Below are 144,179 nucleotides of genomic sequence, written 5' to 3' on the forward strand. Positions count from 1 at the left end.
TCATTCTGGAGCACTCTCTAATATTATTGTCTTGATATATAAGCCTAAGATAATTAAATGGGTGAAAGCGTAATTATACTTCAGTACAGAACTCAGAGAGCAATCCTATTTGCACCTTCAGTTGGTGCAGCAGCCACTGTGCCAGCCGAAGGTGTTGCAAACATGCCATAAAGCACATTTGCAACACCATATGAGTAAGCAGCACTGGTGGGGAGGCATGCAGTGTACTCAGAGAATTGGCTGGTGGTGGAAGTAAGTCTGCTTCTAGAGGGTGTTTCGGAGGTAGGGAGGGGGTATTTCAGGGCAGGGGAGAGTGGAACAGGGTAGATTGGTTCCAGGAGGGCGTGGAATCGGCAGAGGCCTCCTCAGCTGTACCAAACCTCCTACCTGGGCCAGGCAGCCTTACACTGGGCTACTCAGACTTCCACCAGCTAAATAGCTGCTGGAGATCCAAATAGCACAATAGGGCTGGCTGGGCCATTAACCAGGGTAAGGGGAAAAACAGCCCCTTAGCCTGAGGAGACCAGCCAGCCAGTTCCCAACTAGTGCTACATACAATGCAGGCCATAAATTGATGATATCAATTTATGAGTGCCACATACAGCACAAGCATGTGCTGTATGTAGATGAGTGCTAAGTGTGCTACATATAGCACAAGCCTAAATTGATGATATCACTTCTGGCTATGACATCACTTCCAAGTTGATGACATAACTTCTGGTGGGCCTGAACAGATTGTCATTCTAAAAAGTGGGTCCCAGTGCTAAAAAGTGTAAAAAAATACACTGATTTATTGTAATGTGTAGTTTGGCCTAAAATAATGTAGGATGCTGTTGGCCAAACAGAAATTGAACCAATTAAACTCCCTTGTAACCCAACCACATGACTCTCATATCTCCTCACATTATTGAGATAGAAATGCCCAGTCACTCATCCCTGAATTAGGACAGGAATGTGCATCTCCACCATATAACAATGCTAGTTGTGTATACGTGGGTATTTCTGGATCAAGCCCAGTCATTCTAGTGAGTAGGGATTTGAAAATAGTCTCTTCTGCACTTGATCACATTTACTCTAGAAATGTGCAGTGTAGGATGTAGCAGAATCTCATAGTATTTGTTCAGTGGTCTAAAAGTCTCAAGTTTGTTTTTTAATAGAAGTAGCCATCTTGGTTTTAGAGAATAGCTAGGTAGCACTTTAGCGGTATTTATTAACTTTCAGGAACAAAGAGAAATTTTTGGTAAGGTGCTTTGAGTTATCATACACTATTAAGTCTGCACTGTGCACTCATTGCTTCTTTCCCTATACAGATACCATGACCTCAGTATGCAGCATGCTAACATATCCCTACTCCACCAAAGCTATGTTCCGAAAAGTTTGAAATGATAAACATTATAAGAATGACTCCTCCCTTAGGGCCCAATCCTATCCAACTTTCCTGCACTGGTGCAGCTACAATGCAGCCCTGGGGTAAGGGAACAAATGTTCCTATACCTTGAGGAGGTCTGTGACCGCCTCCCCAACACAGGAAGTAGTGCATACCCCATAGGCATAGCAGCACTGGCACTGGAAAATTGGATAGGATTGGACCCGTACTTTGCACAAATTATTCTGTAGCAGTTTTCACATGAAATCTAGTTTCCCTAAGATTCATTTTCCAGCTCTTTTTCTACTTTGTTTTGTGCCAATATACAGTCAGTATGTGTATATTTTTGCCCGTATTTTGTGAGTAACTATCTGCCCCCAAGTTGTGAGAACAAACTTCACAGATGACTAGAATGATCAATTCAAAAGTAGTTTATTGAACATTTGACATTCAAGCCCTGGATTTCTTCCTGGTTTCCTTTTACAGTTTTTATAAAATGGTTGCAGTTTAGAAAAGCTACAATTTACATAATAAAAAACATTGACTGAGACAAAAGGCTTGTACAAATCAGCACCAGCGCTATCATGCTCTCCAGCATTTACTGACAAAATAGCCTTTAATAAGAATTGAATCATGAGCTTTTACAAGAATTAACTATCGAATGTCACTGAGGGCTAATCCAGATTGTCAGCCCAAAATGGGTCTCTAATGTATTTTTAACCTTCATTGAATAGTCTTGAAGCTTCCGTTTAAAGGAAATTGTGTGATACAGAGTTTAGCAGCTAGTGCATGCAGGATAGTCTTGCCACATTGTCCCTCTGCTGTGGGAGGTGTTCTGGTACACAACAGTGGGAACCTTCAACTCCTGCTGAAACTCCAAGGTAAAGTGTGGAAAAGCAGTGCTGAAAAAATTGCACAAACCCTCCAATATGAATTGCTACTTTAAGAGACAGCATCAGGATCTCACACAAGTGAGAGAAACAACCACACATTGATTGTGCTGTAAGTCATCTAGAAAGACCTCTGGAAAACAAAGCTTCAGACAATATATCCACTACATCATTCTTCTAAAATAATTTCACATTTCCTAAACAGATGTTTGGGATTGCCCTTGAATAAACCTAGTAGTATGATGTTGCGTGTTTCAAGTTGTCAGAAGCCCATTATTTTAAAGAATTGTTCTTTACTGCAGAGCATCACTACAATACAATACACATGCTTATTTCAGAACACCATACAGCTACACAGAATGGGCACCAGTAATTTAAAATGTCTGGCTTGGTCCCCTAGAACAGATTTGAGTTTGGAAATAGCAAGCTGTGCCTAATATTGGTACCAATGGGAGCTGCCTACTGAGGCAATAGTGGCCATCAAAAGGGGGTGATTGGGGTCAGGACTGCAGTGGGGACAAGGGGTTAAAGCCCACCACTACCTGTCACAGTCCTGATCCAGGTTACCCTCCTCCTGTGCGTCCTTGAAAAATCAAGCATGTAGGCCCCACTCATGTTCTAGGTGTAGCGTCCAAGTTGGCCCTCACTGTGAAGAATCATTGGAGAAGTGAAGGGGAAGGGAGACAAAAACAGAGCATAATTCTGCTGTCCTATGCATGCTTACTTGAAAGTAAGTTCTGTTGTTTTCAACGGGGTTTGGTAAGTAGACTTACGATTGCAGCCTCAGACACAGCATTGAATACCAAGGCCCATGGAACCTTTAGCATGGTGTGTGAACGTACTTTCAGTGCCATGATTTGCAGAAAACTGTAAACTTGCTATAGGTCTCTTTCTTCTTTGCCTAGCAAATTCTCCAGCTCAGTACATATTCTTTTTTGGCACTATGGCTCCATTCCTATGAATTGTTATTAAAGCTTTCTAAGAAGTTTTGCACAGGAGCAGAAGCGGTTAGCTGCTGATCCTGAAAATTCTTGTAATCAGCCAGTGATGAGACACTATAGCCAGTCAGACAATAGCTACTGTAATTGTCTGGCTGGACAATTGTGAACTAATTCACATCTATAAAGACTGTATTTTAAGGAACAAGGGACATGTAAGGATTTTAAACAGTACCTTGTGTAAGAAATTAGGTCTTAGTGCAATATCTCCATGGGCAGATGGGAAGTTCTATCTGTGTGTTCTTTTGCACCCTAAATTTCCTACAAAAAAAAAACAAAAGGGAGAGTTGGGTGCATAAGAATATACTATCACAGGGATAGTCCTAAACTTTGCAAAAGAAGAAAAAAGCAAAAGCCATTTCCAGATAATTGAATTCAGTGCATTGTTATAATAAAATACTTTGTGAAGCCACATTATAAAGGGCAAAGTATTGCTAGGAAACAATGGAAAATTAACAGTCTCCAAGACATACATGTACTTGAATTTATCATCTTATTTAAATGTACAGTACTACACCAGAAAAAAGAAACAAACCAGGAAGTTTTCAGAGTGCATTCTGGAAAAGTAATAATTGCCTCTTCAAAAGAGGGGGTTTCCTCCTTCAGCCCCACATACATGCAAACAAACATCAGCAATGATAGGTTTTTCTCCTTTGAATATTGCTTTCAGTCTCAATGGATAAAAGCAAGTCCTAACCTGTGCTGGAGCAGGCAAGCCAGGAGGCTTGCGCTGCATCCAACACAGGTTTGTTGGCTGCAGCGGCTCAGCCACGGGCAAGGGAAAGCTCTTCCCCTTACCTGTGGGTAAGGGCTGCGTGCCCCAATGGGTCTCCTCGGACCTGTGCCACCTCTACAGGTAGCGCAAGTTCGGAGGTTGGGATCCGACATAACTGCTGGGTCCCAGCCATGCCCCCGGCTCTCAGCGCGTGCGCCCACGGGCCCACCCTCCCCCCGCCCAGAAACGCCCCCTCCCACCCCCTCCCCACACCCCCCACACCTACCTTTGCCACTTGTGTCGGTGCGGGAGCCATGGCGGAGGATTCTGCCTCTGTCCGTGCGTCAGAGCCTTTGAATATGCCGACGTGGCTCCTGCCTAAGGCAGCGCAAATGTGCTTTACAGCACGTTTGCGACGCCTTTGGGGCTCCTATACCGGCATAAGTGTCAGTTAGGATTGCGCCCTTTGTTGCTGACTTGTATGTTCTATGTTTCTGATCACAGGGTTCACATATATTATCCTTCACTCCCATCTGACAGTTAATGCAGAATATCTGCCCTAGTCATGGGCAATTGCTCAAGATATCTACAAAGTAATCATGATCGAATAACTGCACACAATCCCTACCTTTATACTTTTTCATTATTGTATGTTCAATAAATTCATATAGCACAAAATCAGGACTTTTAGGCTAAATCTCTGTTAGGCCAGCCTTATCTATTGATCACACAAGAGTATCATTTTTCTCTTAAAAAGTCACAAATTGGCTGGACTGGAAAGCTTGGAAGTTGATGGTAGTAAGAAGAGGGTAGCTTTTGTTCCCAAGAAAACCAAAGTGAATTCATACAGAGCTATTCATTACATATTCCTCTAGCAGAATCTTAGGGGGAAAATCTGCTAGTAGATTTTTAAAAAAATCAGTTCTGAAACTTAATTTTTTCCGAGCATGCTTTAAAGCAGTGATTTTTAACAATATTGAAGAGAATTTGAACCAATATTCCCAGCTTTGATGGTTATAAACTTATAATACCTTCGAGGGTGAGAGAACAGGAACTTAGCTTCCTGTGCTTTTGATAACATAGAAGTGAAACTCACAGAACCCTGAGCACAGTATTCCCTATCTACATCCTGTCCTACTAAGTGTTGCTGTGTAACCTAATCAATTCTCATCATCTTGGCACATGTATGAGTGTGGAATCAGAAAAAAAGGGAGAAAAAAAGATACCATTCTTTTTGCTCTAGGATAGTTATTGAGGACCATTCTTGCTTTTGGTAAGTAAAACAAACAATAATCACCTATATCCCAATCTGACCATAAGAAGTACTATGGTGCAAACTTGGGCTGGGACCAGGGATTCCATCGAATAAAGCATTTTGATTCAATGGGGTGTCACCATCAACCATTTGAATATTATGAAATGTGGGTGTTCTAAGGAATGTCTTTCGATATCTAATTTACTCAAAGAACACTTATGTAAGTGGACTCTGCAGGTGTTACTTTGTAGTGGAAGTGTTTATATACCCATGCTGTTAGAGCATGAAGCTATCATCACCATCTGCCCTACTGAGATTAGAATCAGTGAAGCGGTTATGCCATAATGAAAGACAACTTGTCCATGTGCATATCCAGTTTTATGTCATCATGCAAATCCATTTTTTATGCCATTCTCTTTGCAAACTACTTCCACTGGAAAAAACAGAATTGGTTGAAGGAAGAGAATGCAGGCAGAGTGGGAGAAGAGGCTAGGCTAGAAAAGTCACTAGAAATGTTTGGGAACAGTGTTCCCTGTGAGTTTTACAGGGATCATGCAGAGTTGTCCAGTCACTGTGTGGGGACACTTAGTGATGATGTCACTGCCATTACTGAGCTCTGGCAGAAGCTGTGTGGGCCTCTGATTTTTGGCTCGGTGGCAGTGCAGCTTAGAGGGAATGGTGTTTGGGAAGGCATGGGAGTAAACACAGAGGTTAAGGCAGCAGATGACCATACAGCCTGGGCCACAGGAGGTAGTGAGGTATGTGACAGTCTCCACAGTAAGCAGAATTATATTACTATCTTAAAAGGCTTAATAATAGGCATGGTGGAAAACAAAACAGCAGTACACTGTATACTTCATAATCGCTGATAAAATGTTGGTATTGTTTTATAAAGAAATGATCTTGTGAAAGAGATTCAGAGCATGACCCAAATCATGGTTTAAAAGAGGTCATGCTGATAGGCAAATTATTATCTGGGTTTATTTGGAGGCAAAGCTCTAGTCAGTGTTGCCCAATGTCCCACAATGTACACGTTTCTTCTGATCCCAACAACCCAATGTGCAAAAATAAAACAACCGAGATGTAGGAAAATAGTTTGGAAACTGAATTTGTATTCCCAAATCAATCTTTGTCCCATTTCAGCTAATGTTCACTGTACCATTCATTGAAAGCAATGAAATTTGCTAGTCACTATGACAGACTGGACTCTTTGCTTTTAATGGGACAATTCATTGTGGACTGGATCAAGACACTAAGGTTATGCATTGAACTTTACATGAATTAAACAACTCATGTGCTATTCTATTACTCTTGTTCCTTTCTATAAAATCCCACTTAATATTCAGTGTTCAATACCCACAATTCATTATATCAGTTGATCCTGCAGACATCCTCTGAAAGTGGTTATATACATTTCTTTTGGTGTTTGCTATAAAAACTTGATGTCTTTTTCAAACACTGTTGGACCCAAATATGCTCCCAGTTTATTTGGCAGAGCTGATGCTCCTTGCTTTTAAATTTTTCCGACTGTGTTCCATGGAAATGTGATGCTGTTAAGATGAAGTCCACTGATTCCATTAAGGAAGAAAAGGAAGGCAGCAATGAACTCGCACCAGTAGGTTAACGTAAAGCCTGTGAGGGTGAGATGGTTCCTTAGAAGGATTAAGAAGCTCAAAACGCCAGCAGATGAAAGCATAAATGAGAGAAGTATGAGGGCTGATCCCATTGACCACTTCCTTCTGGAGTTGATGTCTTCACAGACTTGGGAAACCATGAGAAGTTCCAGACCAAAGATTGCTACAACAACAGCAAAGGACACCATACTTCTTGCAAGGGTCATGCCTACGTTTATTCCTCTGATGTTGGCCAAACTGAGGTTGGTGACACATTTCAGGGTATTGTTGTTCCCAATGGTACAGAAGTGCCACAATCCAAAGAGTTTTCCTTTGGCAAAAAGCCAGTGGCCATCACACACCGCAATGGAGGACAGGACAATTGCAATTGCGACACAAAGGATAATCAGGCTCCTGATAAATGTCTCAAAAAATGACTTCTTTGGTCTTCTGCGAGAAAGTAGCCACTGGGCCTTAAAGAGAAGTCCCCCAATTGGGGGGAGGGGAGAGTTATTAAACATAGTTTCTGCATTTCAGAGCAAGATACAGTTAAATTATAGACATCAAACTGATCTTTTTTGATGGAGTGGTGTGGCTGATTAGAAAGAAAGTTGAATAAAGGTAATAACTGATGAACTGTTAATTAAATATACCCTGCACTTTATGTACAATAGTTTTAAGACCACCTTAATGCAGTGTGTGCGCGTGCCTGTACATGTGGTCATGTGCATGCAAATGCATCTATCAGAAAGAGACCATAAGCTGCAGACTGGATCATGTATTCTACCATGCCTGGAGTCCATATGCCGGAAGAACCATCCCCTAGTAAGGGCCAATTCCCATGCTAAGTGTTTGTATGATTCTGGTTAAATGATTATCAGCACAATTTTATTGCCCTCAAGTGCCAGTGCAGTGATGGCTCCACTGTTGCAAAAGTGCCGTAAAGCGCTCTGTGACATTGTAGCATTTAGGAGTGCCAGTGGGAAGGCCTGCACTGTCCCGCCAGTGTCAGATTCTTGTGGAACACCTAATGGAGCAGGTAAGCTTCTACTGGGCAGAGGACGGGTGGGGGAGGACAAATAGGGGGTGGATCATGCTCTGGAGGGGGTGGGATGAGTAGCAATGGTGTGCACCATAGTTCCCCTCCTCAGCCTTTTCTGTTGACATGAGGCTTAGACCTCTGCCAGCAAATTAGCAGGCACAGGTCTGAGCAGACCCATTGTGCAGGCTGGGGCTTTCCCTGGGCAACAGGATGAATGTCTCCTTGCCTCAAGGAGACCTCCAGTCTGCTCTTGCCAAGGCTAGATACAGTTTGGTCCGTGTGACCCTGCTGCATTGGTGTTGGTTAGGATTGGACTGTATGTGAGTGTTTCATCACAGCTTGTGACTCAAACCATGTTTACCACATCATCACACCTGCAAGTTGTGCATCTGCATCACACCTGCAAATCCATCACACCTGCAAGTTGCAATCAACCTGCAAGTTAATAAAAAATATTTCATATTTTGTTGATAGGTTTCTTTCCTAAATGCTTAGAGTATTCCACTTATATTAAGTTAGTGATCCTTTCAACAATTGCTAGAAAATACATTGATATGATTATGCCCATAGACCAGACTGAGAGACTGAGACCAAAAGATATGGGTGGTGGCTTGTCCAAGGCCACACGTGTATCAGTAGGGCTCCATTTGAACAGGGACTTCCCAATTAATACTTTGAACCATGACTACACCATCCATGACAGTCTCACAGCAAAACAACTGCTGATCAGCTTGTCCATGAGGGCCACACCACATACACACTAATTTGGCCAGGTGACTTGACCCCTGAAGGGCTGAAACAAGGTATGTGGAAATACTACCTGTGACCACTTGGGGCAGTGAGCAAGAACCCCATGCATGACTGCTGGCAACGTCTTGAAGTTTATGTGGACAATAGTGAAGTAGTAGTAAGACACAGTAAGTCAGTTACATTTGTACTAAAATGCACAGCTTTACAAATGTGCCTGGGGATAAATGTCTCATCATCTAGCTAAGCAATTGTTATGATATTCTGGGGCTTTCTTGATGAGGGAGCTCCGACAGACTCCCTCTCTTCCCTCTTTTAGATAGGCTTTGAAAAGCTCTTTATTCTGGCAAGTCAACTGGTGCATAATTTTTCTGCTGTTTTTGTGCAACTAGTTGTGATGAATACCCTGTTTTGTCCTCCTACCTTTTGTTTATTTTCCCTTATTTGTGAAAACTTCTAATCCCCTCCAGAAGGTTCTCTGCAGGTTCAGCAGCCTTGACATTGCTGGGACATGTTGCTGCAGTAGCCTTTGTCCTTTATTTGAAATGCCATTCCCAGAAATCCATGTTGTGGATTTGAGCCCTTCTTCATGTCTGGGGCAAGATTCCTGCTAAGATGCACAGCTACGCTGCTTGAAGCCATGCTTCATGCAGCATGGAGATCAAGAACCTGAAAGTTTGGTGATGTTATAGGATGTCATCGCCAAGTGTCCAGAGATGGCACTGAGATGCAGTTGCGATGCTTGCTGTGCATGAAGAGGAGTCCATGCACCAATGTGGACCCCTTCCAGTGAATATAGGTCTGATTAAAAAAAACCTCCTACTGAGACTAGCATACACCTACTGATTGGGTAGTGAATTGGACAGCCAACCTGTCTCAGTAAAGTGGTGAGATGGAGCAGCCACTGGGTTCCGCTCCTCCAATCAGCTAACTTTGTGGCATCATCAAACCTAGGTTACTTAAGTTCAAGCACAGGGATGCCCATGCATGTTTCTCCCAGGTTTGCTGAGAAATCTAGAGCTGGTTTGCAAAAGATATATCTATTTACTCTCCAGTAAGTGCAGGGACCAAGATTCCTGGAACAATATAAGTAGCTTAAAAAAGGGATAGTATTTTAAGGCAGATGTGGAAGTTAAATTTATTTCAATTTGATGAACAGAGATTCACTCATGCCTTGGGGGTTTTGTGTGCTTTGCTCTTGAGTAGCATCCCAACTCCCTCTGCTGGGTATTACTAGTTACTATTTGGTCAAACTTTTTCTTAGTGTCCACCCATCAGGCATTTTCTATCAAACTGCTTGTTGTACTTTTTTCTACTCCCTTTCACTCATTTTATTTAATGCTTTTCTTTGTGAGTTTTAATAAACAGGTTATATTTTTATTCCTTGCCTGCTTAGTCCGGTGGTAATTCATGGGTAAAACTCTTGCTAACTGGGCAAAGAGGCATCTTTTAAAGTGGCGTTCTCTTAAATACGTATAACGGGGAGAGCACCTGCCCTTTTCATTCCAGCATGGCGTCTCTTCCAGTGACTGTTGCTGATATCTCTTCCATATCTTTTTTTTTTTTTAAAGATTGTGAACCCTTTGGGAACAGGGAACCATTTATTGATTTGTTATGTAAACTGCTTTATGAACTACTTTTTGTTAAAAAGTGGTATAATAATATAATTATGTGGGTTGTCGCATCTAACAGTTTGTGGGTGCTACTACAGTCTGGTGTGTAATAAGAATCCCTAGGATTCTCTGCTGTCCTGAGAGCCTGGTATCTCCCAAACAGCCTGCTCTCTTTAGCCTGAGATGGTGGTGGCAGTAGATACAAGAATCAGCCTTCCCCCCCCCCCCATTAGCTGCTGATTTAGTAAAAAGGGAACATAGGGAGCAGTAAGAGGTGGGTGAACGCTAACCACTAGGCACTATTCCCCTTGATCAGCCTGCCTTCTCTTGCTACCTTTCCTGACAGATTTGTATAACTGGGTTTTTTTTTTTTTAAATCATGAATTGTTTTCTGGCTTTTCTTTTATAAACTCTGCATGCCACTTTGATTGCATTGCAGCAAGGGGGATAAAAAATGAACCTAAATAAATAAATATTTGACCACCTCCACCATATATCAAGCTCTTTAGAGTTGGTACAATATGGGGGGGGGGGCTGTGAAACACCACTCTTTCTCATCCTCAGCCCCCTAATGGCAAGACACAGGAATAATATGCTCTGGGCTACCTTACAGAGACTGCTGTAAGGAGAGGTGTAGTTCTTGGGAAACTATTTTGTGTGTCATCTACATCCACATTCAAAAATCTCATATTATTAAATATTACATATTTGGTTTCGCTGGAAGTCCTTCAAATGATGCCATGCCACTCCTACTCCTCGGGGGATTAGTTCACAACCTAAAAGAAGTTTACCGTAAGCATGCCTATATTTCTGCTTTTCTTAACTGCACTGCCTGTGGAACATTTTATTTTTAAACAGCTTTTCTCACAAGCGCCACAGAGGGAGACACCGATTTGCTGAAACATCAGTAATAGCATGATAGCGAGGGGGACCAAGTCTCTGATGTTGTAAACAACTCCTTGCATTCCAGGAGGAAATTGAGCAATTTAAGAAAAATCATGCGACTTCTTGATGGACAAAATGCTTTAAGTGCACTGCAAATCTGGAGCAGAATCTTCTTTCTCTGTTATGGTGAAATGCATTTTCACAACCTTAAAACACTTGTCAATCATATACGTTCTTACAAGTACCAGTCGGCCCTCCCAGGCTCCCGGTAACTGAATGAAAGCTGGGTGTTTTGCTTATATCAGTGTGCAGATTTAAGTCATTCTAGGAAGGCCGATCAGACAATCACACTCTGATTTCTCCTGGAAAAACAAAGCAGCTGCATTGAAGTTTGCACAAGAGGGCCACACTTTCTATGATCTGATAACAAGCAGGATACATTTAGAGCACTCAAAGAATTTTATTTTTTTTTAAACTACACCCAGGACTATTTGGAAGAACTTTAAAAAAAAAAAAAAAAAAGGCTGCAAAAATGCACAGAACAACAGGTGGTGGGAAGTCGGAGTCAGTGGCTGTGATGAGCGCCTGTGCCTGTAGGGTGAATGGTAAACAAGTACAAAGGGAGAACAAAGGACCAGGCGCTGGGATGCAGCCATCTCCATCTCTCCAGCCCGAACCACAGAGGGGTCCCCCAGACCCGCGCCCTCTCCCCGTTACCTGCACTGCTATGGCTGTCATGCTGAGTGACTTCTGCTCCTTTCGGAGGGAGAGGCGCACCAGGGAGGAACTTCGGCTGGTTTGTGCTGGGTCTCTCCCGGCTCCCACCCCAGAGCCAGCGGGGCTCAGCCAGGAGATCCGTGGCCGGCAGCAGGGGCCGCCACTCTGGACAACATCCTCGGACAGAGAGGGCTGCGAGCTGCCGCCAGGCAGGGCTGCTTGTTGCCCTTTGAGTTTTCCCTCTGGCTGAGTCAGCAGCTCGGGGGAGGAGGCAGCCCGCAAAAGCGGCTGGAGCCGGCGGTGGGGAGGAGGGGAGCGGAGAGGCGGAGTGCTCCGGGCAGCGCGGCTCTTGGCCGCCAACAAAAGCAAGAGCGGCGGGGGGGGGGCAGGAGACTCACACCCCAATCCTGTCCACACTTCCCTGGGAGTAAGCCCCACTGACTCTAATGGGACTTACTCTTGAGTAGACATGCATAGGATTCGGCTGTAAGGCTGCAATCATATCCCCGCTTTCCTAGGAGTAAGCCCCATTGGCTATAATTGAACTTACTTCTGAGTAGACATGCATAGGATTCGGCTGTAAGGCTGCAATCCTATCCCCGCTTTCCTAGGAGTAAGCCCCACTGACTATAATGAAACTTACTTCAGAGCTTTCAGAGCCCAAGCCTATGCATGTCTACTCAGAAGTAAGTCCTATTATAATCAGTGGGGCTAACTCCCAGGAAAGTGTGGGTAGGATTGCAGCCTCACCCAGAAGGCACTCATTGCAGGACAACCGGCACAGAAATAGAGGGGGAACCCAGTCTAAATAGGGGGAACCCAAGTGATGTGTCAGCCAGGCAGGGTCTTCTTGGGACCAACTGGGGACTCGTCCTACATTCGTCCACAAAGTTACTTTGTTTCAAAAGAAAGCTGTGCTGGGCATTCTTGGAGGGGCCTGCAGTAGCCTGGAGGAAGAGGCGGGAGGGTCACACTGCCCTTTGTGGCATAGTCTCAACTTTGGTATATAAGTAAAGGTGTTTGGAAATGGTTTTATTTTTTTCTCAGATTTTGTGATTTGAAAGGCAGAAATATTATTAACAGTATTTATATACCGCTTTTCAACTAAAAGTTCACAAAGGGTTTACAGAGAAAAATCAAATAACTAAATGGCTCCCTGTCCCAAAAGGGCTCACAATCTAAAAAGATGCCAAGGAATACCAGCAGTGTAATGTGTTTTTATTCCAAGTTGTCATTCCGAGTTCTCTTTTTCATTAATTTCAAACAACCTTGAAAGTGATATGATATAAACAGGTGCAGCCACAGTATTATTTCTAACTGGAAAAAGTTTCTGGAAAATGTGGTGCTTTGTGCTTTTATTTGGATATTTTAGAGGGGTGCCCAAACCCCGGCCCTGGGACCAAATGCGGCCCTCAGGGAGCCCCCAGTCTCCAATGAGCCTCTGGCCCTCCAGAGATTTGTTGGAGCCCGCACTGGTCTGACACAACTGCTCTCAGCATGAGGGCGACTGTTTGACCTCTTGTGTGAGCTGTGGGATGAGGGCTTCCTCCACTGCTTGCTGTTTCACCTCTGTGATGCTTTGTGAAAGGCCTTTTATAGGCCTTGAGCTATTGCAAGACCTTCATTCATTCATATAAGTTCCATCTCCAATATATTCATTTATGTAAAAATATTCAAATTTTAAATGTAAATTAATTCTTTTTTCCCTGGCCCCCGACTGTGTGTCAGAGAGATGATGTGGCCCTCCTGCGCAGTGTGGGTTTAAAACAGGGGTGTCCAAAGTTTTTGGCAGGAGGGCCACAACAGTCTCAGAGAGATGATGTGGCCCTCCTGCCAAAAACTTTGGACACCCCTGTTTTAAACCCACACCCTCTCTATCTATAAGGCTCAACTCCTTGCTCAGCCATGAAACTCTGTAGTGCCCTGAGGTGACTCAATATCTTTCTGCAAGTGGCATCAGCTACCTCTGCACTATCTCTCTGCAAGTGGCATTAACTACCTCAAGTGGCATCTGCGACCCTTCAGGATGGGCCTGGAACCTCCTGGAGTCAGCATCAATTTCTGGGATACTGCTGAAAGCAATCTTGGAAATTTTCACAGGGACTTCTAGATTGAATGACATTCATGCCATGTTGCAGTAAGGGGGGGATCTCCAGGAATAGATTCACAGCCCAATCCTATCCACACTTTCCTGGGAGTAAGCCCCACTGACTCTAAAGAGCCATACATCTGAGTAGACATGCATAGGATTGGGCTCTTAGTCAGAGTTGGCAACCCACATAGGTTGTTGTGCAGATAAAATGGGAAGAACCATGTAACCCGCGCTGAGTTCCTTTAATAAAGGAGGGATAATTTGTAACACCAGGCCCTGCTGCTGGAAGTCAGCAGCAGTGTTAAATCTAAAGGTGAGCTCTCACAAGCTCCTCATCAAACATTATAACCTACCTACGTGCAAGTCAAGAAATTGTAATATGTTTGACCCTGCATATGTGCCAATGACTGCACAATAACAGCTATTAAAATGTGGGCAAGTCCTTTCAACTGAGAATAAAATCTGGATAGATTTTTTGATGATATTTATTTTTCAGCGCGCTCGTCTTACTTCCTGATCTGTAAACCTTTAACCACTATAAACCTAAGACTAGTGCTTGTATGTTATATTCTGCTACTCTTGGCAATATCCCACCACACTGTGAAGGACGCACCCATGCACAACTCTCGGATGAAACTGATTTGAGGAAGCCTATGTTCTAACCCCTGCTATTTTTATTCAAGTGAAGAGATTTTCTTTCAATAGTAGGCAACCTACCCTATCTTCCCCTCTCAGTTTAAGCCTCTTGCTTGTCTCCATGCAGTCTATAAAGAATGATGAAAAGCGCATCAATTTCTGTGACCTCACTTCTCAGTTGAGGAGGAGTGGACCTCCAGGACTTATTCTACAGCTGGAACTGTGATGTCATCAGTAAGAGTGCTTAGGTGCTCTTTTTGAAACTTTATTTTCAAAGGACCTTTGTGGAAAAGGCTGAGTAGGAGACAAATTGAGAAATTTGCCTGGGGACATATGTCATGTCTAGGCTATCCTATTTCCCAGCTTATGTCTGAGAGATAGTGTGCAGCTCATGTTACATTAAGGCTGCAATCCTAACCTCACTTTCCTGGGAATAAGTCCCATTGAACATCATAGGACTTACTTCTGAGTAGACCTGGTTAAGATTGTGCCCTAAGGCTACAATCTTGGGAAATTTTACCTGGGAGTAAGGCCTATTGAACACAGTGGGGACATACTTCTCAGTGATGCGCAAAAGCTAGTACCAAATTGCTCCCTGAATCCTATCCCAAATTCTGTTGCCCAATCCCCTACCCCTGCCAGGCACCCCCCCCCCAGCATGCATCCTCAATGGTGTGCACTGGAAGGGTGCACTCACCCACCTGCCTAATGACTTGATCCTTGCACGCTCTCTGAGCACACAAGAAACATGAGGAGGTCTTAACCCTCAGTTCGGAGTGTAGTGCTGCCTCTGTCTGCCACCACTTCACCTAGTGGCTGGTGGAGGGAACACTGGGAGCAAGCTCCTTGCATTTCCTGTTGGCCACTAGAAGAAACTGCAGTGTTGGAGATGGGAGCTCTGGACTCAGAGGAGGGAGTTAAGCTGGCCTTCCCCTGGCCTGCTTAATATATCTCTGACCTCTAAGTGCTGCTGTTTCTACTGCTTTCTCTAATCACTGGCGGAAGGAACTTTGGGCTGAGCGTTCCTTATCCTCCTCTTGTGTCCAAGTGCACAAGAAGCAGATAGAATAAGACCCCTGGGAGGCAGTGGGCAGTTGCGAGGGAAAGAGAAACCCTGCAGCTCACTGTCTGAGTGTTTAACTCACCAGACAGGGGTTGTCCTGGACTCTAATATGCCTTTTTATATGTACTTGGAATATTTTCTAATTATAGTTTCTCCATTTTTTTACCACTACTTTAAACTATTGCAACACACTGCAGGAGTTTTGGATCAAATGAGCTAGAGCAGGGGTGTCAAATGCATTTCATTCAGCTTCCCGAATAGCATTTATGGGGCCTGCTAAGGATCAGAATTGACAGCATTAAGCAAGAAGTGATGTCATTAAGGGAAATAAGTCCTTTGTTCTCACACAGGAACTCAAGTTGCAAAATGACAGAAGAGGAAATATGCAAATCATATTTTCAGGTATGGAAGAATTCAAATATCGCACTGGGAGAGACCAATTAATGTGCAGGCCACCCTTTCAGCTGTGCTTCTACTGCCAAGGCATCACTTCACAGCTCAGGTGCTCTGCAAAGTGATGCCTTGACAGGTGCTGCTGCTGAAAGTGGACTATTGTGTGATAATTGGGCTCTTCCAGTGCCTTGACATCATCTCCTTTTCTCACCTCTCTTGGTCTGCCCATTCCCCTGCAGTATTCCTTGTGTTTGTGGCCTCCTTCTGTCTCTCCCTGCCAGCTACTAGGCAGAAGTGGAGCTACTGAAAGGGCAGCACTTGGAGAGCCCAATTATTATTTAGGCCAGATAAAGAGCTTCTGTGAACTGTATTCTACCTATGGGCCTTATGTTTGGCACTTCTGATCTTTAAGGAAAGTATAATAAGTTTCAAAGTAGGATTAAGTGGTGGAAGAAGAAAACACAAATGAAGAATCTTAAAGTTGATTTTTTTTTTTTGGTTGTATAGAATTATTGGGGTGTGCAAGCGAGTTTTTATAATGAGCTCTTGCTCTTCCGAATTTATCAGTACATCACTGGTGGCCAGAAACAGTTGAGCTCAATCAGTGTTGTGGATTCTTTCTGTTACAACATGTTAATCCTCTCAGCTTATCAGCTACAATTACGTGCTTGCAATCATTATCTTTAATAGCAAACTTGGGTTTGGAAGTGAAACAGAGCCACTCAAATAAGCTACCCCAGCACCTACTGGGGGGGGGGGGGTGCTCTTGTTATGCAGAAGTAAATGCATTTGTAAACTAACAGAAAAATATTGTTTAAAAGCACCAGGTTTCTGGAGGCCCAGGGGGTCCAGTCAGCTCATTGGGGCTTTTAATGGTTCTCAGGGTATCATCTTAGCATTACTGTCTAGTTTTGATTGTCAATGGCATCATATCAGATTTTAGTCTTTTTCTAAGTTTTAAAATATCTCAGGGCCCAATCCTATCCAATTTTCCAGTGCCAGTGCTGCTGTGCCAATGGGGCATGCACTGCATTGAGTGGTGGGGCAGCAGTCACAGAGGCCTCCTTAAGGTATGATGACTTTTGTTCCCTTACTTTGTGGCTGTATTGCAGCTGCACCGGTGCTGGAAAATTGGATAGGATTGGGCCCTCAGTTACCTATTCTGCTGCCTTCAAATCATGGAGTCTGTTTGCTTTTACTAATAGTTGAGTCCATGCCATGTCAAGTAATGGAGTTATCCTATCCTAATGGGGTTGCCTGTGCTGCTAATCCCATGGGATCAGGAAGGCAGCTAGAGTGCAGGGTCACTGTAGTTCTGGATGCTGCAATATGCCTTACGGTTTGTTTGTGAAGACCATCTCCTGAACACTGTGCTGAAGACCAGCACTGGGTAGGGATAGAATCTGGCCATAAGTGAGTCCCGGTATAAATCTTTTTTTTTTTTTTTGATCTTTGGAGATTTCCTTATTGTGCAAGATCTGTCATTTTTAGGTTTGTGTTTTTTAATACCTGTAGGGTTACAATTGGAGCTAGTGGTTAAGAACATAAGAAGAGCCCCACTGGATCAGGCCAAAGACCCATCTAGTCCAGCTTCCTGTATCTCACAGTGGCCCAACAAATGCCCCAGGGAGCACACAAGACAACAGACACAACCTGCATCCTGGTGCCCTCCCCTGCATCTGGCAATCAGAGGCAGCCTGCCTCTAAAACCAAGAGCTTGCACATACCTACTATGACTTGTAACCCGTAATGAACTTCTCCTCCAGGAATTTGACCAATCCTCTCTTAAAGGCATTCAGGCAAGATGCCATCACTACTTCTTGTGGCAAAGAGTTCCACAAACTAATTACACGCTGGACAAAGAAATATTTTCTTCTGTCTGTTCTAATTCTCCCAACACTCAGCTTTTGTGGATGTCCCCTGGTTCTGGTGTTATGTGAGAAGGAAAAGGGTGTCTCTCTATCCACTCTGTCCATCCCCAGCATGATTTTGTATGTCTCAATCATGTCCCCCATCAGGCGCCTCTTTTCTAGACTGAAGAGGCCCAAACGCTGTAGCCTTTCCTCAAAGGGAAGGTACCCCAGCCCCGTAATCATTTTGGTTGCTCTCTTTTGCACCTTTTCCATCTCCACTATATCCTTTTTGAGATGCAGCGACCTGAACTGGACAAAATACTCCACGTGTGGCCTTACCATCCATATGTACAATGGCTTTACAATATTAGCTGTCAATATTAGCTCAATGCCTCTCCTAATTATCCCAAGCATAGAATTAGCCCTCTTCACTGCTGCCGTGCATTGGGTTGACACTTTCATTGAGCTGTCCACAAGCACCCCAAGATCTCTCTCCTGATCTGTCACAGACAGCTCAGAACCCATTAGCCTATATGTGAAGTTTTGATTCTTTGCCCCATTGTGCATGACTTCATACTTACTTACATTGAAATGCATCTGCCATTTTGCTGCCCAGTCTCTCAGTTTGGAGAGATCCTTCTGGAGCTCTTCACAATCTCTTCTGGTCTTCAACACTTGGAAAAGCTTGGTGTCATCCGCAAACTTGGCCACCTCGCTGCATGGCCCTGCCTCCAGGTCATTTATTAACAGGTTGAAAAACACTGGTCCCAGGACAGATCCTTGGGGCACTCCACTTTCCACTTCTCTCCATTGTGAAAATTGCCCATTGACACTCACTCTCTGCTTCCTGGACCTCAATCAGTTCCTAATCCAGGAGAGGACCTGCCCTCTAATTCCCTGACTGTGGAGTTTGCTCAGCAGCCTTTGGTGAGGGACCACGTCAAATGCCTTCTGAAAGTCCAGATATATAATGTCCAAGGGTTCTCCTGCATCCACAAGCCTGTTGACCTTTTCATAGAATTCTAAAAGGTTCGTGAGGCAAGACTTACCCTTACAGAAGCCATGCTGATTTTCCCTCAGCAAGGCTTGTTCTTCTATGTGTTTAAGATTTTATCTTATTGATAAATGAAATATGAATATGCAGTCCACCATCTTACCCCGAACAGGCTGATTGGCCTATAATTTCCCAGGTCCCCTCTCCTTCCACTTTTCTAAAGTCTTTTTTCATGACTTTCTTAGTGATTATTAGCATTTTATGGGCTACTACATGGTTTCTTATTTTCACATGTTAGGTTTAGAACAAAATGGAGGATCACTTACATTGCTTTGCTCAGTGTTTTAAAAATATACAGATACACTTTGTTTTTTAACTTCATGTTTTCTTTTTCAGAAAGTTGCCTTGTGCACAGTTATAAAAAAAGTTTTTCTAGCATTTTTAATGCTAGACAATGACAAATGAGAATTTGTCATGTTGGTATTGTTTTAGAATGTGTTTTTGTAATGCATCTTGCTTGATTCTTGAAATCTTTAATTATCTCTTTGCATTATCATCTTCTGGAGATTTCTAGGAACTATGTTTTCCTGTCAGAACTGCATATTTTCCACTTTCCTTGGTCTGAAATCTGTAGCAACTGAAATCTGTAGTATGTCAGAGATCTTGCTCCCTAATTGTTGGCCCAGTCTTTTTATTTGATCATGTATCTGCATAATGGAATCAGTAATTTTACTCAGATTTACTCAGGTTTACTCAGATTACCTTCTGGATCACAATATTTCTGCATTTCAAGATTCAAATTGTTTTGTACTTATGCAGCATAAGTTATGCCAATTGTGTTTGCTGTCCAACATTATTCTGATACAGCAAAACTGAAATTCCATTCACGTTGGCAGAATTCCTTATGTTGGCACATATTTAGGCTCCCTAAATACTTTGTATTAACAAGCCAGAAATTGTCAAGTTCTTTCTCCGAAAGAAACCGCATTATCAGGATCAACTGAAACAGTAATTGCTGTAAAGCACAATTAAGAGATGACCCTCTGAATGAAGATGCTACAGAGGATACAGACTTGCATGGTTCAGGATATGTTAAAGGTATCAGTATGTTTTAGAATTGTTTTAGTACATTTATACCCCACCTTTCTTCCATCATAAGAGTCAAAGTGGCATACATAAGTTCCCAGGCAGCCACCAGACCTAGACCTGCTTAATGTTAGCAGAGTGACTATATCCTGTGCCCTCAGACCATGTCCTTGTACCAGATTTTATGTGCTTTGAATCTGATATGGCTGATATTTCCCCCACATGTTACAAGGTAACTTATCATCAAGACAATAAAATGCTCAACCTCTGCACGCTCTCATTGTATTTGATCAAGTATCAACTGCTTTAAGGAGCTATAGCCTATGAATCATAAGGAACACCCTACCTTATCACACTCTGCTGCATTGTTGTAGCCAAAGTCCAAACTTTGTCCTGCAAACACAGCAGTTTAAGGCTTAGTGGTATGATTAGGACAGCTCACAACTCCCTAGAAAAATATTCTGGACTCCTTGTTCATATAGATAGGGGCTGTTGTCATATGATGTCATATCTAGCAGAGGGGTCAGAGCAAAATGGTAGACCACTTGTTCAGCATACCCAAGGTCCCAGGTCCAGTCCTTGGCACCTTTCAGTTAACTGTGTCGGGAAAGGCCCCTTGGAACCAATGCAGCAATGGCTCCAGCTATTGGGAGGTCCTGGGGCAAAAGCCCTGAGAACCCAGCTATGCTTCCCCATGTTTTTGAAAGTGTATGCTTGGGCCAGCAACTTTCCCTTATTGTCACCCAGAAACCAGGCAGCAGACTCATGTTAGTCTTCTTTCATTCTGCAACACCCAGCTATAGAGGCAGTGGTGAAGGAGGAGTCTTGTGTATCCTCTGCCCAGTTCCTGATAATGATCACCATTGCTGATGCTTAGCCAGAAGAACTAACTAGGCAATGGACAAGTTACAGTGGTCTCCTTCATTGTTGTCATTATAGTTCTGGGCAGTGGTGCAATGATGTTCAGGTGGTGGCTGCAGCTTCTGCTGCCTGCTCCCGGCCACCTGCTGGTAAGCTTTCCCATTGGACTTTGGGCCCTGGCAGGCTCCCTGGGAGATAGTGGAGACCGGCACTATCTAGTGGAGACCAGCACTGTCTCTGGGTTGGCTGGACATGATTGTGGGCCCTAGTGTGGTTATGTGCCCCACTTGTGGCACACTCCTGGATCAATGTTTTGAGTCCACAAGGCAACTTCATTTGACAATACCCTTGAAACATATTATGAAAACCTGGTTTCAAGTGTTCAAAGCAATCAAGTGTTCAAAACATTCAAGCGTTCACAGAAATTTATACTTCACATTTCAAGGGTTCAAAGCAAAGCACACAGTGGTTTGTTATCTAAATATGTCAAAGGGTGAGGTGAGACTTTCAGTCTTGAGATGCTGCAGAAATGTATAGATTTGAGTGTGGCTTGTTGCAACACAAGCAAACAAGATAAAATAGGGTTAAGAGCGCTCATATTTTATCTGAGAAGAATAGAAGCAGAGAGGATACGATTTCCTCAGTGCCATAGGAGGAATCTCTTGGATTGCTGGGGAGTAAGCAGGCCTCTTAATATTGGCTCAGATAATAATTGCAAGATAGGATCAGCCTCATTTGATGAAGAGATCGTAATGAAAAACAGGATATCCAGTGGAAGCTGTTTGGTGCAAAACAAAGCAAGCTGGCCAGCATATTGTGAAACAATATGACAATTTGGAGCACAAGAGAGAGGAATGGGGGAGATATGGAAGTGTTTACTAGTTTTAGCTACATTCCACTGCAAGCTTGCTCTGAAGGCACTGTGTACAATCATGACAGCTGTGGACCAGCCCTGGAATTTTGCACTGTCAGCTCACATGGAACTCCCAATTCTTACCACGTGCTGGCCGCCATAAAGTTCCTGTTATGCATCAATAAAGCTACCCCAGCAGTGGGGGAAAATGTGATGATTGAGCTCCTCTTTCTCTCTTCTCTGTCTCTGTGTATTCCCCTTAAGGGAAGCCTTGCTATAATGTTCAGTAGCAAAGAGATTTCCCTGCAACTCTTTGAAATCACCACCATTATAGAAAGGACTACAAGGCCAGGCAGACAAGTCATTTTGTGGATTGGCCTTCATCCAGAAAAACAGAAGCTCTTGCTTCTTGATTGGGCATCTAAGGGCACCTGATCATGTTATGGATGGTGCATGTTGCCCAGGTGGTCTTAAAAGATCCAATCAGATAGGACAGTGACCTTGCTTCTTGGTGTGGGGGGAGGTGTAAAAGAGTCTCAAAGCTGATGCTGGGGTAACTACAGTTTGGGTCAATGAGACAGATGTGCAAAGGATTGTTTTTGGTTTCTTTGCTGTAAGATTTGTTTAGAATTGCCTTTTGCTAAGATCTACCCTAGGCTCTTCTATTGCCCAAGGCACTGTGATACTTTTGCTTTACCTTTTCTTCCCCCCTCTATCATTTTCCCCCCCCCCCCAATAACATTTTTTATGTTTTTAACTGTTCATCTGCCTAGTGCAGTTGAACTCTGCTGGAGTTTTCCCTAGGTTTTCCCGGACAGTGGGCTATAAGAAATTGTATAGGCTTTAGGGACTACTCTGTGCAGCTGGAAGGGAGGCTTTCAAATGGGTTTTCTCTGCAGGCTTTAGTCTTCATTGTGGGAGAGATAAACTATAAATAATAAATAACTAGGTATTTATATACCTCCTTTCTGCTCATCGGATTACTCCTCTGACGTTATTCAAGGCGGTTTACATAGGCAGGTGTTTCTAAATCCCTCAAGGGGATTTTTACAATCATAAAGTTTCTTTCTTTCAAGAGCCAACAACATTTCAGAATGGATCTTCCTGGTTTGGTCCCACTTCTGGCCTCCAATTCTCCCATGCAGGCTGACAAGCAGCTCCATCTCTCACATGGAGGGCAGCCAAGACGCTTCTTGCTCACACCAAGAGCAGGTGGAATCACTCAGCCCGGCTTGTCAGCTGCTTCAAGGTCTCGCCATTCTCAGCCTTTCAGGGAGCTGCCAGTGTCCTCGAACTGGCGACCTTCTGATGTTATCTTCAGGCTACTGGAGGCTCTACCCTCTAGACCAGACCTCCTGCCCTCCTCCTGAAACTATCATTCTGACCCTGATAAGGGCAATATGGGGGAAGGAGGGAGGCACTGGTGTTAGGGTTCCCTTTTGGCCGCTAAACCTTGTGACTCCCTGCAGTAGTAGCTAAACCATCCCCACAACACTCTTAAAAGGGAACCTACATTACGTTAGTCTATTCCTCTGGCTTGCACAGACAAGTCCCAGTTCAGAAAACAAACTGGGTCTATATAAGCAGCAGAATGTGGAGGCAGAACAGACTGTAGCACTTTGGACTGCAGCTGAAGTATACCACTTCTAAATACTCCCAGCATGTTGAAAAACAATTCCCCTGCAGATAGAACACTAGCACGGCAAGCGGGAAGGCTCTGTCCCAGCCCTTTGTCTACTGTGCTAGTTTCCTGCTTGCATAGCTGTTTGTTTTTTGTTAAACAAAGGGAAAAATTCAGAAATGTGTTTTCCCCCTCTGCAGTCTGAAGTGGTACAGACTATCACCTGATTTTGTTGCATATGTAGACCAGGTTCCACATTTCAAAAAGTTCCTTTGAGAGATGTTAATATCTAAAGTTGTGATCATCTTCAAAATACAACCATGCTGCACCCATCAGCAGGCATATATCTGGTTACATCTTGCAGTGAGACAACAGAAATTGCCAGAGTGCATGCAAATCGAACAATGCCACAGGCACCCTCCCCCCCTTTTAGCTATGATAGCCATTATGATACAAGGATTGACTTCAGGAGTTCTTTGCCTACTGAGAGCCTGATCCTGTTGTCGGCGGCATGGCTCCGTGCCACTTATCACAGTTGCAAATGTGCTGTAAGGCACATTTGCGGGGCTTACGGCCAGGCTCCCGCCGGAGCTAGCCCAGCGCTGGCCAGAGCTGGTCTGGCACACGGCGGTCGCCCGGGTTCTGTGGCTTGGCGGTCTCCTGGATCGCCAGGCTGTGGAACGGGAGGCAGGGGTGTGGCCGGGGGCGTGGGGGAGGCGTTCTGGGGAGGGGGGAGGTGTACCAGGGGGCGGGTGGGAGGTGTGTCAGTGGGAGGGAGAGAGGCAGATCCACAGAGCTGAGCTCCACAAGATCCAGGGCACTCGGGTAGGGTTGCGCGCCCTACATGAGCACCTTTACTTTAGCTTCAACCTTTTGGTCGGCGCTAAAGAGAGTAGCCCCATTGCGGGGCTGCTTTCCTTACTTGGGGGAAGGGGACGAACGTCCCCTTCTCCCGAGGAGCATCCCGCGGTAGCGCGGGAGAAGCAAGATCCAGCGGGAGCCCTCCACAGGGCCGCCGAGCCTGGGCGCTGTGGGCAGCTCAGGATTGGGCTGTTAGCCATTTATTCCTGAATGAAAGTGAGTAGAGGGTAGTGATGGAGGGAGACCCAACATAACATTTAGCAGGACAGAAGTATTCCAGTAAGCAATAAGGCCCTCCCCCAACTTTCTTTTGACTGTCTTTTCAAAATACTTGCACTGGTTAAAAGGCTCAGGTCTGTGCGGGAATAGAAGACATGAGTGCAGGATCAAACACTTGTATGACTACCCTGCCTTGTAAGAAAGGCGTTGGGGAGAGACACTCTGCACATGCTTTGATGTAATCTTCACTTTAGGGTCAAACTACATGGTACTGAGTCACGTGCAGTTTTTTTTCTCCAAGGGTTTTTAATAAATTGCAACCACAGAGGCTGCAATTTGCTTTGGAAGTGGGAAGGTAAACTGGGAGGAAGGAGGGACTGTGAACCCCTGTTCTTCTAGCTCAGGGGTGTCAAACATCAGGCAGAATGCAGTCCCCAGAAACATTTGGCCCCTGTTATAATCGGGCTCTTCCAGCTTGATAATTCATCTCTCTTTCATCTTGGAAATATGAACAAGGTTTGCACATTTTCTCTTCTGTCGTTGGCAGCTAATGTATTTCTATGTGAGAACCCGGCCATCACCTGCTTAATGATGTCACTTTCTGCTTAATGATGTCACTTCTGGCCCACAGCAGGAACCATAAATGCTAACTTCTGTCCTCTGTATGAAAAGAGTTTGACATCCCTGTTCTAGCTGTTTCTTCATTGAAAGTACACCTACCCCTGCTTTTTCCTCCCAAAAATATGGTACTGGTATATTTAGCTCCACATGGAAATTACCATAGCTGCAAGGGGGGAGGGGGGAGCAGTTTTCAGCAGGAAAAACTGACAGTGGGAAAGGTTTAACATGCCTGCAGCTACACCCTTTTGCATATGCATACACACACTCATAGGAAAGGTGTGTGCTGAGGTGTGGGCCCAAAGTGATATGTCAGACATTCCTGTCCCCTTCTTTGCTGCATTCTTTGAGACTGTAAGAAGTTGATGTGCTATGCATATCTGGCCACTGGGTATGAACTTGCATTGTAACTTCCTGGGTAACTTAAAGGGAAAATTAACAAGTTTAGCTATGCCCTATGTCTTGATGTTTAAAGCCCTTTATGGCTTAGGAGCATAGGTGCATTCAAGAGACTGCCTACTACCATATAATCCAGCTTATCTTCTTTGGTCATCTGAGAGGGCCTCCTGGATGTGCTGCCATTGTATCCATCTAGAATGCCTAGTGGAGATGGGGTTGAGGGCAGTGCGGTGCAAACATTATAGTCCTTCCTCTGGAGTAAATTTCAGAGGGTGGTGCTATGGAGACTCCTATTCAGCATTTTGGCCTTTGGTGTAAGGCAGGGGTGCCCAAACCCCGGCCCGGGGCCACTTGTGGCCCTTGGGGACTCCCAATATGGCCTGCAGGGAGCCCCCAGCCTCCAATGAGCCTCTGGCCCTCTGAGATTGAGATTTGTTTGGTAGGTATGAGAGGAAGGGCTTTTGTGATTGTGACAGCCACTCGGTGGAACTTCCTGCCCCAAGAAATCACATTAATATCCACCCCATTTTCTTTTTGCCACCTTCTAATAAAGCCATTTTCAACCACTGTGCTGCGGCACACTGGTGTGCTGCAAATAGTCTGCAAGTGTGCATGGGAGTTTGGGGGAAAGTTAGTAGTAGGGCCACTGGGGGATGCAAACCCCCCCACCAACAGCAGTCAATTGTCAAAAAACTGATGGTATGCCTTGAGCACTTTAGTACCTTTCAGTGTGCTGTGAAATGAAAAAGGATAAAATCACTGCTCTAATACCTTTTTCCACCAAGCCCTTAAACCTGTGTTCTTCCTGTTGAGAAATGTTCAGAATTTTTTTTTTTTGCTTCCATGAGTTTTGTTACTGTTTTGAATCATTTGACCTTTGTTTTAAAATCTTTTGGAAGGGGACAGGATGAAAATGTTTTAAACTAACTGGCTATGCTAAAGTCCATGTCTTTCTGGTCACCACCAGCTGGTATCAGAATACACCAGGATTAGAAAAGTATGCAAGATTCTACTTATCCTTTGCCAAAGAGCAAATAGCAACTCTGCAACAAATTTGAAGAGTTCTTTTACAGTTAATGGTTGTTTAGGCACTTCAGTACACAATAATAAGCACAATCAATTCTTTATGAGAATTCAACTTCTTCATTAAAGCTAACTGGCACCCCCTGCTGACCAAGACAGCATAACGATCAGCTTTGGGTTCAGTGTGCCCTGATCCATTTATGACTAAGAACAGTTTCACCATACATTGCTGAGGAAGATATGAGTCAAGCACTGTGTAGTCTTCAAGCAAATATGCTGAAGTTTCAGGAAATATAGAAAGTGCATATTTAGATGCACAGCTCTATTAGACAGGCTTCCCCCCCCCCCGTGATGTTACTACACTGCAATGTTTCTCAAACTGTGGGTTAGGACCCACTAGGTGGGTCGCAAGTCAATTTCAGGCAGGTCCCCGTTCACTTCAATATTTATTCTTAATATATTAGACTTGATGCTACCATGGTATGTGACTGCATCTGGGGAAGTGTTACAGACATGTACTTTTAACAAGCTACTATGTATATTCTTAACAATTATAGTCAATGAGACTTACTGCTGGGTAAGTGTGGGTAGGATTGCATCCTAGGATTGTTAAAAATTTTCCTGCCTGATGTCACTTGCAGTCATGAAATCACTTTTGGTGGGTCCTGACAGATTCTCATTCTGAAAAGTGGGTCCCAGTGCTAAACGTGTGAGAACCACCACTATATTTTATAGCTTATTAAAGAATCATAATCTGATGCAGAATAAACATACAAAAATTCCTACATTACAGGAGCTTCTCACTTTGTTCTATCAAATCAGAATATGATTGCCTTTGCAAGTTGTGTTATGGTAATGTGCAGTTTATTACCTGGTTTGCATGTACTGTAGGCCCCCAGCCCTAAACCCACTTGGAAGAGTGGGTAACTGCCATCAGCTTCTGATAGGATTGCATTGCAAAGCAAATCCTTGCTCAGCTTCACTTCCCTCCTATAATCCTTGCCATAAGGCAGGGCTTTTCAAACTGGGGTGTCATGACCCCCCCGCCTGAGGGCCCTGGCCTTTGCCCCCATAAGGGGCAGGTGGGAGGCAGCAACTTGATCCCCAGGATCAAGTTGCTAAGGGGGTTGCAACAACTGGAATGTACTCACCAGTCCCTCCAGCAGCCTCCCTGGGGTGTGGGAAGCCCTGCACAAACATCTGCAGGGCTCCCCATGTCTTTCAAAGTTGCAATTGTGCAGCAGCAATTGCGCAGCAATTGTGCTTCACTTCCAGTTTTGTGGAGGTGGAGCGTGATCCCTGTGCTTTCACTTTTGAAGACATGAGGAGCTCCTGCAGGGACTGTTGAGTACATTCTAGTCCCTGCAGCCCCCTTAGCAAGGCGATCCTGAGGATTGCATCGCTGCCTCCCCCTGCGAGTTTGAGAACCACTGCCATAGGGCAAGAAGCCATTCTGTTATCTCAAATAGGAAATATAGGCATATGAGCCAGAGACCACATTGATAGGACATCCATTTTTAGGTTCTTTATTGGAAAGGGACAAGCAGACAAAGCCATACTGATATTGTTAAACAGGATTATATTAATGCAGAAATCCAGTTTCCAAATGCAATAGTATTACATAAACTAAACTGTGTAGACTATTAACTGACATGGCATCAGTTATTGGCACTGCAGTGCTGTGTAGAACAATTTAGTTATCCACAGTATTAGCAAGGCAAGTTTCCATTAAGGCACGCAGGTGTCGAGTTCATTGCATTCCATATTTTCCCTTCAGTTCTTCTACTTTTGCTACATAATGTTTCATGGCATCTTCTTTGGACATCCCTGAAAAGTTAACCAGACGAACAAAGGAATATGGAAGTGTTTGGTTCATGCCAAGATTAGTCCCACCCCCTTCCCATATAGCAAATTTAAATTACACTCAAGTCTCGGGAGAACAAGACTTCTTGAAGAATGTGCTTAAGTAGCAGGTCCTCCGTGTGTCAAAATATCACAAATACAAGCCAGTTCAACCTCTCCTGATAACACTACATTCAGCCCCAAGTCTATTTTATGGTCCCCATTTATACACCAATGCTAAATAAGTAGTAGAAGCTAGAATCTGTTCAGAATTCTGATGGATGAGCAACAGCCATCTCTTCTGGAAGTACTCTTCACTGAAGATATGCTTTGCATCTGCAAAAGGCAGAGAGTAAAGCAATCTGTAGACTGCAGCCACCATACTTATAAACATGGGAGTCTTGCATTTTCAGTCACATGAGGAGTAAGAAACTTCTAGATGTATCTTGCTAAAAAACATGCTAGGAATAACTTCAGCATGGAGATGCATTAAGAGTAAAGCTGTACCATTTGACTACACCTGTGTCCACAGATGGACATACTCCAATATATGGATGGCCAATGGAGTCAGCTCTGAAATCATGGCACTAAATGAGAGCTACCAGGCAGAAAGTGCAAGCCAGAAGGTAACAAATTTTACAGATAGTTCAATGATAGACTATAGTGACCAATACACATGTTTGTAGCTCAATTCTCCGGATTACTAGAATCTATGAGAATTTAGCAACGTGAAAAAATGTAGGGGCTTGATGGGTAGCCATTGCTTGGTTAGTTCTAAGGAAGTTCATCAAGAGCAAGTTCATGCAGAACTTTAGCAACCCATATGACTTACATAGGTTCTGCATTTTTTCCTGTGACAACTACTGTCTGGCTGATAGAGTTCACTCACTATGCAATTAAGAGTCTATGCAATTAATACCGAAAGCCCCCATGGAAAGCTGTAGTAGAAACCAGGTTCAAATTGATTGTACTGTTGGACAAGTTTTCAAGAAACAACAGCCAACCAAATCAAATGTGTTTTATTGACTTGTTATTCTCATTGCTCACTTTCTGCCTCTTGGGTTGAGAAGGCCTTTTGTGACTGCATTTTGTAGTGAGGGTCACAATTCATTTTGAGACTCATGTAGGTAAGGGAAGGACAAAATTTCACTGGCAGCATACATAACTACTAAATAAGGTTCTAGATTTGTTTTCTATCTTCAGTGGAGAACCTCAGAGCAGCAGAACTGGTTACATTTGTCTAGGCATGCATGAAGTATGCCAGAAGTTTAAGTAGCCTCAGGTGCACTACTCAGTCATCTAGGGTCCTTACATCTAGTTCACAATTAGCACATTACTTTTAAGGTTAATTGCTCCCACCTTCTTCTATAGCCTGCCAGGGTCACATTGAGGAAGTCTCTCCTGTTGGCAGCCTAATGACAATTTTGGTTGAGATAACAGAACTGTTAGGCCAATGTGATCACATTTCTCCAGTCTCTGTCCAAGGCTTACCTTTCAGAGCATTCCAGGCATCCCACTTGGCTTTGCCTTTGAAGTCAAGCATTCCAGGTCGTTCTGAAAAATATTTAACACAGTAAATATCCCTCTTAGACATACAACTGCAACACTGAATGAACAAGTTAATGTCCTGGGTAGAATTGACACAAAATTATACTAACTTACAGGGAGGGGTAAACCACTCAAGTCAATCCACATCATAAAACCAACTGATTTTTTCAGTTCAAGTTCATGCTAATGTTCTATAACCAAGTTGCATTCCAATTGGTGACTATTGAAGTGCCTGATCTCCTAGGTTCAATCCAAGCTAAAGTCAGACATTTCTAAACTTGCTTGCTAAATGCCTGCAGCACGCTAAATATTTCTGCAACTTACATGGTCTACTGCAGTGTTTCTTAAACTGTGGGTCAGAACCCACTAGGTGGGTTGCAAGCCAATTTCAGGTAGGCCCCCATTCATTTCAATATTTTATTTTTAATATACCAGACTTGATGCTACCATGGAATGTGATTGCATTTGGGGAAATGTTACAGACCTGTATTCTTAACAAGCTACTATGTATATTCTTTGAACAATGATATTAAATGGGACTTACTCCTGGGTAAGTGTGGGTAGGTTTGCAGTTTAGGATTGTTAATGTTCCTGCTTGATGACGTCACATCTGGTCATGACATCACTTCTGGTGGGTCCCAACAGATTCTCATTCTAAAAGTGGGTTCCAGTGCTAAACTTGTGAGAACCACTGGTCTACTGTATACTATCAATGTTTAAGGACCCAATCCTATCCAACATTCTACCATCAATGCAGCTGCAATGTTCCCTTACCTTGAAGAAGCCTCCATGACTGCTCCCCCCCACCCACTGCAGGATGCAACACACTGTTGGCACAGCTGCATCAGCATGGGAAAGTTGGATAGAACTGGGCCCTAAGTTGACAACTGTGACAAGATCTTATGATTGTCAACTTAGGAGCCAGTCCGAACCAACTTTCCAGAGCTGATTCAGCTGTGCCAACAGGGCACATGCTGCATCCTGCAGTAGTGGGGCAGTCATGGAGGCTTCAAGGGACTGATCTAAACCAGACTATTAGCATTCCAAGACAGAGGTCTCTGGACTACGGGAGAGTTGCTTCCCTTTACCCCACAGCTTGAACACTAGACCCAATCTCTTGCTAGCTGTGTCTGCCCAGCCAAAACACTGGATGCTTCCTCCTGCCTGCTCCCCAGCAGCTTAACATTTGCTGCAGACAGGAGAAGGGGGAAGAGACAGAAAGGGGAATGTACACAGCCTGTTCATTCACCTGTTTCACCAGGTCCCTTGCAGGTCCCCAATTCCCACCTAGCCAACCACAAAACACAATTATAACGAAAGAGTTTTTAAAATCAGTAGTCAGGGATCCACATTCCACCCCAAAAATGAACCCAGGGCTTGCCAATAAGAAAGAAATCAGAAGTGAGCAAGTTAGAACAAACATATTTGAAAGTACGCTTAAAGGCAGCAGCAAAACATAGCTAAGCTACTTACAACACTGCATTCTGAAGTTTCCTAAACCAGCATCAAGGGCAGGCATAACCATTTTTTGGGTCAAGACAGCTCTGGGTTCACCTTACTTTTATGCTAAAATTCTGTTTTGGTTCAGACCAATCCAGTACCTCAAATTCTGCTGAATCATGCCACCCTCCACCCATCATCCTGTCACTTCCCCCAGGTGCCCACAATATCTTAGTGTCAGCACCTGACTTCTGTCCTTGAAGCTCCTTATTCCATCAGATACCTTGATCATGAGGCTGGTATGCTCAACTCCCTAGCTGTTCTCAGCAGTAACTCTGTCACGGCATCTTCTTGAGACAGTTTTATACTCCCCAGACTAGCATGGCTACAGTCCTGCAAATACCCACACACTTAGATATCCCCAGATGTTCATATCCACATGCTATTAGCTCTTACAAGAAACCGATATCAATCATTTCAAACACGCACACATAGGAAGAATCAACTTATTTCAAACCCATTCCATTCCCCAATTTCCCCAACACCTCTCCTATAGAGCATCCCTGGGAAGGGCAAAAAACCCATCTCTGTAACACACATTAGTATTTGCAAGAAGAGATAAATGCTGATTGATAATAGATGTTTCCTGGAAAAGCCACCAAACTCAAATTGCTACTGATTAGATGCTTCTTGCAATGATTGCACATTCCATGTTGGCCAATTAGCATGCTCTGTTACTCATATTACATCATGATGTCTGGCAAGCTCTCATTGTAATTTCTCAACACTTGACCTCATTTAGAGATCACAAGTTGGCTTTCAGGTTACGTTAGGTCCAGAAACATGGAGTGTCCCTCTACACCCCCAGGGGTTTCAAACCTAAGGCCCATGGGGGGGGGGTCAGATGCAGCCTGCAGAAGCTTTTTATCTGGCCCTCAGGCTCTCAGCTGCTGAGCAGTGCTGGGGTGTTACTGCTATAAGGACAGTCCACATGAAAACTGGGCTCTCCCATATCTTAAAATATAATCAAGATTTGTGTAGTCTCTCTTCTGTCATTTGCAGTTAATGAGTTCCTGAGGACATGAGAATAAGTGCTTATTTTTGGTTATGACCTGTTTAATGACATCATTTCCTGCCTAATGACATCACTTCCGGCCCTCAGCATGCACCATGAATGCTGTTCGGTCCTTGGTATGAAACAAGTTTGACACCCCTGCTCTACAGGGCAATCTTGTAAATGACTACTAAACTATTTGTGCAAATACTTTGAACTTCCATAGGGTTTCTTCCTTGTGATTTGGCTCAGGCAGCCTAGAACCATTGCTTTCAATGCTGTGTTCCCCTATCCTTTTTTCTAGGCAGGTACAACCATTGATTGCAATCATCTCCATTTTAACCTTGACACTACGAAGTTTCTACACTTTTGCTCATGCAAAACTACACTTTTGCTCATGCAAAAACAAGACTATCTTGTGCTGCAATACTGTTACAAAAAAGCAATCTTGAATACCATGGGTTTCTGCCTCTGTGCAGAAGCGAAGACATTTACTTTTAATATGTGCCCACAACTTCAGAAGCAAGCCCTGGCGTTATATGCTCAGTGGCAAGCAATTGCTATTTGTTGCACACACTCAACAGTATCGATTTCATGACATTCTGAAGTTTCCTAAACCAGCATCAAGGGCAGGCACATTGCACAATTCTAGTTTGCCATTCTAGTCTGTGCATTCAGTGACTAGCAAATAGTCACTCTATAGTGGACATATATGAGCAGATGCTATTCTGGTTTTCTTGTGAAGATGCCACTGCCTTTATGTTCCACTTTGAAGAATGAATCAGACTTCTCACATGTGCCATGGTAATATTCTGTATTTACATAGTGCTTTAAACAGTTTTAAGAGCCACACACACAAATTCATTACAGCAGTGTTTGCCAAACATTTTAGCACTAGGACCCAGTGTTTAAAATGACACTATTGGGACCCACCTTCTGGTGGCCTTGTACACTGCTTTGCCCAGCCTTCAAAGAACCAAGACATGCCCACCTACTCATAAGTAAACATGTGCAGCTCTGTTTCACTTTCCACATGGCCCAATACATTCCTTGTCAGCTCAGGGTACAGGAAATTTCAAGAGTTGTTGGAGCCTGTGTTCATCAGAATTGAACCATTCTGGTGGTGTTGCATCCCCCTCAGTAAGCCCTTTGAAGTGGAACAAGGCACATTTGCCTTTTCATGAGTAACTACACACATCCTGCTCAGTTTCACTTCCCATAAAGCTCAATACATTTTCCTTGTCAGTTCTGCACCCCACCAAAAATCAGGTCTTGACCCACAGTTTGAGAAAGTCTGTATTAGAAGTCATGGCAGTTAAAATGCTCAAGCTTCTTCAGAGTAGGGATATTGGCCCAAGGTAAGACATGAGCTAGAAACTTCCTGCCTGGTTCTCACATAACCATTTTACCTTTGCACAGCATAGTGGCTATTCTAGAAATCAGTCCAGCCCCTTGGCAACTTGCTCAACTCTTGTCTTTTTTTGCAGTGTTCTTGGTCCAACTATAGCGGGGTACATGTGGCAGTATTTACTTTTCTGCTTTTTTTTTTTTTTTTTAAAAAGGAGATATATGGGAAGGTCCCAGGATGTTGAAACATTCCCTTTGATCTGCATTGCAAAGGAATGGCATAGAGAAAGCTGCAAGAGCAACATCTTGCTCAAGTTTTGCAAAACACATTTCAATATAAGTTACACACAACACCACATTTTCTTCCCACGCATGCAAAGGGGCCATTGAAGAATAAGCTGCATGCCAGGCTCTAAAGAGCAACCGATGACCTTTAGTTCTACTTGGCAGCTCCATTTGTGCAGGGAAAGCCAAGCTCCTGTTCCTTGCCCTCCACTAAAAACACCAACAGTATACTAGCTGAAGTCCAGAAGCCCTTAAACTGGCACCTCCTCCTCCTCCCCCTGTCTGCCCAACAGTTGCAGCATTGTTTCTAATTACTCAAAGGGGGCCACTGATAATAATCTTCTGGTCATGTTACTTGGTGCCAGAGCATTATACTTGCTCTTCAGCTCTGCTGCTATTTTACAAGTGCTAAACTGTGCTATGAGACTTGCATATCCAAACTTTAGGTAGAAGGATCGTTGCTTCCAAGAACTACTGTCAAGTCAAGGCCATCTGACAGGCCAAACCACTAAGGTTAGTTGATCAGGGTACTAGCTGGCACCCATTTCAGACTGTTAAGGAATCTATGCATTTTAATGATTATGACAAGATTTACATTCACATTATTCTCTCTTCTGTATGCAGATAAGAAAAGCTTACTGCTATCTTTATTCTTGCTAAACATTCCAGGCAACAGGATGCAGCATGTATGTTGTCCTTCAGAAAACTCTTGTTGAATTATTTTGTGGTTGCCATGGCACCATACAGGTGCTCATAACACTGGCTTTATTTAAGCCATTCCTTGACTTCCTGCAAATTATGTTTAAGGAATAGTGCAAATCATTTAAATCAATTCAACATGGCAATACTTCGTGCTTCCTTCAATGCAGGTTGAAGCAAGTTGCAGATGTTGCCTCTTTGTCAAATTCTGCTACCCAACCCAGTTGTAAGCAGGGAATTGCAAGTTGGGGAGTAGCTCTCCATAGCTTCCATAGCTTTCCAAGAGTTCCATAGCTGACAAAACAGACATGCTAAGAAACATTTTTTTATTGCAACTGATGCAAAACTATTCAAAAATGTGCCTTTACAACTTGCAGTAATGAATAGGATTATATCATTACAATAGCAAGGCATTCTTGAACACACAATAGACTGATACTTTCAACACAATCTCCCTCAAGTAGTACTATGCAAGTTAACAACTTAAATTAAAAGTTTAATTTATAAGAGAGGCAACCTTAATGTTTAGCTGATAAGAATTTTCCATCCTCTACTGTATCAAATAGATCATTTTCTCCTTAAGAAAGATGAACATTCTTCCTAAGCATAATGATCAAGTCTAGGCTGAATGAAATGGAGCACAAGTCTACATTTTGCAGGATGCTATCTCAGCTCTAGCAACTGAAAGCAGCTCCGATACTTTTAGAATACACTTTCAAAACACTGCAAGGGTTAGATACTTGATGTAATACAGTGACATTTTAAAAGTGGCAGACTCATGCCCCAGTCCTATCCCCAGCTGCACCATGGAAACACATGCTGCTGCTGCATCCAATAGCAAGGGGGCATCAGGAGGCCTCCTCAAGGTAAGGGAACATCTGTAAAGTTCCCTTACCTCTGGATAGGTGCCCTAATGGCTCAGTTTGGCAGCTGTGCAGATCTGATGCTACTGGACACCATCACTTTGCCCAGCAATGGCACACTCACGTCATGACTGGGATGCTGACCTGCTGTCATAAACTGGAAAGGATTGGGCTGTCAGTCTTATTTAGTTGTTGTATAATAATCTGAAAAGCAAGCTCTGTTAAAGACCCATTCTTGCCAGGGCAGGAACTCAAACAAGTAGAAGAAGCTTCATTAAAAAAATGGAACTGTTTTCAAGAGTTTTAGTTGCTATGCTTGCAGGCACCAGCAGCAAGTCTGTAACAGAAGCATGAATCACCATGATTTAGAGAAGGGCCTAGTTTTTTTCAGCTTGCAAGTCTCAGATAGATTTTTTTAGAGCAACCCAACATCTTGGAACACCTACGGTAAGTCAAATGCTATCTGAGCCCCATTTCCTTCTTCCTTCCCCTCTCTCCTTGAGTTGCTGTCCCAGTAGAAGCTCACTTCCTAATGAAGAGGAATAGCAAGGCGACACCTGTAGTTAGAGCAACTCCCCAACACTCCACTTCTGAAAAGTGGATTAACTGCTGCTCTGGGGGGGGGGGAATACACCCAATGCAAGTAGATGTCCACCTAGAGTAGGGAGAACAGAACAGCCCTGCTAGATCAGGTGATAGGCCCATCTAGCCCAGCTTCCTGTATCTCACAGCAGCTCACCAAATGCCTCAGGGAGCACACCAGATAAGAGATTGCATCCCAGTGCCCTCCCTTGCATCTGGCATTCTGACATAGCCCATTTCTAAAATCAGGAGGCGAGAGGAGTTAGCAACATGGTCAGGTAAACAGGCAGATTTGTGTTCTTGTGAGTGACCCATGCCACCCAAGGCAATCATGTCACTGGCCCTTGCTTTCTTCTACAAGTTGTCCAAGTCACCAAGATTCTGAAGTATTGACAGCAGAACTACCAGCTTGGGAACACTGCTTCTCAGATCATGAAAGCAAAGGATCATACTACATTCTCCTAACTAGGCCTCCACTAGTACAAGATGTTACTAGAGGCATTTTTAAGATGCCTGTTTGGTAACATTTGTAACCAAATCTAGTTAGCACATTAGGTGTTTTCTTTATGCTGGCTGGTGGCTCTTAATGCATTCTGTACATCTTAAAGAGCTGCTGCTACAGAAGTGTTACCCACATGTCCAATTGTGGCAAAACTAATACACACAATCCAGTTAGCATGCAGTTAACTGTTTCACACTTTAGCATGCACAGACATGAACTAGTTCATGCAGGGAGTAATATCCTTGGAGGCGGGTTTGGCAGAGACAACACATTGCACACCCCTTAACATTCTTTGCCAAGAGAGAAAGATTGTGTAGGTGGTGTCCTACATTCAGGCCCAGCAACACCACTTAACGGAGGTTCAGATCATACCTGTATTTGTATCTCCAACTGTGGCCTGTTTGTAATGGCTGTAGAGGTCCAGCATTTCTTGATCTGTTGGTTGAGACTTCAGCTTCTTCACCTCTTCAGCAGCTTTCTCAAATTCAGCCTACATCAATAAGGGCATCACAGGATTTAATACTTCCCAGTGTACTTCCTACCATTTCCAGTAACAGATTTAAACCCTTCAGATCTCTCACACATGGTACACTCTTAACTCTCATTCGTCCTAATGTATAGCACACTCCCATGCATTAACTCTTATGGAGTTGACTTATCCCCAAGCAAGCATGCAGGGAATTGCAGCTGTAATTAGCCAAACCAGCATTACTTCACAGGTAATTAGGGTTATCATTGGAGAGACACCAAAGATGGATCAGAAGCTCCATTGTCAGTCTATGAGTAAAAGTGTTGTGAAATCAGTTCCCTTACTAATACTTGGCAGCAGACAGAACTTTCAGCTCTGCTATCAGGGTTGCCTCACATGTTGCACAATTCCTATAAGAAGTAGGAGTCACTTCCATTGGGAAGCTGTGTGATTCTGTATAACTAAACAGGCATGCAAATTGCTTGTGCATGTTGGGGCAAAAAAGAGCTTCCCACATCCATGCTCTACGGTTTCTCCAACATTAATGTTAATCACAGTAAGTGTGTAGCATAAAGGACCAGACACCCAGACGAATATGGCTTTACAATACAGAAAGTAAGGCAGGGAAACTCAGTAACGTCTGAACATATATATACCAAGGTAGCAGTTTTAGGCTACAAGACCTACATAGTTCTAAACCAGGGGTAGCCAATCTGCAGCACAGGTGCCACTAGTGTTACACAGACACTTTGAATGGCACACACAAAGCTGCCACATATTTGAAAAAACATTTAAACAAGGGTGTACCACAGCAGTTTATGGTTTGCTTGATTTCTTTGCTACTCCTTACACAGCATGTCCCCAAGTTTCTAATGCTGCAGTGGGCATTCAGAGCAGCCACATCTACTCTGCTTGAAAAATGGGGAGAAAGTCGGGACAAGACTAATGGACTGGAGAGAAAGTCAATAGGGCAGATGCTAGAGAGCTGCATTCCACTAACTGGGAGGTCACTAGCTTACCTGCAAAGGTCAAGCTGTGGAAGGGGGCAGGGGCTGAGTGGGGCAGCGCAGAGATGGCCGATTAGATCAACAAAGCCCATGTGGCCCAGCCTTGCAGAGATACCATCTTTGAGGAATCACACACAATGAGATCTCAGTTAAGAGTCTTTGAGACAAGGTGTCCATGCAGAAGGGCAATGAACACACCTTATATGGACTTTGGAACAAGCCCTGTAGGGCTGAACTAGAAAGATCCATGCAGGCCACCTTTCTAGCCTCATCAGCAGTCAGCCATGTATCTTTGGAAAGCCCTAAATAGGCAGCAGCACTCCCATATTTCTTGCTCTGTACCTCTGGGCACTTGGAGACTCACCACCCTTGAACTTGGAGACTATTTTGCTATCCTAATAGCTAAAAGCAAGCTCAAGTGGCACATTCAAGAGTCTCTACATAAAAAAGTGGCACATGGCACACTGTGAATTGGCCACCCCTGTTCTACACAATCACTGCCAAGATATTTTGATGCACAGGGACTACAGCCCAAGCCTGTTATACAGAGACTTTCTGTGTCCCAAAAGCCTAGCTTTTATTTCTCATTACCAGGAATACAAAAGGACTCATGGTATTTAGCAGAATCTAGAATTGCAGTAGAAACCAGCAGTGGAAGCAAGAGACTCCATATTTAACACTTCTGCCAAGTTGCTAAGCGATCCAGAATGTGACCCACTTCTGTCAAACAAAATTTGGCTTCTACTCTGGCCATGAGAAAGCCTTCCGTAAACTCAGCAGTGGTATGCACCCTGATGCAAGGGAGCTACTCTGCTACAGTGAAGCACTACTACAATGAGGAAGTACAGACCTTTTGCACATGGCAGGAGAAATAAATGCAACTGAAAACATCTTGCACCCTATCCCCTAGCTCCAGGATGAGGCTTGCATACTACAGAAAGCAGAAGAGCCAAGCCCAGAGGCTCTCCCAGGAGAGGAAAGGACATGAAAACTTGCTATGAAACACGTGCGCAATCCCTTCCCCAATTAACTCCCCATGCAAAAAAGGTGAGCTCTTCCCTGATGCCTAGAGGGAAGACCCCACTAGCCTCATAGAACACACACCTCTCTTAGTGCTTACCTGGGTCATGATGACAGCTCACCGCAAACACTGCTGGAAGAATGGACTGCAATCACCGGACCACTGCCACTCTTTCTTGTATCAGCCCAGCTCATGCAGACCAATCAGCAGCGAGAGGCGGAGATTGGACAATCCAAGATTCGAATGGATTGACAAACAAGGCGAGCAGGGCATGATGCCATAGAGGTAAGGAAAACCTACCTTACAAGCATCACTTCCGGTTTCCCACAGGGGCGGCTTTTGCGTGGGAGAGGCAAGGGGCATAATGGAAATGCATAGGTAGGGGAACAGAGTACCTATACCTTTAACCATTGCATAGAAGAAGGAATTTAGGCAAGTGCATGGAAGGTTTAAATCTCTGCCCAACGTTGCACACAGGAACCAAATGTGTACACCTGTCGGCTGGGCAAAAAATGGGTTAAAAAACTGCACCTGCCCAAAATCCCTCTTCTATGCAATGGTTTATAGGGATTCTGTGTCCCTTTGTATCTGGTCACTCTAGTCACAGACATTTGTCTGAAAACGACAGTAACCACTAGGTATTCTTTGTAGTGCTTTAAAAACTGGATGTCCTGTACCTGTTTTGTGCATGGTATTCCTGCTACAGTGGGCAGAAGCTAGCAGGGTAACAGTATACTGGTGTCTAGAGCAGGATGCTGGTTGGGCTTCTTGCAAATAGCGTTGCATGCATGGCGTGGAGCTTGATCTGATCCTGCAAGCCACGCCCTAAGGAAGCATGCATGCATGCCAGGGCTCCTTTTCTTGAACATGTGCTGCTCTGCTTTGTAGAGTTAAAAGCCATCATAGGTAGGGCCACAGGGATTCCGTCAACAGGACCACATCAACTTTTTTGAACATTGCATGGTGTTTCTGCCATAATGGAGCTCTAAAAATGGGACTCTGAATTACTCCTTGTTAGGAAGCACTGAAGAGCTCAGGTTCCTGACCAGTGCAAAAAATAAGTGCAAATGCCACCAGGGAAAAGAAACACAACTGCTGTTTCTTTTCTATTTCTCTTGATAGATGCATGCTTTTTTTTCTTTCTTTCAAAGCACTGCAACTAAAGTGAACCTCTAGTCCTGTTTCATCCTAGCTTCAACGCGAATTCTTATGCATTTCTCACACTTTGGCCATGGAGGCATCTACTAATTGAGAACCACAAGTGTAGCTGAAAACCTACGAAGACTGGCACGCCTTGATGATAGCGTGCTGGGTTAGTTACACCCACTGAAAGAGACATGCGTGGAGTTTTTCAAGCCAGCCAATGGTGGTGAGGGGTGGGTAGAATGTTGCAAAGTCAATGGAACACGCAGCTTCAGAGGAAGTCACGTGGTCTCCAGGCTCAGCAGCAAATTATCCAGCACTATAATTGATGAAGTTGTGTTGATGTCAGTGCTGTACATAGGGATACTTAGGATATCTGTCATATCCTAAGCCAGGGTGTCAAACACATTTCTTTCAGTAGGCCAAATAGCATTCATGGTGCCTGCTGAGGGCCAGGGTTGATGTCATTAATCAGGAAGTGATGCCTTTGGAGCCCTCCTTCCATCTCTCCCTCCATCTCTCCATCTCTCCCTCCCAGCACCTCAGCAGAAGCAGTGCTGGGAGAAACCAATTATCACATGGGCTGCATTTTCAGCAGTGGCGTGAGGGATGATATGGCAGCAGTCATGCACTCTGGATCTTATTCCACATTTTTTGGCTTCCCCTGTCCCCTGGCTCTTTTTAGACTTATGGTCTGAAGAGACCTATAGGCCACCAAGGGGCCTATGCAGAGGAAAGAGCAGCAGTGTTGTCCACCTTTGTGCTTGCTGAAGATGAGTCTGAGAAGCAGCAACGCTGAGCCCAAAGGGAAAGGAGGTTGCGGTGTCTGCCTCTCAGTCTGGCCACCATGCCCTTTCCCCCCAGAGGCGTTCGTTGAGAGCAAGCAAATCGCGCTGGCCAGATCATGAAGCCGCTGAACATAAGATGTTGAGCATAGTGGTAACCATGGCTGGTGCTGCTGCTGCCTCTGTCTTAGCTGGGCCTCACACAGTATCCCTGTTGGTCTTGTACCCCACTTGTTACACCACTGGGTAAGGAAAAAATATTGTCCCTGACCTCTTGCAGGCATCCTGATTGTCCGCCATAGTATGCAGCATGTACCTCCATGACATGGCTGCATGCTTTAGCATGGCAAGGCATAGGATTAGGCAGTGCAAGTCTTGTCATGCATGTTATGAGTGAAGTGGGTATTTTTATGCAAAGTGCTCTCTTTGTGTGCATAGTGCCCTTTCTCCATTGTTCCTATCACCACAGTTCTTGTGTGTGTTCATATGAGTACATACATGTGTACACTCCCAGGCTGTGTTCTATTTTTGGCTTCTACTGCTAGAAGCGCTTGAAAGCTTTTTTTTTTAAAGCCTCCAGTGTGTTTTCTTTTTTTAGGATCCAGGGTGTTAGCCATGCTAGGATTTCTCCAAGCGTGCATGGAGCTAGAAAAGACAGCCACCATGATGCTGACATCACTTCTACCTGTTTTCAATCAAAACTAATGCCAGAACCTGTCAGAAACATAACTGCCTCCATAGTGTATGGCGGGGTGTCAAACTTGTTTCATAGAGGGCCAAAGTTAGCATTCATGATGCCTGCTGAGGGCCGGAAGTCACATTATTAGGCAGATGATGGCCAGAAATAAGCACTTTGTTGTCACATAGATAATTCCAGGAGCCGCATCAGGTCCATGGGCCTTATGTTTGACACCCCTGGTGTATGGAGTCTATGGTATGGAAACATGGTGTCTTCCATGCAATTGATTTTAATAATGGGGCACCATTTTGTCATTTTAAAAATAACCACGCTGGATGTGTGCTAGCAGCAGGCTGGAAACAACACTTCTACAAATTTCCCTAGCTTAGAAAAAGAACTCCCACAGCCATGCTGAAAGCAGCCAAAAGAGATGCTACAGCAGCCTCCAGGCTGCTGCAAAAGTAACTCTCAGAAGTTACCTATGCATGCGACAAGCATGTGCAAGAACTTACAAGAAGCCTATGCATATCTACGCAGAAGGAAGTCCCATTGTGCTCAGTGGGGCTTACTCTCAGGAAAGTGTGGCTAGGATTGCAGCCTCTGTCACCCTGAACACCCATGCAGGCGCTTCCTGTTCATTTGACCCGCGTTCAGAAGAAGATCCCAAACGGCCAGGAAACTAGGGGGACGAGTGTTACTCTAGTCTTTCCTGCTATAGACGTCAGAGCCAATGAACGATGAGAGGCGGAGAGGAGAAGAAGCCTGGAGGTGTGACTCTTTGCAGAGAAACAGGCTGTACAGTGGCTTGGAGCAGCCTGTGTAGGAAGAGAGCTGGAAGGCGGAGGTAGGAAGAGGCAGAGTGAAGTCCTCCTGCGGGGCAGCAGTGGGCAAGGCGGGAAAGCAGGAGGGGAGGAATGGAAATGCAAGGGCTGAGTGTGTTGTGTAAGGCACGCTATAGCCTAGCCCTGGCACTGGGGAGAGACAGGCGCTTCTTAAAGGGCTGCTCCTTGCTGGTTGTGTTAAGCAAGGGGGCAGCAAAAGTCCCTGGTTGCCCCCCTCTCAATAGTGCCTTCTCCAGTGCAAATTGTGAGTCCTTATGGAACAGGGAGTTGCCCGTTTTGGTGTGTGCCCTGCTTTGTGTTCTCTGTTGGGAAGTGGCTGAATGGGTGTCCCCACATATATTTTGCCCCATCTTCCTCCATCATCATCATAGGTGATGGAGCAAAATAGTATGTGGGTGCACACAATTTTTTTTTTTGGGGGGGGAGAATATAATCCCCTCCCCATTGATGCTTGTTTGTAAGTTCTTTAGCTTGTATTTCTACAAGGTATGAAAGTGCAGGGATCATAGTTTTAAAATCTGGTATATTTTCTAAACCAAACCAGCTCTTCCTCCTCTGTGTTTGAAGCTTATGCACAGTAAACCTTCCATTTAATGGGCTAATAGTGGTGAATCAATATCAAAAGCCAGTTAAATTCAAGTGCACTGAATTTAACGCGCATTTTTTGTGCAAAAATCTGGTATCAATGTCAAAAGCCAGTTAAATTTAAATGCACTGAATGCAGTGGAGATGCACATGTGCAAAAATGTATCTGACTACTTTTTAATAAAGTAGAAAATGTTTCTGAAGTCTCTTAAATGATTAGCTGTATTTATTGGGTGTTTTTGTGCCACCACACAGCCCATAAGTGTCCTTTTCTCATATAAAATAATGTTCTTAACACGTGTGTGCACACACACACATGATTATGCACAAAAATTTAGGATTTTTGTGTTATTAGAATAACATTGCTTGTTCAAATCCTTCAGTTCTTGAAAAAGAACTCTTTTTTTTTAATAGTGGCTTTGGATATGTCAATAACCTCCCCGCCTCATTTGTACAATAGACCTATTATTGAATGAGCAAATGTGTTCTCAACATAAATGGGGGTGATTTAGTGTAAAGCACTTTGCGCACTAAAAACCCCCAGAAATGTATTAAAGTACAGTAATAATCTTATAGTGTTTGTTCATCAGTTTTGTTTTAAGTTTCATGCTACTTTTTAACTTTTATTTGTGTGTAGAAGGGACCTTATGTTTGACATTGCCCTCTGACAGCACCTTCTTAAAATCATTGTCTGTAGTGAAATGCAGGTATGACAGCAGCTGCATCAGATTTAGGACTGGAATTTAAAGGCGGGGAGAGAGAGTGTTAATGTCAGATTTAGCTGAATAAGAGATACAAGAGTTTTGTTCAGGTTTATTATAATGTTGATCCAGTAGTTACTTCAGCCTCAAGTGCAAACTGTGGAAAGTAACTTGGAACACAGATTTTTCTTTGGTTTGGGGATTGGGCTATGTGTAGGGGGTTCCTTGGTTTGGTTTCAAATTGTGAGCTGTCCTATTCTTTAGACCAGTGATTTCAACCACTGTGCTGTGGTGCATTGGTGTGAGTGAATGGTCTGCAGGTGTGCCACAGGGTTTTGGGGGAGGGTTATTTATTAGTAGGGCCATTGAGGGATACGAGCCCTCTGCTGGCAGCATGGTGTGCCTTACCAATTGTCAAAAAGTGGTGGTGTGCCTTAACCATTTTAGCCTTGTCAGTGTGCCATGAGATGAAAAAAGGTGAAAATTTGCAACTTTAGACCCTGAGATGGGCTAGAAAAGAACACAAAGCATGAAAATATTTAAACCAGCAATTAATGCAGTCAGTTTAGATATTCTACTCCTGGTCCTCCACATGTAGCCTTTACTCTGTCACAGACTGTTTAGCATTGTGTGAAATGGCTTATCACCTGAGGTTATCTACGTGAGGAGGGGGCTTCCTACATATTCAACCCAGTGGAGGTTTGACGGGATGAAACAAGCAAGCAAGAGCCTCCTCTATGGTGGCATCTTGTATGTGGAACTCCCTACCTTCAGAGATAACGTTGGCTCCTCTTTCCCAGCATGTTGACGGCAGTAGCCATACCATTTGTTCTTTCTGGCTTTGGAGGTTTAGTTTTTGTCCAGCCATTATGGGGTTGCTTTTATCTTTCCTCATTGCTTGATTTTATGTATTTGTTTTTTGTGTAATTGATTACATTATAGTATTACTATTTTATCATTATTAATTTTAATAGTGTGTCAAACACTTTGAGTGTCTCCCATTGGAAAGTGAGAAATAGACTAAAGAGTACATACTTTAGAAACAAATTTTATTGTTTTTCACTGGATGGAAATGTTGAATACCAGCCCTAAGACTGTGTGTCTCTACTGCTTTTATACACATAATTTTTGGAATTTGGATGCCTGGTGCTCGTTGTAGAATATTTCTTAGGAAGATTGCCATGAAGAAGAAAACTTGAAAGGATTTGAGGGAACTGGTGATGATAATGAAAGGAGGGTCAGAAAGTGAAATCCTTAGAACTTGTGGCTTCTATGATCCTCCAGAGTTCACTTCTCACATTCTATAATTCCTTTTATTTCTTTCTGCCTGCTTTACATCTGTTTTGTTTTCTACTTTATTTTTTGCAACTTGCTTCATCTTTACTCTTTTCCAAATAACCTCACGTTCCAGAAGTGCTGCAGCATCTTATGCATATTCAAAGTAACATGGATGGTTGTTGTTTTTTTTGGTGCAGAATCTGGGTTTTCTTTGGTGTTATATAAGCTTATAACCTCCTTGCCTTTTACTTTGAATTCCTTATTTTTGGAATACTATTACAAAACTGTTAATGCATTTTTGCCTTCTAGGTAATTTGTGGTTATTGCCCATGTCATCGGAAGGCGTGACCATAACCGTTCGCCTTGTTCGCTCATTTGAGCACCGTAATTTCAAGCCTGTTGTGTACCATGGTGTTAACCTGGATCAGACTGTAAAGGAGTTTGTTACTTTTGTGAAGAATGGTAAGAAACTGCTGTTGTGATTGATTAGATCTGCTGTGTGCCAAATAGTGCTTGGTGGGGAGGGAGAATTAGCAGCACTGCTCCATGCTTGATAGTATAACATTCCTGTTGTGCTATGGCTCAAAGATGTGAAACTGAAAAAGTCCGTAGTTCAGTTCTGTTGCTCATCCCCTGGATGCCCTGCAGTTTCTTAGGGACTGCAAATAATGTTTCCGTCAGTTATAGATGTAACCATATGGATGGACTTAGCTGTATTGAGATAACTGTAGGTAGATGTTGGGGGCCTTATGCACAAGCTTAATCTCTAACATCCTTAGGGCATTTGGAACCATTTTTATCTTTCATCCTGGTTCTACCCATGTTTGCTTGGGGGTAGGTCACTTTGATTTACAAGACAGGCTGCAAACCAATACAGTCAGTCCGTGTTATCTGCTATGGTTAGGCTCCTGGAAACCCTAGTGCAGTGGTTCTCAAACTTTTTAGGACTGGGACCCACTTTTTAGAATGACAATTTGTCAGGACTCACTGGAAGTGATGTCATGAACCTGAATGATCAGAAGTGACATCATCAAGCAGGAAAGTTTTTAACATCCCCATCTGACAAAATCAAATCAATCAATCAAGTAAGTAAATTAAAGGTTTACAATAAGTATGTTAAACACTTATTTAAAATAAAGAAGAACCTTCCTAACCCTCTCAAGCAGTTGTTGGTCTGTTTATAAAAAATTGCTCCATTAATGATCATTGTTAAAAGCATATTAAAAGTAAAAGTAGCCTGTTAAAAGTACAGATCTGTAACATTTCCCCAAATGAAGTCACATACCATGGTAGCATCAAATCTAATATAATATAAAAATAAACTCATTGAAATGAATGGAGACGCAGTTAGAATTGTCTCATGGCCACTTAGTGGGTCCTGACCCACAGTTTGAGAAACATTGAGAAACATTATGGATGGCAAATTTGCAGATAATGAACCATTGATCCTATGGGATTTATGAACTTAGGTGCAAGGGATAAGCTAGGGGGGAAGAGATTCCTTACCTGCTATCAGAAGAATCCAGCAGAGACCTCAGGAAGCCAGCAGAGTGCAGCATGAAGTGCCAGAAAGTCTTTGAATGCTGCAGAGACCTTTTGGAGACTGCAGGGACCTTCAGAATGGCATCCACCACTACAGTGGACCCCTCAAAAATGGGGGGTGGACGCTTCCGCAGGCCATTTTAAAGGGGTCCGCACTGGTCGTGGGTGCCATTCTGAAGGTCCCTGCAGGTCTCTGCAAATCGGATAAGAGAACAGAAGCTCAGATAACTAGGGTTAGATAACAGTTCTGCCCCTTGCAGATTCCAGATACTGAGCTTGCATATAAATAGAACTGACTATACCCTTCTTTGGGAGTGAGTGCCATTGAATTGAATTTACTTCTGAGTAGACCTGCATGGGATTGTGCAGTTAGGTTGCAGTTCTAACCTAAACCTACTTGCTCTCTGGTAAGTATCACTGAACTTTTGAGTAAGCATGTACATGATTACACTTTTAGTTAAAAAAAAAAAAGTCAAATGATATAGCTGTCCTGTTAAATGTAGATGGAAACTGATGTTGCCTTCAACTATTTTTGTCTTAGATGTAGCATTAAGGACGGGACTTCCACCTCCTTTTAAGAAATATAGATATGGTATGTGTCTTTTCTTTCCCTTCAATTAAGAACACATTATGTATATTTTAAGTTTTAAACTGGTTTAAGTGAACGCAAAATGATTGTAGAAATGGAGAAACAGTTTTCTGTGTACTCATGCATGAGATGCTTTCTCAGTTTCCTCCATATTTTCCATTCCTTATTTTACATGTTCTCAAAGCAATTTAAATTATAAAGAGCTTGGCTTTTTAGCATTGGAAGAGGAGGCAAGAGGCTCAGATGGAATACTGTTCACATTGCAAAGCTATTGTGTGGTAGTATAGTACAGTTCAGGGAGAGATATTTTTTCTATTGGAGTATAACCAAATTTCTATAAATTGACCAGAAATACATTAAAGTTATTGACATGCTGCTACAGGTGTATATGGTGCTTTACGGAGCAACATGATTAAAACAAAAAACAAAAACCAGTGACTTGAGAAGTTAATGACCAAATTCAGGTATAAAGGGAAACCATGATTTCTTGCAACATGAATGTACTTTGTTGAGCCACATAGGGTGCACTCCTAATCAACTTTCCAGCATTGAGGTAAAAGCAACGGAGCTCTGGGGTAAGGGAACAAACATTCCCTTATCTTGAGATGGCCTCCATGACTGCTACCCAACTGCAGAATGCAGCACATGCCCCATTGCACAGCTGTGTCAGTGCTGGAAATTTGGTTAGGATTTGGGCCATATTCTTTCTTATTTGTGCTGTCTGAAAAGGGCCTTCTTGGTAGCAGCATCTAGATCTGCAAGTGCCAAACCCCAACCTGCAGGCTGGATCCAGTGCCAGCAAAATGCCTTCTTCACTGTAAGCAAAGCTTAGTGTTCCACATGGCGCGATCTTACCTTTCTATCTAACCTTCTTGCAAAGTTGCACCGGGCAGCTGCTTCTGCTGCCTGTCGCCCCAGTAGGTTCTGTGCCTGGATTTCCAGATGAAAGTGGTTGACTGGAGCGCCTTTGCGAGAAGATTGGATTGAAAGGTAACGTAGCACCACACAGAACTGTAGCTCAGCTCACGACGGGGAGGGCTTTCCCTAACGCAGCAGTCCCATGGTTTGGAGACTGCTGATCTAGGTTGTGGAACTTTCTGCCTTGAGAAACCTATCTGACCCAGTCTCTGCCTGCATTGAAGCGTGCAGTGAAAAACTTTCTGTTTGCCTAGCATTTGATTGAGTTAATGCCTGTTTTACTCTGTCCCTTGGTTTATGTTTTGATCCTCTACACTAAGGGCGCAATCCTAACTATCAGTTAGGCCGGTGTGCCTCCTCGTGTGTTGGCTGGGCCAGCTCAGGGACGTGCACCAGACCACCAAAGCTGTATCCAGCCTCTGCACTGATGTGGGGAGAGAAGGTTGTGTTGGCCAAGCTTGGCCAACACAGGGGTCTGGGGAGGGCGGGAAGGAGGCAGGAGAGTCATTCTGGGGCAGGGGGAGGGAAAGTGGAGGGCATTCCAGGGGGTGGGCAGGGAGCGTGAGGCGGGGTTGGGACCTGGCAGTTATGCCGGATCCCAAGCCCGTTCGCCGAGCAGTGTGGAGCGACTCCAAGCCGCTCCATTTCCTCAGACTTGCATCCTGAGGTTTTCTGCTGAGGTAAGCAGAAGAGTTTCTCCTTGCCTCCGGCTGAACCAATTCTGACCTCAGTCTTGCACTGTAAATCTTCAACATACATACTGGCTCTGTTCTGGAGGTCTGTCCAGACTCCAGACTGTATATAAGTCTCCTATCAGCTCAGTGTTATTGAGCCTGGGCAAAAGCATCACAGCAAACATATTGTGTCGGTATGAAAGCCAGTGCATACCTCTTGTTTTTTATGGATTCTATTCTCATTTGATATGGTTTTCATTGTGTTAATATACTTAACAGTCCTGGTGGTCCCTTCAGTAGATGGATGGGTGGGATAAAATGTTTTAAATATAGAAATGAAAAGTTCATTTCTATGTGATGATGGGCTATCTGTAAAAACAACAGAGGCAATAAAGGAATCCAATTTAAAATGGCTTAAATTCAGACAGTGCAAGAAACATTTGAAACCAACACACAGTAATCTGGAGAGAAAGGATGTAGAGTTGGGAAGGAAGAAAGTAAGAAGTTCCGGTTCATTACAGGTGGAACTTGAAGATACAAAGTTACCGAATGAATAGCAGTCCTACGTTTTGAACTTCACTTACATATTAGCTTGCACATTATTCATTTGGGTGTTAATTGGCGGCGTTGTCTTCTGAGTATTAATTTTTTATCCTCCTCCTAAAGTGCCTTTTAAACTTGGCTTGCATGTTTGTGCTGCTCATGACCCACAGTCCTTTGAAATGGTAGTTCTTCTCCGTGCTCCTGCATTTCAATATACAGTGACTAATTGTGAGGTCAGGAAGGGGAGCTGAGCAAGTGCTGAAAGCATGGAATGAGGGGCTTATGTGTTGAAATAATTTGCATAGTAAACAAGAAGAGGGTGAAAATGAGGCTGGAGGTAAACAGAACATCTTAAGTATGAGTTTGCTAAATAATACACCATTTAAAATATGAAGCAGAACTGTATTTTAATAGAATTGCAAACAAGTAAGGTTCAGGCTGTGTATTTGGCTTTTTTATTTTAAATTTTGCCATGTATTTATAGGCTATCTGCTATCTGGCAAGCAGAACATTTCTGATTTCTACCTCGTTGAAGATCTAAGAAGATCTTAAAATATGTGGTCTGGGAATGACTTGGTAACCATAGGGAAGGTTGGTCTTGGTTTCCAGAAGTCAGATGGTGAAGTTCTAGTGCTTCACAGTTCAATTCTTTCACCCTCAATTTAGTTGCCTGGGTCAGTAGCCATATGGCAAGAGAAAAGCTAAGCCATGAATTGACACTTTTGTTTTTTTTATCTTGAACTGTGGTACCCGGTATTCTAGTAGTTTCCGGTGTGTCTTAAGTATTTTAAATCTTAAAATATCATAATGTTATAATAAACAACCTAGCATTCAATAACTGCCAAAAAGCTGCCTTATGCAATACAACTTTCCAGCTAAAAATAAAGTGCCCCCCCACCAGCTAAGCCCAGATAGTCTTTTTCATTACTCTCCTAAAAGCATAAAAAGGTGATGCCAAATGAATTTCCTTAGGTAGGGCATTCCATAACCATGGCTAAATTAAAGAACCTGGATAATTGATGTTGTTGTTCCTGAATGTGGGGAGTGTTTTCTTAGGTGTGTTTGCCACACAATTTGTGAATTTAAACTACTAGCTTTTATCCTGTATTCACAATTAAGTTATTATGCTGTGTGAGCAAGAACAAGTAAAAAATGTATGCAGAATTTGTCTTCAGTATCTCTGAACTGGAAAATAGCTTTTTTTCTTGAAACTAGGCTGAAGTTTTGTAATAATGCAGGCAGAAATATCCCAATTCAAACCACATGAACTTGGTTTACAGGAATTGTAAATGATCATGTGAATTTAACAGTTAAAGGGCTCTTTCCTTGTTTTGTTCTTTGAGTGCTCAGCTCTACTTTTAACCATATTAATTATAAGAGAAACATTTATGTATTATAACATTAAAAAAATGAAAGTAGGAGGACTGCAAGTGTAGGTTGGAAATTGTTGTGGTTTGAAATGGGAAACCTAAAGAGGTGGTAATGCCACTTTTTGGATTTGTGTCTGAATAATTTCAAAGTTGTTCCATGTTTGCATTCAGGGTGTTGTGGGAATAAGATAGCTTTGGGTGGGTGGGTGGGTGGGTGGATGCATGCGTGCTCTTACACAAGGATGTTTCTTTCATTTTTAGCTTGAAGAACACAGCTGGTTCTAGGAGGTTATTCCAGGGTGGCAATTAATAGGTTCTTGACCCTGTCTTTGTAAGAGTTTGTTTTGCATAATGCAGTATTTTTCCATGTGACTTCTTGATTTTGTTTTTTTCTAAATATACCGGAATATCTAGAAATGGTGGGGCTACTTACAGGGAAGTGAACACAAAGCTGTGAATAAGACCAGCACACACATTCGTATTATTGCATTGGGAGAGATTTTAAAAGATTGAATTTCTTACTCCGTGCCGAAAGTTCAATAATTTCTGTATTTTTCTGAGGAGGCATTTCTAAAATGTACTTTACTTCTGCTCATCAGCCAACAAGTCCTTTTGTGGTAAGTGTTTAGGTGACTCTTTTGAACTTCGTACCACAAAAATAACAGAACAGTTTTACTTCCAAGTAAATTAGAAACTCCCATTGAGTTCAGTGGGCATAAGTACTTGCACTTGTGTACCCTGTGCCCAGTTACTTGGGAACTGCTTAATTTCAATGGGACTTACTTTGAGTAAATGCTCTTGGGATGGTACTGTTAGAGTTTAAAGAGATTGCTTTGGAAACACCAGGAAAGAAGAACTTCCTGATCTAGCAACAGTTCCAGTTCTAACAGATTTCCTCAGACCACTTAAACAATGTTTCCTGCTTTGGAAGGAGAAAAAGAATCTATGGTGAAAAATACCACATGGCACTAAATCTGCAGGAAGATTGAAATGCACATATTATTTGGGAGTAATACGGAGCTGTTTTGAATGTCTAGTATCAAACTGTATCTCATAGCAAGCTAACTCTTTTTTCAGACACAATGAAGATTATTCATCAGGCACATGGCTCCAAGGTACATCTTATGATTGCTTACTTCCCTATTGATCATTCTAAATTTAATCCATTGTTGGAAGATGTGTGTCCTTTACTATGATATAATGGCAGCCCTTATTTGACAACCCCATATTTGTCTTCATTCCTCCCCCCTCCGTCATGTCTAGACCAATGAACTTGTTGTGAGTTTAGAAGACGATGAGGAACTCATTTTGCTAGAGGACAGCATCCTGAAAGCAGCTGGAGTAGGTAGGTAGTGTATTTGGGCTGACTGAAGACTCTGTTCATTGTGCCTGTCATTATCCTGAGAATGGCTGATTATGTTTGGATAGCTGGCTGAAAAGCAAATGCTGTTCCTGATGCTCTGTATGCAACCTGATAATTATTCAAGAGGGGAGGAGGGGGCTGAATGTACATTCAAATGATTGGACTTGAGGGCTCTGTGTTTCTCTCTTCAGAGTGCTAATAGAGTGTCTTTTTTTAGAAAAAGACATCCTTAGAATTTTGCTGAGGGTAATTTTAAGTGATTGACAGCTTGGTTATTAGGACCATGTCTGCTTAGTCTTTTCGGTAACATTTAAACTGATGTTTTGGTTGGAAATTTAAGCGGCGGAACTAGTGTGGGGTAATGAGATGAGTCTGTTTAATAATGTTTGGTGCAGTGTCAGTGAGTTAGCCACATTACTTGAGAGAACAGAAGTATAAGCGCATGTGGATTATAACAGCATACTTGCTTATTTTCTGGAAGACAAGTGCCGCAGAACGTGCCTTGTAGTAAGAAGTATACAAGAACAGCGTATTGTGGCAACTTCAGTGTCTGGCAATAGCTGAGGCTCCCAGAGATCTTGCTGCTGTGCCAGATTTGTACTGACACTCTGGATGTAGAGCATCCTGCACATAAAATGTAGCACATGTGAGTGAAGCAGCTTGGGAGTAGCAAGTGGAAGGAAGACCCAGATCAAAATGCTTCCAGATCTGGGCAGAGGTTCTTAATACCCGTTTCTTTTCCAGCGACTTTCTGGATTAGTTCAACTCTCTGTGGTTACAATCCAACACAAAAACACACTTGTCTATTGTAACCAACATGCTTATGTTTACTTCTGTGATTTTGTGACTAATGGATTTTGTGACTGTATCAAATAGATATAAATGATCTACTGTCTGTCCTCCATGGCTTCTTGCTTTTTTTCCTATCCATTGGCCCACAGTGTAAATTCTGTGAGGCAATGCAGCCTTTTGCCATATGTTTTGTACAAGGACATAGCAGCACTGCCCAAATGCTTTACGGCGTCCTGCAAATTGTGGGCATGCATAGCTCAATAGCAGTGACTACTAAGAGAGTTGTAGAGCTGATCATGATAGCGTCTTATTAGATCCACTTGTTCTTGTTGCAGAAAAAAGTGTTTTTGAGTTCCTCTTCTGCACCTAAACTCTGAAGTAGTCAAATGAAAGAGTCAAAGCTCCAAGTAAATGAACAAAAGAACAATCCAGCCATTTGAGTGATATTGGCAGGCATCCTAACTTTTTGGTCTTTTAAATACTAAATACTGTAGTGTGAATGTTAGAGCATCTCTCCATATGGTTAATTTTGGAATTGGGAGATATCCTATAGTCTTTGTAGATGCAAGAGGACTTCATACACAGCAATTTGAGCAAAAAACCACTTGCTCCTGCTGGGGTGGTAGAGGCCAGGAGTCTTAACTCTTTAAAGGATTGCCTTGTGCTGCTGGTACTCTACAACTGCTGGTGAGATCTTAGAATATAAATGGCTTTTGCATTTTATCTAATTGTAGTGCTGAAGCAGATGCCTTGGCAGTTGTAAGAAAGGCATAGTCTAGTGATAGTGTTCCTGTAGAACAAATCAATGGAGGAGTTCTATGAGGAACTTTGGAGAGAAGCCTTTCTACTCCACTTTTGTGATTGACTTAGGAATGTGAATTGTGCTGATGGAGACAGGAGGGTGGGTAGTACAACTTTGGTTGAATGTTTGACCGAAAGATGGACTGTCCATCTCAAACCCATAGAAACCTTGGGTTCTTGAAGTGGCATGCTATGTTCCCTTGGTCAGAATCTTCATCACTAAGTCAAAGGGGTTCTTATTTAGAGAAACTCATATTAAAATTATCTGAACAATTTAAATGTAAATGCTAAGAAAAAAGACTTTGTGTCAAAGAAGAATGGCTACCATCCCTACCTGTATCACCCTTTTACTTCTCTTTAAAATTACTTTAACCCATTTCTGCCAAGCTCACAGGTGTGTACGTTTGATCCCTGTTGTGTATATGCAATGTTGGGCAGAAATAGCAGTGTTTCTCAACCAGCGGTACTTTATTTGATGTGGTGTTCTGGTGGTACTCATGGGACTCCCAGACCCCTGTTGCCTGGCAGTAAGACCAGCAATGCAATGTGATAAGCAATAGGAGGCTCAGCTCAGCAGGTAGAGTACTCAAAAAGTCCTCCCATCTGCCCTGAGTCTTACCAGTGTTGCATCTGTCGTCCCAATCCAGATGTAACTAAGACATCATCACCAGTGACTTTTGGTGGTACTTCCAATAGGTGGGCCATGCGAAATAGTACAGTGAAGAACAAACATTGAGAAATGCTGCTTAAAAAAATTTCTCAAGTAAGTTTAGTTGTCTCATGACCAATTCCCATAAAGATATAAAGGAGGACATCTCAGTTTAACAAAACCTCCACCTTCCACAGCTGGGAAGAGACATGCTTTCTTCATTGTTCCTCTATGGGCCTAACCATATGGTAGCTTACATTGGGCTCAAGCACTTGTTAGCACAAGGAAACAGAATGACAGAACTGGGAAGATTCCATATTCAAATAAACATGAGATCTCCTGTTTCGCCTGACGGGGGTAGTGAAGGGAGTGTGTGAACCTGAGGCACACTGGGGTATGAACCTGGATGTGAAATGTTATCTGAACAGGCCCATAGCTGGAAATGTTTGTGATAATTTTTTGCAGGCATTATCTGATTGACAAAGTTTAAATGCATCTCTCTCCCAAGTGTGCAGCAAGTTGAAAATTGGTATTCAGTTTTCATTGCCAGCAGTTTCTGCAGGTTTCCCAGTCAAGATTCAGAGTTGTCTCCCCCCTGCTCCTTTCAGCATAATGCAGGCAGACCTCATTAACTTCTCGCTTAGTAATTTTTAAAAGCAAGCATGGAACTTAGCAGCTCGCCACTTCAAAAGAACTCCGTGTTGTAGAATTGTGATGGCTCTCCGTCAGCTCCATCTCCATCTCCTCTTGGAATCAGTAATGTTGCTGACTTATTGTTTTAGAAGAGGGAGTCCTTGACCTGCTGGGGGAAAGAATTGTGACTGCTTCGAACTTTTGTGGGTCCTTTAGCTCTGCCATTTCCCCTGTGAATAATTAGCGGCATTTGAACGTATTGCTGGAGAAGCCAATTTGTGTCTTTCACTTTGCATAGTGTTGAAGCCTCATGAATTAATCATTGGCAGGGCAAAAAATTAGCTTCTTCAGACGCACGTTTTGATGGGTCATGAGGGAGAATGTAAAGTGATCGGTAAAATATTCTACTGATCCTCTAAGTATTAAATTATTATGGCTACAGGTTAATTTCAGGGGGATAGTCTTTCTCTTCCCCCTCCCCCACCTCCCTGAGCAGAACTTAAAAATGCAGGCTTTGTTGCCTTGGATTTCTGAAGCAAGTATTGGTGGCTTATTTTAAAAAGCTAATTGAATGCTATTGGAATGGTTCTGTAGCCCCTGGCTGGTTTGCTGTTTTGTTTTTTTAACATGTTCTTTTGAACCAGGGTGCCCTCCTTCTCCCCTTCTAGCTGCAATATGCATTTACATTTGAGTGTGCAGGGCTCATTCTTGTTTATTTGAATCTGCTGTAAAAACAAACAAGCAGGTGACGAGCAATAGCCTTTAGTCATATTCATCAACATCTGTGATCCTAATTAATGTTGATATTGTGTTCCTTGGCTTGAAAATTCATGTTTTCACCAAATATGTTTAAAAAATTTTCCTTTCAGCAAATGAAACGGAGTTGGCATTTTTCTGCATGGATGATTACAGAAAATATAAAGCGAATCCTGTTACAGCCTGGTGAAGACTTTGGAAGAAGGGCAAAGACTTTGGAAGAAGGGTATCTTTTTGTTTTTGTATCTTTTGAGATTTTTTTTTAATTCTTCAGCTTTAAAGGATTGTGTTACATGTATTGTGCCTCTTTGTTTATTGGAATCCAAGACCCAAGAGGGGAAACTTGAATTGTCTGTTTTGAATTGCCTTTCATACACTATTATCCAAAATTCCTTTGAGACCAAGTATGGTGTGTCAATGTGTTTTCACTGTAAAATATTCTATGTATGACTTGTGATCAGAGGTTTAAAAGTAAATTGTAATCAAAACTATTATTTTTATTACGTACAAGAGAACAGGATTTACAGCACAGGGTTTTATTAAGAGAAACCATGTTCCAACAAACCACAGGAGCAGAGATGGGTGGTTTCAGCGGCAGTAGAAAATTTTATGTTCTTTAGGGGAAGGTACTGTTTTGGTAGTTAACCATACAACTATAGAGGGCACCAACAATCTCTAGCAGCATCTTAGGTGTGGAAAATTGTACTGCTCTCCTGGTTTTCTGATTGGGCACAGATATGTGATCATAGGGGTCGGACATTGGCTTCCAGTATGGTAGCATGATGTCATGGCAGGTTGCTAATTATGATTTTTGTATGATAGAAGATAACTGTCAGAATGTTTCTGTAACACTCAGTTATTACTTGTTGAGGTATACTTGTTCAGCTCAGTTGCTTTCAGAGTTTGAAGCCTGCAATTGTTGTGCTCTTTTGGTTTTTTGTTTGAAAGTGAGGCAAGTACACTTGAAGCTCAGATTTTCATGATATGGCACCCCTTCTTAGAGATACACTGTCTCTCTTGCATTCTTTTTGAAGATTATTAAAATTGGTTCACTTTTATTAGTACAGTATTAGCAATTGCCTGGTGTTTTCACACTGTCCAGTTTTACTTGCCAATGTAAAACTTGTGAAAATAAAACAATCCTGAGATAAGCATTTTTATGCTGTTAACTATTCACAAACTACTCATATTTTGTGAATTCAGTGCAGGCATGGGGGGGCAGGAACGGCAAAATCCCCGGCGCCTGGGTGACCAGGGGGCTTGGGTCATGACAAAACAAACAATACAGTATGAAACAAATTTATTTCAGGAACGAGGGGGGGCAACCACACCTTGCCCCGGACCCAGTGCCAGCTGTCAGCAGGACTGCCAGTGTGAAAGGGGGGGCACATCACTGACTGAGTTTAGCAATGAGTCATGTGTGTTCCTGGCAATGATGATTCTGTATGATGGCTGTCTGAGGTACTGGTTACTTTAAAAAAAAAAAAGTTTTCTTTTTAAGTGGCTACTGGTTTTTACAATGACCACAAAGGCACAAATTCTGAAATTCTTTAGATTTCTATACAAATCTTCTTCAAACCTTACATCCACCATCAAATACACCAGACCTGTGTTCAGATTTAATACATATTGCCAACAGTGGGCATCATAAGTGTGAAATTTTGTGGAATTCAAGTTTGTAAGACTGACTGGGGGGTGGAGGGTGGAGTGGGAAGAGCAAGCATGGCTGTGAAGTATGACGATGGGAGTTGGTGTAAAGGGTCAGGTCAGAGAAGCTCTCATATAAATCCTCCTTTATTTCTTAGTTTTTGGGATACTTAGTTTGTGCTTCTTCAAGGTTTTTCTGCTTCAGCCATGGGGGTTAGACACTTTTTCAAAAAACAAAAACAAAGAACAAGCTAAAAACCTAAAAATTACTAGATCTGAAGTACTGAAAAATGGTGGCTGTAAAACTGTTCAGACTCTTTGGTTCTAAATATATTTACTTATTTATGGTTCTAAATATATTTACTTGTTAAATTTAGTCCAACTGGAAGGATATCTCATTAAGATTATTAGGGATTCCACATTTGAAAAAAATCACACGTTTATGGGAGAGATGCATCTCTTTGTGCTTTGGAGTCTACTTCAGGTCAAATCTGAGTCTTGGCAATATGTGAACTCAGAGATGATCCTTTTAATTTTTTTTTTCCTGGTGATGGGTTGGATGCACAAGCAACTCTTTCATCTACAGTCTCTATTAACAATGTAATGTCTGAATTGATTCTGGTTTTAAGTAGTTGCAATAAGGATTGCAGCCCTAAAATAAACTGGATTATAGAGCATGGGTCGCTTTGTTGTGGTCATATGGAAGTACTTTTTATCGTAGGCAGCACAGAATTTTGAAGTGCTCTTTGACTTCAAGGTCAAAAACTGCTCTACAGTCTCTAGAGTGAATGCAGAAATGAAATAAATTGACCAAATGGGAATATTCCAACAGAATAAATCAGGATAGCTGGAGGAAGCACAGCAATTGTAATAAGTTTGTACCTAGATTGGAAAATAGGACAAATGTACCACAAAAACTGTTGGAAAAAGCACGCATAAATGCCGGAAGAGCATTCTCCTACTGAACTTGGAGAAGCTACATTTTTACTTTTGACACACATTTGAAAAGAGCACAGAAGTGGGACCTTCTTTAGAAAAGTTAATTTTAATACACTTGAGTTATGGATGGCTGTGTTGGCGCTTTCTGTAGGTGTGGTAGGTCCTTCAATGGTGCTTTTGTGCAGGCACGATAGCACTGGACTGTCAAGAACTGGTTGTTTTGACCTATATTTTTGACTTGCGTACAGACTCCTAGAACCTAACTTGTATGTATGTAGGGAACAGTGTACATACAGGATGGTTGGGAAAACACCTGAATTAGAGAGGTGTACGTAGAGCATGTCCAAAGCTTTTCTCATCTTTTAACACCTTGCAAGCTCTTTTTATGACATAAGCTATGGAAAGAGGGTAAAAGACTTCCTTCAATTCCTTTGTGTCTTCGGGCACTCATTATTCCTTTGTTCCCTTTTTATCCATTTGTCCCAATTCTTAGGCAACCCCTCCTTCTAATATCTCCTGTCACCAACTGCTTCAAGCCAATCTTTTGACCCAAAAATGGTAAGGTGGGGGGAGGGAAGGGATTTGAACTCTGAGAAAGCAGTCTAAAGATGTGCAGTCTAACTCTCTTCTCCCCCCCCCATACTTCTGAGAGCAAGGAGGTCAGCTGCTTTTGCCCCCAAGGCAACTGTTGATTGGGATTTGCTGAGCTGAATGTGCCAACAGTTTCCTGCAAGGGCAGGGAAGAGACACTCTCTGACCACCTACTCCCTCCTTAAGCTTTAAGTGAACGCTACTATATGAACAGATAATTTGGTGTTTGGCTACCTCAAGCTGGTATCAGTGGGGTGAAATATGTTTAATTTGCTGATACTTATGAGCGTTCACATCACCTTGGAGCTGTTCTGATTAATATGTGGTTTGCCGAGAACAGTCTCTGAAATTTTGATGGACGCTGCTATGACAGAGAAACTAGTTCCATTGTAAAGGCAAAGCAGTTTGCTGAAACAGGTACACACTAGGAGATTTGTCTGCAGCAAAAGCCAACAGGTGTTGGTACAGCCTGTCCTTTTGTCTTGAACAAGGAACCAAAAAAAAAGTGATGTCTGTCAAAGGCTGCATACACAAATGTGTAGTGATTAAAAAAAAAACAACAACTCAGTGTAAACTCCAATGCCTCTTGCAATGTAATAATCCTCTTTATATATGCTAGCATAAATCCATTCTCAGCCCAAGGTATATGCGATCTTCATGTTGTTCATTCAGGTTTGGTGTACTTATGTGGAAGCAAATCTGGCTGAAACTTATGGGGGTTTACTTGTGGGTAAATATTGTCGGCACTGAACATAACTTGTATATTTAGGAAGGTACAAAATATTATACTCACCCACACCTGCAATGTATGCACGTATCTAGAATGCTTTTGTGTCTATCCAGTTGTATATTGTTTGAAGTGTATAGCCGATGATGGCTGTACCCTTTGGAAAAATATGACTGATAGTCTCCTACATCCTAGTTTGAATTAAGCAGTTGCCAGATCCTAGCACTTTAAAAGGAAAATCTTTGCAAAATGGAAACTAGCAGTCCTGCTAAAATTCCCTTGCAAATCCATATAGTTTAAAACGCTACCTGCAGAGGTTAACCTTCAATTCAGGAATATTAGGGCCTAATCCTAACCCACTTTCTAGCACTAACATAAGGGCTATGCAGCTCTGAGGTGAGAGAACAAACATTCCCCTACTTTGAGGAGGCCTCTGTGAATGTCACCCACCTGCAGGATGCAGCACACACTCCACTGCAACAACTATGCCAGTGCTGGAAAGTTGGTTAGGATTTGGGTCTAAATTAACATTTAAGATTGATTGTCAAAAAAGCTCAATAAATTCGGTATCTCTTAACCAGCAGCTGGGGGATCTGACATGTTGCATTCTTTTGAAGGTAGTAGCTTAAAAGAAAAGTTGACAAAGGGTGTATATATACCCATGAGTATAGTTTCTTTAGATACACCGTGAAATGACTTTTGCTGTTCAATCTTCCCAGGTCAGTGTGGAATGACTGGGCAAAGTCTGTTGCATTTCACCTACTAACATGTTTCCTTACACCCTGTTAAGACACTGCAGTGGACTATTCTATTGGACACCACACTGTGGTGGTGTCCAAGTGTATTGGTCTCAATACACTTGAGCATGGATTTGCTCTCTACTCTTTGGAACAGTAATACCTTGTTCCTTGATTATTCCTTCCAATTATGAGCCACAGATGTATTCCTCAGAAGACAGCAATAAGTAGAACTAGGTGTGCTTCTGCTTTGACTCAACCATTGTTTGGTGTCATCTAGATCAGAGGTCTCCAAACTGGAAACTGCTGTGTCCTGAAAAAGCCCTCCCTGTCCAGAGCGGCACTTACTGTTCTGCTGTGGCACTGTGTTTCTTTCAAGCTGATCCGGGCACAAGTAAGGGCATTTTCCAAACTCTGGATCCAGCCCGTGGGCTGGGGTTAGGAGAGCCCTGATCTAGATAATATAGCTCTCTCCTTAACAGGGCATCTGATTACCTAAGCCAGTGGTTCCGTAACTGTGCACCGCAGCACCTTAGGGTGCTGTGGCGAACTCACAAGGATGCCATGAGTTGTCCCTGGTGGCCTATTCTTACCAGCTCTCCTGGGTGCTGCCATCTTGGCCATGCCAAGATTTCATGTGATTCTTGCATGTGCAGCTGCCATTACAGGGCATTATGGAGAATGGGCATCGTGATCACGGTAAGTTTGGGAACCTCTGGCCTAAGCAGAAGTATGCCATTGGGGCTCCAAAGTTGCCCTTTAGATGATAGCTATTTGGTGTTTGAACTGAGGGTGATGGAACCTATTCCGTTCTCCTTTTTTCTTTCCTGTCTTATGTGTTGCTTCTTTCTTGGAAGTGGTAGTTGTGGTTCAAATAATAAGCCTTGGGTAGCATGAGGGAATGCCCTTGTGCCTTGGGAAGTCTACCTTCCCTAGAACACTGCAGTTGTTTTAAGTGTCTCCCCCTTACCCAGGAAGGGATGGAGATGTGCACTATAGTTTGCAAACCTGGAAGATAATGCAAAGTAACTTTACAATAACTTTATACTGCAAATAAGGAAAAAAGGAAAACAGCAGGGTTTTGCTAGCCTCAATGTTTCCATCTCATAGATAAAATCCTGATTACATTTTGTACATGATGACAGCAGGAAGAACAGAAGTTCTACTACAAGGCAGGATGGTAACTGGTTAAAACTCTCAAGGCACAATTAGGCAGTGCAGAAAACATTGATACAGGTTATATACATTTTCTTCTCTCATTTTGCAGCAATATATCCATACAGAATGTGGGTAGAAAATAACATGGGTCTATCTTTGAGCAAGCATTATGTAAGTCTTATATTCTGATACTGGTGGGTTAAAAATACAGAACCTATTCATAAAAGTGTATGTTTTTCTTTTCTATTGCAACTTCAAAGATTTTCAGCTTTAACAAAAACCAGCATAACTTAAAATGTCTCATGGAAGCAGGAATGTTCAGGAAAGATGCCTAAAGAGCAACTCTGAATTTGACCTCATTGACATTCTCCACGTGAAGCAGTTGGCATTAGTCTTACGAGTGGCATATGAATGTCTGTGATCATCTTTTGCTAACATGGCCAGAAGGTCCATCAAATTAAGTTTAGGTCTTCCTCAAGTGCACTCCACAAGGATGGGAATATTATCTGGGTTGAAGTAGGTTCTTTTAGTGAGTTATTTAAATTGAAAAAATAGATTGTATCTGACAGAAGACGTGGACCTCAAAAGGAAATGCAGTTGCACTGTTCTCATACGTTCTCCAATGACGGCATTTTCTCTCCCACTGAAATCTATGTTTAACCCTTCCTGCCAAATTCAAACCTCTGAAAACTAAATTTTCAAAATTGCTAGAAGGGGCACTAAGGGGGGGGGTGTTCACAGCCATCATCTTGCTCTCCTGACTGACAACCTTCTTTAGACATAGTAAAAGGAGCACTGTAGAACAAGGGGCCCACTTGCATAAGGCAAACTTTGCTTAAAATCTGTGACTTCTGTACCACAAGGTAGTAGTTGCTCTGTTGTCTACCAGAAAATAGAAAACACACACAAAGGGTTAATAAAGATGCTTCTTGGACTTCACAGCTGCAGCCTTGAGTAAAGAAGACTGAAGGTGTACAGCAGAGTATAAATCTATGAAAGTGATATTCACATGGTTGATATCCTGTTATCATACCTCAGAACATTCATACTCTGAGGGCGCACATGGATTCCCACGAGACTAGGTAAGCTGCCCTGTATGAGAGTACTTGTAGCTGCTGGAGTACCACTTTCAACAAGCTGAGAACTGGACTTTCCGGAGTCACTGCACCGTTGCCAAGGAAGGACAAAACTTCCAGGTAAAGCTGAACCATTCTTGTTAAAGCTCAAGACAGTCACACAATTGCTTTGCTCTTGGCCATAGTTGCATCCCTGTGTAGAACTTGTGAAAGGGCTCCTTTTGTTTTTGGCTTCCCAAGCCCATGAGAAGAATGATAACTTTGAATGAAATAATCTTTAGTTACGCACACATTTTTGCTACCGGAATTTGTCATTTTAGTCTAGCCGTGTCAACATGTAAACAGAATTCTTGTTTATCTAATTGCTCCAGTTTTCCCCCCTAATTCCTAGGAATGTTTTCGATGCGCCTTTGACCATGAATTAGATAAGTTGCAGATCAATGGATAGGTATCCAAAGGCGTACATGCAGGGCTTCTGCCAGAGTAATTGCCTTTCGCTTCCCTGGGTTTGCAGAGTTTGCATAAGAGTTGTGTAAAGGAAAGTGACCATGAGGCCACTGGAGGAGGCACTGACACTAGTGCATGAGGCACACCACCCTTCTGTATAAATGTGGTTTACATATCTGCTACTGGGCCAGATTCCCCAAACTGCTTCTCTGAACTCAGGAAAGTTGGGGGGGAAAAATTGGAGGTTCTAGAACAGCAACAGCTGGAGAAAAGATGGTAAAACATGCACAGAATGCACCCTAATCCTTAACTTTGCAGCATATAGCTTTGTATATCATGCAATGATCTATGTCTGGCCAAAGTCACAGCAACTGACTAGTTTTTAAAGGGGTGGTTATGCATGCTTCTTGAGGTACAGATAGTCTTGCACTATATATCTGACATGGTTTCAGATTTAAGGTGATATGTAGTAAAGATAATCAGATCATATTACTTTTATAAGAGCTGGTTGTAGCTGGAGCTTATACTAGATTTTCTGCAGCCTCAAGTATTTACTATAGTAGCACTATCATAGTATTTGGTGGTGGAGATCTGATCTAGAAGGCTAGAGACTACAGCCTCTTTTGTCCATCAGATATGAGAATAGCTACAGAAACAGTGGATTGTGTCTTAAGTGCTTCTTCCATTTGCAGAAGGAGCTGTGTTTTCAGGAGCAATGACAACTTTTGTCAATCTCCCCGTCTCTTTGTAGTCCCCAAATATCTACTCTTAACTGTTCCTCAGTCCTTGGGAATAGATTTTCAGGATGTGTAAGAGAGGGAAGGGGAGATATTAGTGAAAACTCTCCTTCTCATCCCTCCCCTGTAAACACCTGCTTCTGTCAATGGATGAAGGATATGACCCATAGTCTCTGGTCCAGCTTTACTTGGGTGCAGCTACTCATGTGCAACAGCTAATGATCTTGAGTACATCCTTCCCCACTGCATCAAAAGACAGCCAACCAGTTCACTGGGCAATTCATGCTGCACAGTGAAGGACACATCACAATACAAATCCATTTGTGTGTGCAAAGGATTTCCTTTGCAGTATTGTGACCATAAACCTGAACTACTATTATGATACTGGCTCTCAAATGTCCTCCATGTATATCAACAGCAGCCAAATGTCCACATGATGGATTATTTTAAGAAATGTTTGGACTTAATACTGATGTGAGCTTCAAGCATCTCCATTCCAATTTCTCTTGCTTGTCAGTTGACCTCTCGTTCAGGTGTTCTATTCAGATCATACCACCATTTGTTTTTTTTACAGCTGACCTAGCTTCCATCAAGTTTCTCCTACTCATATTCTAGGTGGTTTGGGGATGGCTGGATTTGTTTGTTATTAAACCATGGCACATTTACGTGTCCAGGAACTGAGAGCTATATCTGGCAGGCAGAAAAGCTTTTTTTGTGCTTCAGGGCTACACACTACTTCTTTAAGCAAAAGATGGAGCTTTGGCATCATAACACCACAAATAGTTGAGGAAGAATGCTTCAACCCAGCACCTCACTGAATGAAGATTTAATACTGTGTTTCCCCCAAAATAAGACCTAGTGTGTTTTTTGAGAATTGCTGAAATATAAGACCTATCCCGAAAATAAGACCTAGTTGTGATCTTTGCTTGACAGCTGCCTCCACTTCTCAGCTTACTTCTGAGTAGACGGGGCGCGCAGTGACTGCACACAGCACGGGAGGGTACTCAACTGCTCTTAGTTGTGGGGGGGGATGCAAATGCTGCAGCCTGCATTCCTCCGCCCAGGCTGGGGGCAACAGGGAGGCTCCTGCTACCGCCAGCCCACATACAAGGAAGCTGCACCCGCCTCTGCCCACGGCCTGGCCAGAGGAGCCCAACTCGCTCTCCTAGCCTGCGGCGTCCTCACTGACTGACACGCTCACTCGTCCAGGTGCAGAGTGGCCCCACAGGCGCTGGGCCCTTCTCCGCCCTCCCCCTTTGTGTCCTTCCCCGTGGAGGTGCCAGCAGGGTCGCTCTCCTCAGCACGCTGAGCAGCAGCTTCAGGCCGCAACCCTGGCCGTGCTTTTCAGGGAGTAAGCCCCACTGACTATAACGGGGCTTACTGCTGAGTAGACACACATAGGCTCGGATTCACAGGCTGTAATCTTAGCCACACTTTCCTGGGAGTAAGTCCCAGGAAATAAGATAAGACCTACCCGAAGATAAGACCTAGTGTGTTTTTTTGAGCCAAAAAAAAAAAAACAACCACACAAGACAGTGTCTTATTTTCAGGGAAACATGGTAAGCATGGGGTTGTGGTGCCTTACTACTCAGAATACTCTACTGACACTGCTGAAGCTGATAACTTAAAATGACACACTCAGTGGCTGCCCTACGATCACATGGAGAGAGATGATCAAATGGTTTGTGGAAGTCCAAAGCAATCAGATGTGGTGGGGATTATATCATTTTGGCTATAGAGCATAGTGAAAATGACTTCTTCAATCATACTGCCTTCTGTGGTGTCAGCTCCTATTCAGCACCTTATCTACCAGAGGGACAACCACACTGTAGGCCCATCTGTGTCTCCTAGTGGCAGCATTCCAATTGCAGCTGCTCCTTTGCTTCTCCTCTGCTTTGTCTAGTGCTACCTTGAGCAATGCTGGCTGGTGGATGTGAAAGAGGCACACCTATCCACACAAAAATACACGTGTGGTGCTCGAAGTTGCAACTGCTGCACACTGGGAATGCGGTCCCCGGAGCAACTGGTGCTTACAGTTCCGGTGCACCGTGGGACTTCACGTCCCCAGATCGGGACATCATGATACTCTGGCCAGTCGTGTTTATGGTACAATGCCCCGGCGGACATTGTGTCCAGATTTCCATGAAGATATGACTGGCTGGGGTGTTGCATTGTCCTGATCTGGGAACATGAAGTCCTGTGGCGTGCTGGAACTGAGTGCCAGTCATAGGAAGGAAGGATTTTCTCTGAACCCTGGCTCTGGTCAAGATTCAACCATCCCTGTACTAGGAAATGGTTAGTGGGGGTCCATTTCTTTTTTTACTTATGTGCTTCTTTAAGTCCCTCAGATCTTTCCAAGCCCTTCCCTAGCTTACCCCTGGGTAAAGGGACACCTGTTAGATTTGGATTTTATTTATCTGGGAGAGCAACTGTCCCCATTTATCCCATTGCAGGATCTTTCCAGTGGCTGCTTGCAGCTGTCTTATCTGTGATTGTGAGCCCTTTGAGGACAGAGAACCATTTTTCATGTCTTTACTTAGTAAAATAAAAGATATCAGAGAGCTTTCTGTTGTTAAGGAAATGTTAAATAATTTTTCTCCATGGCACCTGAGGGTAGTGGACAAGGGGAGAATGATAAGGAAACAGGGTTCAAGGCTGGAACACAGGAACAAACAACACAAGAATTTGACAGTGTTAGGGATTCACATACATAGAATAGCAATCAAGGATAAACCCCAGTTTGGAATTACCCACCCTTTAGAATGGAGGTTGTCCAATTTCTACGCCTTTGCTTGCAAGAAATAGTGAATTCATGTGGTAGCCAACATGTTACAAGCTTAACAGAGGCAGTACTGAAAGTTCATGTTAGCTAAATGTTGACCTATTAAAAGGAAATTGTAGCTAACCTACAGTTTCACTTACTGAGAGCTATCAAAGGGATGAGAGCAGTCATTACAGAAGTAACAGGTAGATTAACCCCATGAGTATGTAGCTGCTGTTTTAGTGCCAGCAGTGTGTGTAATGTACCGTTGTTCCAGTTTAAATTAGAGAATTTTTTCACTAAGTTTTTGTGAGTGTACTAGAATTTCCATTTTGGTTGACCAGTGGACTGGTGATGATGAACAAGTACCTGAAAGTTTAAGTGCCACTGAAACTGACATAATTTCAATAATTTTTTCACTAAAAAAACCCTGCTCAGGGTCATAGTCTAGCAGTCAACCAAAATACTGGTACTCGTGAGCAAGATGTTATGCAGAAGAACCACTGCAGGACAGAAACAAACTATTATGTGTTAGGACAGCTCTCGAGAACTGCTCTCAAGCTGTATCCAACATTTTACTTGAATCTGGCTCTGTATCTACAAAATGATTCTATTTTTCTATATATCTTTCAATCATATCGTTGAAATGTCATAAGAACATAAGAACAGCCCCACTGGATCAGGCCATGGGCCCATCTAGTCCAGCTTCCTGTATCTCACAGCGGCCCACCAAATGCCCCAGGGAGCACACCAGATAACAAGAGACCTCATTTTGGTGCCCTCCCTTGCATCTGGCATTCTGACATAGCCCATTTCTAAAATCAGGAGGTTGCACATACACATCATGGCTTGTACCCCGTAATGGATTTTTCCTCCAGAAACTTGTCCAATCCCCTTTTAAAGACATCCAGGCTAGATGCCATCACCACATCCTGTGGCAAGGAGTTCCACAGACCAACCACACGCTGAGTAAAGAAATATTTTCTCTTGCCTGTTCTAACTCTCCCAACACTCAATTTTAGTAGATAGGGGATGTCACATTGGTATTTTAAGGCAACCATTTGTTTTCTAGAAATTTACCAATTTTTTTTTTAAAATAGTGTGTGTAAACTGGCTATTAGTAATGCTTTTTCCCCCCTTAAAACATCCCGAAGATTCTATTTACCACTCACCACTTAGTGATACCAAACTTATAAGCTTTAAAAAACAAACTATATATTAAGAAAAAACTTCCATAGTGCTCTTTAAAATCTGTAATAGAAAAGGGGCATTACATCACACAGTGCTGGTGCTTTCTCCACTTGAAAATTCCCCTGCTGCTCTAGGCAGGACAAACTTGACATACCTGCCCTTTTCCCACCCATTCCTGATGCGCTGTAGTCTTTGGTTCATACAAGGGAGATGGAAGAAGAGTTTTGCTAGGATTACTGCACATGGTACCAGCAGCGTGAGAGTAAAGGTAGGGGGCAGGTAGAACCTGTACTGGTTTTCATCAAAGGCCCTGCTCCAGCCGTATGTCAGGGTGTGCAGAGTGCTGATGACCAGAGCAACAAATCCAAGGGTGGACTGAAAAGGAAGAAAAAAACCACAATAGGTTAAAACAATTATAATGTTTCTGTATCTCTCCAAGCTGCTTACAGAGCCCTCCATACATTAACTTGGCAACAACTGGGGATCACCCTACCTTGATTAAAGTTAATAATAATAATATAATATACAGTATTTATATACCGCTTTTCTTGGTCTTTATTCAAGACTTTATTCAAGGCGGTTTACACAGGCAGGCTTATTAAATCCACGCAGGGATTTTTACAAATTGAAAGAAGGTTCTCTCTTTCAAGAACCACCACATTCAAGCCGTTACACTCCGATCTGGTTTAACATTCTGGCCTCCATCCTCCCACGCTCCGAGCAGATGGAACAGCTCAGCTGCAGCTTGCCAGCTGCTTCAAGGTCGCACGGTGCCGGTGGCCTCGAACTGGCGACCTTGTGGATGTTAATCTTCAGGCAAATGGAGGCTCTACCCTCTAGACCAGACCTCCTGCATAAGTTAGAATCTTATGCACAATGATTTAGCAGTAAATTGCACGGAGTTCAATGGGATCTATTTCTGAAGAAATGTGGATGGTCTTGGGCTGTTCCATGAACAAGCAGCTTTGAAATGGGCCCAGCCCCAAACACAAAAGGTTCCAGCTTAACTAAGGTAAATTTTATTAAATCCCACTGAAACAACACAGTTGCACTAATTTCAATGGGACATAGATATGGCTAACTGAAGTTATAGCAGGTGGATGCTATAACTCAGTGGTTCCCAAACTTTTTAGCACTGGGACCCACTTTTTAAAACACTATCAGGACCCACCTAGCTTTACAAAACTAAAAAAAAAAAAGTTGCACTTTATCAGCCACTCCAGTCTGTTTTTTACTATTGAAGGGAGAGAACCACCTGCTGGAGCATTTGTTGAACTCCATGCTCATTGGATATGGACCATTCTGGTAGTCCTGCAGCCCTTCCTTTCACCTGGCCTTTGATAGGAGTTGAGACACGTTTGCTTACTCATGAGTAAACACAGTGTGGCATGGTTCACTTTCCATAGGGCTCAAGACATTTTTCTTGTCAGCTTGGGGGCCGACAATGACTTGTGCGCTTTTTGGGGCCTCCATTCATCATACTGGGCATTGCGTTCCTCTCAGCCTGCCCTTCAAGACAGACTGAGGCACAGTCCCCTACTCATGAGTAGATGTGGACATGTGGCTCAGTTTTGCTTTCCATAGGGATCAATACATTTTCTTCCTTAGCTATCAGCTTGTCAGTTTCACAACTCACCAACAACTGTGACCCTGTAATGGAAGATCAGAAGATCATCAGGTGGATGATGTGGTGTTGACAGTGATCCCATGTTTCGACAGCTGTTTGATAGCTCTGGGAAGGGCAGGGCTGGCTCCACAGCTGTAATCAATCAAGGCCAATGGAGACCTGGTTGGACACCTGAGCTTCATTTGACCTTGATGGGGCTTTGAATGAGCTAAGGAGGTAGCTCACAGTTGAGCTGCATTTGCACTTAATGGGACACAAAGGATAAAAGGCAGCTTCAGAAAGACCAAAGGAGCAGGCTACCTGACCCAGAGGGAGAGCGGGACCCTGAGCCAGAAGGAAACCTGGACCCTGACCCAGAGGGCACCAGACCCAGAGGGCTACCTGACCCAGACCTACAGGAGAAGGGAACTGCCAGGACTCTGCTGGAGGACACAGAAGACTGGGAAGACTGGACTGTGCTTTGGAGACTGGATTGGACTTGAATTGGAGGCTTCAGACCTTCACCCACTGAGTTAAGTGGAGTTTTGGGGAGGGAAAGCCTCTGGACAAGAGGACTTGCAGGGAGTGTCAGTGTTCATAGCAATAAATGTGGGTAGTTGCTATAGATAAGGAGTTCTGTGTTCATTCCTTTGCACACCACAGCAGTTCTAGATTTAAAGAGGGTGTTAATTAGCCAAAAAGCGGGCATTAGAAGGGAGTTGAGATATTTGGATGGGACAGACCCTCAGTTTAGGAAACACTGTTATAACTTATTGAATCAGACTATAAATGATTGTGTGAAAATGACTGCAAGCTGATTATGTCTGTCTAAATGATTATGCAGCCAAGTTCTTTGTGAACAAAAAATGAAACTGGAAGGACTTTGGAAACCTGTTCAGAGTATTTGTTCCCATTCAGGTCCACATTTATGGGAAACTACTGGTAGTGGGAAAAACTTGCCTGTTTTTAATAGTTCTAAAATTACATCTTTAAAAATGTAGGGAAGATAACAGTAGGTTTGGTTCAAGCTATATCTAGATCCATGTGCTTTGAGGCTCTGGCCCATAACGGGAGCATTTGTTGAACCATTCATGTGACTCCACACCATAAGAATCCTAGAAAGACAAATTCTGTAGAAATGTGTAGCAGAGCTGGAAAGCGGAATCAACTGGGTCTTGACTGGCTGCAGTGGACTTCAGCTGGAAAGCCAGTTGAAACCCAGTTTTGAAGATGGCAATGCTAATACCCAATTGTAAAGTGAGAAAGGCCACAGTACAGGCTGAGCTAGTGAAAAAGTCAACTGTAAACTTTCGATCTCAGTCCAACCTAAAAATTCAGTTTTTGAATCAAGAACATCACATTGCTGCACAGGGCTTTGTAAATCAATAGCACTAGAAATGTAAAAGAAAGGCATACACAGGAGAATATTCTGGACCTTTGCTTAATTCTGCAACTTAAAATATATTTTGTATGTATGCACTCAATCTTTCACCACTGGGGGGCAGCGTAGAAAGAAGCAAAGGCCTATGTTGAAGGCAGGGAACTTTTTTGATAGAATAACTGGAAAAATCTGAAGAAATGTAAAGGAAAAATAACAAAAATGGTGCTTTGATACTAATATAAAATAAGTGTTAGTACTGAAGATTTTATGATGAACCTTTGATATTTAAGAATGAGTCCATCTGAATCTCAGTTTTAAAATGTGTCTTTCAAAACTTTCTTGCCATACTACTGGAATCAAAAGAAGCATGCAATTAGTGCCATATACCCAAGGGAATATTGTGAAACCTTCAAAGAAGGGGAAAAATCTTTTTAAAAATCACTGAGCAAACCCAAGCCACTGGCACACCAAATCTTTGGATCTGGGCCATTTTCTCTTTTACTCTTTTATGGTTTGGTCATATTGTCACATAATACTGTAAAAGGGCTTGGGAATGAGGGACATTCTTTTGAAAACCAACATATGAAGACTTGTCCAGGAAAGGCACCAACCTTTCCATACCTTGTAAACTACGAACATATCCCAGCTCACATTTCATTTCAGAATCATGTACCCTGGGATAGTTGCCATCTGTCTCTTATGTTAGAGGTGGGCTGCAGTTACCCTAGGGGACCTGGTGAGGTTTCAGGGTGGCCAGGAATTTAGCATGCTGTATACATAGGGCTATTAAATCATGGCTGATCTGGCAGATGCAATTCATGTAGAGCTGGCTAAAAAGAGAGTCCAGGTGCCATTCAGCTTTGGCTTGCTAGACAGTTCTGGACATCCAGGAATCGGGTGAGTCTCAATACAAGCAGCTATGAAAAAAAACAGTGCAATTCTGAAACACAGATTATACCGGTTCAAAACAATCTATATGAATTTCATTTACTATGTGCCTTACATGGAGGTGGTCTCATGTGGAAGTGGAATGGGGGGCATCCATGTAGTTATATAACTCTCACCCACATAACGTTTCTGGAAGACTAATTTCTGGTAGAAAGGGCATAAACCCTTCTAAATCAGTGTTGGAATATCCACTATTCAATAGGTCTGATTTTGTTTTATAAGCTTTAGACCAGTGCTTGCCAAACTGGTGGGTCAACCACCAGGGGAACTGGAAGAGGGCCATTCCCCCTTAAGGGGAGTGACCACATAATGACTGTGGCAACAGCGCTGCAGTGATTGCACTGCCTCTGAGAAGGGACTTTTTAACTTACCTGGGGAGTAGTTCCAGCCATCTGGAGGGGGCTTGAAGCCCCCTATGTGGGCCTTCCCTGCTGCTCAGAAAGACTCTTATCTCTGATCATGACCCACTTCCAGGTTCACAATCAGAGATAAGAGCCTTTCTGAGCAGCAGGGTGGCCTATAGAGGGGCTGCGAGCCCCCCCCCCGCACTCTCCAGATGGCAGATACTACCCCCAGGTATGTTAAAAAGTTCCTTCTTCATGGTGGCAGCACTGTCCCCCAACCTTGCAAAGTCTTACAAGGTTCCCAACTTCCCTAGAGAAGTTTGGGAACTCCTGCTCTAGACTAGGAATACTATCTCTGTAAAAGCTAACATCACCATTTAATACTTGTACAAAAGAGACCAAAACTGGTTTCCAGAGGCAGACTTCGGCTTTATATGATGCAAGTGCTTCTCTTCTTTGAATTCTTTTCACTGTTAGAGGGTCTCCCCTGCTTAACATATGAATGAGACAAGCATGTGAGTGGTAGTCCTATTTTGTCTGGTTTTGCCCTGAAATTGCCCTCAGAACAGGGTCTCCCCCTTAAAATGCTGGACACACATAGCATTTACCTGAATGAAGCTGAACTCTCTCCAGTTGAGAGCATTAGAAATGGAAGGAAGTGATGTTATCGCAAGCAATGAAAGCAAACCGAGAGCCATGATGCCAAAAGAAATGTAAATCTCCATCCTCCAGACCTCTTCCTCAATCCAGGCGTTCTCATTCTTCTGAGAGACCTGAAGAAAAAGAGCACACCTATTTGGACAAATTGGGAGCCTAAAGATATCGACAGTACACTCTGCTTGTACCGGTTTTTGATCCTGCGTGACTGTAGCCTGGTAACTGTGTGCTGAAGATGGTGAGAACTAAGCAGTTACAATCCAAACAGTTGAATCCCACTAAAATCCAGGGACTTAACTGTTCCACTGACCAATGACTACTGTGAGCGCCATCTATCTCCTATACTGAACCAGATGAGTCTGCACTGTTGCTTTCAATGCAATGCACTCTTGTTTGGCCACACAGTATTATCTTCTGCAATAAATCTTCCTTCACACTCCATTATTGACTTTATTTTTGCTTCATGTTGGCCATGTGCAACTCACTTGTTTAGAAACAACAACAATAATTCCTTGACAAGCATGTGTTTTCAGATTCTCTCTATCTTGGGTCTGTATACCTTTAAATGGTGGTTGCTTAAATGTGCCTTTGTCCAAGGGGAGTCATTTCAGGAGTTCAGTGCTGTCTTTACTGAGCCTTAAAATGGTACATTTGAGGCTGCTTTGAGGCTGGACTCCTCAGCAGACCTTTGGCACATTCTTTTTCTCTGCTAGGTACATGTGTTTTAAGTGGGAGCATCAGTCATGAACATGTCTGTTGTCGGATTGGGGGTCCCAGCAACCCGCTCTGTCTGGTGCAATGGTTAAGAACAATGTAGCATGTAATGTCTGTGTTTGGTTCTCTTATGGCTGGATTAGAAAGCATGACAACTAGATTTGGAACAAAGATCATATTCTCCTGGCACACACCCCCATAGTAAAATGTGCACGAAATATGATTTTCTAAATGTAGCTTAAAGTACAACCATGAGAGGTACAAGATACCCATGGTTCTCACTGATCTCTGGAGGGATTTGCCAATAACTTGGTGCCTGCAAGATCAGACCATGCTTTGCCATTTAGGTCTGCAATTAACGAGGCAAGTCAGCTCCAGTTTCAAATGGAGACCACAAACATAGCTCTCGGAATACCTGACTGCTCAGGGGCTTAATGGAATTTGGTTTAAGTGCATTTAGGAGAGAAGCGTTCAGGCTAATGGAAAAAAAAGAGATGGGATTTGTACTATATTACGGAGACCGACACTCAGACCCATCCATTTGTTCCATTAAATCGATGTGATTCACAAAGCAAGATGTTGCTTGAAAAAGGCTAGAATAGAGCGAAACGTGCAGAGGAGACTTGCCTGGGATTTATTTGCAAGCATCATAAACAAGAAACACAGCTGGAATCAGGGGTGGTTGTGTGCACTGAATACTGTAAGGCGACTACATCTCAGTCCCCAAGTAGGAGACAATGTCAGCAGGCAGAAAAAAACTGAAAGTGCTCTTTATTGCTGCATCTCATATTAATCTACACATTTTAGAAAGCGATGTGAAAATTTCCAAAGTGGAATTAACTTCCATTGCATTCAGTGGTAGAAGGTAATGGAACAAGCTTAGAACTTCCATAGAACAGTTTAGAAATGGGATACTACTGTTTGTGAAGGTCTGTGCAGAATTAAGAGGTTATGAACATAGAGAAATTATCTCTGTGTAAGTGTAAACAGGATTATGCTACATATACAGGTTGAGTCTCCTTATTCCCCAGGGTTCTGTTCCCAGAACTCACGTGGATGGCAAAAAACCGCATTAAAGCAAATCCATGTAAAAACAATGTCCCTTTGCTGGGCAATTTAAAAACAGTTGCTGACCTTTGTAATGTAAGAGAAAGTCATTAAGAAGACAATCCTGTTAGCTCAGTGCTCTGTGAAAGCCAGAGACACAGCTAACAAATTGGTTCAGGGACAGGTGCAGGCTGCTGAGTCAGCTGAATCAACCAGCACCTGTGACTACCACACCCTGGGTGTAACTGAGCCTACACGGATTGGCTATTCAGACTACCTAAGGGTCAGTCTGCTGAACGTCCAGTGCAGTAGTAGGAGTGTAGTAGGAGATAACTGTTGAACTGCTGCCTGAGACTTTGGAGGCTAGATTCATGTATGTATATGTTGTTACTGACTGTGGACTGAACTTTGACTGTGTACTGTAGAAAGCTGATTTGGATTTGTTAATACTGGACTGACTGCTCATCATATATGACTTGGACTGTTTACTGACTACTTGTGAAAACCCTTGCTCTATAATACAACTGCTGCATTTAAAGGACTCTGCTGTGTATGTTGTTTTGTGCAACCTGCTCACACCTGGGGAAAGCCAAGGTTCCATCTCTTATAACCTTAACAAATCCATCAGTCTCTCTCCAGACGCTTAGAAAGACTTCACTTTTGATCCCTCCCTTCACCAATGCAAAGTGATGATCTTTCTTTCACGAGCTTCGGGGAGGCGGCGAGGGGGGGAGAGGGAGGGGTCACTGGCTCAGAGGGAAGGAAGGAGTCTCTGGAAGCCTAGAGAGAGACTAATTGATGGAATGTCAGCCAGCTGCCCTCTCTGTTTTTAAACTCTTTATAGCAGGGGTAGAGTAACTGGCCCACTTCACCCCAGCAGTGTCTTTTCTAGTGGCTGTCTGCTGGTGTTCTTTTTGCATCTTTTTAGATTGTGAGCCCTTTTGGGACAGGGAGCCATTTAGTTCTTTGATTTTTCTCTGTAAACCGCTTTGTGAACTTTTAGTTGAAAAGCGGTATATAAATACTGAATATATAAATACTGTTAATAACTATGATTGTAAAGGGATGCATTTTTTCTCCTTCTCCAGGAATCAGCACATTCCTTCTCATTTGCAGGGGCCGTTCGTGTTGAGTCAAATCCGTGTATAAAAAATCCGTGTATAACAAGGTTGGACCTGTATACTAATCTACTTCTTGACATAAACCTTTCCTGTCTAGGGGTTTTGACAGACATCCAAGTTCAAATATGATACATTTAACTCCACATTTTGGTTAGATCTGTTTTCCTGCCATCTCAGCTTTCATATTAAAAAAAAGTCACGTTTCTAGCTCTCCTGAATGCAGGCAAACATGGCATGATGTCAGTGTTAAAAGTCCTAGAACTGCAGAGCATGAAGCCCAGGGCTCAGCATTCTGGCTGCAGGACTGAGCAGTGAAATGCCTATGAGAGCCCACAAACAGAGGATTATCCGGGATTCTATGATGTTCTGGGTATTCTGAATGTGTTTGATATGTTTGACCTTAATATCAACCATAAGCCAGTACTTCCTTGCCAGAAAAGATCTTAATTTGGTATGCCAGCTCACAGCCACAGAGCAAAACTGGGTAACTTGGAGCGTGAGACATTATGGGGCTTTAACATCAGACACTCTACAGTATCAAACAACTAGTACATGTGTCAGTATTCTATAGAATCGTAATGCGACAGTACCTGCTTGAAGGCTTCATTGAGTAACAGGTACCGATGGGACCGGCGCATGGGTAGACAAAAGCTGTAGACAGCATGCAAGGCTGCACAGAAGAAACTGAGCAGGCCTATCTGCTTCCTGTGCTGAAGCCATTGGTCAAGCCAATCAGGGAAGCGCCTGTACTTTGTGCAGTAATACAGCTGGAAGATGGCCGCAAGCACTCCAGGAAGGTAGACCAGGGACAGCATGACATAGGCAACACAAGGCAGTGTGGTGTTGACAACCTCCACAGGCATCTTGTAGAACTTGTTCTTTTGCTCCCGAATATATGGGTGCAAAACTTGCCTGATGAAGTTGTAGGTGTAGAAGCAGAGGAAGAGACCCAGGGCCAAGAAGACGGGGATCTTCCAGGCAGGGAGGAGGCGCAGGGGAATATTCTCAACCTCACGAGCAGAGGACAAGGAGCCCATGTCCAGGGGTGTGAACCCCAGCATGTGAGCAAGTTCGGAAACTGCACGCTTGGCTTCTTGGTTGTCACAGCAAATTGGGACCTGAAGTAAACAGAGGATTTGTGAACAACTGGCAAGCTAAGACCAGAAGCACTGGAATGTGGCATGTAAGTGAAGGAATTTGCCCCGTGAAGACTGCCTATCCAACAACAGTATGGCACTCTTGTACCTATTCTCTAATGGGTCCCTCATTGTCTGTCTCTAGTCATATTTGGTTCTTCTGCCCATGAAAACTGGGGCCTCTTTCTTCCAGAACATCATGAGCATAGCAGATGGTTTGTGAGGGCTGTCACTCAGCTAAAGATATTTTATAGCACAACCCTAGGCATGTCTACTTGGAAGTAAGGCCCACTGAGTCTAATGGGGCTTGTTCCTAGGCAAGTGTGTATAGAATTGCAGCCTTAGGGCCCAATCCTATCCAACTTTCTAACACCAGAGGAGCCATGTCAGCAAAGCATGCACTGCATCCTGTGATGAGGGGGCAGTCACACAGGCCTCCTCAAGGTTAAGGGGGAACATCAAGGGTCAGATTAAGAATGGGGTCAGTTTCAAATTGGATAATTTAGATCCTTCAATGAATTTCCTCCAAAATTAATTCAATTTAAAGGGATCTGTTCTAAATTGGATTTGGGGGGGGAACACACCTATCACAACTGGCAAACGTAGTACCTCCTTAATTATAATGTCAAAACCTGGAACTATTTATATAATTCATACCCTTCTTTTTTCCTATCATAAAATAATTGCAAAGTGGCTTAACAATTCATCTAATAAAACATCTACATATAAAAGAAACTCTCCCATAACCAGTTATTACCAGCAAACCATTCATAAGACAGCTGTAAGAAGTGTGTAGCTAACATTTATGACAAGAAAACGATCATATAGGACCTCGTGGGAGAGAGCTTTTGAAAGATGACCTCTCCAACAGTTTCTCACAGCTGAGAAACTGCAGAACCCACCTTGTGAACAAACAGTACATGCTGGAAGTAGCCTGTAAGTCCAAGTTCATGTGCCGCTTCTGGTATGGAGATGGTGGTAAGTTGAAATCTTTCTGTGAAGTGGCCTCTAAGATCCACTGCAACATTGCAGGGGATTATGGGATTCCTTTCCATTAATATTCAAGTTTCCTTATCCCTGCTTTATCCCACTTGAGGACAGCCCCAGAACCATGGTTTTTACATCCACAGAGCCTAGAAATTTGGTATCAGTAGCTATTTTAGTTTTAGAAAACAGACAGCCAAATCCTGTGTTGGACAGAAGATTGCATACTGCTTGTGTGGCAGAATCACAAATTTAAGAGCCCTGAGTATGAGTAAAATTTGTTGTACAGTAATTGCACTGTAGTTTTTCTTTTGCTCCCCACCACCTTTCCTGTCTCTCAAGAACCTGACAGACATGATGGTATACATACAACTGATAGAAGAACAGTACCTGTTTATTCCCATCTCTAGCACCTGACTGTAATGTCCATGCCGATATGACATTAAATCCCTTGACCACACTGCATGCAGGGAAAAGTGATGCCAAGTACTCTGCATTAGATTCTTTGTGATGGTTGATTTCAGTACTGTTGCTAACATCCACCAGTATTTTGCCAGAGAGCTCATCACTAAGGTCGCAGAGTGTGGTGTAGTGTTCTCTGAAAACAGCCACAAAGATAATATCGGTCTTCTTTATAGCATCTGCCTGGAAGGTGACTTCAGCTGCTGTAGGGAAGAGGCACTCGTTGCGCTTTGGGTTGCGGCTTCCAACCACCACCTTGAAACCGGAACACACCAGGCGCATAGATAGGGAACGTGCAAAATCACCACTCCCCAAAATTCCAACTGTCCTGTTACTAGCAACTGGCGCAAGGCTGGGAACACTATCCGTATTTTGATGGCCAAGAAGTGGTTTTGCCATGTCACCTGCTGGCATGGTGTTAACCTAAAGCAAAGCAAACATAAAGACACGTTCACATCAATTATGCTATTGAAATATAACCCTAGTGTCCCATAATATAGGAAGCTCTGCATGGTTGAACAATTTCCTTTTCAGACTTCTGAAAGTCAACCTGAAATAGTTGTGAACTTCCAACACATGGGAATCCATGCACCACAGAACTAGAATGCAATTCGATGAGGTTCATCTGATCTACAAAAACAGGTTTCTAAAGGACTTCAGGGACCATTGTTTGGGGCTCAGAGTGTTGAGTACTGCAGCACAAGACATAATTTCCAAATCAGGAGTGAAAGACCATAATTTTACAAATCCCTTATTAAGTGCCCCTTCAAATTGTACTCTCAGATGAAAACGTACCCTTTGATAGGCAAACACTTATTCTTTAGTTCCTGAGGTCATTAACAGCTTTGAGGCAGAGATGCCAACTTGGAATACATATCTATATTTCAGTACTCAGATCAAAAAGTTAGGATTGCCATGCTGTGGCACATTTTCATCATTTTCTTTGAGTTTACCCTAAAAATGCTATAACCACTTTCTTCATGCAGTTCAGTGGAAACATAGCCAAGGAAGGATTCCCCTCTCCCCGTTTCCAAAGTAACTTTATGGGAGGCTTCTCATGGTCCTAAATTAATCTACACAAGTCACTCTGACTTAAATATCTTGGCTGTTTGGGGCCAGTTCAGATGGTACCTTCTCCATCTGACCACCCCATGCATTTCAAGACAGGCATGACATATGCACATCACAGCCCCTACTCTTCTTTCACCTCACTTCCTGGTTATTTTTTTAAAATTGTGGGATGTGTGTGTTTCACTGGACTGACTCTACATGCTAGATTTTGAGTGCATGTAGAGGGACAGTTTAGATCAGTACTTCTCAACACCTGTCCCTTGTTGCACCACTTTGTGTGGTCCACCTATTGGAAGTACCACAGGAAGTAACTGTTGATGATGCCATTGTCAGTTACGCCTAGGTTGGAAGGCCAGATGCAATGCAGCAACACCGGTATGAGGCTTAGAGTGGACAGAAGGGCTTTTTTGAGCTTGTGAAAAGCATATGCTGGAGGTCTGCCTGCTGAGCCGAGCCTTCTACTGCTGCGTGTTGCGTTGCACTGCTGGTCTCGCAGCCAGGCAGTAGGAGTTTGTGAGTCCCATGTGTACCACCAGACACCACCTCAAGTACCACCAGTGGTATGAGTACCACTGGTTGAAAAACACAGGTTTAGATGAACCACTTCCACATGTGATAGATAGAGAATACTGACCAGGAAGGGGAGGGGCCAGGTGTGCATGTATCTGTAAATGTATGGCAGAGCTGGGATGGAGGAGATATTGTTTGAACAGTCATTTCCTTATTTTTACATAATTAAATGAAACAGTACTACTCTGCAAGCAAGACCTGAAGCAACAAGTAACACAAGAACATTCTCATATTTAGAAAGGGCTGGTCTGGATGATACTCTTATCATCTGACTAATTCTATAAACTAAGACTTTCTGTCAGGACCCACCAGAAGTGACATCATCAAGCAGGAAAATTTTTAACAATCCTAGGCTGCCATCCTACCCACACTTACCCAGGAGTAAGTGCTATTTACTATTATTGTTAAAAGAATATACATAGTAGCTTGTTAAAAGTACAGGTCTATAACACTTCCCCAAATGCAGTCACATACCATGGCAGCATCAAGTCTAATATATTAAAAATAAAATATAGCACTGAATAGAGACCCCACCTGAAATTAGCTCCCGACCCACAGTTTGAGAAACACTGCTGTAAACATATGGGAGGGGGAATGCTTGAAGGTGTAGAACATTTAAATATTATCACACAAGTACAGATGTGTGAAGTGACAACATTCGAGGCAGTATATGAAAAATAATTTATTTTTAATATATTTATTTATCCAGGCATATGCCATCCTTCCTTCTCCTAAGAGGTGGAAGCCACAATACATAGGTGGTATACATTCTCTGAAAAACACAAATAGAATTTAAGCACATAATAATAAGGGAAACTACTGTATATCAACAAAAAAGAGTGAAATGTGTGTGTAAATAAAAACGTCCTCAACAAGTGGAGAAGGATACCATTGAAGGGACCAATTTACCCTCAAGGGGAATGGAGTTCCAAAGACTAGGGGCCACAACAGAAAAGGCCGTGTCATGTGTCCTCCCCATCCCACATTGCACATCTGTTATTTTTTATTATTCAGTTGATTTTGTATCAGTTTGAGCGGCATCTCAGAAGGTCCTTTGTAAAGTGTATGGAAAAGTTATTAAAAGAGAAATGTAAGTGAAATTCATTTTTCTGAATCTGAGTGAAATGAAGATTGCATTAATATTCAGCATACAAAAGGTAGGAATTAACTAGGGATTTCTCTCACAGTAGGCCTACAACACTTCAAAGTCAATTACCCCTCCTGGGGGGTCTTTAACAATCTGGCATTCCTCTTCTGTGATTGCCATGCAAAATGAACAAGGAAGTTTCAATATTCTAAGAAAAATAGCAGGCCCACCTCCAGCTGTTTTGTTTTTCATGGGGCAAGGTGATGTGGTGTTTGTAAAACCGGGCACCTTAGCAGCCTGAAAACACAAGCCAGGATATTTTTAAGGTGAACAAGAGATCACAGGTATCCCCTCTGTTATTAAACATGGATTTAACTAACACCATTGTTTAAATCTCTGTATTATAATGAGGTTGAGGAGATTAAACTGACTCACAGGATTCTCTCATCTTCTACAGCAGTGTGTGGTCTCTACAGCAGTTGACAGTGACAGCTGAGTCATGCAGCATTTGTGGCCCAAGCCATGGTTCTTGTGGATCCATATGCAGTGTTCATCTGGGGCTGATCACACACACCTGAATCCAGTTCTGAATACCTAGAGCAGGGATCTCCAAACTTTTTGGCCAGAGGGCCGCATCAAATATCTGGTGTGGTGTGGAGGGCCGGAAAAACAATTTAAATATAACATTTAAATAAATAAATTAGAGATGGGACTTAGATGAGTGAATAAATGAATGAATGGGCTCATTCATTCAACCTCTCTGGTCCTCAGAACACCGTCCAGACATAATCAGAGCACAGTTCTGGTCATGTTCAATTGAGTAGGCCAGAGGCTTTCAGGGGACAAAAGGTTGGCCGTGGGCCAGAAAGAGGCTTGCTGTGGGCCGTATCTGGCCCCCGGCTGGGGTTTGGAGACCCCTTACCTAGAGAATCCCTGGTATATAGAGAAACCTTAAGGGGTTGGGGTTGTACAAAATAAAAATAGGTGGAAAGAGAAACTAGCTATTGGTGAGATTATTAATTCCTGTTAATTGTAATGGTTTCTTCTACCCCCATTCAAACTGCAAGCTGGTGTAGTGAACTTCATTCTTGACATTCTTGAATAGCAGTGCATGGATGAGAAGGAATGAGCCTTGAACTGTTTTTTAAATGAGTTGCATCTAACTGGAACACACTCTTTTCATACATGCCTGAAAAATGTGTTTTTTATCCAAAGCCCTTAAATGTAATCCTAAAACTGCTCCGGGTTCTGCCCAGTCCCAGCCGTGCTGTTTTGACAGAGGATGAGATGGTATGTTTTGAAAACATTATTAAAACCAGGTCATTTAAAGTGTTGGTAGAAATGCTTTCGTCAACATAGAACAGTAGTGAATAGGTGCCCATCACTGCAAATTCTGGTTGGACCTCTAGGCTCAGTTTTTTGTGGGTATTACTTGCAGAACATGGCTAGACAGGAAAAAACAAACAAACCTTATGTGTACCAGTTACAGAGTCAAGATGACAGCTCCCCCCATATGCTAAGCACTAACTCATTAGATCCCTTTGGCAAGCTTGGCACTGATTTCTTGACAACCAGAATGAAATGTAATTATAAATAATAATAATAAATTAATTATAAAATTATTTATATACAAACTTGTGTAATTAATTCAAAGCAGAATCATATGAATATATCTTACACAGTATTTGGGATTTTTTTCTTTCCTAAATATAACTGGAGGTACATTGGAGGCAATTGCAGTCAGTGAGTAGTAGGAAACCATTTGCTACATTTAACTTCAGCTAAGCAGTGGCTTATATATATTTGCTACCTCAAGGAGCCCATACAGCAGCCATTTTCAACCACTGTGCCGTGGCACACTGGTGTGCCGTGAGAGGTCCACAGGTGTGGAATTTGGGGGAAGGTAATTTATTAGTAGGGCAAATGTGAGCCCCCCACTAGCAGCATGGTGTGCCTTGTTGATTGTCAAAAACCTGATGGTGTGCCTTGACCATTTTAGTTCCTTGTCAGTGTGCCGTGAGATGAAAAAGGTTGAAAATAGCTGCCACAGAGAGTTCAACACAACATACCTGGCATAAAAATCAGGCATGGTATTAATTAGTCATCATCAAAGTATGGTAGAAAAATTAGGGGAAATGTCAGGGGCTAAAATATATTTCTCAAAGTTTTTGTTATTTTTTTTGAAGCAAGTCCTGCAGCTGCTTCGTTTATGAAAGAAAGAAAGCTGTTTAATTCCTTTCTCAAACCTGAAGAGGCTTCCCAGGCTCAGAAGAACAGGTGCCACATCCCTGCTGAGATCTGAGCAGGTTTTGGGACCAAAGAGGCCTTTTAATCAAAGCCTCTTTCCTTGTCTCCAGTTCTACAAGACATCCCTGGGAGTCGTTCTGTCCATCACCCAGCTGCATACCATTTGCAATAAGACCAAGGAAGTATAATCTGAGATAATAAATTGGGGAAAGTTTGTCAGCCATGTCACCTTTTAAGAGTAGTCACAATTGGTTATACACAGGGCCACCCAAAAGCCAGACAAAACCTACTGTCAATCCCTTTCGCAGCATGGAAAGTAAGGGTACCAAAGGTCTGTGAACATCACTTTCTAAATTTTCTTTTTGAGCCTCCTTTCTTATGCCACTGGGGTGAGAAAGGGGACTTATTCTTGCCTGTTCTGCTGCCATGTCAGGAACTCCCACAGCTAGAGATAGGATGTTACTTCTTAAACAAACCCCAATGCTACTTCCTGCAGGAGGTTCTATGAATGGGTCCCTTTTGTACCTCTGTAACTGCAAGTGAGATATTGGCACATAATACAGGATTGCAAAGAGGCTGTAGCTCAAACATCTGGATACTGCTGCTCTCTACAGTTGAGCACTAGAAGATGATAGATATTTAAGCTAAAGGGATGCCGAGTGGTGTTTCTTGCTTTGCAGTAATAAAACTCAGAATCCCTGGACTTATCTGAATGTATGTGCTCTTTCGGTACAATAATGGAACAACCTGTGTGAAGCCATGTTGCAATAAAAAAAAGAGTAAGTGAGAATTTGATAGCCTATAGTTTAACCTTTAAGACTATCTTTTTCCCATGAGTGCAAACCTTGCATTTAGTTTGGGAGTTTGTTTCCCTTCCTAAAATTAGAGTGGATTTGGAATATGAATTACAACCTGGAGTCTCAGTGTAGCATTCTTTGCAATGAAGGATGGAAGACAAAATATTAATGCCTGAAACTCTTTAACTTAACTCATGGGTTTGAAACATACAAACCAAACTACGTATGATAGTCACATGCAGTTTTTCCTTAGTATTTATTTATTTGCAAATCCAGATATGGAAGGTGCAATCTGCCTTAGGAGACCTGTTTGGGGGTGGGGTAGAGATAAAGGGGAGCCTTCTTAATCCTTTCCTCTCCAGATGTTTTTCCACTAAAAATCTTCCTCGCCAAGCTGTTTTAACCCTGCAGGACAAAATACAGTATACACGTGCTTGTATATTGAGAAAATGTAGCTGTGCATCTGAATTCTTAGTATTTTTTTATGCTAAAGGAAAAATAAAGTCCATTCCACCCCCACCTGCTGCAAATCTGCTGAGGTACAACTGAAGCCTCTGCAACTACATTTACAAGAAAGAAAACACACCAAAAACGGAAAGCAAACAAACAAAATCCATGAGAACCTGAGGAGTGGTGAAAACAACATGAAAACACAGCATAGTTTGGTCCTGAAACAAAGAGCTTTCTCAGAATGATCGCCTGCAACTTCTTTGGTGGCTCAAATGGCTTTTTGGGAATGACTACATCACCCTTCTGCTTACCCAAGGAATTGCTTGTTTACACATCATGATGACACAGCACAACACAGCCATGTGAACTATTGCAGGTACTTTGGGAGAAGTCATCAGGAAAGGCGTGATGACACTACTCAAGGGTAGAGCAGTAACCACACCACCCTATTCAACACACAAATGGAATCTTCCAGTCACTGCTAAGAGGTGGACCTACAAACTGCCTCACAGCAACGGACATCACAGTTTTTGGGCACAGCAGGCATGGAATTAACATAATGCTTAAAAAAGGAGAAAAGCTTGCCATGGAGCAGAGCACCCATAAATGGTGACTTGGGGCTGGGCTTTGTATGGTTCAAGTCAATCAAGTCAATCAAAGGTTAAACTATAGGCTATCAAATTCTCACTTACTCTTTTTTTTATTGCAACATGGCTTCACACAGGTTGTTCCATTATTGTACCGAAAGAGCACGTACATTCAGATACAAAGCCCAGTATGGACAAGTCAATCAAACCAAGTAAGCAGAACCATTTGTGTTGGTCCCAGTACAGGGGAAAAACAGAAAACAATCTGAAGACAACTCCCTTTTGAATGAAATTCAGATAACAGCATGCTTTAGCCTGCTGGAAGATGAAGCAATAAAAAAAATAAAGCCTTAAAGCATCAGGGGTGGCTATCATGTGATTGATATTTAAAAATGCCTTTACTGTTTGAAGGAAGGGTCATTGCCACTTCCACCACCCTCCCTCTGCTACTGCCTGACTCTCCTTCAAAAAAAGGCCATGTACAGAAGTGGAACCTCTTCCCCTCCCAAGACCTTCCCTGCCCTTGAAGGTGTGCTGGGTGGTAGAAGATGAACGCAAGGTTGAAGTTGCACTGAGGGGTAGATGTACACTCAAAAGGGGGGGCACAGCATTTGGGTAGCCTTTCAGGCACCAGTCCGACTTCAGCTGGGCCTGGATATACCGTACAGTCTTTCAGAACAAGGATAATGGAAATTCCTGGGTGATTCAAACAGCAGTCTTACACTACATTAAATAAAAACAAAACAACCAAAGAAGACAGCCACAATATATTCAAGACATATAGTCAAAACTATCTGAGCATGGGGCAGGAAAGTCAACTAGCGAACCAAAGATAAAGGTATTTTTTCACAAATTGGCCTTTTTTCCTGCATGAGAGATAAAATATGGAATGAAGCAATTTCTAAGCAACTTACACCTAAGCAACTTCTACTTTGAGCTAACATGTGACAAGTTGTGATAGGGGATTCTTATAATAGGGCTGCACACTTCACTGTACATATTGGCTCTTGTCCCCAAGCCCGCCCTGTCCCCCACCATGGCCTCTGCTGGTTCAACAGAAAACATACTGAGCTGCATTGCCTTCATTTGATTCTAGTGCTTACTGCCTCACATTAACTGCTATTCTACCCACCTCTAAAATGGTAATTAATTGCTTAAAAGCAGCATGGGCTCACTTCAGATACTCTTGATGCCTGCCTCTTCTTTCAACCCCTTAAGCCACAGTACACAGTGTGGGTGTGCCATGGACTAATGGTCAAAGATTCCTTGCACACAAGTAAGGGGAAGTTTATGTGTAAAGTACACATCCCATTGAGCACATTATCATAGCATAAAGCCCCAGTAGCTTTCCTACTGTTAAGCTGGAGGTTAGATACTGTGACCCTTTTGTGGCATTTGTCTTGTCATAGAACGATTTGTCTCTGCTTGCTGACAAAGGGATCTGGAGGTTACTCACAGCAATTTAGCTCTCGAGACATAACATGTCTCCCAAATACAGTCCTTTCATAGGATTTAGTAATGAAAAGGCACTCTGTGGTGCCATTTTGATGAAGACCCTTCACCCCTGCATCAAAAAAAGAGATATTAGCAGGAAGAAAGAGGCCTTGCATGGTCTGGTTGGGATCCAAAGAACCACTCAGCTAGTTCCATGTGTTCAAGGGCATTTTGGAGTTGCAATTCTTGAACAGAAGCCCCTGATGCTGTGAAGCAAATTGTATTTGATACTGATGGGAGTTGCAAACACAGTATGTGATCAGGTATGGGGTGTGTGTGCATGCCAGTTTGCAAATCTCACTGGGTGAAAATGCAAGGACGAGCTAAACGTACAGGTTTAGAAAGAAATGCATTTTGGGGTTCCCAGGTCAAAATCCCAAGATTGTGGTCAGGGTACCCAAAAATACATGTCTTTCTAGATGACAATTCTGGCCACAGAAGCTTCAGTTTGTACATTACATACAGGTTTGTTATGGATTCTTTCCTCTGCCTTCAACTTGATGCCACAGCAGCAGATATTCTGATTGCTAAAAATTGAAAGTTAAATCAGGCATCAGTAGTCGCAGAAAGCATGGCAGGCTATGTTGTTAAATAAATTGAAAGCTTACAGGCACTTTTGGGAAGGGAAATCAGGAGTTGATTTCAGGAGCAGAAGAAATTTATTCATTACTAAAATTACAAAATAATAATAGTAATGATGTGTTAATGTAAGCATAGAAGTCTTCGAGGTAGCATGGATCTGTATCAATCTGTGCCTTTGCACTGGAATGAATGGCTTCTACATTTATTATGGAACAGGAACAGAAGAATGAGTTTATAAATTTATATTTTGTGTATGCTGATACTAAAGAATGTTGCATAGTTAGAAGATTCGTGGCCGAAAAGGCTGAGCACTCACAACTTCAAGAAATTGGGAATGCAGAAATTACTTGCTGTATATACAGTAGTAAAAAAGTAGCATGGAAATAAAAGGCCACCAGCAAACATTGCTAGAAGAAAAATGTTGGGGCAGTCTGCAGCCCCTACATTTTCAAGGTGGGAAAAACAGGATGAGAGCTATATGGATAACATCTGACCAGGAAATGTACTGTACACTCTGGAAAGAGGTATGATGTGCACATACACATCAAAAAAATCAAACAAACTCACGCCTGAAGTGAGGAAGACAACTCTGAAACTGAGGCTTGGAGGAATGGTGGTGGTCCTGGCCTACAACAAATAAATATGTTATCTCTTACAAATCTATGTATGTTCATGTACAGTACTACATGGGTCCAGTTCTGCCACACTTAACTTTCAATGTGCTGAAGCTACCGAGGCAGGCTGCATAAGACGCCTTGTCAGAGGTCTTGCAAGCTATAACCCCCCTTCCCAGGAACCATCTTATGTGGTTCAATCACACTGCACAGGAGTTTTAACTGAGTGCTGCCACTGAAAAGCTGATAACTGCCATTGTATCTATCAAAGGGCAAAACAGGCTCCTAAGTCTGAGCAAAAGGACACGCTGTCCCTTTGCTATAACACTGAAACTCTAGTATTAGATGGTATGCTCTGCTGCTGTTACACACTGGTGTAACAGCCTTAAGGCACATTACATAACCAACTGTGTATAAATATAGTCATTTCCATAGAGCACATCAGGCCTGAGAGTTTGATTCAACATTTCACTTAAACAAATTCTTAAATCCCCTTGGGAATGAATCATTTGTCTAAGGGTTTAGCTGCATCTGAATCTTAAGTCAGTAAATGCTGTACTGTGGGTAGGATGACATGATGGCCACCTGGACAGTCCCTAGCAAGCTGGCAGGCACAGCAAACAGCAATAAGACATAACACAGGACCCTGGCTTGTTTGGGACATTCCACACAAAGAAATCAGGTTTCACAGTTGTGAGAAGTTTGTGGCCGATCACTTAAGGGCCCTTATAAACATTTTTGCACATTTAATGTGCATTTGGGTGTGTGTGTGTGTGTGTGTGTGTGTGTGTTTAAATCAATATAATACACTCGGCTGTTTCTGGGATGACACACTTTCCAAGCAAGCTAAGTGCTGTGTGGTCAAGCTGAGAAAATGCAATGCTTCTCGCAGAAAGCAGGGGTTTGCGCCACTGCAACGGCAGTTTGGCGATATGGCTGTGCAGGGTTATGGGCATTTTCCAGTACAGTTTCTGATCAAATAACTAACAACCCAACGCCTAGCTCCCCCACTGTCAAATTCCAGAAACTGTTTAAACTTATAGTGCTATCACTTTTTAATCTTTAAGTGCGAGTGTGGGTGGGTGGGGTTTGAAGGTTGTATTTTCCTGTACTGCATAACTCCCAGTACATTTTGAAAGTCTGAACATTTTCAAGGTTACTTTACTCAGTACTTACCATTTGTTTGCTCTCCTCTGCCCAACTTGTTTGTTATTTGGAAATAACTAGCATTTGCAGCAGCAAACGGCAGATATTAGCGCCTTGCCCCCAAAAGGGCATATGGAGAAGCAAATGGTACTACTGTTTCTGCAACATTACTTGTGGGAGTAGCATACAATGACCACTATGGTCAGAAAGATATTAGTGGCATGCAGGTACAAAAACATGATCTTATTGGTTTGCAAAAGTACAAAAGCCTCTGCCATGTATGTTATGATCCTGCTTAGATTTGGCACAGAAGAGCCAAGCTCAGCTTTAGAGAGCTTATTACGAGATTAACGATGTCATCAAAATATACTCAGTCATCATTTAAACACCTGCTCTACGTACTCACAAAACAGTGATGCTGCTCTATGGCTAATTCGGGGGCTTCTTTAGATTGATGACTCTTTTCAGCGTTTAAGATCTACTAATTAGGCCCTGCTGCCATTTTCCACCTTTTGCAAAGCTTAGATTAGCTTGCACAGCTGCCTTGATTCTTTGAAATGTCTCCTGCAAAATTGCAAGTAGCTGTGTCAGTCCATTAGAAGAAGAACACACAATCCTACTGTTACATTAGGACCAACTAAAATGTAACAAAGGGCCAATCTGGACAATACTTGGAGTGTCAGACTGGCCCACATGGTAAAAGTTGCAAGAGCTCACCAAGCACACATACTCTGGCCCCTCCCTTCCCATCTGGGAGGAATTTGGGGCTTTTTCTTTAGTCACACGGTGGGGTGATTTGCCCAAACCTTCTCCCTCCCCATGCAATTTAAGAAAATGCCCCAGACATCCCCAGATGAGATGGCATGATCTGTAATGTGCCTGAATTGTGAACACATGTGTTTGTTATTGCGTGCTGGCTGGTTGTACTGTAAAAATATTCTCCCAACCAGGCCAAGATATCAAACAGCAAGTTTTCACATCTTCATCAGGCTATAAGGTAAGGAAACAAACAGTCTTACAGATATCTTGCAACACCTCCTTTCCTCCCTTCCAGATTCTGACTGTTTGAGAAACAAGGACCTATGGCAGCCAGTGTGCTGGAATTTTAAGAGTTGGGTTCTAGCTCCAGATAGGTGGCTTCAGCAAAGTCACTTCCTCTTCGAATCAACTGCTTGTCTGTCAAACAGAGATTCTGGTCTGACCTCACAAGACTGTTGTGAGAATAAGCATGGAAATCATGCTGCCCATTTTTGAGCCATTGTTTTAAAAGATACATGAGGCAGGCTATCCATAAATCATACTCTATCATCAAGACATTGGGCTTTTTAAGTGTTGAAGCTTCTGCTGGACATAATCCAAGGGCTGATCATCTGGAGTGATCTTTGTTCAGACACCACTATTTAGTGGAGCTAAAAGTTTGTGGAAATGAAGTCACCACTTTGTGTACTCTATAGTCCTCTTTCTCATAAAATTACTGGTATCTCTTGCTTATAAGAGGCTTATATGGAAATGATCATATTTTGCATTCCAAAGATCCTGATGGGTTATCAAGTAACTGATGCTTACATCCTATCTGTCTGGTGTATTTTAGAGTTAAGTCTGTTGGAAATTTGCGCAGTGTATATGCCAAACAACTGACAGTAAACAAAGTTAATTCATTCCCATTAATAAGAGGTGACATTTACTACTGAAGCCTCATGTTGCTTTTTGCTACAATTACTTGATCCCCATGCACTTCTGATGATTTTAACCTAATTTTAACATGCATTAGCAACTTTCAAGGCAAGGGAGTCATGCAGATGCCTGTGTTTGCAAAAGGCAATACTCAGGACTGTGGGAAACTACATGGAATGCCTCCGCACAAACTCAACTCCATTCTTCTTACGCAAATTGAACACATCTGCATCTCTCTGCTTATGTGTCTAATTTAGTCTACTTCCAAAATTTTAAGGTAATTTACAATTTATTTTCACAGTCTCAAGTGGCAGAAGGGCAAGATATAGATGAGTAGAATGACAGGAAGACACAGAAGCTGGGGGGAGGTGACCAGTACCCATGCAAAAGGGATAAAAACATGTGCAGGACATTGAAACCCCACTCCCTTGGGAATGCAAACTAGGCTCAGCTGTGCTTTAGATTCTCCAGATGCTGCTAAGGGTATTTTTGTGGGGGGGGGGGGGGGAGAAGGATTGCATCCATGAACATTTTGGGCACTTGGTCTAATTCAGTAACTAATCAGTTAATTAATTAACTTGATCAAGCAGGGTCTCAAGAAAATGCACTTTATAGTGTCAAATTTGTTATGCTATAACTCACATATATACCACAATTCTATAATTCACACATATACTGCATAAAAGGTACACAGAAGCAGTTGATTGATCCAGTTAATCAGTTAATGAATTAGACCAAGTCCTTGAAATGTTCACTGTGTGTGATGGACTTTCCTCCATAAATCTGTTGAATCCCCCTTTCAAAGCAATCTAGGCCAGGTTCTACCACCATATCCTATGGTGAAGAATTCCAGAGATGAGTGATGGGCAAGAAATAATGCAACATTACATGATTATACAAATATGGTGTAATTTCTTTCCTGGTACTGTGTCAGCTAACATCTATTCTGCCCTTCCAGCAAGATGGTTGCTGGCGGCTAGCAGAGGATGCATCAGCTCTTCCCTGATTCTTCCAAGTCTTCTATATGCACACCAAGGGACTTGTGAGTGGCAACGTAAGTTGGAATCCACTTCTGGGGGGGCCCACAATTCACATGTGATAACTTTGAGAGCCACTTATTCATTATTTTGTTTGCTGGTTTTTCTAGAAAGTGGATATTATCAACTGGGCTGTGAAATTCCTTGCAGTTTGGTAATCACTCAGTTTGGGAAAACACTCTATTTTGAAAGGTTTCTTTCCCTTATGTCTTTCATATATTTTAAACTTTGTTGTAGAATATTTTTTAGAACTAGCATACAACATGGCTTTCTAGGTAAAGGTATGAACTGAGATTTTAAAGGTTTCATAACCATTATGAAGAGGCTTTCTTGGATATGGTAAGATTTTTCTAACAAATTTTTAAAAGGCCACATGTTTGGATACTGTCAGTGCAGTCCTATGACAGTGCAGTAACTCCATTTGACTTCTGGGAAAATATGCAGAGGATTCTGCTTTCAAGTCTCCTGTATATGAGTACAATCTCAATGAGAAAAAATCCAGTTTGAATTGGACTTCTTGACGCAAAAGATACTGTCCTGAATTGTTTCTTCATTCCATGATTAAGGTCCGGAATAGATGTCACTGTATATGAAATTATTGTATTGGAATGTCTTATCTTATGTAATTGGAATGATTTGTCTCTTCAAAGTGTTGCTTTGATCTTTTATAAAGTGTTCTCTTATGTTATTCTGTCATCATAAAATTATCTTTTAGAATGGGTCTGTGATCTTCTTTTATCTTCCTCTTTTTCATTTTGTCCTTTGAGTTTTCAAAGATGGTGTTTTTTAAATACCATTTTATTGCAGGAAATTTTATATATGAATATGACACACGCCAAGTGAAAGTTGATGGTTTGTTTCTAGGTGTATTTGGTAGTTTGTGCATTCATCTTTCAGTGGATGGCTTCTGTACGGCATTTTTAGTTTACCCTTGTCCCTCTTTGACTTGTTGTTTTTCTCTAATCTATCCACTGGCAGACATAGAAAGATAATGTCCGTTGCCCACTGCATTTTTGCTGACTCTGCTTGAGCATAGCTATACTCTCTATAGGGGTGTGTGTATGTGTGTGTGTGTTGCTTAAGGAGGCCTACTATGAAACACTTTGAGAACTTCAGTGCTAGATAATGTTCATTTACTCCTTTACACAAATCATGTTTGAGAAACTGTCAAGGCCAAAATCAAAGCATTCTAGGATACAGTTTTAAAGTATTAGTATCTACACTGCATATTTTCCTATTATTGGTTTTGCACATGTTCTGTCTAATCAGTTTTTTCCCCTTTATATGCTATATGTGTTTCTGGTTTATAATATAGGACTTTCTACCATAGTATTGTCAGCTAAAACAAACAGCATAGTGAGATTAACAGCGCAAGCTTATACTCAACTACTCAGAAATAAGTTCAAATTAATACAATAGGACTTACTCCCAGGCAGGCCCGTCCCTTGGGGAGGACAACTAGGCTGCCCTGGACCCTGTGCTTGGGGTATGTTTTTTTTCCCCCTGAGTTGCCATTTCATCTTTAAATTTCCCCGTTAAAGAGCCCTGTGTTCACATTTCCTTTTCAAAGAGCTCAGCTGAGAGCTCTGACTTGCTGTGTCTGGCAGTTTGCACTCTGGGAGGCACATGTGCCATCTTGTGTGGCAGGGGCATTGACAAAGACGAAATCTAGCCAACCCCAGACTCAAGGAACCCGCTGTCCATCTCCACACTACAAGGGAAGAGGCAAGAAAGGGTGGCAGGACAATGGAGCCAGCAGCACCTTCCAGCCATGCAAAGCAGTAAGGGTCTATGTGCAATTCCACCCCCTCCCCAGGACTTTTATTTTATCCCCACACACACCCTCTCTCTTTATATATGGCCATAATGGGGTGCCCCCACACTGTTTGAGTTGCCCTAGGCCTCACACCCTTCTCAGGACGGCCCTGCTCCCAGATAAGTATGAAAACTGCAAGACTGCAGTCTGAGGCTGCAATTCTATGCACACTTTTTGGGGGAGTAAGTGCCATTGAACTCAGAAGGGCTGGGCTGTCAGTATATTTAAAAAAGAGAGAGGAAAAGAGACTTCCAAGAATTTTGACTCTATATTCCACACCTTCTACCTCCCAACATGTTTGGCATTGGGTTCACTTGTAGCAACTGGATGCAAACAACGCACACACTGTATTCAGGAAGCAATTTAAATGTTCTTAGAAGCAGGGACATGTGCACACTTGCTGGGACAAAACAAGAACACTGTAATACAAACAGCAGCCACAGCTAATACATTAATTAACAACTTGGCCCCAACAGCTTCCTGAATTCAGGCTCAGATTATAATTTACTTTATGTTTCCACAAGCACAGAAACAGCTATTTGAAACTGCTTCACCTGGATTGGTCATACTGTTTTTCCTCATGTTTACTCAGAAATAAGTCCCACTGCAGGGAACAGGGCTTATTCCCAGACCAGTATACACAGGACTGCGGAATGGATTTCTGGTACCTCTTTAGTTCTTGGAAGGATATATACTCAGTGGATTCCAGCCAACACAATCCATAGGTAAATTCTCATGTACTTGTACCACTGAAATCAATGGGAAATCATTACAGAATTTTTTTTTTACTACTGCTATTATTTCTGGTATGTTTCTGTTGTCAAGTACATGTGACAATAATGCAATAAAAAAAGTTTTCCTCCCATATTCCCCTCTCTCAATTCACCTCACTGGAAACCCTCTTTTCCTTGAGCTGCATGATATTATATTATTATTATTATTAATAAACAGTATTTTCAACAGAAAGTTCACAAAGCAGTTTACAGAAAAAAATCAAATAACTAATGGCTCCCTGTCCCAAAAGGGCTCACAATCTAAAAAGATGCAAAAGAACACCAGCAGACAGCCACTAGAAAAGGCACTGCTGGGGTGATAAATAAATAAATATTTATTTATTTATCACCCCAGCAGTGCCTTTTCTAGTGACAATAAATAAATATTTATTTATTGGACTTGTAATCCACCTTTTCCCCTGAAGGGCACCTAAGGCAGCTAACAATTAAATGACATAGAATACATAAAAACATAAAATTATAAAATACAATAATACATAAAACAGCAAGGCCATCAGCAATAAAATGAGCAGTATTAAAAGCAGTTATTTAAAAAGTTATTAAAAAGCAGCCATCATGTTCTCTATCAGTCAAATGCTTTATGAAATAAGAAAGTCTTCAGGCCTCACTGGAAAGTGAACAAAGAAGGAGCTGTTTGAACCTCAAAGGAGAGGGAATTCCACAGTACAGGAGCCACCACCGAGAAAGCCACAGAGATATTCTGATTTTATCTTTCTCAAAATAAAACACTATCTACCCCATTCCCTCCAACCAGAAGATGGAGAAAAACATAGTCAAGAATGGAAAGGAGAAAGAATATAGAGGGATAATTTACTTACTTGCAAGGTGATATCACCAGTTTAGTGACAGCCACATCATTTAGGTCCAAGTTTAGAGATTCACCTTGAATCTCTTGGAACTTGACATACTGCAGATGAGGCAGGCTGACACTTTCCCCTGGCCTGCCTAATCTGTTGCAGCAACAGTCTCTTTAATTCATTGTACAAGAGAATATCTCAGTTAGAACTTCCCTAAAGTAATAAATACTCCAAACATGCAGGTTGCTATGGAATCAGGACATCTACATATGCACACACATGAGGAGAACTCACTGCTTTACTCACTGACAAGGATATCAGAAGAAGGCACCTTCTATAACATAAAGAAAGCTGAAGTTTTAGCATACACAGAATTCAGTTAGCATATCCCAATTACTAGAAGAATCTAGGAAAGTTCCCCCCCCCCCCGTTTCCCTGAAATTGAGCACATGAGGCGTGCATCTTAGTCAGCCTCCTCTTCTTTATGTGGAAATCTCTGACAAAAACAAAAAGCAGCATAATAAAGAGAGAAAATTCAAGCACCACTAGGTGTATGAAATAACTCCCCCTTTAAAAAAAACACAGAGACCACTTTAAGCTTTAGCCTTCTGCAATGTGACTGTGACAACTAGTCAGGAATACAGTACTGTGCAGCCTTATTTTGCCAAAGAGCCTAAAACAGTGGTTCCCAAACTTTTAGCACCAGGACCCACTTCTTAGAACAACACTCCATCAGGACCCATCTAGGTTTACCTGGCTTTAAAAAAGGAGATCTAGAAAGAAATAATATTTATTTATTTATTTATAAGTAATAATAAGCAGAAAAAAGACTCTCAAACATTTATCTCCTTATATTTACACATGCTTGCAAACTGCTGAAGCTCAGCTCTTTGCAGGGTAAATAGCAGACAGTATCTGATTTTTCAACAGCCCCAGGGGTTAAGGCAATTAGTTATGATCTTTCCATCACCCTTTGGTGACCCACTGAAAATCAGGTCACAACCCACCAGTGGGTCCTAACTCACAGTTAAAAGACACATAACATGCTGTGCTAAACATTAGTCTGGATAAAGGGGAAGGGTGCTTACTAAAGATTACACTGACACAAGGTTAACTCTGATTGTCAAAAGGTGTTGGCTACAGAGGTGTGGTTAACGGTGGGGCTGCTGTTTCCTTATCATCTCCAGAAAAAAGTAAGAGAGGCACAATTACTAGCCAGAAATTCTCCACCTCACTACAATGGACACACACACAAGATTACAACATGACACTCTGCTTTAATTAATATGGGACCACATCCACATGTTGGTTCCACTACACCCATAGGTTGCGAGCCTACTAGGGCCCTAGTGTAGTACTGAGTACCTAGTGTAGTACTGAGTAAAAGTGTTTAAGACCAGGATGACCACTGGTAAAGTGCTTCACAACCCTTACTGCACCCATGAGCCTGCTCTGAAGTCTACTCTCTCGCAACCCAGACTGTGTGTATATTAGGATCTACCCTTTCAAACAGTACCAGTTCACTCTAGCAATAAAGTACTTCCTCTCAGGAAGTGAACACAACCTAAAGGGAATGAGAATAGTTTACTACACCCTAAGGGCCCAATCCTATTCAATTTTTTCAGGCTGGTGCAGCCTTGTCAATGGGGTGTGCACTGCATCTTGCAGCTGGGGGGCAGTCACAGAGGCCTCCTCAAAGTATGGGGACATTTGTTCCCTTACTTTGGGGCTGCACTGCAGCTGCACCAGTGCTGGAAAGTTGGATAGGATTGGGCCCTAAATTGGGTAGTACAGAAGTACCTTGCAGGTCAAGTTCCAAACGACTGGGGTTTGAGAGGCCAGGTATTCTTAGAGCCCAATCCTATGCATGTCTACTCAGAAGTAAGTTCCATTCTAGTCCATGGGGCTTACACCCAGAAAAGTGTGGATAGGATTGCAGCCTTGTATCTATGGAAGTATGACAAGTAACCAGTCTGACTTCACCCATTTCTGCCCAGCCCAAAGGTGTACACATTTGATCCCTGTTGTGCATAAGCAAGGTTGGGCAGAAATGTTAAGGCGATTGCGTGCACACTTACCGGGAAGCAAGCCACACTCAACAGTGGGTCTTCCAGGTAAACGTGCACTGGTTGCATGTCCAATAAAGTGAAATCACCGGATCAATGCAATACTTCTGCTATGCAAACGGGAGTCCCCCCCTTTGGACCACACGCTTTGTACCCATGCGCTTTTGACCAGGGGGGAAGCGCAACACTGCCAGATGGCCCGGGCTCTCGCAGTCTGGTTTGGAACAGATTCTTCCGACCCCAAAGTTACGAGTGCATCGCATCCCGACGTGCAAGGGGAAAGGAAGGGACACGGTTCCCTCGAGGGCGGGCACAACAACCCCACACACACATTGGGCTCTTGCAGAAGAGAAGCGCGCCAGGCCAGCAGGGTCCCAGATTTCCAGCAGGAGGAAACGGAATAAATACATATGAGTGTGGAGGCGGAGCAGAGAAGACGGAAGAGCGAAGCCTCCCCGGGGGGAAGGGGGTTGGTCAGGGGTCCGGTCCGGAGCGCGCACGCTCCCCCTTTGCAGAAGCGTTCGGGGAGGATGGAGGGGCGCGAGTGGCAAGCAGAGGAGGGGGAGAGCAAGGCTGCTTCGCAAAGGGGAGCCCCTCTGCGAAGGCCTGGCTGTCTCAGCAGCAGGGCGAGAGAGATCTAGGGCTGGCTGGGCGGGGAAGTCTCTCCACGCACGCCTGGAGCAGCCCCCTCCCCAGTGTGTCTGCCCTCCGTGCAGACGCAGGTGCTCGGGCACCCCCTCCCCGCGCAGCAGCCAAGCCCCTGTCCCCGCACACCTCCGCCCTCTCTTCCCTTCTTGCATGGGCCGCCCACGATGGCATGCAGCCCCCCAGCCCCACCGGGCCGTGGCAATGCAGCCTCTGCTCCCCTATTGCTACAGCTGCTGCTGCTGCCGCCTGGGAGCTGTTTACTCACCGCTCCTCGGGGGCCAGGGCAGTGAGCAGAGAAAGTGGAGTAGTATTTTCGGTGCTTGCTGGAACTCTGCCCGCGTGTGATGTGCACGCAGGACTCCTCCTCCTCCCTCCCCTCCCTGCCCACCTCTCCTCCTCCCCCTCCATGTGGGCGATCGACCAGCCTGTCTCTCCTTTCCTTATCCGGGCTCCGCACGTGGTATCCAGCTGTGCAGCTTCCCCAGCACTCTGTAATCCCTGGAGTGGCAGCAGGTTCATCTCCAAGGCGGCAGCAGCAGCTCCTGGCTCATAGTGGAACTCCTGCCACCAAGGTTGCACACCCCACCCCACCACTGTGGCCTTCTTCTCCTTGACTGCGAGGCCAAGTGCTCCTATACCCAAGAGCTGCCATTTTCAAGCACTGTGCCACAAATGGTCCCCAGGTGTGCCATGGGAGTTTGGTGGAGGGTCATTAATTAATAGGACCCTTGGGGATATGAGCCCCCCCACCAACAGCAAGGTGTGCCTTGTCAATTGTCCAAAAACTGATGGTGTGCCTTGGCAATTTTAGTGCCTTGTCAGTGTGCCATGAGAAGAAAAAGGTTGAAAATTACTGCCCAAGTGGGACTCTCGAGTCTTTGGCAGACCATTGCTTGTATTCAAAAGGAAGTATTTCTTCACCTATGGCAGGACTGATGATGGGGCCCCAAGCTGTGGCGATGCCCACCACTGGCACAGATGACTTTTAATAGCTGTCTCTGCCCAATGTTGCATATATGCAACAGGGATCAAATGTGTACACCTGTGGGCTGGGCAGGAATGGGTTAAACAGCGAGGACAAATTAGCAGATGATGTCTATTAGAGGCTCTGGGCTATGATCATTAAATGAAACTACTGCATCAGGGCTGGCCAGTGGCTAACCCACCCATGAGGCAGTTGACTCAGGCTACCCTATCCATACTTGCCTGGGAATAAGCTCCATTGACTATAATGGGGCTTACTTCTGAGAAGACATGCATACAATTGGGCTCTCAGGCTGTAGATTGGCAGGGACACCCAACTTTGGGCCCAATCCTATCCACTTTTCCAGGGCCAGTGCAGCCATGGCAAAGGGGTGTGTGCTGCATACTTTGGTGGGGAGGCAGTCACAGAGACCTAAGAACATAAGAACATAAGAACAGCCCCACTGGATCAGGCCATAGGCCCATCTAGTCCAGCTTCCTGTATCTCACAGCGGCCCACCAAATGCCCCAGGGAGCACACCAGATAACAAGAGACCTCATCCTGGTGCTCTCCCCTACATCTGGCATTCTGACTTAACCCATTCCTAAAATCAGGAGGTTGCGCATACACATCATGGCTTGTACCCCATAATGGATTTTTCCTCCAGAAACTCGTCCAATCCCCTTTTAAAGGCGTCTAGGCTAGACGCCAGCACCACATCCTGTGGCAAGGAGTTCCACAGACCGACCACGCGCTGAGTAAAGAAATATTTTCTTTTGTCTGTCCTAACCCGCCCAACACTCAATTTTAGTGGATGTCCCCTGGTTCTGGTATTATGTGAGAGTGTAAAGAGCATCTCCCTATCCACTCTGTCCATCCCCTGCATAATTTTGTATGTCTCAATCATGTCCCCCCTCAAGCGTCTCTTTTCTAGGCTGAAGAGGCCCAAACGCCGTAGCCTTTCCTCATAAGGAAGGTGCCCCAGCCCCGTAATCATCTTAGTCGCTCTCTTTTGCACCTTTTCCATTTCCACTATGTCTTTTTTGAGATGCGGCGACCAGAACTGGACACAATACTCCAGGTGTGGCCTTACCATCGATTTGTACAACGGCATTATAATATTAGCCATTTTGTTCTCAATACCCTTCCTAATGATCCCAAGCATAGAATTGGCCTTCTTCACTGCCGCCGCACATTGTGTCGACACTTTCATCGACCTGTCCACCACCACCCCAAGATCTCTCTCCTGATCTGTCACAGACAGCTCAGAACCCATCAGCCTATATCTAAAGTTTTGATTTTTTGCCCCAATGTGCATGACTTTACACTTACTGACATTGAAGCGCATCTGCCATTTTGCTGCCCATTCTGCCAGTCTGGAGAGATCCTTCTGGAGCTCCTCACAATCACTTCTGGTCTTTACCACTCGGAAAAGTTTGGTGTCGTCTGCAAACTTAGCCACTTCACTGCTCAACCCTGTCTCCAGGTCATTTATGAAGAGGTTGAAAAGCACCGGTCCCAGGACAGATCCTTGGGGCACACCGCTTTTCACCTCTCTCCATTGTGAAAATTGCCCATTGACACCCACTCTCTGCTTCCTGGCCTCCAACCAGTTCTCAATCCACGAGAGGACCTGTCCTCTAATTCCCTGACTGTGGAGTTTTTTCAGTAGCCTTTGGTGAGGGACCGTGTCAAACGCCTTCTGAAAGTCCAGATATATAATGTCCACGGGTTCTCCCGCATCCACATGCCTGTTGACCTTTTCAAAGAATTCTATAAGGTTCGTGAGGCAAGACTTACCCTTACAGAAGCCATGCTGACTCTCCCTCAGCAAGGCCTGTTTGTCTATGTGTTTTGAGATCCTATCTTTGATGAGGCATTCCACCATCTTACCCGGTATGGATGTTAGGCTGACCGGCCTATAGTTTCCCGGGTCCCCCCTCTTTCCCTTTTTAAAAATAGGCGTGACATTTGCTATCCTCCAATCTTCTGGCACCGTGGCCGTTTTGAGGGACAAGTTGCATACCTTAGTCAAGAGATCTGCAACTTCATTCTTCAATTCCTTAATAACCCTTGGGTGTATGCCATCAGGGCCCGGTGACTTATTGATCTTTAATTTATCAATGAGGTCTGAAACATCTTCTCTTTTAACCTCTATCTGACTTAACTCCTCGGTCAGGAGGGGCCGTTCGGGCAGCGGTATCTGCCCGAGGTCTTCTGCCGTGAAGACAGATGCAAAGAACTCATTTAATTTCTCTGCCATCTCTAAGTCTCCTTTTATCTCCCCTTTCCCTCCCTCACCATCCAGAGGGCCAACCGCTTCTCTGGCGGGTTTCCTGCTTCTAACATATTTGAAGAAGCTTTTATTATTCCCCTTAATGTTGCTGAACCTCTTTGAACCTCTTTGTTCCCTTACCTTAATGAACCTCTGTTCATTGAACCTCTTAATGAACCTCTGTTCTTAATGAACCTCTTGTTGCTGAACCTTAATGAACCTCTTTGTTCCCTTACCTCCAGGCTGCATTGCAGCTGCACCAGTGCTAGAAAGTTGGCTAGGATTGGGCCCTTTGTCCACCTACTTACTTCTACTGCGCTTCCTCCCAGAAATATATTATTCATAAGGCTGACTAGGCTGAAGCCTACGGCCCCCACAGGGACTAGGGGCTGTCATTTTTTTGCTGAGGCACTGTTACCTGTGCCCTAGGGCACCAATGGTTAAAGGCACTTTGCATGCTGTGCAGTAGCTATATGTGTACATACATATTTATTCATATATACATATACTCTGAGACACTTGGCCAACAGACTGAGGCAAAGAGGCAAAGAAGGAAGGCCCATAGCCAGGGAGACAGACCAGGGACAGACTGCACTTGCTCCCAGTGTGGAAGGGATTGTCACTCCCGAATTGGCCTTTTTAGCCACACTAGACGCTGTTCCAGAACCACCATTCAGAGCGTGATACCATAGTCTCTCGAGACTGAAGGTTGCCAACAATCAAATGTATATTTATATACATTAATGCCATATTGCTTACCAGTTCCTTATCTCTATTCCAATATTCAGGTGAGAGCAATAAAAGGTGGGAGATGCTTCATTTTAGTTCATATATACTCTTCCACCTATTTTAGTCCATTTCTATGAAATGTTTATTGTTATGAACTTCTCCACTTACCTGTGGAATGTTATAGAATCCCGACCATCCTTTTTCGTACAGCCATATGCTAAACAAGCAGTCATTATGTGAAAAAACTAAGAAGTTGCAGGGCACACTTGTAGTCAGCTGAGGTTTGTTTTGAGACAATGGGAGGGACAGCAGACCAATAACACACTAGTGTCAGGGTTGTGACATCATACCGCCTCCTCCCTTATTACACCTCCGAGCAATACAGTCTAGTCATGACCTTGATTGTGCTTGGTGGGGTGAAAGATTGAAGTACTGGAGGGGGCCCAAGCCTAGGGGCCTGGTCATGGTTTAATACAGCCCTGCTTTCTCCTCCTCCTCCTCCCACTTCCTGGATTGTAAGAGGCACTGAAGCAGAAGAGGAAGTGTTGAGGAAGGGAGACTGCTGGGCTAGCATGTCTTCCTCCTTTTCCAATCCAGGGAGTGGGAGGAACAGAGACTGGTTACTTCTCTAGGTAAGGTGGAGCACACATCTCAGGTGTCAGGAGGTCTTGGGCTGGCACTGCTCCATGTTAGTTTGCCACGGAATACTAATTGCTAGGAAGCAACAGGTAGAAGAGCTCTGGTTTTCATGCTTTGTTCATGGGCCTGTGGATGGCCATTTTCAGGATGGATCTTATACCATCTTTTGAGGCTTGTGGCCAAATCCTAACTAGGCTTTATGGCAGTGGAACAAAGGCTATACAGTGGTGTTTGCAGTACTCTACCAGTGGCCATTTTGGAACCACCACTGCAAATGGAGATGGTGTTGGTAGCCAGCTGCGGCAGCTGGCTATGTACAGGGCTGCAGGTAAGCCAGCATGGGGGGCAGGTGGCAGAAGGAATGGAGTGGAGAGGGGAGGAAGTGTCTCCATGGGGAGGGGGTAGGTGTGAGATGGAACAAGAAGAGGGGTGGATACTGGCAGCAACAACGTGCACCGGTATCCTTGCTGCTTCCTTTCCCCATTTACTCTCCTTGGATCTGCACCAGTAAAATGGCTGGTGTACATCTGAGGAGACCCACAGGCGTGCCACAGGGTAAGGGAATAATTTACCTTGAGGGGACCTTTGCTCCTGCCCTCCCACAGGAGGCAGCATGTGCACTGTTGTGGGGGTTGGTTATGATTGGACTGTTACCAGATTGAGACACCAAGTGCTTTTTTGACAGACACTTAGTGCTCTTGTAAACATGCTTTTGGAATTCTGCAGGGAACAAAGTAGTTTGGGGGATGAGCATAGAAGTGGTGGGTGGGGAAGGGTTAAACATTCCCTTCTTTGCTTTGAGGTGGGCTGGGTCATTCATTAAGCTGACTGAAGGGGTTGCCCACTTCCATTAGTTCATGGCCTCCACTGCACTTCCTCCTACTTCCTGGACTGGAAAAGGAAGAGGTGGGCAGACCAGTGGAGGAAGTGTGAGGAAGAGGGAAGGGGCTGGCTAAGGTGTCTCTGGTACTTTAGGGTACCACTCTCTTCCACACTTCTGCTTCATTTAACAGTTCAGGAAGTGGGAGGAGCAGAGGCAGAAGCACCACCACATTGGAGGAGGCAGCATTTAGCTAGCTGTGACTCCAATCCTATTCATACTTTCCTGGGAGTAAGCCCCATTGAACATAATGGGGTTTACTTCTGAGTAGACATGCCTAGGATTGCACTGTTCCTCTGTTGCCAGGAGATCTTGCACCTGCTTTGCCCCCAAGCAACTTTTTTTTAAAAAGCAAAACCTGGTATTGAGACATCATTGCTTGCAGTGCAGTGAACTGTAGTATGCAGTTAAATCTCTGACTTCATCATTCATGTAGATGCTATGATGGATCACTAGATAGTTAGGCTCTTATGAATGATGAATGATCTTATGAATGATGAGGTTTCTGATTACTGTCAGCATTGTTTGTCTAATGTCATGGAAATGTGTCACTCTTTCAAACTAGCTGTGTGATTGATTCGATATGGAAATATTTGGCTTGATTTGACTGCTCAGGTCTAAGGTTTTCTTTTCAAAATGCAAAGTTCTCAAAGCAAAGGAAAAGGAGGCCTTTCCCCTGTACATGTAAGGCATGTCTGCTTTCCACAGGGTGCCCCTATGTGTCTATGGGGTATGCATATGCTGTACTGTATTCTATCACCCAAGGCTACCACCTCAGTTTGTGCATGGTATATACTGACTCTAACTATGGTACATCCTTCGTTGGGCTAATGCCCAAGTTGTGTTGCTTATGTTTCACTAAACAAAACATTCGTTGCCCTGTGAACAAGGCATCAAACTCGGAGTAGCAGAAATGCCTACAGTTTGCACATGCCTTAGGCAGTGCAAGGAGTAAAGCATCTGATCCCTGCTGATAGAACCCCCAGTTTAAGACCAACAACGCCTTACAACCTAGATGCCAGAGAGAGGCAAAGATGCCTACAGTTTGCACATGCTTTAGGCAGTGTAAGGAGTAAGGCACCTGATCTCTGCTGATAGAACCCCCAGTTTAAGACCAACAACATATGTTGTTGGCTAGTCACATAGCTAGCCAAACCCCACAGTGCCAGTGTGTCCCCTGGATTTCTACATCATTGCCTGTGTTTAGTGCTGCCCCATGTTAATGAGTGATGAACATGCAGAGGCCAAGAGTTGTGGCTCAAAAGCATGAGGGTGAGGGGCACAGCAGGGGAATGTGTTTCCTCTTCCAGAGTTCCATGGATGTGAGAACTGAAGATAATGTCTACAAAAAAGTGCTTATGTGGTCGAAGTGTCCTGAGGTGGCAAAATAGATGGTATAGTTTCAGATTGCAAGTGGGAAATCGCATTCCTGAATGGACAGACCTTCCTGCCAGTAGGAGAACTAGCACAACAGAAACTTTTCTCCTCAATGTGCTAGGCTTTTGTTTTCAATTTGCAGGGAGATACGGCATTTTGGAATTACAGTTCCAAAATGTGATTTCTCCTTCCTGCTATCTTATGATAAGGTCCATTTGACCACCTCAGCATTTGGCTTCCTCTTTCCGTTGCATGTGTAGACTGGGCCTGAAACAGAGCCGATTAGCAGCAGAAAAAGGAGAAAAAAAGGGGCCTTGCCAGCCACAGAGCTGATTATACGTGAAATCCAGTTGAAAGAAACCCACAGTGATGAAATAATGACAGGAGGATGATTCTGCCATCAGCATGCTGGGACAAGATAGCTCCAGTTTCTGTTCCGAGACAGGAGTCCGACACAGACTTTAATTTTCTATTAGCAAGCAGATTTTACAGCTGCAAAAATGTAGTTTCTTGTTAGGGGCGGGTGTGGAGTTTTTTATATCTTCTCTGTGTGCTATCAATAGCCAACCACTTACAGCCCTAGAAGCGCCAAAGGGTGTAAAGAGAGATAATAGAATTTACCCTAGCTAGGCAGGGAGAACGCTGATGTATTGAAAACGATGTAGCTCTCTTGGCCCCTTGCAGCTCTGTTCCATTAGCCCCCAAATGCATGTGCGGATTGCCAATAGAAGACTGTGAAAGCTGTTACATTTCAGGAAAGCATTTAACCCCTACTGTGAATAAAGGAGGATCTGAGTATAATCATCATACAGGCAGTGAAGAAGGCTCTGGTTACAAACTGTTGGCATAGGCAAAGTATGGCAATGATCAGTATTCTTTTGTTCCTTTACATCTCTATGGCTTGCTGGCCAACTTCTTTACAGTGGAGTTACAATTAAACTTTGCCCCTGCGGACTCAAACAGGGAGATTTAGGGAAAGAGGAGTACACAGGCCAAACGTGTCATTGTTTGGAGCAGGGGTGGAGTTAAGGAAGGTAGCCAGGAGGAGGCCAACTGAATGGAGTAGTGCCTAGTGGTTAGCACTTGCACATCCCTTCCTGCCCTCTGATTTTCCTTTTTACTAGGTCAGCAGCTAAATGTTCCATAAAAGTGGTGTATAAATACTACTACTACTACTACTACTACTACTACTACTACTAATAATAATAATAATTAATAATTAATAATAAAGGAAGGAAGTAAACTGGGGTAATTCTATCCACTACTACAATCCCAGGCTAAAGATACCAGGAGGGTGAAGGCTGTTTGGGGGGAAAATCCTTCTCAGAGGGTACAGAATCCCAGGGGTTTTCATCTGAAAGCAAACCACAGTAGCACTCACCAGCGATCAGATGTGACATCCCACTGGATTACCTGTGAACATGGACTAGGCAGCAAAGAGGAGTGTAACTAGTTTATAAAAAATCAGAAAGAATGGGAATTGCATTAAATGCAAGGAAGAGGGGTATAGAAAAAAGTGCAGGCAAGCTAAAGGACGAGGTCCTCCCATTCCCATGCTGACCCTTGGCACTACAACTGCGTAGCCTGCGCAGATGATTAGAGAAGTGCTCTCTCTGCCTGCAAAGAAAGCCCATGTCTGAGCAACTGCATGTGGCTGTGTTCCCTGAAGTCAGAGATACTGAATTTGTTGCCTTGAGGGGGATGTCTGTCACCACAGCAATGACAGCAGCCTATTGACAACCTGCCAGTTTAGTGGGACCCAACTGGGAGTATTCGCAGTGTTGTGATGTGTGTCTCACTGCTGTGCCTACATCCAAGCTGGCCAGCGTTTCAGAAGCCCTTTCAGCAGGAGCGTTTTCCTACACAGACATGCGGTTGCAATTGGAAACTTGCAGGGGAACAGACTGCAGCATGTGCCTGGTTGTGTCTGTGTGCATGAGAGATTGGGAGCAAGGGAAATGACTGGCAGGAAAAGGGTTAAATGCCACCTTTCCTAGGCTGCTTCTCTGCTTTTCAATGGTGCCTGCTGAAGCAGTTTTTCTTCCTCAAGAATAGGCCTTGGGCCACCACTGTATGTATCTGCAAATGGGATGTGGTTGGCCCTCAGCCTTTGAGGCATAAGGTGGGGCTGAGGCCTGCAGCTCATCGATAAGAGTGCCAGCTTTTGCATGCAGAAGGGCCCAGGTTCAAACCCTGCTAGCATAGGGTTGTGAAAGGCTCTGCCTAGATAGCCCTAGGTAGCTTCTTGGATCAGTGTAAACCATGCTGAGCTAAGGGGCCTTGACCTGACTCAGTAGGAGCAAATGCCTACATTTCTATACCAGTCATGTTTATGCAAACGTAAGCGCTTTCTGGAAAAGTGTTTAGGATTTCAGCCTTAAATTGGTTTACATTCTGCACTAGTGGAGGCATCTTAGTGGGTGCCATTTCCAAGCCACCAAAGGTCATCATAGGCCAGTTCTGCCATTATACCAAGGAGGTGTGATTTTACAACAAGCTTGAGCCTGGAGCCACGTTTTAAATAAAATTACAGATTCATCTATCTGTGCATTCTTCCAGTAAAGTGAGCATTGTTGTGTTCCCCACAAGTAACCTGCCAGTAACCACAGTGTGGATGTGTACAGAAACAGGAGGGGGAAAAGGGGGGCTACTGAACCATTTCTTTAACATGTATGGTAGGTTTGTGCATATAGTAGCTTGACAGATGGAGACGGGCTCTGAGGAAGCCAATGGATCATGACTTTTTTTTTCTGTTTTTGGCTTTCCTCCCTAGAATAACTTTCTAATCTTGGAGGAATCTTGGCAGCCAGCCAGACAGGCTGGGGACAAGGGATGAAGGACAGTCTGCTGGCTGACAAGCTGCATACGTAGTGTGGCATGGTGCCCTGTGGAGAGCATGGTGCAATATGCAGAGTCAGTGTCAGGTCTGTGCCAAGCATTGTTTTATCATTGCTTACACCAGCCTCCCAGGCACATTCTTTCTTTCCCCTGCAATTTGTTTTCCTTTCTTCTCTGTCCTCATATCACCAACCTTGATGCCTTTCTGGGTCTTTCTCTGTCTTCTTTGAGATCATCACTGCAGCTCTGAAAAAGGAACAGGATGGAGAGCAAACAACAGTGTGAGATGGAGCTCAGCAGCCACCATGTCACTCTCAGTGCACTCCTGCACATAATGGCACTTTCCCCCACAGCTCCCGTGTGACAGTGATTAGCCTGCAGCCATGCCACGGGGGACAATTATCTTGTCAGATCTCTACAGCTAAAAGGGGTCAAGCATGGTAGTTATGACTAGTAGGAAAGGAAAGCACATGTACTTTGGGAATCAGGAGTGGCAGTTCAGTAGAATGTCAATCTTTCACCTTTTTAGATCTTTTCCAGGATCTTGTAAGGTGGTCGGGCCACTCCACTTGTTAGATCTCCATTCATTTAGATGAAGGAATAAACTCTTCTTCAAAACTGCAACGCACTGATACAAAGGAAAGTCAGTTTTTCAGTTCCTTTGCTGGATATCCGAAGGTAATTAGGTAATTTGGGTGGTCTTCTACTGATCATTGCATTATGGGCAGTTCCTATTCCAGTACAAGGGACTGAATGTCACTCCACACATTATTTCCTTAAGGAAAGCTGCAATCCCACACAAACTTTCCTGGGAGTAAGCTTAGTGGGATTTACTTCTGAGTAGACATTATTGTGCTAGAAGTCACTTTTAGGTAGGTAATTCCATGGCTGCTGTATGTACTTTGTCATGCATGACAAATGCAGAGTTGTCTGTTTAGCTGGTCAAATGTAGGTTAGGAAGCAGTTGTGTTACCAAAAAGGGCTGTTTTGTATAGGGGAATAATTACACTGCCCTTATTGGAAACTTCAGGACCATAGGCTGGATAACAAGACGGCGTAATGCAGAGAAATTCCCTTTTAGCTTAAGGAGGAGACTGAGAGAAAGATAACTTTTAATCAAAGATTATATTTTTATTACAAAACACACAGGTGAACATAATGCACATGGAAAAATGGTAAGTATATGTTTCTTGGTTCCTAGTACTTGCATCTAGTGTACCTAGCTTTGTGGTGGTTGCACGTGAAAAGTATTTGGTGCATCTGAGGAAATTAGAAAAGGATAGGTTGTAGGGAAGGACTTTAGGGGTCCCTGATCTGCCAATCCCAGTTGCTAACTAAAGATGGGGAGAGAAGGGGAGGAAAAGAGGGGGGGGGAGAGCAGGGAAAGTGTTCCAGACGCGATATAGTTACCTGTCTTGTGGAGCAGCTGGATGGGGGGGGGAGAGTCCTGTGTGCCTTGGAGGGAGAGCCAGAGAGAGCATGTGCCAGCCCTCTCTCTTAAAAGGGTTTTTGCTGACCTGGAGCTGACCTGGATGTACTTGCTTACGACACACAGTGGGGTACTTGGAGTATGTAAAACAATGAATGATCAGGAAGTCAGTTATCAGCAATGGCTGGCTTCCTGGGGGGGGGGAACTTACAACATGCAGTAAACCAGGAAGGCCTTTCAAATCTGCATACGGTACTTAAGCAGTGATTGAGTTAAACAATACAAAGAATAGAGACATTTAAACAATGATTAGCTATGCCAGACTCCTTGACCCTAGGGAGGAGGATGTTGTCACCATGAGCTTGTGACTTTACCTGAATTTGGCCTGTGTGAGAAGTTTAAATGTGTTTGCATAAACAGCGATTGGATTAGGAGACACTTTTGCATACAGTTCTTAAAACAATAGGAGACACTTAGACAATGATTTACTCTTCCAGACTTGTTCCTGGAGAGATGGATGTTGTAACTATGAGCTTGTGGCTTGACCAGAGTTTTTTGGAAATTTGGCCTGTGTGAGAGGTTTTTGGCCTGCATGATATTTTAGTCCATAATAACATAACCAGTTATAAAATCACAACTAAAAAGGCAAAAGGGGATTTTCACATAACAGTTGGTGGTGACTTCCTAGTGAGCATAGATGTAATTAAAAACACCTTCGTTTGTCAAGTATGACATGTGGGACTCAAGCATAGAAAAGTTGTGTGAATTGAACTTAAGACTGAAAACAAAGGTAGGACTACCTGAGCAGGAAGAAGGAAAGCTGGAAGCACACAAGCTGTGCTAGATGACCACAGCTTTCAATGATGAAGTCACAAGTAAGCACCTTTTGTCAATTCCTATGCAAACTCCACCTGCAGAGCCTAATAGTGAATGAACCATTTTGCATTAGTGACTGAGTTTTCATTGTGCTTTGAATTCTTGTCTCGGCTCAAGTCCTCCTTCATCGGTTTTCTTGGAAATGACATTTCTGTAGCTGACACTATGATTATAGCAATTTTTATGAGGGAACACATATCTAACCCTTTCACTACAAGGAAAACTGCTTTTAAGACTCTGGTGGCACAGGAATCATCACCTTGAGCACCATCTAGTGGTGAAAAGTGGCTTGTTTTAGGAGCGGTTAATATCATTGCCCTGGGATAGCTTCATTCTTCATTATCTTGTACAAGATATTGTACAAGGCAACACATTAACTGGCCTTGATTTGACTTCAGCACCCATAATTCTGAACTCCAGCCAGAGTTTGTCCCAATCTACAGAAAGCATAGAAAAGGAGCATGGGGGAAGCTCTTGGTCAGATTCTTGAGTCAAGATAGGCCATAGCATACATAAATTGAAAATATGTATAAATTATCTACCCTTAACATATACACTATCATATCTTTCCCTCAGGAACAGGAATAGCATGTGGTTTATTCCTTACCATGGAAAAAAGCAATACTGAAGACTCATGAACCAGAACAATCTCTTCTGGCGGGAGGAAAGGCATTTCTGATCCGCTTGCTCAGAGTGAAGGAAAGTTGCCTGAAAGAGCTTCCCCATTTACCTCAAGGGAGGACACAGCTCTGCACATCAGCAGGCAATGAATGAATGGAGAGAACCCTCTTCTGGAGGACCTTTTCACAGGGCAGGAAACAATGTTCACACCTTTAACAACTGTTCTTACATCCTTTGAGAGAGCCATCTCTTACCTCCAGAACCGTGAGATTAAACGATTTTTGAAAAACAGCAGTCTATGAGCTGCCTCTTAAGAACATTTAATGAAATATTCTCAGCAAAATTATAGAGGCCAATACTTCAGTATTTGGAAGCATCATCTCAAGTAGCTATGCATTAATTTAGTGAGGACAATGCATGCAGGGAAATGGGTTTCCTGATGTGCCTCCTATGGTGGATGGCTGCATGTGTGGGTCCGTTTGCTGAATTGGATACCAACCAGCACCAGTCAGATCACTCACTTTCACATGTTGACCACCTGATTCAGGGGGTGATGGCAGGTTGACTGAAGACCCCCTTCTGCCTGAGGCCCCCTTCTGCTCTTTTTGAAGAGAGAGAGAGAGAATGTGTATTTGTGGTGGGTTGGAGCATCAGGTGGGATGGAATGAAGAAGGAGTAGGAGAAGAGCATCGTGGGCTACCATCAGATATGCTGTAGCCCAGTGGTTCTCAAACTTTTTAGCAGCTGCCGCCTGACTTATAAATGCCAAGGGGTGTGGCTATAATGGTGATTGGGCAGCAGTACCCCCTGCCGTAGCAGTTTGTTTAACCCTTTGTGCCCATAGCCTAATCTGCCCTGTCAGTTTCATGAACCACCAAAAATTGGGTCACGACCCACTGGTGAGTGGGACAGTGGTACTGCCTATATCCAGAACTGGTTGAGAAGATGGGACTGGGACTGATTGCGAATATGGGACACCATAGACTGCTCACTGAGAAAGTGGACCAAACTAATATGATGAAAGTGTGAATAGCATTTATCCCAGATAAGAAGCAGGAAAGCTAAAATTGATGGTTGGGCTCTCATGTCATGAAGACAGTGGCATTTCTAGGGGGAAATGGGACGTGTGGGCTGCATCAGGTTATGTGCTCAGGGGGAGTGATGTGTACTAGTGACCAAAATTGGGATTTGTAGGAATAATACCAACACATTATATACCATTCAATGTGTAATTTACAGCAGAATGCAATGAGAAAAAACCAGAGTGAAATATCTCAATTCTATCTAAAGTTATGGCTAAAAATTAGAAAACAAATATGCAACTGTCCTGTGTTACTAAAAGTACATTTCTTTAACTCAAAACAGATCAGTGAAACGGAGGGTACAATCCTAACCCACTTTCCAGCACTGACATAAGGGCAATGCAACTCCAAGGTAAGGGAATAACTTTCCCTTACTTTGAGGAGGCCTCCACGAGTGCCACAGAATGGAGCATATGCTCCATTGGCACTGCTATGCCTGTGCTGGAAAGTTGGTTAGGATTCGGACCTGAGTGTTTGAAGAGGCAATGAGATGTTATGACACAGCATGGAATCAATAAGTGTTAGTAAGGTGACACCTGGGGTGGTGGAGGTGGTGGTGACCAAAATAGCTAAAATTGCGATTTGTAGGAATAATGCCATCATGTTATATAGGATTCAATGCATAATTTACAGCAGAATGCAATAAAAAAGCCATGTTGAAATATCTGTGTTCTATCAAGTTATAGCCAAAAAACCAATGGGATGGGGCAATGGTACATCACGACGCCTACCACCTGGGTAATTGCCCCACCCACTGCATGGGAGGAGGTTCATCATGGGGGTGACTGGCCTCCCGCTCTGGGTGACACAAACCCTAGTGATGCCACTGCATGAATAAGACACACAAAATTCAGTTTTGGCATAACTGTTGTGATAGAGGCCTCTTTTGAGACCCTTTTGCAAAATCAGAAGTTAATCTTTTCTTCTCCTTTTTTTCTCTGTTGATTGGCAGATCATGGATTCACTATGATGATCGCACATAAAGGATTTGTATGTTTCATTGCACATGTGTTGGCACAAGTTCCATGTGCTAATTAAACTTATCCTGCAAGTCAAGAATGGATTTCCACATTAAAAAAAAATCTTATTACTTGAAGTTAAGTACAGGTGGTGTGTGATGGGATTGAAATTCAAATGAGAACTGAACAAATATCTTCCAAACCAAATATCTTCATTGACCTCCTCAGATCAGAATCTTTATCTCAAGTACTCTCTTGAAAGTTTGATTTGTAAAGGAAAATACCTTTGGATTGTAAAAAGAAACAGAATATTAAAATAAAGGGTTGAGCTAAAATTAGACCTCACTGTGAATTTACAATTCAGAGAAGTAAAGGAAATTAAGAAGATCACAGACAATTCAATTTAATTGAAAGGGGAAGTTTAAATAAAATGAGACTAGAATATGAAGAGCTAATTTGAATGTGAGGGGAAAACAACTGACTACTTGCCTGCAGAAAAGAATTCAAAGGATTCAAATCCTTTGCATATGGGTATTTAGACTGCTTGGGCAGTATTTCTTGTTTTGATTTACATCAACTGAAAGCACTCATTTCCATTTTAGATCGAATATATGCACTACTAGTGTGAACACAGTGATAATGTATTCATTAAAATCAGTAGCAATCTTGCTGTCAATGAGAATCAGAAGACAAAAAGAATCGTGCATCAGGCCAAAGCCCAGGATTCTGTTTCTAACAGAGATCACCCACCCATTTCTAGGAAGCTTACAAGCAGGGCATGAAGACTTTCCATGTTCCCAGTGGAGATGTATTGCCTCTGAACTTGCAGGTTCCATTTGAGTAATGTAGCTACTGGAGTCCTATCACTCCATGAATTTGTGTAATTTTTTAAAAGTATATTTAGTTGTCATCATCACATCTTGTGGCTTGGTATTTTTTTTATGGCTACAACAAACATCTGCAACTGCTGTGATGGCAGGTCCAGTAACAGCAATGGGCAGGAATGCTTGGAAGGTATGGCTCCTTCCTCTGGGTTGCGATCTGACAACCTCATAAATGGGCTGGCAGCATGTTCAGTTTTCTTGGTCTATGATAGGGGTGAGATGACAAGCTGCACCTGCAGAAATTCCCTCTTCTATACAATTGTTAAAGGTCCAGGATTCCTAAAGTTGAAAGTTTGCTCACCGCCCTCTATGATATGATAAACATGGCCCAAACTGTTGTAGTTTTTGTTACGTTATTACTGTTGCTGTCATTATGTGCCTAGTAATTAATATACAATGTAAAAAAAAATTTAGAAAAATAACATAGGCCTTACTGACACATTTTCAATCTAAAGCTAAGGAGAAGACACATTAGGGAAGGAAGGAAGGAAAGCACAAGGGTGGGAGAATCATGAAGACTGCTCAAATACAGAAAATGCGAGTTTACACTTTTGCTTCTAGTGCGCTTCTAGTACTGTTTGTCTTTCTGTGTAAAACAGGGGTGTCCAAACATTTTGGCAGGAGGGCCACATCATCTCTCTGACACACTGTCTGGGGGAAAAAATGAATTAATTTACATTTCAAATTTGAATAAATTTACATAAATGAATATATTATAGATTGAACTTATATGACTGAATGAAGGTCTTGCAGTAGCTCAAGGCCTTGCACAAAGCAAGGCTAACCTTTCCTTTGCTGCCACTGCTGCATCACAGACGTGAAACAGCAAGTAGTGGAGGGAGCCCTCACCCCACAGCCCAGGTGAGAGGTTGAACAGTCATCCTCATGCTGAGAGCAGTTGCATTGGGCCACCATGGGCCCCAGCAAGTCTCCAGAGGGCCAGAGGCTCATTGGAGACTGGGGGCTCTCTGAGGGCCGGATTGGGTGCCCCTGAGGGCCACAAGTGGCCCCCGGGCTGGAGTTTGGGCACCCCTGGTGTAAAAAAAAAATCCTTGTACATGTTGGAATATACATGCAACACCTGCTGCAGGACAGTGTGGGGGGAACACTGCGTATTGTCCAGGAGGAAGATAACTCAGAGGCTACCTCAGAACTTTTTTCTCATCCTCTGTAATCTGTGGAGGTGTGTCCCCTCCTCCTCCTCCTCCTCCTCTCCCTCTCCCTCTCTCTCTCTCTCTCTCTGTGCAGGAGCTTTCTTCATGAGCATTGCCAGGTCCACCATACCATGAGTTCATATGCACCCATACAAAGGGGGTAGCTCTGTTCTAAAGTTTTAGACCTGTACTACCAATATAGATGTACATGTATAAACTGTAAGTAAAGTGTTTTTCTCTGAAACCTTTTTACTGCCTTTGTGCTTGTTTTATTGTTAGCAGCAAACTAGTAACGGTTCAAAGGGGAGCAATAAGAAAAAGGATCGTCTGCCATATGACCCTGCTCAGTTAAGATCCATAGACCTTTCCCAACAGTAAATAACATGTGCAGGCATCCAGGCAGACCAATCTGAAGCCCAAGCAGTGCCCAGAGGAGCAGCAGTGCAGAAATGGCCACCACTGCATCTTACAGGGCTGGGGCAGCCGGTGGAGTGTCCTTGGGATAAGGAAACATTTATTCCCTTACCCTGGATAGAATGCAGCTGGCAACGACTGGTCTCCTCGGAGCTGCGCTAGCTATTTAGCTGGCAAAGAACTGAGGAGGCCTGTGTTGGGCTTTCCGGCCAGGGAGGGGCCATAAAATTCAACAGCAGAGTCTGCCATTGTCCCCACCCCCTCCCAGGCCTGATCCTTCCTCTGACCCACCCTCCCTCGTCCAGTTCTGCCCCCTTTCTGCCTCCCCCTGCTCCAAAAAGCTTCACTGCCGGGTAGCAGGATGACTTACTGCCAGAGCTGCCCCAACATCGTCTTCTTGGCGCTGAGGCCCAGCACTGGCTCAGCGGGCTTACTGCTGGCCCAGGAGTGCCATTTTGTGACGACCGGTGCTGTCGCAGCATTGGATCAGGTTCTTAGTGTCCTGGGTGAGATTGCCCTGAAACCGGCTCAGCAATTTGTCCATTGTTGAATATAAACGCCTGATCAGTGAGTCCCATGGTTTGCATTTGATCGCATTTGTTTTTCTCATTTCATGTTATGCAAACATGAGTATTAATAGTAACAAACAGAATAGGAAAATGCACAGAATGTAGCCTATGAATACAGCCTATGTATCCTATCCTGATGAATTCAGTGAGTTTCAAAGGAGCCACTTAGGCTGTGTCTGGAAGCATTCCAAGGTACTTTGCACCTTCGACAATGAGTATGGCAGAGAACACTTTAGCACTAGTTCGGTAGATGCTGGGCAATGCTATTGCTTCAAGTACAGCCTAGATTAGGTGTGTCTAACCTAAGGCCCATAGGCTGAATTAAGCCCATGGAACCTCTTGATCTGTTCCCCATGATAATTGAGCTCTCCCAGCACCACTATCAGCTTCTGAGTTCAAAGTGACAAAGTAGCATCGGAAGAAATGGCACTGATGAAAGGGCAGCGCTGGCAGTGCTATCACACAGGCCACCCTTTCAGCAGTGCCACTTCTGCCATGGTGCTGAGAGGGAGAGCTGGAAGGAGGTCTCAGAAGGTGAGAAAGTATGGGGGAAGGAGAGGATCAAGAGAGATGACAAAGGACAAACTGCTGAGGCACTGAAAGAGCCCAATTATTACATGGGCTGCCTCTTCTGCCAAGTTGCAGAGCACCTCTCAGTTGCTGAGCTGCAACATGATGCCTCAGCAGGAGCAGCACTGTTGAAAGGGCATGCTGCGTGATAATTGGGCTCTCCCATATCCTGAAAACATGATCAAGATTAGCATATTTTCTCTTCTGTCATTTGCAGCTAATGAGTTCCTAAGTGAGAATAAAGTGCTAGCTTCTGGTCATCACCTGCTCCATGCTATCTCTTCTGGCCCTCAGCAGGTGCCATGAATGCGCTTCAGCCCACTGTATGAAATGAGTTTGACACCCCTGGCCTAGATTCTGCAGCTTGTCATGTGCACAACTAGTTCATAAGAGAGGGCACAAGCTAATTTGTAACAAGCACAGTGCCTTGTTCCTTTAAGTGCAGCACAAGATCTCTTCCCCCCCACCCCATTCATGGAGGAACCCCCCTGCAAACCTATACCAGACTTCTGAATAGGACCTTGGTAATAAACCAATTCAGGAACCAACTCCGGTGTGGAGCCTGAACAAGTACTCAAGACTCAGCTAGATAATACAGGTTGCAATAAAGATATGTGGGATAAAACATTGCTTATGAATTTGTCCAACGTTTTTGGAGCAGGGCAGATTTGAATTAAAATAATATATACAGAACACCTTGGGGTGCGCTGTCTACCAATCCAGTATGCTATACTCTTCTCATACAAAAACAGCAAGAAAGAACAATTTGTCATAACATTAATGTGGTCGCTATGTCTTTTATTCATTATTTTGGACAAAATCAGTTTGCACTAATGTCTTTGGAACATGTGAAGCATGCTCTGAGTATAAACATTGCACATACATATACACTGTACTGAAAAGAAGACTGCACGCATATGTTTAGGGGCAGGCATACTGTCAGTTAGGGTGTTGATTAGCCACAGTGCATCCTAGTTGAATGGAAATTACAGATGTGGGAAAATGTACTTCCTTGCAAAAGCTAATTGAGTTAACAGTTGACATATGGAGCGGTGCAGGCAAAATAATTAAATTTTACCTCTCCATAACCATATGTGACTTCTAGAAGAGGAACTTGTGCTTTGGAGATTTAATTAATATATAAACTCACCAAAAAGGATGCACCTACTATCAGGGCTTCTGAGAGGAATGTTATCAGGGCATACAAAGTTTCTTTTGGGCCCCTTCCCAAAGGGGGGAGACAGCTGAAATAGTCTTTGCAGTTCAGATTTACTGGATTTCCCAATGCAGAGCCCAGATTTACTTGCCTACATGGCATCAGCTGCTTGATACAGTAATACAGGTAACCAGGCACACTCCTAAGTCTCTTGAAAATCTATTAAATATAGAAAATCACTGCAAAAAATTAGCATCATCATATTTAAGCTCACACTAGAATGGAAAGTGTCCTTTATGTATCAAAACGTACTTCTGCAGCTATGTCCCTGAGCTCCTAAACAAACCATCGTGGTAAGCAGATCCACAAGCAGAACTACTATAGCAGGCCAGTTTCCTCCCAGATTTGACACTGTGTTAAGGAGTGTCACACATGCATTCATCGGCCCTGTGTACATAGCTTGTGGCAGCAGCTGCTTCCATGCCCCCAGTATCTCACATGGACAGCAACTCTGGGTGAGATTGAAAATGTAAGATTCCAGGAGCTCTGAGCCTCTTTTGAAATCTGAAGTGCTAATAGCCTAAACAGATTCACTCGCTTTGACCATAATGGCAGCTGTATGGAAAAACACATGGCTTGGGATATGTAACACTTGCAGTTAATGAGCACCTCATGGCAAGATGTTGATAAACAAAATCATCACCACATCTTGTGGCAAGGAGTTCCACAGACTAATAATAGCTAGTCCCTGTCTAGCCATTCCCTTCCAGTGCCCCTGTCTGTCCATCCCCGTTCAAAAGGCATCTAGGTCTTCAGGGCCCATCATCATCACATCATGTAGTAAGGATTTCCACAGACCAATCAGAGCCAGCCAGTCCAGCTTTACAGGTTTACAGGGTCAGTTTAGTTGGCCGTTTTTAAACACCCCCCCCCCCATTTTTTTTTGTGAGCTCCCTGGAAACAGGTCTGTCATCAGCCACTCTGTGCAGAAAAATACTGTTGCTCTGAGCCCGGGATGGGACAGGGCAAGATGGAACCCAGCAGGACAATAATATTGCTTCACAGTTTTTTTTTCATTAAAAAAAATTATTAAAAGGTTTTAAATTATGTTCTAAGCTGTCTCAGTCACCTCCCGATCAGGGAAAGTCAGATTTCCTCTGACTTTCAAGACTGTAACGATAAATAATATGAAAAAGAATACACACATGGAAAAGCAGCATCTGGGGCAGCAAGCCCCATGGGAAAGGAGGAATGAGGCCTTGGTCCTCTACAACCCATTCCCCGCCCCGTCAAGTTGGCTTTCTGGCATAACATTTGAACCAAGACTCTAAAATAAAAATAGTCTTGATCACATTTGCACATTGAACAGAATTTCCTAGACTTTGGATTGCTTGTACCTGGGAAAGGGAGCAGGGCTTCTAAAAAGGAATTTTATCAGGAGGTGCCTGCCCACCCCTGGGTCCAGTTGGCCCAAAATCACCTCCCAGAAGCTACCTACTTCCAGGTGATGTGCTTCACGCAGGGCACCATTGGAGCTTGGCTCACCACTTCTGCTTGTCCCAATGAGTAGGGGGGCTTGAGGAGGTTGGGGCCCCCCAAAATGTTTTGTGTTCAGCCCCGCAGCTCCTAAGGCAGACTCTGGACACATGCTACACATTTGTTGAGTTGAGTGTGAAACTATCCTCCATCTGTACATGATGAAGTGGCACCAGGATGCAGGTCTCTTGTTGTCTTGTATGCTTCCTGAGTCATCTGGTGGGTCGCTGTGAGATACAGGAAACTGGACTAGATGGGCTTTTGACCTGATCCAGTGGGGCTCCTCTTATGTTATGTTCTAATGGATTGACACTGTAGTGTCATGGCAATGCTTATTTTGGTTCCAAATGGTTTTGAAAAACAACTAATATCAAAGTCTAGCTTGTCTCTCACAGTGGGCTGCATCAGTGCTGGAAAGTTGGATCGTATTGGGCCCTAACAAGCCCAAATATTCCCCAGATAGACTAAAGTGCCACAACAAGGTGGTAAAGGAACCAAACTTCCATGCCTTTTGATGGCAGTTCATGTTGTAACAAAGGCCTAATCCAGAGTCCAGGTCACCCTTCTTTCTTAATCTATGAACCTCCTATCTTTATGACTTTGGTGGAATGATAGGGAGACTGGAGCGTAAGGATATCACTATGAGCTTTAGTATTTATTTTTTGCTGGAACATGATAACCTGCTCACTGTGCCAATGTTATAATCAACTAAGACAAAATCCCATCAGCACCCCATGCATGATTTCAAGTAAATTAGACACACCAATGATTTTGCTTCCCATTCATCACTTTCCCCAATCACCCTGGAGTCCAGTCATGAATGCAGCTGAAAACAAATAGTATTTCTTTGCAATGCATTGTATTTCATTGCCAGTTTAGTTATAATACAGTACTGTAGTGCAATGTCTCATCCGTTTGCACATTCTCTACATACAAATCAATGTGGCTAATATAATGCACAGCAAGCTGGGCAGGATGGGATTGCACTGTAGTGGGCTGGCAATGCAAATCCATTAAATTTCACAAATGTATCCAATACAATACATTTTAATTTAACATAATAATGGGACCTGCTGCATATTATTAAAATGAAGCCTGGGAATCGGAAATAGGAAATAAGATTACAACGTGCTCTCCGGAAGCCTGTCTGTCAGATCGCCTTGAAATGGGTCTGATTAAGTGTTCTGGGAACATCAGAAACTGTTCAGCACACCATGGATGCAAATGGGAAGTCCTACTTGCAATCAATGACATGATCGGAACCAAGGTGAATAGAGAGAATTAAGTAAACACAGTGAAGTAGTCTTAATAACACCATCATGTTATTTGTGTAATAAAAGATATTCGTGGGATGCACAACTGACACCTTGTATGGAGCACAATTCCTTTGAATTTTTATTTTACTTATTTGTTCATTAAAACTCCAATCCTATCCATACTTTCTTGGGAACAAGCTCCACTGACTATAATGGGACTTACTTCTGAGTAGCCATGGTTAGGATTGAGAAATGGCATTTAATGCGTTATGCCATATTACTATTATTATATACTATATATAAATAGCCCCACACTGAAAATATGCATTCTAGCTGTAGCTTGCCTGTATTTTTTCCTAGTGCAGAGTTGAGGGCACAATCCTAACCCCTTATGTCAGTGCTTTCCAGGGCAATGCAGCTCTGAGGCAAGGGGACAAACATTCCCTTACTTTGAGGAGGCCTCCTTGAGTGAAACCCAACTGCAGGATGCAGCACATGTCCCATTGGCACAGCTATGCCAGTGCTGGAAAGCACTGACATAAGGGGTTAGGAATGAGCCCTGATTTATTAAATGAAGTAATATCTTGCCTAATTAAAATATAAATATTAGAGGTAAACTTTGAAAGTAAGCATGGGGTGATGATTTAGATCTAGAAAACAGGGTGGAGATAAGGGTTACATTCATTTCTTCTCTGGGTCCACTTTTCCTCAACAAATGTCTTCCTCACCCCAGCACTGTCTGTTCTAGTGGCTGTCTGCTGGTATTCCTTTGCATCTTTTTAGATTGTGAGCCCTTTTCGGACAGGGAGCCATTTATTTATTTGATTTTTCTCTGTAAACCGCTTTGTGAACTTTTAGTTGAAAAGCGGTATATAAATACTGTTAATAAATACTGTTAATAATAAATGTGAGCTCTCCTGTGACTATTTTACAAATAAATCAGTATGTCCACTCCTGGTTCTCCTGTGCAGGTGTGGTTCTTCCTTTCCACACAAGCTTTTTCACCACTCACCTTGGAGTTATGCCATCAATATTCACAGAACTGTGATGGCTAATCTGTTTAGGATTTGTGTTAATTATCATGTGCAAGTTCTCTATTGTCATTATCACTATGGCGCAACCCTAACTTGCGCTGGAAGCAGGCAGGCCAGCAGGCCTGGGCTGCATCCAGCACATGTTTTGGGCCAAAAGCGGCGCAGCCCAAGGCAAGGGGAAACTTTCCCCCTTATCCCATGTTGCGCTGCAGCGGCCCCAATGGGTCTACTTGAATCTGCACCACCTGACTAGGTGGCACAAATCCGAGCAGCCCAGACTGCCCTGGGCTGCCCAAGAATGAGGTCAGGATCCAGCATAACTGCTGGATCTTGGCCCGACCTCCTGCTCCCTGCCTGCCCCCCCTGGGAACACCTGCTGCCCTCCCTCCCCCACCCCAAAATGTTTCCCTCCCACCCTCCCCATGCCCCCCAGAGCCTTGTGTTGGCCGAGCTCAGCCAACGCAAGTCACCTCTCCTCCAGAGTCCACGATGGCCAGCCTATCTCTCCTGTGAGTGATGCAAAAGTGCTTTATGGCACTTTTGTGACACTCCCAGGACAGTGCAAGGGACTTGCGTCAGCCCAAGTTCAGGATTGGGCCCTTAATGCTAAGGTAGATAATAGTTGCTTCTCAATAGTTGACTCTCTTGTGATTTTGGATCTGGTTTTTATGTTTACTTGTAAAAAACTGTAAGTTCAGAGATGGCACCAGGAAATGGCCAGGTTGGGCAGTAGCTAAGGATATATGGCCATCAAAGAGCCCACCAGGCAGGTCCAATTCCTGAATCCTTCACATTGGTGGAGTGGTGACACCAGATAAACCATCCCAGGGCAGGCAGGGAGCAAAATGTGGGACCCAGTGCAGTTCAGTATTATCTAGCTTACAGACATTGCCTCTTCCAGGTTGCAGGCAGATGTCTTTTCCAGTTCTACCTGGAGATGGCAGGGATTGAACATGGAACCCTTTGCATGTGCTCAGTCACTGCGCAATGCTTCTTCCCCTGTTGTCCTATGCTTCTTCAGAATTCACAGTTCTAGCTGTTCTCATCTTCATGTCCTCTCTGAATGACACCTGCCATGGGAGTCTCGCACACCAATGATCACTTTGGACTTCTCTTCTCTGCTCCTCATTTCTATGGTAGACCTGTCAGGCATTGCTTATCTTGCAATGTCATTTTAAAAATGGTATTAGCCTGGCTGCACTGGCTTCTCTTGCAAATGTATATGCGTGAATATAAATATACCCTTTTGTCTTTATACATTTGACATTCAGGCTAAATCATGTGTATGAGTTACATATTGCTATTGATATGTTAGATAGCCACAGCGGTCCTTAGGAAATTTCTGATCCCATTCTTGGCATGTTTGACAGATAACATTCGAAATACAAATGTCAAAATTCATTTAGATTTCCTCCCTTTCCCCTAACGAGCCCTGAAGAATATACAAACCCTTCTTGACAGAATCAGTTCACCAGATTCCTCCAAGCCATGCCTTAAGTGTTCAGGAGAAACTGACTCTTAAAGCCATGAGGATCCATCAATGCTACATGAACAAAACCCCCAAACAAAACGAAAACAAGCTCTAGGCCCTGGAATTATTTAAGAAGATCCTGACATGCTAAGACACCACTTTAGGTAAATATAGAGAACATTTAACAAATTGGGCAACATTTAATTAATTTCTATGAAATCCTGAGTTGTCATGAAAAATCACACTGTATAACTTTGATCCACTTTTCTCCTTTGTTATATGAGAAACTGGATGAATAATACTCATAGCCCTCATGGTTTTGCTTAACAGTCCAGGAATTTGGGTAAAATATGCTTCATGCTTTTGTACATGGAAGAATAGAATATCAAAAAGCCAATCTACCTGTTCAGAAAAATAACAAGGAACAGCTCTTTTAGGACTTTATCACATCAGAACAGCAGGTTGGGGATTTTAAATTGCAATGTTCATCAGTATAGCAAAAATTTCCCTCTCATTGAAAGTTAGCATGACAAGGAAAAAACTGGGCTAGAGTCCTTGACATGCTCATTTTCCATAAGCAAGGAGTCTTTGAAATGAAGGAAATGGCAAAATAGGATGAAAATCAACTGCACAATGCAACAAATAAAATGCAAAGTTCTAGACTACATTTGCAAGGGCACAATCCTATCCAATTTTCCAGTGCTACAATGCATCCCCGAAGACGAGGAGGCCTCCATGACCTCTTCCTCCCAGGATGAGCACATGCGCTGTTGGCATAGCTGCTTCAGCGGATGAAAGTTTGGAAAATTAGGATTGGGCCCTTGGTTGCTTGTCTACTTTTGTAGTACAGGGCAGTGGCGTAACTAGGTCATTTGACACCCAAGGCCCATAAAATTTTTGTCACCCCATACGACATAATCAATCAATCAATCAATCAATCAATCAATCAATCAATCAATTTTTTCACATTTTTGTACCACACTTCCTCTAAGGAGCTCAGGGTAGTGTGCATGGTTCCTTCCCTTATTTTGTCCTCTCAACAACCCTGTGAGGTAGGTGAGACTGAGAGACAGTAATAGTCATAACATGAAATGAATAATAATAGTGACCAGAAAATAAATGCAGTCAATATTTCCCTACAAGCAATGGATGAAATTCTGCATCAAATGGTATATAACAGGATGATGTTATTCCAAATTACCATGATTTTAGCGATTTTCGTCACATGTAGTGTCACCTGCCCCAAGACTGGTACCTAGGGTGGACTATCCCCCCGCTCCTCACTAGCTACACCTTTGCTGCTGTATCACCATGTAGGGATTTAGGTACTGTTGGGCTGCCCATGAGGCAGTCTCCTCAGGCAGGAAACTGAGTGAGGGTACCCACCTCTATCAGCTCATTCACATCCACTGCTCTCCTCTCATATCTGAATTGGAAAAGGTAGAGGGGGAAGCTTCCTTTCCCTCTTTTCTTTTCAGTTCAGGAGTGGGAGGAGCAGAGCCTGGTATATCACATGGTAAGGGGAGATAGTATTTGGCACAGAGCCCCAGGCAGGCACCAGAAGGTCTTGGGCTGGCCCAGGTGTCTACAAATCTGTAACACTTAAACAGAGCTGATGTTTTCTCAGCTTTACTTTCTAGCTGTCAATTTCATAGCCTTTTGGGGTATCTCTCTCTTTAAAAGTTGCAAACATCACTTTTGAGCTACCTGGACACTTGATAGTCCAATCATTCATTGAGCACATTCAGTGTCATTATGAGATCGCAAGTTCAGTGAGTGGTGTTTGCAGTTCAGCAGGGATGTAAGGCAAACCAAGGGCAGACAGTGGAAAGGAAACCCGTCTGTACCTGTGATTAGCTGACTTAGCCACAACATGTCACCAGTGCTCCACACAAGTTATACTCCTGCTGAGGAGGGTGGAGCATCTAATGTGCCCATATGAAAGGAAAATATTGCTATGAGAGAATAACTGGAACAACCAGTCTTTTCTATATCAGAGGAAGATGCTCGACCACATAGGACAAGGACACATTCTATGAAGTCACCATTCAGATTGCCTGTTGCGTGGTCAGCTGTGATTCATCCCTTCCTCATCACTGAAGCCATGTAAGACCAATTGCCCTGAGGGGAGCCAGGAAAGGGAGAGGGGATAGAAGACAGCATAATAATGACAGTTGTGGAATCATCTGTGATGAGTTAACCCTCCTGCATACTACACATTCTTATCCTGGGTCTCTGTCACATTTGTGTATTTTGTGAATCCCTTCAGAAACATGGCCTCCCCCCCCCCCCAGTGGACGATTTCTGTAATCCCACATGAGTCTTTGGAGTAGGTCAGGATAATGTTGTGAGTGGCTATTGTCATAATTGTGAGTGGGTGGATGTTGAGTGCCCAGTATTTTAACAAAAGAGCCATACAGCCAAATCCTAACTCTCTATGTGGTGATGTAGCAGTGCCAACGCAGCTTCTGCTGCATCCCATGGAAGAGTTCTAGCATGTTGAAGACTCCTTGGGCATGTTGGGGTATGGGAACATTTGTTTCCTTGCTCCAGGGTAAGTTCCGGCAGCCATCATGGGTCAACTCGGACCTGTGCCAGCTCTGTAGCTGGTGGAAGTTCATGTTGACCCATGAAGGCAAATCAGACCCAGAAAGGGGGTTAGGATTCAGTGGGTGCCACTACCACCAAACCCACCCCCTTCCCAGGTCCAATCTACCTTCTTCTCCACTCCTTCCGACCCCACACCCCATTCCACCAATCCCCACCTCACTCCTAACCCTTGTGCTGCCTTACACTCTCTGGCATCCATGTTCGCATAGACCTGGTTGCTTGCCATTTGTGGTGGTGCTTGCCATTTGTGGCGATGACCAGGTTATGCACACTGGCCATAAAGCTGTTGGCTGGTAATATTGCTTTTGGGAGTGACATGGGAACTAAAAAATGGGGGTCTGGTCTGCAAATCGCGCTCCAGAATCATAACCTAATTAAAACTGGAACAATCTGGAGTGATACTAGGCGACAGAGCTGTGTAAGGAGCTGTGTTTGTCCACTGGGTGACAATTAACTTTTAAAGTGGGAATCCTAGTTAGTTGGCATCCTTCAGTCTCAGAAGACTATGGTATCGCGCTCTGAATGGTGGTTCTGAAACAGTGTCCTCTCCAGTGCGCGAAGCCTGGGTAAAGTAGATATGGAGGACAGACTGCTTCCCATGCAGCAAATCCCCTCCCTCTCCACGTCGCTGAAATGGTCCAATGGAAAGGCAGAGGCCAATATGGTTGGTTCCAGCAGCGTCGCGGGAGTTGCCAGAACGTGACTGTGTTCAGCCATGAACTGCCTTAGGGACTCCGGCTCCGGATTTTGCCTCGAGGTTGACTCCTGAAGCCTTTTCCATAACTGGATGTAGCCACAAGGCCGTGGAGGTTTGGGATCAGAGTTTTCCTTCTCTCAGATGAGCTGTCTTCCCAGGCTAACAAGTCCCATCTACCCAGTGGCTGTTTAGTTGCCTCTTACGACAAGTACAGCCAAACTGAGGGCCTATTCTTATCCCCAGCCCCCAGGGGTAGTGGGGAATCCTAGTGGAGAAAGGCAAACTGGTATATTTATACTACATACATTTGCTCTTTGAGTGTGACACACAGGACTGGACAAGATAAATGAAACTTATATGCACACCAATTAGAACGGACTGTTCAACAAACATTGCTAATTTCAAACATGCTCTCAGCTTATTGAGCAGGTCAGGATCATCATGGAAAAATGGTCCATGCATGGTATGGTATGGCATGCCCAGATGTACTCATCCAACCTCTCTGAGGGCTGCCAATTCTGGGACGGAGTTATCTCCCTTCTGAATATTACCTACATACCATACCTCCTGCTTAGGAGGTGAGGCACAACTGACCCCCTCACCACAACTGACAAACAAGTTCATTTCTCAGCCACAATGTGTAATATCCCAGCAAAATGTCTGTCATGCTTAAATCTCATTGAAATTAATGGGATTAAAGTGCTTAATTGGGTGTTTCGGTCTCATTAATTTCAATTGGATTTAAGTGCAACTAACTTTGATTGCTCTCAGTGTGTTTGTTTTTGTAATAGAGGTTTCCTAAATAGCAAAACTGGCAATTAAGGATCTTTCTGGATAACTAAAACAATCCTCAAACTTTTTTTTGGGGGGGGGGGGTAAATCCTATAATTGGCTAAAGAAAATGCTACACTGGAGTGCAGTAGACAGTTGCTTCATGTACTGCCCAATCCTATCCCCCACCATTGGCGGTGAGGCAGCTGCACTGGTGTGGCGCACACTGCATCCAATGGGGAAGCGATCAGGAGGCCTGAAGAAAGTAGTTTCCTTATCTCTGCATAGGCCCTCTGATGGCTTGTGGGTCTCCTTGGACCCACATGCCTGGCATGTGCATTTGCCACCAAGACAGACTTGACATAGCATCTAGTTTGGTCTTTAGAGATGGTCGCCATTCAGGGCTGATTTTAAGCAAATAGAACCAAATGCTCCCAATTGGTTTTCCCAAAAGGGTCCCTGCTCTAGGGCAATCTACTCTAGCCTTGTCAAATACACACGACACATTTCAACTGTTTACATTTGGAATTTTTTGTACTGTACTTGAATCATATAATATGTTAATCAATTATGCTGTTTACTTTTCAAAGGCGGTCTACACGTTTTGTTTACTCGCTGGCTTACAGGTATGCAATTTTATATTAAAACGTGCTGAGATCCATTTGGTCTACTAACTCACATGCACTTCTATGCAAACATTTTAATTGCTTTCCATTCTGCTATAGAAATATAAAGTCTATAATAAATTTTATTTATATCTCTAAGATTTCACAGACCTTGGCAGTGAACCTAGGGTCCTGCAGAAAACATTTCCAATTGGGCCCTACAGCTCCTAAGGCCAGGCAAGTCTTCTTTCCCCACAGTTGATTAGAGAATTCCTTTCCTCTGATCCCACATCTGTGGCAATTGGCAATGGCAGCATCTGGGGGGGGGGGCAAGGATACACTCTGTGCATGTTTTAAGGCCTTCTCGTTCATATTTTTTGCTTTCCATGTTCCACGCTTAAATCCTGAAATTGAAAGCCGTTTCACGGGCTGCCTTGTGTGTGAGCCATGGCTTAGTTCAAGTCCCTGGAAAAAGCAATTTTCTGAATATTTAGCAAGGGGATGGGGGGGGGGGGAAACCTCTCTGCCTTGAGGAGGTAAAAGCTGAAGCATGAGATTACAGCAGCTAAGGAATGTCTTCTGCCATTATATAATACATGCAAGACCAAAACATGGAACAATTTACCTTCTTTGGTTTCTGATAATGCCAGCACTGTTTACTCAGAGCCTGGCCTTCAATACCTGCCACTAAGCTGGGTAGCTTTTGCTTTGTCATTTGCCTCCACAAGGTTTTGTGCAACCTCTGTAATTTCAAGATGCTTTTGGACAAATGCTGGACCCCATTCATTTCCTTTGAACATGTTTCTTCACCTTGTGTAATATGCATGTGATCCTGTATTGTGTGTCCAGGGGCATTTTGCTTCATTCACCAAAGCATAATTGCTCTGCTGCCTAATAAGCTGAACAGGTCTGGCTGGTACCCTCTTCATTTGGCATAACAGCATACTATTAGGGCAAGTGCAAAGCCAGCTTGTGGCTTGGAATGGTAAAAACCAGTGCTTTATGTGAGTGCATATACAGGGCATTTTGGCCAATTAACTGCAAAAAAGGATTACCTTGAACATTTGGAAGAACCTTTGATGTATTAAAACAAGAAGCAGCAGCAAATGGGCTTTTTGAAGGTCATGGCATAAAAATATTTCTCCTTCCCTCCCACATCTGAGGTTAGATGGGCATGAAACATGCTGATATTTGAGTTGTCACAAATTCCCAATGGGTAAATAAAAACTATAGATGATTTAAAGTTAGTAATGCAGTTGTCTTGTTTTTGGTGGTTCTGTTTTAGATGTATGCAGAGTTGGTAAATGTTTCTGTCTACAATGAAATCAAGGCAGGAAGTTTTATCTCTGTTGTTTCAGTTAGGAGACTATGAATGTCACACTCATGGATTCAGAGAGACATAATATTCTAGGTGGTAAATAGATGTGTCCAGGGGAATAATTTCCTATGACAACTAGCAGTCACTTGGCTCCTTACGGAGACTAAAATTGTGGGAGACTGCAAATAGTAGAACTGAAGCGAGCATTTGCAACACACATGGTTGAATGTAATGGTTTTGAATAGTATTATAATAGCATGGTTGTCAAACTCTATTCATAGGAAATCTGGGGTGCCTTGGAAGTTAAGCGGGGATTCCTCTCTGACAAGATGAATAGTGGCAAGCTTCTCTGAATAAACCAGGTTGCCCTCCACTATTGATCTTCTTTGGCAGTGTGTGGATAAAAGAAAGTATGCAGAGTCCCAGGGCATGATTTTGGTTCACAATGATACGATCCAATGTGCAATGTGTGATACAATCCAATGAACACTTTCATTCATAAACTGAATTTGTCACAAAATGTGCCCCTGCATCTCCTACAATGCACAGGAACTCCAAGGAAGATGCTCAAAGTTTTCTTGGCAGATGGATTTATGCAAAGTGAAGGTGGAAAGGCTCAAAGACACAGTCCTAGTGATAAAGCTGTTGTATGAGCTTCATAAAGGAGTAGTTCTTGGTGAGCACTGATGACACCACAAAGTGGTAGAATGGTCATGGGGTGGATTGCATGAATTATCTGCATCTCCAGCACTCAAATTTGAACTGGTTAATACTGTCACTTGATTAGGCCACTTGATGGCACTGTGCATTTCTCCATCCAACGTTCTCTGTTTCTTTTAGAAGTATTTGGTTGGTCACAGTGGGAAACAGGGTACTATACTAGATGGACCTTTGGTCTGGACCTGCAGGTTCTCTTTTTTGGAGAACCTGTGCAGAATCTTGATGATAAAGAAAAAACAAGAAGTTGCCTGCATGGTGCTGTCCATAGGAAGCTGGTGCTGATTTACTAGAGCAATTGCCAGGCAAAACCATGGGCTTGGTTCCCTGCTGCAGTTCACTCTTCACTTGGTTGGCAACCTTCAGTCTCGAAAGACTATGGTATAAGCCTACAGCACCCAGTATTCCCAGGCGGTCTCCCATCCAAGTACTAACCAGGCCTGACCCTGCTTAGCTTCCGAGATCAGATGAGATCGGGCATGTGCAGGGTCTTCACTTGTGTGTGACTTATGTTGGGCTACCCACTGAGTTGGGTTTGGTATTCCATTTTTATCCCACATTTCCTTCAAGAAATGTAGGATGGCATATGGGGATCATTCCCCTGCCCATTTTATTGTGGTAACAACTTTGTGGAGCAGATTATGTTGAGAGATAGTGAGTAGCCCAAGGCCATGAAGTAAACTCTGGGGTTGATTGGAGATTTGAATCCATTTCTCCTTAGACTGACACTCTAACTGCTATACCATATTGTTAAAATGTAATCATTTTGAAATGATTCTGTAATGCGGAAATACTGTATAGTCCCAGCAGAGAGATGCTATGGTTACTATGTACAGGCACTCTATATATAAGGTTTCTGTTCAATGATTAAAAAAAAAATGTAGCCCTGAGATGTTCAATTGTTGGACCTTACAAACACAATGATTGGGTTTACATAAGGTTGCAACAGTTTTACCATGGATGAGAGAACACCCTCGGATCATGCAATTGGCACACTTTAGTTCCCCTCCCCCCAATATATTTTATTCATTCATTACAGATACAGGAAAGGAAATAGGCTTAACTTTGGGTAGGGTACGACACAGGTTACACATAAGGGTTGGCCCCAGATTCCAACATACATCATTCAATTAACTCAAAAAACACAATAATCATCAATACAAAGGTTCGCATATTTATGAATATAAAAAAATTAATTTTTACGAAACACTCAATTTTACCTAACTAGATTTATCTACCCAATCATTAAAAAACTTCCAATATTTTCTTACTCTATCTAAATCTCTCTCTTTCATTCTTTCTGTTAAAACTTCCATTTCTGCTACTTCATAGATTTTATCTATTAAATCTTCCTTAGTTGGTACATCTATAGATTTCCATTTTTGCGCAAACAATATTCTTGCCGCTGTAACAATATTTACAATAAGGTGTTTCTTAGGTTGGTCTTTAATTTCTGATGTCACATTTAGGAGGAATATTTCTGGTTTGAATGGTAATACACAATGCAATATCTCTTGCAACACTTTATGTATCATCTTCCAATATTTCTTTGCTTTTTTGCATGTCCACCACATATGATAAAAAGTTCCTTCTAGCTCATTACATTTCCAACACTTATTTGATAACCCAGAGTACATTTTTGCTAACTTCTCTGGTGTTAAATACCATCTATAAAACATTTTATATAAATTCTCTTTAAAAGTCACTGCTTTAGTTATCTTAATATTCGTATTCCAAATTTGATTCCAATCATCCATTGATATATTATATCCAAAAATTTTTGCCCAATGCACCATTGCATCTTTAACGATCTCATCTTCCATTCACATCTCCAGGAGAAAACTGTACATTTTCCTTATATACTTCCCCTCATCAATCAAAAATATTTTATCATATCTTCTTCATATAGACCTATTTTTTGGTCTTCTCGTAATCTTGTTCTTATTTGCATTTCATTCCACCAGTCCAGCTTTATTCCTTTCTCTTCTAACTCAGACTTACTTAAAATCTCTCCTTTATTATTCAGCAAGTCACTGTATGGTTTATTTTGATCTTTTTTAATCCAGTTCGGATTGGTTGCTATTTCGAGCGGTTTTATCCATCTAGGTAATTTAAAATATATCTTATATTTTATCTGGTCCCATATCCAAATTAGAGATCTTCTTAAAATATGTTGTTTAAAATATCCATGCTGTTTAACTTTATCATAAAAGAGGAACGCATGCCAGCCTATTTGTAAATCATGTGCTTCTAATGTTAAGATTTTTTTGTTCAATACAAGTCCCCAATCTTTTATCCAGTTTAAGGCTGCTGCTTGATAATATAGTTCCCAGTCTGGTAATCCAAATCCTGCTCTTTTTTTATCTTCTTGCAATAATTTCAGTTTTATTCTTGGTTTTTTACCTTGCCAAACAAATTTTGTTGTAATTTTGTTCATTTCTTCAAAAAAAGCTCTCTTCAAAATAATCGGAATAGTCTGAAATAAAAACATTAATTTTGGTAATATTTTCATTTTCAACAAAGCTATTCTTCCCATTAGAGATAGTTGCAGTTTATTATATTTCTCCAAATCTTTTTTTATTTCTTTCATTAATTTGATATAATTATCTTCCATTAATGTACTTGTCTTTTTTGTAATTGTAATTCCTAGATATTTTACTCTGTTTGTTATCTGTAGTCCAAATGCCTTTAATCATTCTATATCATTATTTTTTATGTTTTTAAGTATCATTTTGGTCTTCTGGTAATTTATTTTTAAACCTGCTACTTCTCCATATTGTTTTAAGTCTTCTATCAAAAATTCCATGGAGTTGAGTGGATCTTCCAAAATAAATACCAGATCATCCGCAAACGCTTGTAATTTATATTCTTCACTTTTAATTTTGAGCGGTTTCACCCTATCATCTTCTCTTATTACATTATTCAATATTTCTAATGTCAAGATAAACAACAATGGTGAAAGTGGACAACCTTGTCTTACTCCTTGTTGAATATTAATCTCTCTCGTCAAATCTCCATTTACTCTTATTCTTGCTTTCTGGTCCGAATATATTCCTTGTATCATCTTGATAAATTTTGGACCAAAATCTAATTCTTGCAGACAATTAATCATAAAGTCCCAATGTAAATTGTCAAAAGCCTTCTCCGCATCTAGAAACACTAGAGCTAATTTCTTATCGCAATTGGCACACTTTAGAATAGGTGTGCTTGACGGGTTGGCAGAGGGTGGACCAGGAATGTAATAGGGAAAGGAGCTTGTCCATCCTTCAAGCAGTTTGCTGATGGCCATTCAGGCATTCATCCATAACTTCTTTGGGACAACAAAGGGCTCTAATGATTCATCATCCATATCTTTTCCCTCTCTCCACTTTCTCTTGCACACCACTGTGGGGGCACCAATAAATTATGAAAATGCACATCTATCTGCCTGCCTGCCTGCATTCCAAATGTAGATACTGGAGAGGAGACACTTTTTTCCAGGACTGCAGGGTGATCTGCAACAAATAATAAAAATAGTAATGATAATGAGATTAAATAAGCAGAGACTTACCCAAGACTACATGGCTGAGCACTGATGTGAGTCCAAATATCCCCAGTCTTAGTCCAAGAACCTTTCCAAACTCTATCACATTATTTCTGTTCCATCTACACCTGTGATGTAATTAGTACAAAGGAATACAACAATCTGTTTTAGGACAAGCTTCTGTTCTATGGCCTTACTCTTAAGTCATCTTTGAAAGTTTAAATTGAGCATAGATACTTTCACGTATAGTACAACATGGGATTGTGTGTGCGTTTGTAACTCATAATGACAAATGCTCTTAAGCTTTAAATTCTGAAATGCCATGTACAGCAGGGCATAGCATTTAGCTTCAGTCTAATCTCACGTTTTTACATTTTCCATTGGGGTGAGTTGGTGTGTGGTTTCTTGGATATTATCTATGTATGCCCTTCTATTTGGGTAGCTTGCACAAGGTGACACAATTTTTGAAAACAAGACCTGGAGCCCAAAGCCAGAGGTCACTATTGTTTTGGAAACAAGTGTGCCCCTGAAACAACTGGCACAAACAGAGAATGCCTGCAGGATGCAGTCAGCTGCTGCATAAGAAAGATCAAGCAGCAGTTTGACAGCAAGTCAAAAAGTATGCCTATAACAAAATACACAGGATGGGACCTTGGCAAGAGAGGAAGGCAAGTGACACAATGTTAGCAATTTGCAGAGATGTGCCAGGCAACAGATGCAAATGAAGAGAGGCTTGTTTCAATATGTTGCTGAGGGCTACAAAAGCATCACCAGGCATGTTCTTCATCCAGCCTGATGAAGGTTGCAATCTTACGCACACTTTCTTGGAACTGAGCTGCTAAGAATCGTATTTTGGATGTATTCACTCTCTCTGAAGGTTACAGTCAAGGCTAGTCCCTCTGTGCTTGTAAAGAGAAATGCATATTGGGAATTCCTCTTGCCAACACTTTTGGTAGCAGAACCCCACCAAAGCCAGTAGGAAGTGATAGCAAGCATATCATTTGGATGTAAGTCTGCAGCCCTAAGCAAAATGACTTGGAAGTCGTATGGAAATAATTGACTTACCCTTAATGAATACTGTTTGGATCAGGCTGGAGCTATGCTATTGGTGTCCAGACAAATGCAAATGTCCATTTTCCAGGGTGGCACATGTATTGAATGGTGGCAATACTTTATCCTAACTAGGGCTGGGCCAGCTCTAATGACAGAGGAACACAGTTCTGTTGTAAAGTGGCTGCTAGAAGCACAGGCAGTGTGCCGCTGGTGGCCATTTTAGCAACACCAGAGGCTTGCAATTGGATCCAGCTACCTCCACTACCAACCATAAGGCAGGAGAGGGGGTGAAACAGGGTGGGGGGGCAGACAGAGGAAGGGCATTGGCAGTGATGGCTCTGCTGATATCCTCTGCTCTGTTTTGAGCCTGACATGGCCCTTTGCCTCTACTCAGACTGGTGCCAGATAATGAGCTGATGCAGGTTTGTGTAGACCCATAGGTGCTCATCTGGAAGTGAAGTAAGGTAAGCAAAAAAACATTTATTTATGTCTCAACCCCCACATGATTTCTGGCTGCCTGCAGGATGTAGTGCCTTTAGTTTGGATTGGGCCCTGAGTAAGTAGGAGAATGTTGAGTTTGGGAAGCTTTGCAGGAAGGGGTGGAGGGCTTTCCCAAAGGGAGGTCACAGAGCTGTCAACCAATCTAGAGCCTCCCTCCCATAAGTTTTTAGGGTGCATGAATAAGCGCAAACTAAAGTCTTGGCCTTTATGAACTTTTGAATGCCATTCTCATGTGGGAACCTGCTTTCCATCAAATTTCAGTGTAAGGTATGGAGATATACCCCATACTAATTAAGTGCAAGAAAGTAATCTTCAGTGACATAAAGAACCAAGTGACAAAGTGAGTGACTTAAAAAGGCAGACTTTGTAGCCTACTTTGTAGACAATTTGCCGTTTTGGTATTCTAGCATAGTGTTGTGTCCTCCAAGAAGCAACTGGCAGACAACAAAGGCTTTTCTCTGTCTGATCTTGCTTAGTTCATGCATTACGAATATTTAAATGATAGTTTATTAGGAGTAAAGACATTTTTGTTCCTTGACAATGTGTATCCCACTCTCCTTCCCTCCAGAGCCATCTTTTAATCTCCCTGCCAGTACAGTGAGAAACCCCTTTGAAATCTTGGGTTGCCACCCCAGACTTTTCCAGATGGATATTTTAAAACCATGCAGTGTTAATATACAATCATTTGTGCCTTAGCGCAATAAACCTCTTTTTAGCAGAGACTGGAATAAGGTCACGAGTAGGACGATGAAAGACGGATGAGCTGATCCTGTCCCTACTGTGTTGTAGAGGCCATTTGTTGCCTTGCTCAGCAGCAGATGGCTGTGAATGGTCTCACAACTGCTACTATCACCCAAATCGATGGCCATTGTCCTTTCACGAGGGATGAGTGTAAAGTGCAAGTGACACTTCCAGTGCGCTCAGTTGTGCAAGGAGGAAAACAGAAGCGTTGGTGAATCCCAAGAGTGGGAGCCCTGGATTAGTTAATTTTTCATTGGCTAGTCCAACTGCTTCTCCTATTTGCTAGGCTGTTTAAAATAGTTTGCCTTTTCTATGCAGGGGCTTTAAACATAAAATAAAACAAAAATCTGTGTCTGCAAAACCCAGGAACAGCCTTGCAGATCTTTGACCAAATCCATTCCAAATCCTGCTTCCCATTAAAAGAGAAATATGCATAACAAAATGCACAAAAGATATATCAGGCTTTCTTTTTGAAACAATTTGAAGGCTGACCATGCAAATTCAGGATATGTTTCTACCCAAACTCTATAAGATACAATCATGAGTCAGATTGAGCCTGTTTTTGCAGCCCTATCATTGTCCAAATGCACCAAAAATGACAGGGTGGGACCAGGGCTCCTAATAGACATCTTGTGCTGCTAGCACATTATTACTTATTTATAAAGGGCTTTTCAACTTAACAGGAATGCTTTGCAAAGCAAATAAAATCACAAAAATTGCATCTCTCTCTCTCTCTCTCTCTCTCTCTCTCTCCTTGTATCTCTTTTAGGTTGGTTGCTGGCTATAAATGATAAGCAACCCTGGGATTTGATGTTTGAAACCCATGTTCAACAATGAGTCTCCAACAACAGGCCCGGGTGCGTGCGTGTGCATGCATTCAAGAGGGCAATCCCTGGCTATCCTCAAGTGCATGCTCATGTGGGCAAATGAAACATGAATTGGGCAATAACATACGTATTTAATCAGCAGAAATTCCCGCCATTGCGGCAGATGGAAAAATGACACCACAATGTCAAGATTTGGTATTGATTCTATTTGTGATGGTCTAATTCACATACTGAGTGCTTGTCTTTTCGATGATGATGATGATGATGATTAACAGTATTTATATACCGCGTTTCAACAAAAAGTTCACAAAGCGGTTTACAGAAAAAAATCAAATGACTAATGGCTCCCTGTCCCAAAATGGCTCACAATCTAAAAAGATGCAACACCAGCAGGCAGCCACTAGAAAAGCCACTACTGGGGTGAGGTGGGCCAGTTACTCTCCCCTTGCTGAATAAAAGAGGAGCACCCACTTGAAAAAGTGTCTCTTAACCAGTTAGCAGGGGTAACCCAATTATGGGAGGAAAATGCATCAGGACAACACTATGCATGACTAATCAGAGGTAAATCCCATTGAATTCAATGGGATGTACTCCCAGGCATACCAAGGCAGGGTGGGGGATGATCTGCCCTGGCTGCAAGGCTTAAGAGGATGCCTCACTCTTCAAATGCCACGTTGACCTGGCATTCTCTGTGAGGAACCTTGAGGTGGAGGCCTGGTCTACCTAGCATTTCAATGCCTAGTAGACCTGGTCACCTCTGGGGGTTGGAATCTTGAGGCAGAGGCCAGGTTTTCCCACGGATTCAAGCAACCAAAAGCAGGAAGGTGGGTACAGTCCATCCCAAGTACTAATGGCACCAGGTACACCACTGTTCCCAGGTACGAGTGTGTTTAGGATCACAGCCTAACTCTACAAGTCAGCACATTACTAGTATACTATAATAAAGTACTGCCAAAAAGACCTGGGTTCAAATTCTCATTCAGCCACGAAGTCTCAACATTGGCCAGTTACTGTGTCTCAGCCTCATCTACCTCACGTCTTGTTGTGGGCCATGCTTTACTGTGAGCCATTTGGGAGGGATCGTTTACCTTAACTGGAAGGCAGAGCCTCTCAGACCAGCTTACAAGAACGGATCAGAAACAAATACATTGTACTGCTCCTCCTTTGGTCTACACCTTCCTCAGTTTCCGCTCTCTTCCCGGGTGAAAGGAAAAAAGAATGCTGATTTGTGGTATGTGATATCTGCAGTCCCAATCTACGAGTAGATTGCAACCAGAACACAGGGAGCATTTGACCTTTTCTTTCTGCTCTGTTTTCCTGTCAGAAAGCCCTCCTTGAAGAGGGGCTATTTAAACCAGAAGATGCCGTTTGTGGCAATGGCCTCTTAAAGTTACGTGGGGGGTGGCAGGTGTGTGGTTCTGCACTGGATGTACAGCGCCCCGAAAGGGGTGGTGCTGGGGTTGTGTAATTGTCTCCGCCAGCCCAGGCCTCAAAAGATGTGTGGAAGGGGGTTATGCAGCACCTGGTTCCTTCTCCGCAGAGGCGGCCTCTCTGATGATCCTGTGTATGACTGGAGCTTCTCGGTTTGGTATCCCCTTCTGCCAAATTCTCTGCCACAGCACCCAGCTGGCTCTGCCTGCCCCCTGCCTCATCATGAAGATGATGCAACTCAACTCAAGATGTTGCAACTGCAACTCAACATCAAGCCCACCCAACCCACATGCTCCACCTCCACCATGTCCCTCCCCTGCCCCAAGAATCTCCATTGTGCCAGCAAAGGGGTTGCTTCTCAGGGCCCATGCAAGCCTATCAGCTCCTCCCTGCAGAGCTGCTGTTGGCTCCTCCCTCAGCCTGAGTGATGGCTGCATCACATGAATGGGGGCAGGCTGGGAGCCCCCAGACAGGTTAAGTAATGGGTTGAGTGTTTGTGTGGGTGTGACTTTTAGGAGAAAAATGGCATAAAAGTAAAACTTTAGGTACTCCCTACCTATGTGCTGGAGTTCCAATTCGGGCTGGGTCCTTGTGTAGGTTTTGTTTTTAAGAGAAAATAATCTGACAACAGAGGCCCTCACTATCTCAGGACTTGACTGGGCATGGCTGTGTGCCCTCTAGCACTTGCCCAGCCAGGCCTCATCCAAGGAGCTGGCCCTGCTGGGTTTATTGGTAAAGCTTTCTGCTGCTCCCCACACTGGCTATTTAAGTGTCTAGATTTCAGAAGTCATTCAGGAAATCTGATAATGTGTTTTTTGCCCTCTTTTCCTTTCTTCTGCTTTTGTGTCTTTGAGGAAGGTAAAGGCAACTGGGGCCAAAGTTCTCCTGGTGGTCTATGCACATGTGCAAGTCTCCAGAAGCCACCCTGCCTCTGCAGCTGCGTCAAAGCATTTGGCATGAGCTCGTCTCTAGTGTGAGCATCATTTTTGGCTCAGGCTCCTCTAGGCAAATTCCACCAAGTGACACTTTCAAAGACTCAGATACATACGCATCACATCAAACATGGTTTAGAAAATGCACATACATTCTCTGCTAAAATAATGAAATTTGCAGGACTCTGCTGCATCACTCTTTCTCATTCTGAGTTGCTGGAAGAGGAAGGAAAAATATAATGAAGTATAATGAGACAAACAAACGAATGTTCTCGCCCCCCCTAGTAGATTATGAAATGAATGCTTAGTCACAGATGAAAATCTTCTGGAGCGTCTATAACAATAATTTAAGAAAAATTGAATGCAGCAAAGCTTGAAACTAAAAGACCTTCCCAACAAGGCCTCACTGAGGTCACACGGGAGCCACTACCTTGTGTAGCTCCTTGCAACAAAAGTTTTAATTAATAGAATTATTATAAAACAGTAGATGTCCTGCCAGTGAAAATCAGACTTCGAACCAACAGGAGATACATTTAGCAATGTGCATTGCTGATGAAAGACACATCCATATTACACACCGGAAACTGGCCGGTGAGAGGCTCTAGGGATGGGATTCATGTCTTCCATAGCAACTGCGTGCCTCCAAGGGAGTCCCACAAGTCATTTTGTGAAACGTTGCTTAGGCATAAGGTTGTGTTTTGCATTCCCCTTTTTCTTGTGGAGTAGGACATTTCAGGGGCAGTTGCTGCAGGATATGCTTCTTTGGGAAGGAGAGTGTGCTGGAAACATATACTGTTTTTGTAGCATTTCTTTATTGCATATATGGTATACACATTTAGCACATGAGAGCTGGCAAGCGACCAGACAGTGTTGCTAATCTTTAAAGCAGTATCAGTTCTTTGTCTTCTTTTCAGGCTACATTCTAATTGTCAAACAATCTCTTTGGCTGACACCTAAGAAGGTGGGTGCCTGAGATCTGCTAGGTGCCAACCATCAATATTCATTTAACTAAGTCTATTTAGGGCACAATTCTAACCAACTTTCCAGCACTGGCATAGCCGTGCCAGTGGGGCATATGCTGCATCCTGCAGTTGTGGGGCAGTCATGGAGGCCTCCTCAAGTTAAGGCAATGTTTGTTCCCTTACTTTAGAGTTGCATTGCCCTTACCTTGGTGCTGGAAAGCTGGTTAGGATTGTGCCCTTAAGCTACTATTGCAGTGGTTCCCAAACTTTTTAAAGGCCCTAGACTGGGCTGCTGCCTGAGTTATAAATGTCAAGGGGTGTGGCTATAATGGTGATTGGGCAGCAGTGCTCCCCCCCACCATAGCAGCTCATTAACCCTTGCTGAACCTAATCTGCCCTGTCAGTTTTGCGACCCAACAAAAATTGGGTCATGACCCACTGGTGCATCCCGGACCCACAGTTTGGGATCCACTGTTTTAGAAAGCATGTTTTAGCTGTTAGACTGAAGAAAAGGTTTCCTCATTGAATGGCCATAACACTAGAAGTGATGACTTGCCTAGGACTCAGTGATACAAATTCTCTTTAGTTTGCCTAGATTAAAATAACACGGGCAGCTTTTCTGGCTCATCAGTATTGTTGCCATGTTTTAGTATCTTTGGAAAGCTGTTTGCCTTCTTCATTCAGCAAGAAGAGGACCATGCTACCTTCCAAGCTCTCAACTGAGCTGCCTTGCAGCCATGTATTCAAGGCTTCTTTCATCTTCATATTCTTTCATGTTCACACGCTGAGATGCATATATGCTTTTGCCTCTTTCAGACAGTTATCATAATACTGACACTGCTTCCAAAAGTCACTCCAGTGTGCTTCTGTCCCCGTAAGTCATGTCATTCATGATTGAAATAGTCGTCCATTTTAGAAGTTATTCAGCTTAGCATCTTAGGAGGAGAAGACACAGTAAGCAAGTTGATAGTGTGTGTGATGAACTACTATGGGCCTGGATACAGAGAGCCACAAGCAGTGCGTGCGGGCTTCTCCAATGCCTCCTCCTCCCACGGCCCCAGTGCCCCAATGCTGTTTTGCATTAGGGGAATGCCAGAAATCAAATGGAATATGGTGCAAGTGGCTAATGGGTGGGTGGGGGGGGGAGTCAATAGAAATCCTCTTCCATGCAAGTGGAAGTGCTGTTATGCTTTTCCACTTGCACTCGATCCACTCCATAACCACGCCATCAGTGTGAACTTACTGATAATATATGTGAATCACTTTGATGCCTTAAGCCATTTCTGCCCAATGTTGCATATATGCAACAGGGACCAAATGTGCACACCTGTGGGCTGGGCAAAAATGGGTTAAACATGCTAGAAATGTTTCCTATATCTTTATTAATGTTTATTACATCAATAAATAAATCTATTAAAAAGTTTATTGCTTCTATAAATGTTTATTGCACACCATCATTGTGATTGTTATAGTATCAGAGATTATACATCATTTTCAATGAGATGATTATACAACCCAAATGGAAAAAAGGTTCCATCAGTACAGAATTTTCCTACCTTGAATTCTGGAACTCCCATGGACATCTTTGAAATGGCCAGTCCCTACCGAAGAACTAGCTAAGTGAGCATTAGTATTTCAATCCAAATAACTTTTTACTTTAACTATCTTCTTATTCAGTTTTCTGCAACTGCAGCACAGATCCCAGCAGTGCATTCATGTGTGAGTCATCTAAGACAAGCACCCTCCCATTTTTCCACAGTGGACCATCCTTAGGTAAGAAAAATAGTTGGAGCCTAGAGATGACAATACTACTGCCGTCACTCACTCATGACTTATGTCAAAGATGAAAAACAGGTCAATGCAAAACCAAGCAAGGAAATCCAGGTCACTTAAGGATATTTATGATATCTAAAGGGGGATTCCTGGGAAGTTCAATGATCAGCTGTTTCAACCTTTCAGCCATCCCAAAATCATCCAAAATGGATGACACTGCCATAAATGTAAGGGATCAAAGTTAGGGCCAAACTGTTACCAATAGGAACTTTTTCTATTTTGCTGGTTCAGAACAGAGAATGCCCATGTCAGGCTTTTTGGCCTGGGAGGGGGCACAGGATACAGTCGCCATCCTATCCCCTCCCAGGACTGATCCTCCCTCTGGCCCACCCTCCCCCTGCCCAGTTCTGCCCTGACCTCATCTCCCCCCGCCCTCCTCCTGCCCCAAAAGGCCTCACCATCGGCTGGAGGGATGACTTACCATCAGAGCCACTCCAGTGTCGTCTTTTTGGTGTTGAGGCCCAAAACCGGACCAGTTGCCTTCTGCACCAGAGGTGCCTTATGGCACTTTTGTGATGGTGGTTGCTGTGGCAGTGCCATGGCTTTCAGTGCTGTTCCAGGATAGTATCAGGCCCTAAATTTGGAGAAGATGACATACTGATTTGTCAACATTGTGTTTCTCAAACTGTGGGTCAGGACCCACTAGGTGGGTTGTGAGCCAATTTCAGGTGGGTCCCCATTCATTTCAATATTTTATTTTTAATATATTAGACTTGATGCTACCATGGTATGTACAGACCTGTACTTTTAATAAGCCACTATGTATTTTCTTTTAACAATGATAATAAATGGGACTTACTCCTGGTTAAGTGTGGATAGGATTGCAGCCTAGGATTGTTAAAAATTTTCCTGCTTAATGTTGTCACTTCTGGTCCTGACATCATTTCGGGTGGGTCCTGACAAATTCTCATTCTAAAAAGTGGGTCCCAGTGCTAAATGTGTGAGAGCCGCTGTTGTAGACTGTATGGAAAGGATAACAAACCCACAGTAGTTTTTATCCACTTCAGTGTGCATTTGTTTATGAGATAATTTGCAGATATGACAAGGAAATTATGTTTTGTGATTTCTGTGCTTCAATTAGAGATGGTCAAGTAGGAAGACTGGGAAAGCTCTTGCTTTATCTTAGTTTGGTACTGCCAGGCAGACAGTAGATGGATCTGTGATCTGACTCAGAATAACGTAACTGGCTATGCTCATGTGCATTTAAAAAATGTATCATTATCCCTCAATTATGCTGAGTGGGAATGAATGGGAATGCATGTATGCTACAGTGGTTTCAGATTTATGCTGATGAAACCTCTGTTAGAATTATGCCTGATGTATGTTTATTTTTCCTTTCCATGTAATGAAATCATATTGATTTTTTTCTCTCACTGTAGGAGTCATTCCATGAAAGCTGAAGGAGTCAGACTGGTATTCAGCTCATACAACCTTGATTTTTAAGAAGCATCCTGCATAATGTTTGGGGAAGCAACATTTGTTAATGGTTCCTAGCAATCCTTCTGTTGAATGAAATGAAACTTTTGCTCTATTGAGTGAAACTAATTGGTGCCATTCCCTTTTCTGTTTTGCTGAGTGCAAATAGTATTATGGCTTCTATGAGCATTAACAGCATGAATTAGCATTCTGCAAGAAAATCAGACATTTTAGCAGAAGAACTAATGGCATCACATTGTACTCGCATCTGAGAATATGAAATTCCAGGCACTTAATTCTAGCAGTAAAAGAGAGATTTGAGCAAAAGCTGTAGGACTTCCAGTCTGTCTCCGAACATTTGAACTGGCATCTGATCAGAGGATATTTCCAGGATATTTCCATCAATCTCAAAGGAGGACAAATCTAATTGGCCACAGAATGGTGGCAGTTGGGAGTTCTGTTGTATGTACCAATGACTTTTTGATTGACATAAAACAGAAGGAGCTGCTGCCACTGATACAGCCATCTTCATGGACTTGATCTGCCGTTCTCCACACCTGGGACTCCTCCATATTCCACTCCCTCTCCATCTGCTTTGTTTACTTCCTGCCTCCACCACTATCTTAGCTTTTTGGGTCTGGCAACAGCCATTCTGTAATGCTGCCGTTTCTCCTAAAATGGCTGCTGGCAGCGTATTGCGTGCACTGCCAAAAATTGCTTTATGAAATGCCTAAGAGTCCAATCCTCTCCAACTTTCCAGTGCTGATGCAGCCACAATGCAGGCCTCAGCTAAGGGAGCAAATTTTCCCTTACCTTGAGGAGGCATCTGTTACTGCCTCTTCCCTGCAGGATGCAGCACACACCCCATTGGCATGGCCTCATTGGCCCTGGAAAGTTGGATAGGATTCGGCCCTCAGGCAGCTTCCCGTGGGGTTTTTTTTTGGGGGGGGGGAAGCGAGCTAGCAGGAATATACCTACAAGAATGAAATTATAGTAAAGAATTAAAATGTATACATAATATACATACAGTATAGTCAAAGAAAAACAATTCCACACAGGAAAGCTTAAAGACCGATGTATAAAAGGGTTCACTTTCTCATCCATAAATTTACTTTAGTAAAAAAAAAAGTCACCTTCCATACTTCATTTCTGTCATTTATCTGTAACCAACATAGCAATAGCACTCTGATCATCCAGCAAAATAGATCAATTTATGCATTTCAGTACTAAAATCTTGCCTGGCGGAAGATTGGCTAAACTCACTATTTACCTCTCTTCTTGTCTTGGCTGATTGTCAGACCTAATATTTGTTTTAGAATTTCCATAGATTTTTCAGAGACATACCTCTGAGTGTGCTGTTTGTTTGTTCCTTTGATCATTGGTAAATGGTGACTGATAGAAAAAATTGATCCATGTCACTAAAAATTATTTGAGTGGTACATGAGACTCCCGGGATCGCACCTGGAATATTATTCACATCTTGGGTCACCTTATTATAAAGACGCCATAATGCAAATATTGAAGTTGAAAGGGAGGGCAATTCAAATGATACTTGACCATAATTATTCAAAAAGGGTTAGAAAGCGCTATAGTGCATCTGCTGCCTTTGGAGAAGAAGAGATGAAAGGCACCTCTTAGTGAGGCAGGCAAAAATCTGAAGGGAATAGCGAGGCCTCATAATATACAAGGGCATTCAAGCTAGCAGCAAACGCCAGAACAAAAAGAAAATTAATTAAAGCTTAGGAAGTGAGGATTGGCAAAGCAGTTTAAATAAAATGTATTTGTAGTCAAGGTTGCTAATGTATGGGAACACTGCCCAGAACAGAGAACAATCTAGGAGAAAACATCTTAAAAAAAATTTTTTTTTAAAGCATTAGACAAAAAGACTGAGTCAAAATAACTTTCAGGGATACACGTTCCCCCTTT

At 43.1% G+C, this 144,179-nt stretch overlaps 4 protein-coding genes across 5 annotated transcripts; 1 reads left to right on the forward strand and 3 right to left on the reverse strand.

The window, feature by feature from the left end:
• Positions 1–4,249: 4,249 nt before the first annotated feature.
• Positions 4,250–12,071, reverse strand: TMEM37 (transmembrane protein 37). Its single transcript, XM_066636830.1, has 2 exons — positions 11,842–12,071; positions 4,250–7,310 (listed from the first exon to the last, which is right to left on the reverse strand). The coding sequence occupies exons 1-2, from the start codon at positions 11,860–11,862 to the stop codon at positions 6,738–6,740; spliced, it is 594 nt and encodes a 197-aa protein (XP_066492927.1). The 5' UTR covers positions 11,863–12,071; the 3' UTR covers positions 4,250–6,737.
• Positions 12,072–27,923: 15,852 nt separating this feature from the next.
• On the reverse strand, positions 27,924–39,277 carry DBI (diazepam binding inhibitor, acyl-CoA binding protein). The gene is made up of 4 exons (XM_066635730.1): positions 39,172–39,277; positions 36,948–37,065; positions 29,747–29,809; positions 27,924–28,240 (listed from the first exon to the last, which is right to left on the reverse strand). The coding sequence occupies exons 1-4, from the start codon at positions 39,178–39,180 to the stop codon at positions 28,164–28,166; spliced, it is 267 nt and encodes an 88-aa protein (XP_066491827.1). The 5' UTR covers positions 39,181–39,277; the 3' UTR covers positions 27,924–28,163.
• Positions 39,278–42,454: 3,177 nt separating this feature from the next.
• C1H2orf76 (chromosome 1 C2orf76 homolog) lies at positions 42,455–58,039 on the forward strand. Of its 2 annotated transcripts, none has more exons than XM_066635210.1 (6): positions 42,455–42,523; positions 45,395–45,547; positions 47,169–47,219; positions 51,799–51,836; positions 51,985–52,066; positions 55,829–58,039. In XM_066635210.1, exons 2-6 carry the CDS (start codon positions 45,415–45,417, stop codon positions 55,903–55,905), a joined length of 381 nt encoding a protein of 126 aa, XP_066491307.1. In that variant the 5' UTR covers positions 42,455–42,523; positions 45,395–45,414; the 3' UTR covers positions 55,906–58,039. The 2 variants fall into 2 exon arrangements, with proteins under 2 accessions (XP_066491307.1, XP_066491315.1); XM_066635218.1 differs by lacking the exon at positions 42,455–42,523 and adding an exon at positions 42,662–42,765.
• A 3,343-nt stretch (positions 58,040–61,382) lies between these two features.
• STEAP3 (STEAP3 metalloreductase) lies at positions 61,383–97,931 on the reverse strand. The gene is made up of 5 exons (XM_066611854.1): positions 97,869–97,931; positions 78,055–78,549; positions 76,135–76,662; positions 72,614–72,778; positions 61,383–68,101 (listed from the first exon to the last, which is right to left on the reverse strand). Exons 2-5 carry the CDS (start codon positions 78,538–78,540, stop codon positions 67,811–67,813), a joined length of 1,470 nt encoding a protein of 489 aa, XP_066467951.1. The 5' UTR covers positions 78,541–78,549; positions 97,869–97,931; the 3' UTR covers positions 61,383–67,810.
• Positions 97,932–144,179: the final 46,248 nt, after the last annotated feature.

This window comes from Tiliqua scincoides, chromosome 1, assembly GCF_035046505.1.
Source record: "Tiliqua scincoides isolate rTilSci1 chromosome 1, rTilSci1.hap2, whole genome shotgun sequence".
In the NCBI taxonomy this organism is placed as follows: Eukaryota; Metazoa; Chordata; class Lepidosauria; order Squamata; family Scincidae; genus Tiliqua; species Tiliqua scincoides.

What these genes read in the sequence shown, in the direction of transcription:
- DBI (XM_066635730.1), bottom strand. An exon ending in AGTTGGAGATACAAATACAG is followed by an intron (nt 29,810 to 36,947) that starts GTATGATCTGAA and finishes AATATTTTTCAG; the next exon opens with AACGACCTGGAATGCTTGAC. An exon ending in TGCCTGGAATGCTCTGAAAG is followed by an intron (nt 28,241 to 29,746) that starts GTAAGCCTTGGA and finishes TTAACTTTTCAG; the next exon opens with GGATGTCCAAAGAAGATGCC.
- TMEM37 (XM_066636830.1), bottom strand. Translation starts at nt 11,862, where the DNA reads ATGACAGCCATAGCAGTGCAG. An exon ending in TGACAGCCATAGCAGTGCAG is followed by an intron (nt 7,311 to 11,841) that starts GTAACGGGGAGA and finishes CTTCTCTTTAAG; the next exon opens with GCCCAGTGGCTACTTTCTCG.
- C1H2orf76 (XM_066635210.1), top strand. Translation starts at nt 45,415, where the DNA reads ATGTCATCGGAAGGCGTGACCATAACCGTTCGCCTTGTTCGCTCATTT. An exon ending in TGTTACTTTTGTGAAGAATG is followed by an intron (nt 45,548 to 47,168) that starts GTAAGAAACTGC and finishes TTTTTGTCTTAG; the next exon opens with ATGTAGCATTAAGGACGGGA. An exon ending in TTTTAAGAAATATAGATATG is followed by an intron (nt 47,220 to 51,798) that starts GTATGTGTCTTT and finishes CTCTTTTTTCAG; the next exon opens with ACACAATGAAGATTATTCAT.
- STEAP3 (XM_066611854.1), bottom strand. Translation starts at nt 78,540, where the DNA reads ATGCCAGCAGGTGACATGGCAAAACCACTTCTTGGCCATCAAAATACG. An exon ending in CTAGAGATGGGAATAAACAG is followed by an intron (nt 76,663 to 78,054) that starts GTACTGTTCTTC and finishes TGTTTACTTCAG; the next exon opens with GTCCCAATTTGCTGTGACAA. An exon ending in GAGAGTTCAGCTTCATTCAG is followed by an intron (nt 68,102 to 72,613) that starts GTAAATGCTATG and finishes CTTCCTTTTCAG; the next exon opens with TCCACCCTTGGATTTGTTGC.